This window comes from Coccinella septempunctata, chromosome 8, assembly GCF_907165205.1.
Source record: "Coccinella septempunctata chromosome 8, icCocSept1.1, whole genome shotgun sequence".
Taxonomy (NCBI): domain Eukaryota; kingdom Metazoa; phylum Arthropoda; class Insecta; order Coleoptera; family Coccinellidae; genus Coccinella; species Coccinella septempunctata.
The window spans coordinates 24,134,622-24,278,800 of NC_058196.1; the positions used below are offsets into that span (position 1 = coordinate 24,134,622).

Consider the following 144,179-nt stretch of genomic DNA (forward strand, 5'->3'; position numbering starts at 1 on the left):
TATTCTGGATACCTTTATGATATATGGATACATGAAAGTGTTCAAAATACGAAAAATAAGTGAATTTTAGAAGAAAATCTTGTTTTTTATATAAATAATATGTGTTGGTTGCAAAATGAACATATGCCGCCTTTGTGTGTGCCCCATTCAATGATTTATTATAAAAGAAATATCAGTTCAATAGATATAATAGAGTGATTGATTCCAGCTAACCTAGATTTAGTGAGGAAAACTCTTTTCTTGAGGGAGTTAATTACCCCCAGTACCCCAGAGTTGATGAGCCTCTGGTTACGGCTTGCGTCCATCATAGACAATCTCCATGTTCATTGTGCATGAGGCCTAAAATTTGTGTTCTGTGCCTAAAAGCAAAGTATGCTTGAATTATGGAGGGTCGCTCTACCCTCCATACCTAAAAGTCTAACTGCAATAGTTCGCGGTCAGCAACTCAAAATACACAGTGAACATAATTAACAGCATCATAATATCATATCATTAACTGTAGATAACCTCTAGCTATGGCGTCTAGATCGACGTTTACAGCGCCATCTAGGGACATTATCGGAATGAATGACATCATCAAACATGTTGATAAAGTCACTGTAGCCAAAGAGGAACTTTGTTCCTCTTTGCTGTAGCTCACACTAACCATAGCTATCTTATTTCCTTAATCACTAGTTTCTTCATCAAATTTTCCAAGGTTTGATGTAGTTTATAATAATCTCCGGGACATAGACGAGTCCAGACTATAAAATTTCATAACAAGCACTCCAGGCACTGGCTACGTTGAGGTCAGAAAAAAAGTAAAAATTTAACCAGTTCATGAAAATATATTTGGATATTTATTGGTAACAATATACAAGATTGAAACTGAATTACTAAAGTCAGTTGAATACTATGAAAACATTAACAGCTGCCCTAATTTCATCCTGAATGTCCCCAATTATCATAAGTTTGGCAAGTCTGTAAAGTTAGACTGTTAGTATATTTTCTCGAAAATACTTTTCAAAAGACTGAAAAGTTAGAGGCATTAGTGATAACATTAGAAAATTATGAAAAATATTTGAATACAAAAACATGCATAAATATCATCTATCTCAGATAGTCTCAGAAGTTCAATTGAGTTAATATGTATAGGTATAAATTCACTAGTTGTCTTAGTAAATGCACTAAGGTTCAAAATGAACTATCAAATTTCCTTGAATTCTCCTGTGCAATGGGAACAACATGAAGAATGCGGTTGATAATTTTGGAATGGTTGGTCGTTTGCAGCAGTTCCAGCCTCTCCTAACACAGCTTTGCACAATTCTTCATGATTCATTGATATAGTAATGGGATCTTGCAAAACCTAAAATAAATATTGATAGTCATTTACTGGTATGAATTGAAAATTCAATTAGATAATCTGTGAAATACAAAAGCATACTTTTCTAGCATGGTCTTCATTTTTAGTTGTCTGTGGCACTGCCATCATTTCATTGTAGTACTTTCCGAATTCTTCCTCGCTATATTTACAAAATTTATGGAACAGAACTTGACTCATTTCAAGATTGACATGTGATAAATGGATAACATCTGCAGACTTCAAAGATTTCAGTCTATTTGGATTTATATCCAAGTGTTTTGTAACTTCATTCAGGTTATAACAGGTTTTGATAAGGGATCTGTTAGTCTGGCGGCGATCCTCCAAAAAACTGTTCATCAAAGACTGCAATTCTTTGATTCTAATAGTCAATGCAGATTTCCACTTTGCTAATTCTTCCACCATCAAACTGAAAGAAATTATTTCTTTTACTTTTCAACTCATAAACCAAAAACCACCGATTCTGCGCAATCTATTTAATATAGTGGAAGCCACCAAGCTGTAAGTATACATAATTATCACTAAGAACTTACAATTATACATAATTCCCAATTCAAACTGACAATTATAGGTATACAATTGCCAATCCAAGTTGGCAATTACCAGTTCAAACTGGCAATTACTTATGTAATGTCAGTTTGAACAGTCAATCATGTGATATTGCCAGTTCGAAGTGGCAGCTATGTAAAACAAATACTAATGTGAATGTGCCAGTTCCAACCGGCAATTAAAATATTTTCTTTCTACATGTCTATTCAGTGCTTTCATACAATCTTATTAATACGAACCTTGATGCTAAAAATTTGCTTCTCCAAACCTCACACTGCCCAGAAAGCCACTCTGTCTGTTCTTGGTGTGTTGTCAAATGATTAGCAGATTTTAAAAGTGCTCTAGCCAGCTGAAGTTTGTCTTCAGTTAAATGTGCCACCCTTGTTTCCAAATCTTCACCTACTGCAGCTACCAGTAATGTTTTCAATTCGCTATTTACCTAAAACAGTTCAATATATCCTATACATGAGAAAGAAACAAAATTTTCAATATTCACTTGAGTTTGTAGCTTCAACTGATTTTCTAATACATTATTACTTTCTCTCAAATTATTAATATCATTTTCATAATTTTTCCTTTCTCTTTCCCAATCCTTTTTAGAAATCACTATGTCTTCTTCTTCCCTAGTATCTTTAGCCAATTCAGCAGTTCTCATATCACTCATTTGTGTAACGAGATGATGAATTTCTATGTTATTCTTAGATACTTTTGCGGGTAGAGGTAAGGGTTTCTTTTTCTTCATAACTATAGGATGAACAGCGCCCTTGTATGGCTCATACGGAATAAATTTGGGTTCTTTTGGCTTTCTTGTGAGGTATTTAGTTCTCTTTTCCTTTGGAATGTACATAGGGACTGTTTTATAGATTTTAGATGAAGGAATAATAGGTCGCATGGATTGTAAAATGATGGGAGATGGTTTTTCGGGTAACTGAAAGTGAAACTCTTTCTTTAGGCCTTCTGTAGTTAGCTCCAGCTCTGAACGGTCCATTCCATCACCTAATGTACGTTCTTTGGTTATTTCGTAAGCTGAAACCAATTCCCATGATGGCGGGTTTAAGTATAGAAGTGTAAGTACTTACAGGTACTCATTTTGCAATGTGAAACGAAGTGTTTGTATAATACAGTTAAAAAATATACTAAGAAATCGAATTATTAGCATGTATTGATTTTAGATACATTATACTTGGATGAACTAAGTCATCCTAAATGAGAGTACTAAGAATGGTTAGATTTATTAATTTAAAACACTCCAAGAGACAACACTGTCTCTGTAACACTCTTTGAATGAATTAACCAACCTATTTACTTCGAAATGAATATATGTGATGGTAAAAGTAAATATTTATTTTTTCCCTGTATCCTGTTGTCAAAATCATATGGCAGCAACAAAAAAGGTTAGATATGATTAGCTAAGACTACTGGAGATTAGAACTACCACCAATCCAAAACCTAAAACTTGATTTACAGTGATGGGAGGTTCTATCCGAAAAAAATCGTTCAGTTAGTATTAAAATACTTCAATTAGTTTTCCTGAAGAATATTCCGAATACTTCGTTTCAAATTATTTCATGATCACGATACGTGAAAGAATAGGTAGGAACAATGGTAGTTCAAAATAAAAAATATAAAAGTATCCTAACCTATAATATAAAGGACTGAGGACTGGAAAAAATTTTAAATTTTTCGAATTATCTGAAAACAATTGTTCTGATACCCGATTGCAGATTGAAACATGGCACTCAGTCCACATCTCATGAAATTTGTGAGCAGGTTTTTGTAGTTTTCATCCATAATAGTTATTGATAAATTTGTAGGTATCTGAAAGCTTAAAAGTTCGATCAGTAGCCAATAGAATTATTCACACTTCCTCAACTCTTCAAAAATGTCAATCTGGGCGTTACAAGAAAACACTCAAAAACGATTTTCCTCTCACGTATGAAATGGCAAATCCTCCTCATGCTATCGCTCATAGGAAGTCCTGGAATTCATGGAACACAAGTAAGATCAGTGCTGAATTACATGAATTTTCCTTCTAAACTCCAATTCAACAATTTCTTTCTAGCCAATTTGGATGGAGGTTTGAGAGCATCAGAGACCGCAGTAGAAGATGTATTTATTAGAAAATTCATGGTCGGCACATGGCATGCACTATTTGTGAGCGAAATAATCATCAAAAGACAACATAATATTATCAGAATTGCTGGAATACTGAGGAGGAGTGTCAGTGCAAGGAAAATGTATTTCCTGATTGGTTACACTGAAGAATTACTGAGTTTCTGGCTTCAATGCCCCGTTAAATTAGAATTACAGACTGTTAATGATAAGAAAGATGTTGTGTTCAAATATATTTAGTTTTGACAAATAATTTCTGCTTTCTCAAAAATTCAATTTAATAAATTCAAGTATTTACGAATTGAAAGATTTAATCACGAGTTAGTGAACACAAATTAATTTTTTTCCTAGAAATCCACCTGACCTGAGTGAATATAATACTAATTTTTGGGGATGGGGAAAAAACAAAAGATTTAAATAATTAACTTTTATTTTATGAAACTATAATACATAAAGTAAATTGATAACATCTCGTAGAAGATGCAACATCTATATGCTTAAATACTTATTGATTAAAATAACTGAAAAAATAGCCTGAAATGATCAGATTCAGTTTGAATGTCACACAATGACACAATCTATTCTCTAGAGAAACATTCATGGAGACAACAGATAGGCTTTAAAGTGTGCAATAGGTAGTCATTATCTACAAACTAAATATATCAAAAAAATAAAATAAAATAACATATATAAATTGAGTTTGAAGAAAAATTCCAATAATTGTTATGTACAATTCGTACATGAATAACAATATTCTATTTACAAAATCCAGAATTATAACATTCTTTCATGAAAAGTAAGCTCCTCTGTAGTGCCATAACTCTAATCTGAAAAACATGAGACTGCCCGACGTAAAAACTAAAATATAACTGTATAAAATCTTCCAAAAGTAGAAAGGGTCCCTTTCCAAAAATAGAAAAAAAATTTGCACCAATCAAGCTGCAGACGAGAGTGACAGCACTACCGCTACATCCCAAGACCTTAATTAACATTTACATGCTATGTACAACTGCTCAATTAATAAAAAAACTTTCAGTCAAATTTACAGTGTTTTGTCTTGGGAAACAGAACTCGAGGAATCACTAGATTGCGACGAATCTTTGAAGTCTGAAACAATTTGGGATTGCACTGGAATTTCCAAAGAGTTATCGTCTGTAAGCAGGCCTGATTCTGCCGATGATATACTCGATTTTTCTTCAGACGCGTTCTGCGATTTGGCGTTGTTCAAAAAGTTGATACCTTCGTTTTCCATTGGTATATCGAACATTTCTGGGGGTGGTTCACTCAGGGAACTGCACATTTCTGCGCCCAAAGTACACAATCCTTCTTCCATAAATGTGCCGCCTGATGCCATTCTTCTGGAGATCAGATTTTGTCTTGATCCTCTCGCGATATTATGCTTCTTTGATGGTACCGCGGATGGCTCTGTTCTGGTTAGATTAGCTGGTGCATGCGTAACCCCCGACTGAGTAGATGCGTGTGATTCTTCCATATCATCGGTTAATAGGGGCATGCTGCCCGTGAAATTCTTTTGACTGATTTCTGTATGCTCCGATACGCCTAGGTTAGGTAACGAGTATACAAACGATGGGCTGTTCATGTCCGACGTCACAGATATGGTTTCGGATATGGGCAAAGATAATTCCAAGTTGCTCTGGAGATCGCTAGCCATCAAAACTTGCTGGTGAGAGACCGTCTGCGAAATATTGGGGTCTGTTATCGTTATCGGTAAATCTACATTTTTGGGAACGTGCGTCGTTAATATGTCGGCTTCCTCATCTGGAATTCTCTTGCTATTTGTACTTGGTACCTCTAACGGTGTCATAATGGGAGAATTCAGTGTTAAACTGGTCTCTAAAACATTACCAACATTCATCGGAAATAAAGTCTGTCCAGGGCTCAACTGGGAGTGCGTCAATTTACCCTGACTAGTAACATGATCCTGCTGGAAGACGTCAGTATCCGCCAGTGCAGCCGCTAGAATGTCCTGGTTTTTCACAGCGTGTGTAGAGAACATGGGACTGCCTTGCTCGATGTTCGCGTTCGCTTGAAGCATGGCGGCTTCGTTCGGTTCGGTGTTGATTAAAATCTGCTGTCCGTCGGCCTGAATCAAGAACGAGTTTCCTTCGGCGCCGGCTAATATGTTGGCCAAGTCTGTGCTTCCGTCGCTCAGGGAATCTAGGAATTTCTGGGTGGCGACCGGATCGCCTGTCAATATGATCTGTTGCCCAGGTTCGCCGTTTATGTTGCACGTCACTTGGACCTGGGCAGCGGCTTGTTCGACTGGCGGTACGACCCGTTGCTCGGGCTTAGAAGGCACTATCTGCTGTTGCACTTCCGGCTTAGGCTTCTCTTGGACCGTCGTTGTGGGCGGGGCTGCTTGGAGTTGCGCCGTTTGATTAACGTTATCTTTAGACGTTCCGGCGTCCATCTGAAGCACCATGTTACTAAGATCGCCGCCAGCCAATCCCGCTAAACTGGGATCTAAGGACATAAGCGCCTCGTTGTTCAATGGCGTCAAATTACCGGTTTCGTCCAGCGTGACTAGCATATAAGACTGCGGTTGTCCGTCGACCGTTTCGCTGGGCAGAGCCAAAATTTGCCCTTCGGTGATCGTTGTCTGATTTCCCATATTATCCTGTATTACCAACTGGTGAAGAGGCCTGTCCGGTTTGTTTTGAGCTGGTTTACTTTGGCTCGCTTGTTTCGGCAAATCTTCCTGTTTCTTTTCCTGTCTGATTGGTGTTAACGGGGGAACCTTGGGTTCATTTAACCTCGATGGACCGGAAATCGTTGATGTAGAAGAATGGGGTAGTTTAGGTTGAGCAACGACCGTTTGTTTCGGCTCTGGCCTCTTGACCACTGGTTTTCTTGCAGGAACAGTATGTGGTTTACTGGTGATTGTAGCTCTCGCATTGGCCTCCTGTTGTTTCAGCTGGGCCTTCATGCTACTAACCTTGATAGCCTCCAGCTGTTCCGCGACCTGCTTATCCAATAAAGCCTCATTCGTCCCTTGGATCTTCCTGACGGTTTGGCCATGTTGATTCGTTATCAAAATTGTTTTCTGTTGGGGTTTGTTCACTGGCTGTCCAGGCATATGTATTTTTTGTGTGGTTTTACGTGGCGGTACTATCTTCATCTGGGGAGAAGCAACCTGAGAAGCGCCAACGGTTGTCTTCACCAATTTCGGCGATTGAACCTGACCGGACAATTTGGATGTCGACGCCAGCGTGGTACTTTGAACTTTGGCGAGTTGGGACTTTTGGGCGGCCGTAGCACTCTTGACCACGGTCTTTCCCGGTAGCTGCATGCCGAACATTTTCTGTTGGGCGGGCGTCAACAGCAGCCTCTGCTGTTTACCCTGCTGATTCGTGAAGATCATTATCTTGTGGCCTGTGGACTCCGACGGGGCGCTTGCTGTACTCGATGCTGCACACGTGACTGGAACTGTTTTTCGCAGCAGATTAGGTTGTTTCTTCATCATCTGTGACGGACGGTTAGCGCTCTCTGACACCACAACGAATTTGCTGGTTTTAGAGCCAACGACCGGGGTCACTTGCCTGATGATCTTCTGCGCTGGTCTTGGAGTTTGCAGAATTTTCGGTGTCGTTCTCTTCAAAACGGGCATTCTCACTGTAGGCGAACCTGCGGCGGGCGTTGACGTCATCGGTACTGTCTTAGTTACCAGTTTGGCATTGGTCGGAGTCTTTTTCTCTATTATTATTTTCATGTTCTCGCTGGCGGGACTCGCTTTTTGAGATTGCTCGCCCAAAACTATTGGCATATTCTCGAGGGTTTCCGGTGTGAGTAGTTCATCTGATAAAACGATGGGCATGGAATTTATATCGAAATCTACATTATCCTCAGCACCAATCGGTAGCTTGTTTGTTGGAATTGTTTCGCTTGCCGGCCTGATGATGGTCTGATTTAGGATTTTGGCTTTCCCAGATTTTCTGATACCTACAATCTGTTTATTGGCGTTCGTAACGAATTGTTTCGGAGAATTTACTGGTATCTTTGATGTCGATGACGATGGCACCTTCTGGGACAAGAATGTTTCCTCTTTCTTGGGTTCAAGTTTGGGAGTTTTGGTGATAACATAAGGTTCGATATCTTCCACATCTTCATAAGCTCGCTTTCGAACGATAGCAGCAACTTCTCTCGCAGGTCGTATGATTTTCTCCGATAAAATTATAGCTTTGTTCATAGATTTGGGAGGAAGAGCCGTGCTGGTGTTCGCTGTTTTGCTTTTAATGGCTGCCTTCAATAGATTCTTCGGACTCGATATTTGTTCTAGTTCCCTCGTTTTCGTCTCGGCTTCCTTGATCTTCGAGATCGGATCTTCTTTCTTGTCGCTGGTCAGTCTACTTAGTAACTTTGACATTTCAGGTTCATTCTTCGGCATAGCACGCTCTTTACTTAATTCGTTGTTGATACCGGCAACTTTCATCACTTCTTCATTTATTTTTGTACATACTATTTGAGACGGAATGTGATCTTCTAAATCGCACATATCTGTAACAGTCGAACTCTTAGCAGTGTTGTAGATAACCATAGGCTCATTAACTACTGGAATTTGTTCAGTGGTAAAGAGTTGACTTTTTCGATCATTTTTCTTTGTAGCATCTTTTCCCTTGCCTCTAACTGTCACAGATTCCGGGGACTTAGTGGGGGGTTTAACTTCACCGGAAACAGATAACAAATCACTGGTGGCTACCTTACTGCTATCTTTTTTATCTGATTTAGTTTTCACAACATCTATTTTGTCTTTTTGGGTTTCAGTCTTTTCGTTTTTAATTTCTGGTTGAATGCTTGGCGCACTGCTTAGACCACTATCAATTTCGAATTCCTTTGCCACATTTGAAATATCCTCCAACACTGTTTCTTTTTTCTCGACAATTTGACTTTTCACTGTATCGTCGATCGTTTTCTTGCTTTCGTCACAAATAATAGTTTCTATTTTATTATTATATGCTTCATGTTCTTCACTTCCACTATTTACAGCGGCTTTGTCTTCATGTTTATCGATTTGTGGTTCTTGTTCAATACTTTCAACAATCACCTCTTCCGATTCGTTATTAACCATCTGTTCTTTATTGTCGATAATCTCGCATATTTCTTTAATGGTTGACTCTTTTTCACTAACGACCTCTTTTTCTTTTACTTCATCTTCCACACTCTTACTATCGAGCGACTCCGTAATGTTTTGAATTTTTTCTTTCCTGAAAGCCTCAAAGCTGGCATCACTACTATCGTCCGAGAAATCCATGGAGAAATTCAAGAGTGTCATGGGTTTTTTGCTGGGCATACTAGCCGTTATTTCCACTTGTCCTTCGGCCAACTCCTTCTCTGAAACAACAGTCAAGTTTCCGTCTATGGAAACATATTCGGTCTCTTCTTTCTTATTCTCATCCAGAGGGAAATTTTTCGTTATGATTTCGGTTTTTGAAATGTCAATGTGATCCTCTTCGTGCTTATTCGAATGCTCTCTTTCTATGACAGGCGCAAGTAAATTTGAATGCTCACCTACTATTAGCTCAGGTGCATCTGGATGCTGTCTTTTCTCGGCAGGCGCATGTGCTTTAGATTCCGGTTTCCATTCTTCCAACACCTCGGATGTTTCGATATCACTTGTGAAAGAAACTTCACAGACTTCCACAGTATTGCATTCAGGAGTCGAGTGTATCTTGGATGGTGAAATACAAGTAGTTAAATCTTTATTTTCAGTCACATTAGTTTCTGGTTTCTTTTGGCACAATTCTCCTGATTCCTCAGAAACTGGTACACTTTTTGAGGGTGCATCATCGATATGGGTAATGTCTACATCTTCTGTTTTTTTCTCTATGTGCTCTATATCAATTTTTTCAACTGTATTAACTATCTCAGGGGTTTTTTCAGTCTTTGTTTTTGGTGTTTCTGTCACATCAATATTCTTTGTGGTGATGGTTTCAGTTTTTGCCGAGCCACAAGGGATTTTCTTCTTGGGAAGAAGCGTGTGATCGTTTTTGATAGTTTTAATTCTGGGAAGAACTCTGGTCTCTTTTTTCTCGTCAGCTTCGTCGAAAATGCTACTAATTTTCGATAAAAATTGTTTCTTTAACTTGAAAACGATTGGAGACTTCCCGGTGATCAGGGATGTCTCAGGCTTTACTTCTTGTGATTTTGCCTTTTCGGTAATCAAGGATGATGTCTCAGGCTTTGCCTGTTCAGTAATCAAGGATGTCTCAGGCTTTGCCTCTTCTAGTTTTGTCTCAGACTTTGCCTGTTGTGGTTTTGCCTTTTCGGTGATCAAGGATGGTGTATCAGGCTTTGGCTCTTGCGGTTTCACCTTTTCGTTAATCAGGGATGATGTCTCGGACTTTGCCTCTAGTGGTTTTGCCTTTTCGGTAATCAACGATGATGTAGTAGTCTTTGCTTCTTGTGGTTTGGCCCTTTCGGTAATAAGGGATGATGTCTCAGGCTTTGCTTCTTGTGGTTTAGCCTTTTCGGTAATCAAAGATGATGTCTCAGGCTTAGCCTCTTGTGGTTTAGCCTTTTCGGTAATCAAAGATGATGTCTCAGGCTTTGCCTCTTGTGGTTTAGCCTTTTCGGTAATCAAGGATGACGTCTCAGGCTTTGCCTCTTGTGGTTTCGGCTTTTCGGCAACAAGGGATGATGTCTCAGACTTAGCCTCTTGTGAATTCGCCCTTTCGGCTTCAAGAGATTTCTCTCTCTGTTGATTGAGTTCGAAATCTTCAAAGGACTTCACGAATCTCTTTTTGGGATTGGTCAGTTTTGTAGCAACTTCGTTTGTTTTATCGACAGATTTGATTGGGGGATCTAGAATATTTGTGGTTGTTTCTTTAGTGGCATCCAGTGACTTTTCTTCCTTTTCCGTTCTGGCCTTTTCAGTTAGTAAATAAGTTTTCTTCGCTTTGGGAGCTGATGAACTGGTTGATGCTTTTTTATTTGGCGATGTTGCTTCAAGTTCAGTGTTACTTTTTTCAGCTGACGTTGTCGCAATATCCAGAGTTTCTTCAAGGGCATTCATCAAGGCATTAGTAGCTTTGTCACCTTTCTCTGGAGTATCGAATATCGATCCAACCTTTTGTCCTATGAGAAATTCCACTTCATTTGATGATTTTTGTTCCATGTTTGGTTCCTCATAATGCGTTATTCTAGCCACTTGACTCTCAACGGAGTCCATCAGGTCAGGCGCGAGTTCAAACGATGAATTCTTTGAAGCATTTTCAACTTGAGTTGCGTCATTCTTCGTATTTTCCTCTAAAGACACATCTAAGGATTCTTTTTGGTCACTTTCCAACTCTTTATTCTTCTCGACGAACATATTGTCTTCATTAAGTACAGGAAGTGGCGAACTTCCGAATATCAATTCAATTTGTGCAGCATTTTTGTCAGCAAGGTCCGATGTTTCCTTTCCAGAAAATATATCACTCATCTCCTTTTGACTTGTCTCATCAATGTACAAAGATGTTTGGGAATTGTCAACGCTAGCTGTTGTAACTTTTGGAGCTTCAACTTCTGAGCTGTGGGGTTGGCTAACATCTTCATTCTTTATTTTATCCCAGCGACTCTTTTTTCGTTCGTGATTATTACTTGTCTCAGTTTTTTCCTTTTGATCCCATCTGCTTGGTTTTCGTTGTTTTTTGACAACTGTCTTTGTACTCTTTTCAGTTTCTTCTTTCTTCTCCTCCGGCATTTTCGGCGCCTCATTTGTTTTCTCTTTAGTATCAAGATTTTCTGTCTGTTTAGGAACGTCCTCTGAAGCATTATGATCTATTCTTTGTTGAGGGATTTCAATTTTTTCATCCAGTACTTCACCACCTAGATTTTTACTGATTGAAAGTTCTTTTTCAGGTTTCATTTCAGTTTTTTCTCCTATTTCAGACTGTTCTCGAACTAATGTTTCAGGCATTTGAACCACAGGTATCTCTTGTTGCAATTCGCCAGCCTCAATTACAAGTTCATTCTGTACATGTTCCATCTTTTCTTGAGGTTTTTGGGTGTCTTCTAGTGTTGTTTCTGATGCCGAATGAACCAATGTTTGCTTCTCAACAAGGTTTTTTCTTTCCTCGGAGTTAGTTTCATTTTCGGTTTCCTTCATTTTGTCTTCGGTAGTTTCATTTTTAACCTCGGTAGAAGTCTGTGTCAGTTCTGAAGAATTCTCAGTTTTATTAGTTTCTTCAGAAGTTCCAGTGTCGGCGACTTCCTCATAGGAATGTTTCAATTTTCGTTTGTGGCCGTAAGTTCTTCTTTTTTTGAGATCCTTCTCATCGTAATCGAATGAAAAAATGCTCTTCAATTCTTCCCGTTTTTGCTCTTTCGTTTTACTGATATGTCCAGATATGGCGAACAGGTCTCTTATAGGATCGATTCTATCTTGTTTTGAGGGCTTGGCTGATTTTTTGGAACTTGATTGTGGTTCGACATTTTCTTCTTTGTTTGATACGGCACCATCCTCGTGTTTTTTCGCGATAGGGAGTTCCGTATCTTTGACCTCCGGGGAAGTGAGAGAATCTTGGGAATTCTTACTCGATCTGCTTTGTCTTTTGGAACTACGACTAGAGGAAATGTGAACTTTGGGATCGTTTACCACTTCTTTCACCGGCGACACATTGGATTTTTGTGGATGTGGATCAACCCGATCGGTCTTTTTATCTTTCCGACTACTCCTTCGAGGTACATTCTCTTCCTGTTCCCTACTGCTAGGTACTTCAAGGTCGGAACTAGGTGCGGCTTTCGAACTACCGGATTTCCTCGAATTCGAACTATCTTTCGAATGTTTCACGTTATGTTCGTCATGTTGATCTTTCTTGCCAACTTCAGAAGAATCATGCTTTCCTTTTTCATGCCTACTCGATCTTCTGCCACTCCTCGAACTCCTATGCGAAGAATCTTCTGGCGTTGAACCCGATTCATCTTTTTTCTGATCCCTCTCGCTCCTACTAGATCTCTTCTCTTTCCTGGAACTCCGATGGGATCTACGATCTTTTTCGTTTTTCTCTGAAATTTCATCAGAGGTTTCTTCGGCGTTCGGCTTTTCTTCTTTCTGATCGTGTTTGGGTCTCTCTTTTCGTTTCTCCTCTTTAGTGGTAGTGGTTTTGGCATTCAGTTGGGAATTTTCTTTTTCCACCTGCTCATTTTCGACCGTGGGCACCGAAAGAAGTGAAGGGCCACTATTGCTTTCGGAATTCGATATGCATTCGATATTATTTTCAGAATTTTCCTTGGAAGATTCAATCTTGAGTGTTGAATTCTCGGTATGCATAGTGACATTTTCCTTCACTTCCACCGTTCCAAGGATTACATTGTTTATTTCTTCTTGAGTTGGAATTTTCTGATCAAACGACGTTTCATCCTGTGTTTTTTCATCTTTTTTTATTGTACTTCTATCCCACCTAGACTGCTTTCTTGCTGATTTCTGTTGCTCCCTCTTATTTTTTTCTGGCGAAGAAGAACGTCTGGATTCTTCAACTTTCGATGTTTCGGCGTCCTTACTACGTCCTCTCCTCGGTGAAGAATCCTCCTTCACATTGGAGGACCTGGAATAACCCCTAAGAGTCTTGCGTCTTTTCGTATCAGGCCGTTGTTCTTCTTCAACTTTGGCCTCAACATGATTCAACTCAACTTCGGTGTCCATTTCGACTTTGTTTTCGATTTTGGCAACTGATTCTTCAGCTGGGTTTTTTTCCTCAGAAACGCTCAGAGGCTCATCAACTGTTGGCGTTTCTAACACCACAACTTCTTCAATCACTTCCGTTTCTAGTTTCTCATCGTCCGCAATTACAATTTCTTCAGCTACGACATTTTCTTGGTTCACATCCTTATTATCAAGCGTTTTATTTTCAACAATCAGGGTTGATTCTTCATGGGTCTTTTCTGGTTCTTTAGAATTACTTTCAGTGGTTACTTCTTCTGCAGCAACAATGGGGATATCTAATGGCACTTTTTTATCTGTTAGCTCAGAAGAATCCTTGTCTTTTTCTGAATTCTCAGATTCTGCTGCTTGCTTCATAAGTAACGCATCAATGGCCGACTCGGTAATTTCGGGTTTAGTTCTGGATGACTTTCTGCCCTTTTTGGTGTATTTGCTCTTTCCTTTCTCCTTGGGCGCTTCTGATTCCTCATCCTTCAACTTCTTTTCTTCTATCGACTCAGGTAGTGCCTCCACCGTTAACGTGACATCGTCTACAGTATCAATTATTTCAATCGTTTCTTCAACTGATTGCGCTTCTTCCAATTTTTCAGGTTTTTCAGGCAATGCAGTTCTTTCCTCAGTAACTTCGGCTTCGATCAAATCCGATGATTCACCCTTGTGTTTATCCGGGTATTTTACAGTCCTAACAGCGTGAAAATTTTGCTCAGTCTTCAAGATGTTGGGAACGTCCGGAATATCCAAATGTTCCGTCGAGTCCATCAGGGACTGGTAAGTCTTCTCCAGGTTTTCAGTTTCTCTGTCTTCCTCCGTTGAGGGCGCGATCAACTTGGCCAATTCTTCCGATTCCTCGAGGATCTTCTTTTTCCTTTTCTCCTCTTCCTCGTCCACATTTTCGTCTTCCATTTCCACAGTTTTCCGACGTTCGGAAATCGGGATAACTCTGGGTATTTTCCTTCCGGAAGTTGCATCCGGTATTTTGGTTTCCTCCTCGTCTTCTTCGAAATCGAAACAGGATTTATTTGGACTTTTTTCAGCCTTATCGTCAAGGGGTTTGTCGGGTTGTTCGGTGGGTGTGTCCAATTCAGGATCTTCAGTTATGTCTTTCGTTATTCTGGTCGAATCCAGATCCTCATCGGTGAGCTCTAGCCCGAAAGAGGATTCTACTGACAGGTTGTTGGCGGTAACTTCGGAAATCTCTTGTGATTCGTTTAGCGTAGTATCCACCGTCGTATCTTTCTCATTAGAATCCTCGTGATTGCTTTCGTCGTCCCAATCTGCTATTATATCGATGCATATATCCTTCTTCTCCTCGATCTTCGATTGGGCTGGTTTTTTCGTGTATTTACGAATCGTAGAATCCTTAGCGGTGAATGAAATGTCATTTTCGCTCCTCTCATCGTCGGCCAGAACGGATTCGTCGACCTTCTTCTTCGTGTATTTCCTCTTGGTCTTCGTTTTCTTCTCGTCCCCAGAAAGATCGTCGTCGCTCAGAGCTTTCTTCCTCTTTCGTTTCTGTTGTTTCTTTATCGGCTGCCTGGATTGGAAGCTCACGTCTTTCACGTGACAACTGGTGTGCTTCATTAAAATGCCCAATCTGTCGGTGGAGAACTGACATATCGGACAGGTGAATTTGTTGAACGTTTCCACTCTAGTTACGACGGTAGGCGTATCTTCGTCCGTTTTTTCAGCATCTTCCTCCGTTGGGATTAGGACGCGTGCTTCGTAGTCATCGTAGCCGAGAAACCTTCTGTGAGTGATGATGGGCTCGGATTCTGAAAAAAATTCCTATGTTCCATATATCCTACGTAAAATTGGAACTTAACGTAGGTTTCCGTGATAATGAGCCATATTCACGAAAGCTAGTGATGTCTATTGGCATGTTCGTATTATGTAACTCAAGAGGTTCCTCAACTAGGGAAAAAGTATCATACAAGTACATATTCCGTCATTATGGCAGATGTCTATTGGAAAAAGCACCGAAAAAGTTACAGAAGGGATCAATATTTCCAGTATTCAAAACAATCTAACCTCCACTATTCCAAATTAGAATTGGCACAAAAACAAACTGCTCGTCAAAAGTTAAGTATATTGATGCATTTATCCGTATCATCTTAAATATATTCTATCTATTACATAACCCTATAAAGATTATAGAAAAGTCTTCTGGTTCATTGTGAAGAAAGTTTTCATAAAGTTTAAACATATCTTGTCTGTGTGTCAGGAATTCATATTCAAATTTCAATAAAGTCAAACGATTCTACACAAATAAACCTGGAATATTCCTTATGCCAAGACAAGTTTTGTCTGATGACAATGCCAACACACAGTAGAAGAGCGGTTTCAACTCTTTTGGTGTGAAAACAGATCTTAAGAAGCCACAAGTACTTCAAATTCCCCAAGCACAGTCAGAAGATGTCCCCATGAAATCAATTTAACACTGAGTACTTGAAATGGGTTTTTCAGGAAATAGGTTGAAATCATATTCGAAATGTGAAGTCAGGAAAAATATTTTAAATAAAATACTTCATTTTTGTCTGAAGGAAAATTCCCCATCATGTTTGAGGTGGAGTTTCAATGGCAGAACTGATTAGTACCAAGAATTATGAGACATACAATATTATGTTGATGAAGTTATCAACGGAGTAGTCACACAATTTCAGGCAGCTATTGACGAAATCTTCGTTTTTCTAGATGGTTAAGGACTGTCACATAGATCCCGACAACCAATTATTGCTGAGAGAAACAGGGTATTCCACATCTAGCACATTTTATTTCCAAGCCTGACCTAAATCCGATCTAGAATGCTTGGGACCAATTACAAAAAGCCTCAATGCTCTCAGACCATAGCCAAAACGCTTCAACAGCTCGGATAATTTTTGACACAACTTTGGCAACAAATTGAGCGAGATTTTCTCAATAACTTTGTGGAAAGCATGCAGAGAAAATGCCAAGTAGTTATTGATGCATGTAGAGGTCACACTTTGTATCAAGGGTGAATAGAACTATGAATTTTAGACATTTTCATGATTTCGGTTTTCGTAAAATTTTATCAAATATTTAGCTACTGTGAATACATCATTTCCTTGAAATCTTATTACTCTAACCTGCAAAACTCTAAATAAACATATTCCAAAAAGGAAATTGGGTTTTCCTGAATAGAAAACAAAAATGTATCCAATATTCTTAACTTTTGACAAGCATTTTATTAGACCAATTCCTAAACTCTCGTATTCAGATTGTGAATAATTTTGCAAATTTCGAGGATCAGGAAATATCAGTTTAGTTTTTGTAAAGTAACTAATACATAGATAGTGCCACTTGTCGGGAAAAAAGTCTTACTCCCAATGACAACATTGAAATATGTTGGAAGAGTTTCTCGATAAAGAAAACTGCGAAAATACTCAACTAATTTTGAGAAATTGGACTTATTAATTTGAATTGTTGCAAGAAAAAAATATTCATTTAGTGAATCGATATATAATTATCCCAAAGGGATGAAGATGAAATAACGAATCCTACAAAAACAATCATTTCACTACGACAATGTTATGGCGAATTTGGGACTGTGTTCTTCTGCTTGAGATTGAAAAATATAAACTTTGGGCAGGAATACCATGACAAAGAAATTACCCAATGTGTTTGATGTTCATAGTTGAATATTTCATAATTCAAGACACTAATAAGACTCACCGTGAACAGTCTCTACAATTTTTTCAGATCTGATTTTATGTCACCCAAAAATTATTGAATCTGGTTTGAAATCAATAAATACATATGATAGTTGATTCAAAGGTAAAAATCATTACTCACTGATTGCTCGCCCCTTATGTGATTCTCTGGGTTTCTTGACTGTAGGTGAACCGAAAATTTCTGCAGCATAATTTCTCTTACGTTCAATAGTGAAGACAGGATCACTCAATATATTTGCGTTACCTCCAGTCTTCACTTCTGCAGCACTAACGTCTTTAGGGAAAGATGTCATCTTTGGATTTTTGGCTCTAAAAGCATCTAAAAAAAATCATCAATCAGTCTGTTCCGAGGGTACTAGGGAAGTATAGAGTATAAGATTTAACCTACCCATTCCTTTTTTGATAAAATCGTATTTTCTTTCACAATTGTAAGGGTGAATACCTTCAGGGGTTTTGACAAATTCGCTGAAAATCAAACGAGATATATGTACTGAACTGACTACATCCAAGTAAAATCGTTAAAAGTTTCTGATAACATGCAATAATCGTCATTTCAATCAAGTGGTCATTTCCCATCATTATTGTTCTAAATCAAGTCGGTATCAACAGTATTCAGATAAAAACCGGATAAATAAGAGGGAATATAAGCAAGTTTCAAATATCGCTTAATATGAATATGACTCATTGTTGAAAAACTTTTTCATGTTATTACCTGTATATTCTACTGAGTTTATGTTATTTATTATCTCTATCCTTGAATAGAGCTACACTTCCAATCATCAAACTTTTCATGTTGTTGCACCATTTATATATCGGTACAGGTCTAGTGTTCAGCATTGCATATTACAGGAGTAAGAAAAGGCAGCAAATATGTAATGTTTACTTACTAATATCCATCATCGTCAAAAAACTTCACGATAGCTACAGGTTCTCTCTTCAAAGATTCAATAAGATCCTCTGGTACACTTGTCTTGTCTACAACTTCCCCTGGCCACCAGAATGGACCCAGTTTAACCCAGACAATATCGCTGGGCTTGTAATAAACCTCCATTTCATTAAGTGTCTTCTTTGATACAAATGATTCAGGTAACCCACTGAAAGATCATTCGCATTCATATAACTGACTTTGAAAACACCACAATTTTGTTATGATTGATGTTTTGACATGAACTGCACTGCATTTAGAAGTCGTCGACATCGTTCATTTGAATAATTATGACTTACCTTAACTAAAGTTATATAGTTGCTTGCATACACTTCAATAGTTATTAATCACTGTCTTCGAAATCAACAAATCTCTTTTTTGTTGATTTCATTCGGAAAATTCTGATAGATTCTTCATATTTTAAGAATAATAAAAGATGTCTAACTTCACTTGTCTGTCAGACGTACGTGATACCATTTTGCTTGGCGTCGTCGGAATACCAACAAAATCGCAACAAAATTATTGAGGTTATTGGAAGAAATTAATATTTTTTATAGGACGTTAAAGGCTATTCTATCCTTTTTATACGGTAAAAATAAATTTTCAGTTTAACTGAAGATCATCACTTCCACCGGTTATGTTTTTATCTATTTTCTTCAAAACTGAAATCATCGTTGAGGTTGGTAGTACAGTCAAAGAGGAAGAGGTTCCTCTTTGGTACAGTCATGTGTAAATGAGATTTTTATGAGAAAATTTGCATTCCGTTCGTTGCTTTATTTTTATTTCTAGAGATCATTTCACAGTAAATATTGAATAAGGATAAAAGTAAATTGCAAACGTGAAATTGAGGCTCAATCTGGTTGGTTATTTTAAGATAGGTAGAATGCTCCAAAATCTTCACGAATTTGGAGAATTGCATGAATCAGTTGAGAAAGAAATACTTAAAATGTTCAAATTGTTGGCTTTAAAACATATTTTTCTGTAGAAAAAGGCCCTAAATCTACGTCAACTTGAAAAAATTAAGAGTAACACATGATAAAGGCAGAAGAAGCTATTTATACGTTACATGTTTTGTGATGCTATTCACCATATCTGACTGGATAATCAAATTGATTTCTAGTAAAGAATTCATTTATTTAACAATAACTCATTTATATTAAAACATATTTGGTCAATTTAATAACAATATAAATCAATACTAAACATATCTCAATACTTAGATTGAATTAACGATGAGGTGAAAATCTGTTTTAAAATGTGAGGTAGTTCACTGACATCGGTACATACAAATGATCTTCCAACTGGTAATTTCTCTATGAGCCTAGAAACAGAAAGGGATTTTTAACATCGTATGCACATTGGTATCATATCGGAAAAAAGAAACTTACATTTCTGCTTGGTTTCCAAGACTTCCTATAAAAATTGCATATGCGCTAACTTTGGTTGAAGATGATAAGGCATCGGCCAATTTAGAAGGAGGGATGCCATAACGCTGTAAATTCGCATCAGATAGCACAACCAGAATTGCTTCATCGCAATCGTCTTCAGCTAATGAAGCTACAGCTGATTGGGTAGCTGAAAGGGTATGATCTCCAGACCAGCAATATTGGGAATGAGCATGCATAGTCTGAAAGAATAAGCGAACATTAATTATCATCAAAGTGTTATCTCTTATACAATAATTAAATCTCCATCCCTTTCAAGCAGTTTTGGTTAAAAAAATTAATAATCATAGAGAATTATGTCATTTTTCGAAGAATAGAAGTTATCTCCCTTCACTTACCCTAATGACATCAAGCCTTTCTTTATTGTTTTTTGGTGGTCGATCCCTTCGTACAAATGTGATGTTAGGGGAATCACCTGAGTGACCTAGAATATCATACTTTATTTTATCTTCAAAACCTTCAAAGGCTTCCATAACCAAAACCACAGCTTCCAGTTCTCTATCTAATCTACCATCATAACCATTGAATCTGAAATTTACAGAATCTAGTGTAAAATAAAAGCTGACAATACAGATTCGGTAAATAGGCGGGAAAAAATTAAACGGTCATTCCGAGGACTATTTGGTTTTTCTGTTTAGAGAATAACCCTTCAAATGTTTGCTGCAAGTTTACAAAACACCTTGTATAAACTCACCTGTACATGCTACCAGAGACATCTGCTAGAACTCTGAATAACTTTGGCCTGATTTGTGGTGTTCCCAGCTCTGGCTCCTCTTCAACGCGCCTCCTAAATATTGTTTTTTCTCCAAGAATACCTGAAAAAAATTCTCAGATTAATAATATATTATGATAGCTATTGTGCGCTTTATTGTGATAACGAGCGGAAGTCGAGTGAAAAATAGGTAGCCATGACATGAGAGTAGAACTCTGTACTTTATCCACGATTGTGAAAAGATTTATCTCTGAATTATCTCACCTAATTTTCGAAAATTTGTGTTTTAAATCTATGGTACAGAGCTTCTGTCTGTAGTTGTGATCATGAAGTTTAATATACTAGTGAATAATGGCTCATCAATCACGAGCGATTTATAAATGATATAATCATCAAGGAAACAGATAGATTATGATTACTTTATGCTTCGATCAAGGATAAAATTCCTATTAGGAAGTTTTGAAGCTAAGTATAAATAAGGATCACCAAAATTTATAAAGTGCATCACCATTAATAACATCGTACCGTCCCATATTCTCAGACAGACTGTGGTTATGAATTCATGGAATAAATTTCACTCCTTTCCTGATTCATTTCCAATTCAGTCCCATATTCCAGAAAATATGTTTGCAATACGTATCGTTTGATCTCAAGAATAATTGTTATGATCTTTATTGAAAGAAAATATATACTCACCATCGATAAGTTTCACGTCATCCAGTTCTCCAGATGTTTGATGTCTCGTCCACATCCTTTCCTTATTTTTTGCTTGCAGATTACCTAAAATTACCCTCAAAGACTGCACTTCCCTGGAAACCGAGTTCGAAAATTGAGAATAGAGAGAGGCATCATACCCGCTCATCCCTATTTCTTTTAACCTTTGTTCAAAAGCTTTTCTACCCATTTCTCTAGCAGCTCTTTGGACGTGTTCCGGTACAGCATTCTTCTCTTCGTCCGATAACTACAAATAAGTCCAAGTCAAGTGAAATCAAACTCAACATATGTCGTTTTTATAACCTGATGAACTTTGTGACCCTTATCGAGTCTGTATGGACCACCTTTACCACCAAGACCAGCCGTGTCTCGGCCACCAGTCCCACCAGCCCATGTGTTTCCACCTACATGGGGATCATTGTTTGGATCTTCCTTTCCATGTTTAGGTCCGCTGGTATCTAACCTGGAATTTTTCAAAAAGTTAGGGATTATATTGGAGAGTTTTTTATTGGATAACACAACTAACCCACTATATCTATTGACCGTAACTTGCAAATCTTTCTGAGCTCTTTTCTTGGCCAAATATTCCTGACTGAAGATATTCTTTTTAGCGATACCGTGTTTAACTAAAATTTCTCCAAGAGTTTGGACCATTTCTGGGTTGTATTTGTCGAAATCGAAAACGTTAAACATCACATCCTCAATGTCTGCATCTGGGAATTGCTGAAAATTTGGGTTTTTTTAACTCTTGCCAAACAGTTAAAAAAAAGAAGAAAAAAATAATAAAAAAAAGAAAAAAACTATGAAAAAAAAATGAAAAGCACTGATTCTAACCTGTAAATGTTTGATGATGTTAACGACTTCTCTTGTTGAGTATGGATAGCTGACTAAACCTGTATCAGCCATCGTTCTAAGTTCGCCAAACACAGTTACCAGCTTCTTTAAAACATCAAGAGGGACATCGGGTCCATACTGATTCAGCAATGAGATCTCTGAATCTTTGGAGGGATTTTCAACAGCATGACTGCTGAATAAATCACCAAGGGCACCAAAGAAATCGTTTCCCAGAAATGGAAAACCAGGCCTGTTGGCCAGTACTATAACCCTGAAATCTGGATGAATTTCTATGTATTTATTGAAATCCGCACCTTCCGGTACTTTCTTGACTATTCTTCGTCCATCGCTCAAAATCATTTGGCCTGTTTCTACAAGTGATTTCAGTATACACGTCACATGGGTCGGAGCTTTGTCTGCCTCATCAACCACCAGAATATGACCTTGCTTGACGGCTTTCACCAACGGTGAATCTTCATGGATTAAAACTCCATCTTTAACACTAGGTTGGGTTGTAAGAGTTTGTACAGTGGTATCACGATGAAGCTGTATATACTCCCTTGGCCTATTCATTAGTTCTAAAAACCTATCCACTATTTTATTCTTTCCCACTCCTTGGTTGCCAACAAGAAGTAGATGTTGTCCAAGAAGAAACTCTTGCAAGAGTTTTTCCATAAGTTTAATATGTTGAGGCACATTGTAGAATAAAATATGAGGGACTTTGGTTAAATGATCTGTTACATAAACGTTACAGGATGTTTTTCCTATTGTCAAAACGCCATCTTTAACATCACACTCCAATTTCTTTGCCGATTCTTCAGGGTTAGGGTTTATACCCACCTTCGAAATTGTTTTTTCTAACGCTTTTTTGGCTAAGGATGGCAAAAATTGAATCATGAATGTTTCTTCGAGCGCTTCATATGGGTCAGTAGGATAATTCTTCATTCTAGCTGCAATCCTCATCAGTTGCCTGGTAGACAAATGACCCGCTAAGTTCTTCAATGTTGGATCCGTACTATTCCTTAATGTATGAGCCAAATCAATTATCTGATGAAGAGGTCTTGAGATAGGTCCGAACTGAAGAGAAGTAGCATTACACATTGATCAATATAATTAGCGGATGTATAAATAATTACTTGAGAAACAATAATGTTCATTTCTTCCTGCTTGCTCAAGGTTCTCAACTCGTGGAAGAGGAACAAACTGAGTACTTCGGACGTCATCCAATTGTTGGTATTTGATTGGTTGTTGGGCGGTTCCCCTATGGCTACTATCCTGAAATTGGGATGTATAGGAAAGATACCCGATTTTGTCAAGTCAGCTTCAGATATTTTCAGTTTATCTCTGAGGAAGGAGTATCTGTCATAGCTCATAAGCCTTTTGCCATCATGGAGTTGAAGTTCCCTGTCATGGACTAAACTGCAACAAGAAAACTTAGAAACAATCTAACATTATCATTCATTCACCTACCGATGTAACACAGACAGTGTACTTGGATGTATCCTATGGATCCCATCCAAAATTGCTATTTTACCTTCCAGGGCGGCGTTTACAAGAGGTGAAAACACCCATATGGTGTCACCGTTGTCCAGAGTGCTCCTCTGTTGGATCAAATCCCTCGAAGTCATATCTTGATACAGCACGATGGTTTCTGTTTCTTGCCCGAGAATTTCAGAAACTTTATTCACCAATAAGCTCTTTCCGCAACCTTTTGGACCAACAATGCAATAATCTGATACTCCTATTGTTTGAACCATATCTTCGATCACTTGGTTTTGATATGGCGTTTCCACGTATAAACTAGCACCATTGGCGTTTTTACTGAAGAACATCTTGAATTTACTACTTAAAGTGTTCAGTAAATTATCTTCAGGAGGTGTTATATTGAATCTACTTAAGAGCGATTCCAAATTTTGTATACCGTCCTTCAAGAAAGTCCTGTAGGGGTATAATTTGTAGAGGATATCAAAAGGTTGCTGTTTTGGATTTTGTTCCTGTAAATTTCGAACATTAGTATAATATACTTCGAGTCAAAAAGCTCACCTGCCAGTAGCCTTGCCGCTAAGATCAAGCTTTCCACAGGAAATTCTGGAAGGCTTAAATTTGTGCTCTCTTCGCTTCTTAATGAAAAAGCAGCCGATAGAATTGATTCAAGTTTCTCATGCGGTACGTTCGGAGCCACTTCTTTCATTGCAGTGAGATATTCCTGAAAATTTGTTGAATCTCAAGACCTGACAGAAAACGTCGATGCAACTTTTACTATTCTTACAAGGTAGTTTTTTAGTGTATACTGTCTTAGAGAGGCTGGTAGTTTTGTAATTATTTTCTTTAGTTTGGATACGCTGAACCATATCTTCGTAACAATTATGTCATGGTCATGATTGAGATTGTAACTGATAAGACCATAATATAGTTATTCTAATACGATCTTCAAATTAAGTCCAGTATCGATTCAGTTTTTGCCAAATTATCTAAGAATTTTTGGGGGAAAATTGATCTAAAGCCTAGCTGTAAAAATGTGAACTACTTAATGAAATGGAAGCACCAAATATTTCGAGAACAACTCATAACGTAGACTGAAAAGATTATAATTTTTTAGCGATAAATTACAAAGGTTACAGTTAATGATAAACCAATATCGGAAGTTTTCAACTGTAGTTAAATTGCCAGTTATCCTAGAAGGTGCCTAATATTCATAAATCCGGGTATTCGTTTGCATCAATAGAGACTCGTGATCAACAACGATAAAACAGATTGTAACTATTATATGATCTAACTATTCGTGCAACTCAATTCTGAAAATTATTCGATGAAAAATTTCACCTTGAATGAATAAGAATTCACACCATTTTATGCAAACTTGCATCTTTAATTTCGTTAGAATTAATGGAGGCCGAATTTGATATTAAAGTATAAAATATTAGTGCCAAAACAGCTTAACTGCAAAAAACACCCAGTTTGTTTTGATTCTCAATTCCCGAGATGTCGAAAATGGTATAGAAACTACGAGAATACTAACTAAATAACGACAAAGACAAGACTTTACTTTTATTGTGAGAAAAACGACTCGAAAGCTGACCGAAAGTTAAGTTATAAGAAATAACACAATCTCAGTATGTGAGGTTCAACCTTCAAATGAGGACTCTCCATAGGTTTTATAATTCCAGGGAGCCTAGAGAATAAAATGTAGCATGTTATGTTACCCAAAAAAGAACACGTGAAGTCTAGAATCGTAAAGATTTCCTTGGGACCTTCCATAACCTAACCACCGCATTGACATCCCCTGTGCAGCATAAACGATAAACGAAATGAATCCATCGAAAAGTCATTTCAATAACCTGATGAAAGCGGAACAATGATCGCATCAAACCCCATCACATTACCATCACTCATCAGGCGCTTTCAGGCCACCGGATACGTCCAATTTGTTAATTTCTTCCAGCTCACCCTCACCCTCCCCCTCCCATTCCGCCTCCTTCGATTTATCCGCTACGTCAGGTCGAAACATGTCTATATCTGATTCGATTCAAACGAAGAGACCGTGGATAATCTGCTGCTGAGCGACTTCGCGGGTAGGTGTGTTTTCCAAAACCAATTTACACGACACTTCGGTCTCTAGATTACCTCCTGCCATGCGATGTTACCCGCTGTTTTGTAACTTTCAATTTGAATCCGTTTGTATGGTGGAAATCGGTTTTGGATTGCGGTGGACAGGGTCGAATCCTTCTGATTCCGGTCTCTTAACATGAGGGTTGAAACGACTTTGAACAATTACAAAATTCAAAACCTCAAAAATACGTAACCCGAGGAATAGCTCAAAAGTATTAGAAGGGATTCACACATCCATTGGCTTGCACATGTTTGAACTACTGTGATAAGAAAATAAGGTAAAATTTTCATTTAAATTCACGGGTACTGTGATTTATAGTTCGTTCTAAATTCTTAGATATCCGTTAAAAACTTCATGTCAATATAAATTAATCCTGCAGAGCTACGCTTGTTTTTAAAAACATACAACGATAACTTTTCGATTTTACCATGTCCAATAAAATAAGTATATTAATATATTATCTAGATCCCAGTAATACCTTTCGGTGTATGGGGTTTTATCTATTTACAATAGAACAATTTAAGGGTAAGTTCTGCAGAATTTTGCCATTTGCCCCTGTTTGCCGTCAGTAGTTTTGCCTCATCCATGCTTCTTCCTTTTCTTATGACTTCCTTTCTAATTATGTCTTCCCATGTTTGTTGGGGGTCCTCCTGTCTTCGGTTTAGACACCATTTTTGTTTTCCATATCTGTTTGATCGGTCTATTCACTTCCATCCAAATCTCCCCACCATCCTAGCTGTCTTTCTCCTGCATACTTCTCCAGAGATTCTGCCACTATATTAGTTCCGCTCTGACGTCTTCGTTTCATCTGTCTCTCCCAGTTATTCCTTTTATTCCCCTCAGGTACTTCTTTTCATCGCTTGTATTCTACTCCTTGTCCTGTGGGTGGTTGTCCATGTCTCACATCAGTCTAAACACAGTCCTATAACTGTCATCTTTGTTCTTCTTTATATTTCATCTTTTCTGTTGAGAGCATAACACAGTTTGCTCGCTTTCTCAATCCATCATCTTCAATATTTACTCCCGAATAAGTGAAATGATTGGCATGTTCAATTTTTTCGCCATCTATCTCCACTTATACCTCTCCTCCCTCCTCCAAGATTACCATCATCTTCGTCTTCCCTTTCTTGTTCATGCAATGTTCATTATACCGTTTACCCCGGTCTCGCCACACAAACATTCGCCCATCAGACTCATTCTGAACTCATCTATGAAGGAGCATAATCTCCATCTATGAGTGTTGTCTCATGTTCGAGAGCTCAACGATATCTTATACGCCGCTGCTCCCTACATCGCGGGTGCCTGGCATGGCGTATCTTCTTGCCCTTAAGTTGAAGCCTTCAAGCTTTTCAAGATTGTTTGTCCAGAAACTGTACTAGCATTCATAAAAACCATATATATTTTCATTACACAAACGTATAGTATGTGTATTCTTTCTCCATGATAATAAAAATGAAGTCGGTCCTTATAAAATCCAAAAATAGGCCCGTTTATACATGCATTTCATTTATTCTTCTGGTCCAAAGTTCGCCATTATTCAACACCGAACTTTCAACTTGAATCACACGACAACTAAAATTGCAAATTCGCGTGAACCGCCATTGTGGAATTAGGAGAACGATTCACATATAATTGTTCAGAACAATTTCTGTTTATTTATGTTACCTTCTTCGCGCTCTGCATATTCATTCTGTTGCAGAAAAGTTTAAGGGCATTATTTCACTGCAGTGGGCAATCAAATGCAGATGGTATGTTTGAAACAATTCCCATATCAAAAGGTGAATTTGTCATAAAAGGAGCTAACCAAGCATGAGCTCGTTAATAATTTTCATTGGGTTTAGTTTCAAGGTGATTTCGAAAGCAGACATCTAGTTTCACTGAGAAAAAAGATTTCAATTAAAATCTGTTAGTTGGAGGCTGCGCATTGTGTCAATTAAAATGTTTTTCTGTTCGATTAAATGTTCCATTGAACCGACAATTTTGAATGGTTCGTTCAATACATAAATATTTTTTTTTATAACAATAAGCTTCATGCAATATTGCCAACTCATCTTTTTCGTTGTGGTGATGAGGAACTGAGAAATATATTTGGTTAGTTATTTCGAACACATGGGTTCATTCCTCCAATACGTATTATTTTCCCAGTTATGAAACAAAGAGTTACAATAATCAAATAGAACATTTCTTCCAAATAATCGGTTTCATTACACCATCCCCACTGCTCGCACAGAACGAATTTAACGGTCCACACGGTCCACTTGCTTAGACAACCCTACACCGTACGCCAAGAAGTGATCCAGACTCCTGTCAGATAAATATATGCGACATGCGATACGCGGAAATATGTGAAAAACTAGTGACTAGTGGTACCTACCTACCTATAATGAGTGAAAAAGTCAAAGACATTTTAATTTCTTCTCCTCATTAAATGATTTGAAGGTGAGTTGACTATATCAATTTTAACAGGTGCATTGTTTTGGTTTTAGCAAAATATTTTCCGATGCATCAAATATCACGAAAAGAGCTATTTCATTATTGAGCTGGTTTGTTTTTTGATTGTAGGTTTAAGATTCCTTATTTTTATTGTTTATGTTTATAGGGTTGATATTTATTCTGAATATAATAAATAATGAATATAATAACATATAACCTATAGTTGTTATAGTGGAGATAAAAGTTTTTCATAAGTGATTTTTTTTTACAGGTAAATGTATTGATGACACTGCCTTCGATTTACTGGATGAGCAGACTGAAGGAACTGATTTCAAATACGGGAATTCTCCTTATTTTTGATCAAAGTATGTAGGGAATAACAAAAAAAGAATCAAGGAATGATTGAATGAAGATGCTTCGAGATCAGATGTTTTAATTGATTTGAGTATAATGATCTTCACCATTCTGGAATATTTTCTTACTTCCTAAATATTTCTTTTTTATTGGCAGTGATCTCAATTATTTTACTGTGCAATAGTTCCTTAAAAATTATAATTGAAAGGTGAGAGTTATTATTTACTGGATTGAATTTGATGAATTCGTGAATTTATCAGAAAAAGATGTTTCGTTTTATCCTACTGACTTGAACGAAAACAGTATTAGCGAAAACTTAATTTTGATTGACCAAACTGCAAGTCATATATAACGTTCCACCTTTCACCTTTCGATTTATATATAAATAAAAATAAATATATTTATATATAATTATATATGACTATATTGAGGAAACAACCTCCTTATCCTTATTATATATATTATAGATTATTTATTGGAGGATAGTTTGAGTTTTTCATTGTTTTGAACACTCCTTATGTATTTTATTTTCAAAAAATAAAATTTTTCATAAATCAATTTTTTGTCTACCACCCCTATCCCAAACATATCAAATTGCATTGGAGTAATGCATTGATTCTATTGTGATAATTGAATGCGTTCCTCGATGCAAATAAGTGGTTTAATTGAGATAATCAAATGAATTATTTGATGGAAGAGGAAATATGGTTCTAATAATCAAACTATTTTAGTAAGGTCAAATAAACCGAATTCGTTGCAATAAAGTAATGAAGTAATACATATAATGAAATAAAATTGAATTGATACAACTAAAAAAAGTATTGTCCCAATAGTTTGGAAGCAATGACAGTTATTTAGTTGGTTCTATTAACTTAGCTACTTGAGGCTATATTTATTAAATTTTTTAATTGCCACAATGCTTTTTTTCACTCAGTGTTGGATGCATAAAATGAAAAAAGGGAGGATTATTGATTCTTTTCAATCTCACAATAAAAAAAAACAATTGCTCAATATTTTATTTAACTATTCAAAGTCCGATCCAAATAAGTCTATAGATGAGTACAAGTACGACTAACATCGTACAGTGTACAGATACAAATGTATTTGGCAAGACAAAATAAACCGCTGGTCAGAAGTTGAGGACATTGGATTAATTTGTGTTTTCTCTTCAGAAAAACACAATCTTCTTTGAAAAATGTACGTTTATATATAGAATTTTTCAGGTTCGAATAATAAGATTTCAAAGTATAAAATTCAACGAGAGTAAAATTAACAACTGATTTCCACCAAGTTATCGAAAACATCCTGCTCAATTTGTTGCCAAGTTATGGCAGAAAATCTCAGAGCTGTTGGTCTATGGGCATTAAGTGCTCTTTGTAAATGGCGTGTGCTTGACCATATTTAGGTCAAGGGATCTTGGAGGTAATGCTCCACATGCTATTCCACATAGCCTGTTTTCCTGTCGTATCAGTTATCACCTGGGATTTGTGTGGCAGTGCATTATCATCCATGAAAAGAAATTTTAAATAACATACGAATGTGGTTTTGATCTTAGTTTGAGTCACAATAAATTAATCTTTTTATTGTTAGATTATAATAATGAAAGAGGAAAGTGTTCAGATATCTTTATTGCTCCTTGTATTTCCATATTTATGTATTCCAATTATTATCTTGGAACTAAATATTCGAAAAATATCACAAATATATATTTATCGAAACGCATTAATAAATGAATAGAAAATTTTCATTGTACTAACAAATAAACAGAAGAAATGAATGACCTTTTGAATCGAATATGAAAAATTGTTAAAAGACTTATAAATTCAATCAGTCAACAATAAATAATTCAAAAAATCAAGTTTCATCCAATTGTACAATGGAGCTACATTTACTGATAACAGAAATCTCATCCACTTCCAAGAGCGTCTGTGGTAAATTGGGCATGAAAATGTGCAGTTGTCTCTTATCATTAACACAACACGAATGTTTCTTATTTTCACGAGCATCTTCAAACTTTTCGGCATCTTCTTCCGATCCATCTGAAACTTCGTCCGATCTCGCTTTTCCCTTGTCAAAATTTATAGATTTACACTTCAGAATCGAGTCATCGCTGCTGTAACAGTCTTCATCGAAATCTGACGTAAAACTGTCTTCTTCATCGTAAGTGAATCGATACTGGTTTCGGAAAGGCATAGTCGACTTTTCGAAGAATGTTTTAGCCCCAGAAATTACGCTTGCGGTGACAATCCTCGGTTTCCCGAAAGAAACCCTTTTGAACTTAGCGATAGAATCGGAGCAAGAGCCGTTTTGCGTTGCCAAATCCAACCACATAAGCACTCGGTCGCTTAAAGACGTAAAATCATCATCGGCTTGCAACAGTTTAGTCCCGATCGGATAATTTCCCGCCAGGATGCTATTTCTTGAAGCATCTTCCATGTCAAAGGTGTACGATTTGGTCATCCTTCTGTACTTGCTTTCGTTAAACTGCGATTTCAACCGAAATTCTTCTGGTTCGATACAAATTTCCTCCACCTTTTGTTGGTTTTCAAGGGGAGCCTTGAATTTTTTCTTCTTGGACGATTTTCTTCCTTTATTGTTCTTCACTGAATCTATCCTTAAACTCTTGAATTTCTTCAGACGCAACTTGACCGATGGAACCCTGAGGTGTGGAGCAGGGGGACTGTCAGATACCGACGATCTTGAGGACTTGGTTCTTGGTTTGGAGGTTTCTCTCGAAGATTTCCGATCGGATGTATCTGGTTTTTCTTGAAGAAGGACGTGACGATGACCATCTTTCCAAACTGTCTTGACGAAGAGTGACCTGGTGCTGGATTCCCACAGGGCAGTCATTGTCCGATACTGGTTCAAAGTTAGTTATCTTCTTTTTTATTGCGTTGTTTCTTTCATTTTCCATTCATAAAGTCTAATTGCTTATTTTTTACCTTATTAACTTTGTGTTTTCTAATTCTCATTGTTGTTTTTCATTCAATATTGTTTTCTATTCGACATTTTCTTCACTTTGTTGTCTTATTAATTCCTCTATCGTTAGTTGCGAATGTTGAAATCGTTCAATTCTTACATCTTCACGTAGTTATTGTCACTTTATCACAGTTATCGACAACTCATCCGAAGTTTCGATACGGTGCGGTAACCAAGCGATTTCAGTCGGGTTTCTGTGGGGGATTTCGGACTGCTGGGGTGGCTCGTACAAGAATGGGGACAAACTTCGAAGATTAACCGAAGATGCTCTCCGGGGACAGGTACGGTCTACCGCGTTGTGCGACTGTCGCGTTCGTTCAAAACGGAATGGTGGAGAAACAGTCAGGACGATGGCTTTATACATTTTGACGTGATTTGCGATACACGTGATTCTTGGGGGGGAAATAGTTTGCGCCAGTTCGTAGGGGGGGAAAAGGGAAGATGAATTGATTACGTTAATTCCTTAGATTTACCACGGAATCATGACTGGAATTAATTTATTCGCTAGATGATCCTTTCCAGGATTGACGAATTAATTTTTGTAGGTTTGAGCGATCCCTGTTTTGGAATTTCCGCCTTCATACGCAGCTTACCATGAAGGTTTATCTTTTAAGCGAATGATTCATATTTTCTTCAGCTCTCAATATTTTATCTCTGCATTCTTCTTCTTCTTAACTCATTCAAAGTGAAAAAATGTATGCAAAGATTTTTTCGGTTAGACTTAGGTGGTAAAACGCTAGGTGTCGCATTGATTAATACAATACTTCGATGCAGATGCTGACTTGCAATATAATATCTTTTATTTCATTTGGTCAACTACTTACTTTCTGGCAAATAATTGCTAAAGAATTAATTATCCTCAAGCTTTCTACTTTAACACACAAAGCGAAGACGCGCCAATCCACTCTCAAAATAATTCGAGGACCAATATTTTTAGGGATATATGTGAAGTTGGTCTAGCGTTTTTCGATTTTCGCAAAAAAAAATTTTTTTGTGAATCAGCTTGAGAACTTATGCAATAAAAATATTTCAACAGCACAAAGTAGCACAAACCTCGAAATCCAAAATGAACCTTTTGAAAGGATAAAATTGGGTGTTTGAACAGAACTTACCTGGTAACTAAACATATTGACATCTCTAGCCTGAAATCTAGACCTTAAGGGTGGATCCAAGGGATTTCCTCTATATCTATAAACACAAACAAGTATTCCAATAACATTGTGGTAATTTGAATTATTGTAGCATCATTGTCACATTATAACAAAAATCTTGAACAATTTCTACCTTGGAACAGGAAGTCCTATGGCAATAACCCTGAAATTTTCATCAACTCTTACAAGCTTCCATTTATTCATTTCCTCTTCCCCATATTTCTGTGAGCAATAAATCATCAATAGTCAAATATATAAAAAAATGAAAAGTTTAAGTACCTCAAGAAGCTCATCGTATCTATGTGCTGGAATCAGAGACCTACCGTCTTCCAGGTGCATTTCCCTATTTTCTAACAAGTTATTCAACACTGGCAGCACATTTCTCTCAGCTTTTTCAATCCCATCTAAGACTAACACCCTGCCTTCAGTTGCTGCTCTCACTGCACTCTTTAAATGCATGAGACATTAATGGCTTTTACTTAGGTGTATGCTGAGAATTTATTTATTATTACCTGGTCAAAATATTTAGCAGTGCCATCAATAATTTCCCTCCGTTGCTTTAGGTCAGACTCTGTTGTATCTCTACTCAACGAAATATATTCAAGTTCCCTGTTTGTCAACTCCAAATATTGCATTGCCAAGTGCCTTTTACTAGGTCCTGGTGGACCTAATAAGAATATATCTTGTCCTAATAAATCTTTCTTCATCATCCATTGTAGATGGTGTAAAGTGCTCTGGTTTTCATTTCCAGAATCTGGGGAGTAGCAACATCAGACATCATGATCGGTGATCTAAATTTAACTTACAGTATTTCCTAGGAACATACTCTAGTTTTTGAACACTTTTGATTTCTTTCGTGATGTCTCCAATTGTTACAGATTCTGTTGAGTATGATGCATTGAGATTCTTCCTCGAAAAGTTAGGTCTATGTAAAATTCTATTCAAATTTCTTAACTTTTCCGCAGCCCTGTCGAGGAACATGATGTAAAATTTTCGATAATCAGAAAACTATTCTGAGGTTCAAAGGTCAGGGCAATGCGGATATCAAACACATTTAGCAAACGCTAAAATTTAATTGAGATGATGAAATTATTTGAAATCCTTAGACCTTTCTGGATTGAGGTTAAATTAGGTACATTTGATCTACGGCTCTTTTCACCTACAATCATCAGGCCAGAATCATAGATTATAGAGTTAACTCCAAAGATATTGTGTAATATCTTTGGTTAACTCTATAATCTTTGGCCAGAATTATGGAGGGTAGCCCCATTGAACTAAAACTTTCTTTAGTTCAATGGGTAGCCCTCAATTGCGACGTTGCCGGCCTTACATCGGAGACATTTTTCATTTGAGTTTGTTGTTCACCCTAGGAGCATGATGTACATTTTTCAATTATAAGGAAACTATTAGTAATACTAAAATACATTAGGTAAAATTAGGAAAGTGACACATTCGAGAATCGAGCGCCTGGTAGGACCTGATTCAGAAAGCGGTCCATATGAACAATAAAAATTCATATTCTTAACAGTTAATCGAATAATTCATTTCTCAATTATTTTTTCATGAAAGCAGACAACCTGTAAGATATATGTAGAAGCAACTTATTCGAAAATATACATCAATTGAAACTATATTACCTACTTTGTTTCATATCCTATCGACCTATCAACGAAAGAATCGAATTTATTAAAGAGGGATGTTTCATGCCACTTAAACTAACAGAAAAATATCCAGTGTTTAAATAACACAACTGCATGACTTTTTATTGCAGTGTGAAATTATTTTACGACCTTATAATTAGCAGATCGTAGATCTTCATATAGATTCCCTTTAGTCCACCCTTCTTGGACGCGCCCTTATCTGTTTAGTTGGATCGGAGCATTTATTGAATTTTTTACTCAGTGGTGGTGCTTAGGCACAGAGGATATCTACAAATAAGGATTGTTCCTATAATGATGGTAAAGAAATATCGAATAAAATTATAATAATGACAATACCATATGATTTTATTTTATTATTCGTAAAGGTTTTAGGGGGAACGAGTGAAAATTCATAGAAGTGAATGTCTCTTCCCAGAGAAGTCGAAACATACAAAAACGAAACTGTAGACCGGTTTCGGAATCATTGTCCCTCGTCAGTACAGTGTAGCGCTAAATATTCGAAACGGATTCAGAATTGTCGTTTCCAGTTTGATATTTCCGATGTGCTCGATTGGCGTAAGTACTGTGTAGGTACTACATTTTCACTTATACTTAGTTATAAAAAAAAGTGACGTTGACAGATGAAAATTAGTATGAAGTATGCAGCTATTTATTTCTTAAAAAAATCGTTATTCAAGTGAGAGTTCAGAATAAAATTGCACTGCATTGATGATGGGAAAATAATCCTGATTTATTCTATAACTAGATTCAATTTATGACTACCTCGATGAAAGAGAGGCAGTGAGGTTTCTACATGCTAAATTTGAACAGATTTGAACCTTACAGTTCGTGAAATCAACCCTTATAACGAGTCACCACTGAGTAGAGCAAACGACACGCAAAACTATGAATTATCATTAATTACTCACTTTGAAGTCGACTCATCGTTATATGTTTCACACATACCATAACTTCTCAAATGGCTTTGAAAAATTCTTCATTCTACGAAATGCTTGATATGACTTCAGCGGTAATCGGCAAACTGAATGTTTTCCAAGTTATTTTTTTATTGAGTACATATTCCGAGCCCTCTAAAACTATTTCACTTTCACCGATAGAGGGTGATCTTTCTTTGGGAATGTCCTTAAGACAATGTTTACACATTGTGGGAAGTACTTTTTTCGATATTAATAAGGATATCATCAGCACTGAATATAAAAAATCGAGAACCTCTAAAATACCGAAAATTGGAATAGGTGAGAAGATATTTTTTAATGCTTTTACCAGTATCTGTTGTGTGTCGTGTTCAAAATTATAATGTGAAACTTTGACATAACTCTGCTTTTTATAAACAAAAACGTGGTAATATAAGGCTTTAACTTTTATTCAACTGATACCTAACGTTTTGATTACCTATATTTATCATTGTCTTAAGATTGTGTTTTCTTTTCAGATTGGAGTAGAGGCGTTAACTGGACCTTCTACCTTTCCGAAGTATATTCTCTACATAATATTTTCCACTGTTACGACAAAAACTACCTTTTAGAAATTGGAAGTTACGAAGACGTCAAAGAAGCATTTCAGATCATGAAGCAAATGAACTGTTGGAACCCAAATCAGAGAATCTTCATCTACTCGTCGTCCATTGCTGTCAACCAGTCAGCTGAACTCCTTCAGATGATCAGTTTAACGCAAAAACAGATGCTCAGCAACGTTGTCTTAATGCTCCCAACTAGAGAGAAAAAATTTGTCTTTCAATTATACTACTGGTCAACATGGGACAACGAAAAATGCGTTGGGCAACCTAAATATCCTCATTTCTTTAGTTGTCGATTTGGCAACGTAAGAGCTTTTCGGGAAAAAACTATAAATCCTTCCGCTTGCTCGCTGAACGTCAAAGCCATAGCTTGGCCTCCTTTTGTTTTGTATAAGGGCCAGAATGAAAAGGCATCCAGTCTAAAAAAAACTGAAAAAGCTCAACTGGGGGGTCTCGAAATAGAGATGATGAAGTTGGTGTCTGCTTTATTGGGGATTGGAGTAGAATATTATGTCTCAACGAAGGAGAATTGGGGAAGATCCTTCTTTAACGGAAGTTCGACAGAATCTATGGACGAACTAATGACAAAACGAGTAGACATTGCAATTGGTTCGCTCACCATGAGTCTCTCCAGGTATTTGCTATTTGAAACGAGCATTCCATATAGTGAAGAATACCTGGTATGCTGCGTCCCCTTCCTCAGCCATTTTGACAAATTATCAACTTTCCTGGACACACCAAGCTTGAATGTATACTTCTCCATCTACCTCATCTACGTCCTGCTCACTTCAACTGTTTGGGTAGCTGCTCAATTCAGTAAAAAAGAATTTCAAATATATAAGAACGGACCATCAGTCTTCCTTTACACTTTTGCAGCGATAATCGGCAATTCTGTGAGTATTTTACCGAAAACCAGAAGGGTGCGGTTGTTCTTCTTGATGCTGATGATATTTGAGCTCTTTTACGTCGCTTTTTACCAATCCTTATTGACCAGTGTATTATCCACCCAAAAATTCGACCAGCAGATAAAGACTCTGGGAGATATACTCAAGAGGAATATGAACATATACAACCAACCAGAGAACCATCGCTATCTCGAATTTCAACGAAACAAAATTGTTGAGGAGATTTCGAAACATTGGATCAACTGTAGGAATACTACGGAATGTTTGGAAGATGTTTATAACAGCGACCAGAATGCTATATGTTTAGGGAGGAGCTACAAGAATTACATTACTCAAAATAGGGAGAGGGAAGGCAAACCCCCTCTTTATTGCATCAAGCAACCGGTTATATCTTATCCTGTGGTGATGATAATGCGGAAATCATTACCGTTCAAGAAAAAAATTGATGATATTATAGGTAGAGTAAGTGCTTCAGGTCTAATTAGCAAGTGGACTTCCTCCATGTTTTATAACAGTACCAAGCAGTCCCTCTATGTACCGAAGGCTTTTTCAGGAATTTTAAGGTTTTCGCATTTGAAACCAATATTTTTATTGGTAGGCATAGGTTTCTGCATCGCTTGGTTAGTGTTAATAACTGAAAAATTGTGCTTTTATGTTTTGAAAAAAATATAAATTGTTTCTTGAAATGCTTCCTCAATTATTCCACATTATTCTCGAATACTAGTTGGAATTGGTTAATTGATTGAAAGGGTGAATTTTCAAAATAGGTTTGTTAATCCCAGAGCCTATCCTTTGAACAATTTTGATACAACTTGTGGTTTATTTTAACATATGGTTTTCAATTTTTTTCAAATCTACTACTACTGAACCTTTTTTAGTCGATAAAGGAAGTATAATCTAACTGAAATTGATTATTTAATGTTTTTTTTCCCCAGTTTCCAAGCCTCAAAATGGATCGATATGAGCTGAAAAATGAAAGGAATTTTATAAAGTTGTGCTGAAAGGCTGAACCAGAAAATTGTGAACTTTGCTTCTTCTGAAAGATGTTCAAACTGAACTACAATAGTGACTTACGTAAATTAGGATAATTCAAACTGAAAAAATTGCAAGGCAACAAAAAATAATCTTGTAAACTAATCCATTTTCACATATGGTAGACAAAAAAATTATTTCAACTTTCTTAGTAACGTCTTAGTTATTTTCCGTCATTGTGGTAATTTTAATTTTTGTTTTTGACTTCTCCAGCATATTTTTCTCCTCAGTTTGATACGATATTCAATATGCTCGTAAATGAATGTCAAGCAGGATAGTATGAAACCTATAACATAAAGAGTGAAGTGAGAAGTAAATTCTGTTAACTTCACTCGGCCATCAGATTCATCATCGGATTTGAAAAACCGTTTTCTCCGCCATAAAGTATCTCTCAACCATTTGGCCATTAGTCCAGCTGAAACAGGGAGTCAAATTAAAAAACGAATCATACTGTTTTCAATACATAATTATAGTGAATAAAAAGTGCTAGTATCCCAAATTACAGTCTACGCTCTGTACACATACTCTACATACAAAGGTCAGGCTTTTTTGACGTAGATGTTATCAAAATGAGTCATTTCCAAGATGACTTCTAGATATTAAGGCAAAATATCATCGCTTTAGCTCATCTTTTTGAAAATGCATTTTTTTTCAACTGATCGATTTTTGATATCTGTTTGGGCACTTACATGTTTGAAGCCTTAAAATATTTTCGTTGAAGGATTCCACAAAAGGTACCCCTTTCCGAAACAACCAACCGTGCGTTACAACTGTTAAGGGTGCTGGGGTATAGTTCACTTCGTAGGCGTAACTGTTATTGTGAAAAGTTTGGCAATGATGTTCTAAAAACGATTTTTCTCCAGCAATTGCAAGCCTCTCTTTCAGCACCATTGGCACTGCCGCACACAAAACGCTCACGTTGAAGAATTTCCTTCGAAAAACATTGAGATCAGAGGACATACCAAAGTGCATTATGTCTCCTCAAGAACTTGAACAAAGTTATGAAGTTATTTGAGGATAGATCTTACCGTTTGATCGCTCTTTCCTGGCAGGGGTTTTTGAAGTTGAAAAATAAATCCAAGTGTCGAATTTGTTCTTTTTCCATCCCAATTCGGTAACCCTTTCGCATAAGGCTGAAAACGTTCCTGTACTTTTCTACTGGTGGATGTATGATCTGGCTAGCCAAGTTGGACTTGTAGATTGTGTTGAATTCTATACAGCCGAACATCCAACAAAATAAAACAATCAACACTGGAGTCCTGATGTTTTTGGTCAAACAAGCAGCAAATACAGGTTGTTCGATCATTATCCTAGGTGGTACCTGAAACAGACTTGTATGAGGAGCGATGGAGAGCATTCCTGCAATTGCCAACACATAATGAAGGTATAAGGGCGTAATTATAAATTTCGTACTCAAAATCTATCACGAATCCAGGTCAGTAAATTGAGTTGAAGTTAACGTTAGGCTAAATTTTCGCTGAAAATCCTTTGATTAGTGAAAATTCATTCATTACAATTTCAAGCCATTGGATGCTTCATTTTTTAAGTCTCCAGAAATTGGTGGATATATTTTTTCATTTGAGATGTTTCATGACCGAAAAGGACTATTAACTTAGAATAGTGGAGAGAAGGTTCTCTGGTTAATTCTTCATCTTAGGCAAAAACTGAATAATCTGTTCATATGAATGCCATCGGATCTTAGATGCAAGCCAATAGACTGCAGCATTGTCGGAGATTCTCATCCTCACAGGACTTTGAAATCAATAAATTGTAACTGATTGAAATCTACATAAGGCACCACGAATTGAAAAATATTCTCACAAACTCTTTTGAGTGAAGGAGGAAGAAAAGAGTATACTTCCTGGATGCCCAACCTTCTTCAGAAGAGAAGGTAATGGAATGAAAAAGAGTAAAAGAATACTTTAAGAATTCATGTCATCATACCAATTCTACATAATGATCAATGGATATTGTTAAAATTAATGTCTTACCAGTAGAAAATCGAAGAAGGTGAGATTATGTCTACGCTTATATGAAATTTTCGTGAAAGCAAACAATCCTACGGAAATTATTAGTGAAGTGATGCAAACGCAACACCATATAGTGAGAGAAAATGCGTTGGAGAATGCGAAGAATGTATCCTTCCAACCTGTATGAATCTTGTACATTGTTACTACATTCTCGTAGTTGATCATTCTTGTGAAAAGTAACTTCTTTATCCTTGGAGCTGATAGACCGATTCCTCCAATAGCGAAATCAATATTCTTGTTTCTACTGATATGAGGAATGATCTTAGATACTGTTATGTACTCAGTCAAAGCTATGAGCTCGTATGTGAAGTTCATGGTTTTCGAAAGAGTCTCTAGCAGCATTCCTTCGGAACCTACCCATTTCAAGCATCTGTTGAAGGTTTTATTCTGGTGGATTGTGGGCTCGTAGATCAAGCAGTGCATGAAGGGAAAATACTGGTTGAAGAGTACTGTGAATTTGTTACCATAAAAACGACGAAATGTGTTAGGCCAAATCAACGATGGATTCAAATCCACCTTACTGGTATTGGTCTTCTGCACTGGCATGATATGATTCTCATTGTCCCCGCAATACTGGCAAATGTGGAAAAATTCGATACTTTCAGGTGTAAAATTAAGAATTAGTACATTGCCAGCTCCATGTGAGTGCTTGATGCGTAAATTAGCCGGCATCTCTTTGTTGAAAGTTTCGTTGTGCGTGATGACCATCAGGACATCCCTTCCACTTATGTTCCGGTAATCCTTCAAGTACCTGGCAATCTTATCCACATCCCTGAAGAAGAAGACGTTGAGGATATCCCCTCCTTCCGGCCTTTCCAAGACATCCTTCGAATCGTGGTTGTAAACCAGGAGCTGAGGAGATAAGTTCTCGGTAGTGAAGAATTTTTTTGCGTATTCATATGTTCGATCATCGACGTGGAATATTATGTCGAAACCTCTGTAGAATGTGAGTAAGTTCCGGAAATATTCGATTTGATAATCAGTTCGCTCCTCCTGGTATATTTCAAGTGTGGTAACGTAGGATATGGCGAAGAGGAATATCTGAAAGATTTTCGACATGGTTAGGAACACGCACTGCCAATGTTCGTTCCGCTTTCATATAACAACCAAACCAGAAACTAACTAGGCCTTGCCCCTTAAATTCTATACAATCTTCAGCATGATTGTAGATCCATATTGTAATCATTTGTAAATATCGTATAATGAATTGTACATAAGGTGTTATGTTATTTTAATTAGCTTTTTCCAAGAATATTTTGTTCAATATGATTTTTAAGTAATAAGGGACTATTAGGCATTTCTTGGCGTGTTTGTTATGCAAACAATTAGGTGAATGATGTCTATACATGGAAAAAGTACGAGTAGTTGGTGTATGATGATATGAAATGAACAATATCTTCCATCCATTTTCCAACACTAGCCTTTCTTAACAGGATTCGAAGAAATATTTCTTGTTTGTCTAATTACGCCCATACACTACTTACAATTTCAATTTCAATTTCAATTTATTCATCAAAAGGTATACAACCAAAACAAATTTTGAACAATCTTGCAGGAATATGCAGCCTAAGCAAGCTTGTATGCTGTCATACCCTGCAACCACAAGAATAAAAGGGCTAAGATGTTGAAAAATCAAGAATAAGTGAATGTGGACATGACCGCACTTTTATGCCTAAAGCATGCAGACTTTCTAGACTCCATTGATCCACGGTTGTCTCTCTATTTTGTTCAAGACTGCGTGGATCTTTACGGTTGAAGAAAGATATGTGAAATAGCCCATTCATTCCAGCAGAAAATTTGAATTTTTTATTTACTGTTTTTCTCAATATTATATACTACAGGCTTTTCCTTTGCCTCCTGAAACCACCACTGAGTTTCTTTGGTAGATGTTTCACGGGGGTAACTCTCTCTGCAGAAGAAACATGGACTGGAAGTATAGTCGTATGATATTTAGCCAATGAGAAAGCAAAATTTCAGTAGGTGGAAAATTAATGATCAATTAAAAACTTCCAATAGGGGAAGTTCAGTATTTTATATCGCAACTAGCGACATCTTTCGTAGGAACGTTTGGGTGTCTGTAGTAATATTGATTATTTTCGTTTCCACGAAGAAAACTATGAAATTTTCCCGCCCTGTAGAATGCTCATGAAGTGTTCTTTTACATTCGTTAGAGTGTACTGAAGCTTGGTATTGATCCAAGTTTATAATTCGACGATTCAAACATAGGTGAAGGCTCTCAACTTACAAGGTGAGCAATAAACACATTGAAACCATTATGATGAGATTTTCTTGATGGGAAGAACGTAATTTTCAGTGAAAAGAAGAAAATGTCTCATCATCCTCTAGCTCAAAAACGGTTAAGAGTGTGTAAAATTTATTCAGACAAAACTTGTATAGAATTTTATTATCTACAACTTTCCTAATGAATACAAAAACAGGAAGGAAGGTACAGGAAGGGAGATGCATTGTTTTCATCTTCAAACTGTCAAATTAAGAAAACCCCCCCTGATTAGTGCCACATTAATGAGTCAACACATCTGCATCTCTGTAATTAACTATCTGTATGAAAATCTGACAAGCTCGTGTAGGTATGTACAAGTAAGGATTTGTATTTCAAAGGACCACAGTGACCTTGAGTCACGTCCGAATTGGAAGTCTCTTGAAAAGTATCTTTCCTTAATACCAATTAATATATCCTTTGAAAATCTGACACGTTCAAAAACTGTTTTTACGATTTTAAACTCTTCCTTACGGCCAGCCCCACCACGCAAACTGTCAGATTAACATGAATTTATTATCAGAGACACGTAAGGCATATACAGTATGTACACCTGACGATTTTTTTACCTCTTTGAAAACCTGCAGACGTTTTCCCCACCGCTGAAAATGAATACATCATTGAACCTTTTTTTCTTCAAACCATCTAATCTTCAAGGTCTCCACGACGCACGAGTAAATCCCGATTTAGCATCGTAGGCTCCCAACTATAAAAGATTACCAGAAAATGTTAAATTTTTAACATCTGTCGCGAAATTTGTTAACCCTCGGAGTCAAAGAATTCAAAGAATTCACAGTGCTAAACAAGTTGGTAGCATATCCATAGACAAACTAATCATTTTCACAGATTGCCACAAGTTGTGTCAGAGGATAGACGCCATATGCTCCACAAATTTCAGGATTCTGCATTGAAACATTTTTATGGGTTTTACTCAGTTCGATTTGCCAATTTACCCGGAAGTGGATATACCAAACAAAAAAGGCTCCTGCCTTTCTAGTAAGCCTTTACTACCATCGAAATTGAGTATGTGCAAGCTGTATTAGCCATGCCGTAGAGAGCAATATTTGATTCGTCGTCGAGAGACAAGTACGCAGGACTGTTTCAGTACCTACTTAATTGTAGGATATGTATACTTTGGCAGCTGATCTACACTTTTCTCTATCTATCTTTATCGATGCAGGGGTGTACCCTAGCAGAAAGTTAGCCGAACACCTCATTAATTATGAAAATGCCAATACAGTTTACTGCATAGGTCATCGTTTCATACCTACAATATATCTCATTTTAAAAAAAATATTAAGGTATTCCCACTGCTATTAGCACTTTTATTGCACTTCAGAAGGTATATTATACGCTATCCCAACACACGTCTACTTGAGTAATCTGGAGCGTGTACGCGAAGAAATATGCGGCTTCCAGAAAGGAGGTCAACCATCTCTCGAATAACTTTTCCATGTCTGCGCTCGGAGATGCTCCTTTGTGGAACTCCGTATAAAAACGGGACGCAGATGTTGATATCAGAAACGCCGCAAAATTGCATGCAAACCGGGCTCGGGGGTGAAATAAGGTTTATTTGGAATGAAGTAAGGGAGGAAAGTGATCGGCACTCCAATTACGCATTTGAAAAAAATATATTTCAGGAGTGATTGTGCCGACACGTGTGAAGGACGAAGAGGATGTGGTTTGAGGACCCTGCGGCACACCCCTGACTCAACCAGTAGTTCTCCAGACAGCAGATTGAAAATCTTGACGCTTTGATTCCACACCCAACCTGCTCAACTCAAGGATGAATAACCAATGCGCTATGCAGGGCTTTGAAAAGTCTGTGTATATATGTACAGAGTGAGTCTTTGACTCTTACAAATATTTAAACAGTAGATTCTTGAGGTCAAAAGAACTACTTTTTTCTTTCACCATTCCTAATATTTCCTCGTATAATGCGCCGTTTTCAAGTAATTTGATTTCAGAAAACTAAAGTCCTATCTGTGAAATTCGAAAAATTGGGTACTTTGGCAGAATTTGGTTTAAAAGATCCAAAGATAAGTGGTGTCACAGATTGATCTAGTTATTCTGAAGGTAATTTTGCACAGCTCATTATGAAAACTAAAAATGGCTATATCTTTTTATCAGGACCCAATCTGGTATAGGAATAAACTGTTTCATTTGATCTCAAGAATCTACTTTGTACGTGTCAAAGACTCATCCTGTATAGCATATAGCATCTGTTTATGTTCTATTATTTCTATTTTGAACCTTCAGTCAAGTGAATGGATTTTTCTATACACGTTTACTGAATGAAGAAAACGATGAACCGGAAGACATGCCTCAGCTCGCAATGAACCGAAAGCCAAAATATCGAAGCTACTGGAAAGAGATCAATAGTCAACTGGGTTATAAAGTACCAACTATATTTCAGCAAAGAGACGCAATAAAGGAAATGCGATAAAATAAAGTGGCACAAAATTTATCGAATAAAGTTTTCGTTTTGGTAAATGGGTCTTTATGTCTACTGAAAGTTTTCGTTTTCACACAAGCGGGCATAATACTTCTTGCTGAACTTTTAAATGCAGAAAATTTGAGATGAATTTGAATTATATTTTAAGGGAAGTGACAAGCCATCAATCTTTTCAATAATTTATTGAATACACAGTATATTAACGGCATTCGAATATTTTGGGAGTACAAATGAGGTCGGTCTATTTTTCATGGTAAAAAAGGCATTTATTTATTTGAAGCGAAAATGAATGAACAGATCATTGAAATATTCTCCATCGATGGCTTTTTTTTTAACTTAAAACAAATTATACGATTTTCACAAAAGAGTATTCAAAACACAACACGTATTTCGGTGTTTCGCTATAACAATAGCATCTTCAGGTGGGTAAAGGTAAACAGTTTCCCTATGGAATCTGAGAAATTTTTAAGTGAAGCTTGAATAAAAAATTCATATGCCAAAGAGTTTGTTCGAAAAGTGGTCATGAAGTTTCTGAAAATGGCCCCATTTTGTTTGTCAATTTATGAGGATTGTGACGTCATATTTCTCGACAATGGATCACTAGGAACATTAAGAGTTTCCGCATGTTTCTTTCAATTCTGCTCGAGCTCTTGGAACAGTTTCGATAATAATGAATCCATTCTCCTTTTCTGATGGAAATATAAATCCTAGTGCCTCCAGAGCTCAAGTCGTAGTCAACGCCTACTGCAACAGAAACAATTTGGCATGAATTCAAGCAATAAATTCGAATTGTTATCGTTAAGGACCGCCAGTCGTATTCTATTCCAAGGATGGAAGGAACCGAGTCTAGATATATTTCTGGCAGAATATTGGGAATTCAAATTTTTCAATTATTTTCAGAGGGAGTTGAAGAAAGACTCCATTATCCCTCTTCGGTTAATTGCTCAATGTGAAATAAGCATACTTTCCCATATATTTACTAATTCTAATTGTCCAGTGTAAATTCATCGCCATATGTCTCAAAAACGTTCAAACGTAGAAAAAATTGCTTCGGCCAAAATTTGTAGAAAATGTTATGCTCTACAACTTTTACGATGAATGCGAAAACAATTTGAAGCCCAGGAAGGGGTGAGATAATTCAAAAAAACCGATTTTTGTGACCTTCATGGCCACTTTTCATTGGTTTGGCTTGCTGAAACTGTCAGATTATATTTTTACTGTTATTTTTGGATCACGATCTTCAAATTAAGAACTTTTGGCTGAAGCAATTTTGCCTACTCTCCACCGTTTTCGAGTTAGAGAGCATTAAGTGCAAGGAGGTTAGCCACACATGCGAAAGGCCAAGGTCAATGTAGAATCCCAGTCCAATGTGCATTCATCGCCATATATCTCGTAAACGTTCAAACGTAGAGAAATTGCTTCAGACAAAATTTGTAGAAAATTTTATGCTCTACAACTTTTATAACGAAGGCGTTAACAATTCGAAGCCCAGGAGAGGAAATAATTCAAAAAAACTAATTTCTGTGACCTTTATGCCCAATTTTTATTGTTTCGGCTCGCTAAAACTGTCAGATTCAATTTTTTCGATAATTCTTAAACCATTAGCTTCAAATTAAAAAAAATCCACCGAGCTCGATAAAGTACACCTGACGTTATTTTTGCAAGTTTGGCGCCCTCCCACACATTTTCGCCACGCTTGAATTGTCAGAATAAGAGAATATATACATTTCAACATATAATTAACCACATATATCTTAATCTGACACGCTCGAGTATGTACAATGATCGTTTTTTTTACTATTCCTGACAGGCTGTCCTAGACAATTTCTCTATATACAGGTCTAATTTTTGATAGAGGTACTCTACAGAGTCCAAGGTATCTCCACTTGTTTTAATCTGACACGCTCCAGTAACTCCCGAATTTCCCTCTTGGGCTCCCCAACTACTATAGTTGGCTCTCGACTTAACGTCAGTGGTCTCTTTTATGCTTCAAAAGACACAAAAAGCAGAAATTTTCCTGTTGACTTTTCGATTTTCTTGAAACCACACGATTTTTCAGAAAGTCAACAATCTCGATGAAGAGAGTGTATCATCGCTCGGGACTCCGCCACTTGATTTTTTCCTCCATGTACCTATTTAGGTTGTCGAAGGGTAGGGAACCCTTGAAAGGGCGATAGGATGGTGACGCTGCGGTCATAAATTCACAACGGGAGTTCCTGGTCCCGGACTCCCATAACGAAATCAATACTTCCTTTGAAGCGATTTTGGGCCCTTGCAGGATATGGGCTCCCCAAGGTAACCCGACAAAGATGTATGAAAATTAGATTTTGATATATTAGTAGTTCCACACCGCGGCAATCATGCGGTTATTTGATGTTTTCATTATTTTGGCATTATATGGATTTATAATGCCTCCTTCTGATATCCTTGTTTTGTTGCTGCATCTTGAACGAAATAAAGTCGCGCCTTCTAATCTACGATTTATTACTACACATAAAATGCTAAAATGGAGGTATGCCGATGAATGGCACCTCGCAGAAAAGCAAAGATAATAAGGAAAAGATATACAGGGAGTTAACTACAAATGTTGCAGAATTCAAGAGGCAATTCCCTGTCCGAAACTTCAATATTTCTTGCAGAAACATTTGTTCAAATACGCACCCTTACTGAGCTATTTGATGTCAAAAGTGGGAAATTCCTCAAGTTTACGTTGTAAAAATTGAAAGGCAAAATATCAGGTTAGGCGTTATTACCACTGGAATCACTTGGCCACAGACAACAGAACAACAGGAAACATTGTGTCCATGATCGTAAAAATATTGACATGCAAAAGCAACGACGGAAACTACTAAGAGAAATCTACCCTCAACAACAGAACAAGAGACAAAATTCAACTCAATTATGTTCATCCCTAACATAAGACAGAAAATCTGATTAAAATCACACAAGGTGAAAACGAAATATAGTACAAATAAAAGGAATTACAATCACCATCGATGAACAATGAAGAAAACATGAAAGCAGAAGAAAAGAATGAAGTGTACAAATGTACAAAATACAGGGTTAGGTGTAATTCTGGAATAAATTCAATATTTTATTTTTAATTATGCTTAATTGTGTGTAGGCTCGTTGGAAAGCTCACGGAAAATATTATTTCACATTATGTTTGTTTTTTATTTCATTTTGTGGTTATCAGTTCCTCAACCAATAATTAAAAGTTCTCTGAAATTGAATTATGATTTCGTCCAAAAGTTTTCAACTGAAATAGTGGTGAATTTTAATGAAGCAAAGCACCTAATCTTAACTAATCATATGATCTTTCTTCTACTTGATGTAGAAGAGTAAAAAACGTTAGCTTTATTCATGAAACATCCTTTCTCAATTAATTCCAACACAAGATTGGAATTTACTAGATATTGACGAGGCCTAGTTCTCCACAATTGAAAATCATCATTGAAAACTTATTATAACACTTTCACCATTCGATTAGAATTTTCAAAAATACTACCAAAAGAGACACACACCTACCCATTATAAAATATCCGTATAGTTATTATGCACAGTGGAAAGGAAATATATTAAGATTTCCCAGTTTATACATTATTTGAACCTGAAGAATTCGCTCAAAGAATCTTGCAGCTTTGATGTAGAAAATTTCACGCAATATACTCACCGTCTAGCAAGGATTTTTGCATATTGCCCTACAGAAAATACATGAAAGCAGTCTGAGGCGTGTGTAGCTTGACTCCGATTTAGCTGCAATGTTACAGATAATCATATGGATGCATACTGCTATCTTCACTCTGCGAGTTAGGAAATTGAATTGGGTTGGTTCCCGTTTCTCTGTCAGATGTCGTTTAGGTGTATTACATCATATCCGCTACTGACATCGAATAAAAGTAGCCAGCAATTCATTCCAGTTTTTTGGACGAAGGAGTAATGTTGCTCTGACGAGGTCAAAAGAGGCCGAAACTATGGTCATACTTTGAGTGATGGTAGATTGTTAGTTCGATAAAGATCGTAACATTTGTGGATTTAATAATCGGTATTAATTCCTTAGTGCTCTGTGTGTGATGTTATCCACAATCTGGAATAGTTGCGATGCTTGAAGAAGAATATATATGGGGTGTACTTCATCAAAAATTAAGCTTGGTACTTAGCAGTGAACTCTAAAAGAAGAGAAGTTCTTTTAGAGTTCAATGGTACTCAGAAACTCATCCTCTAGATGCTAGATCATGCGCACACTCGCCACGATATACCACACCATGATAAACAATGCAAAATGCAACACAGAACGCATGCGGACAACATTCGAACTGACTTTAGTCGAGTATAGCTTCAAGGTTCGATGTTCAATAAAACAACTGTAAACCAAGCGTGTTTGCCAATGATTTATAAGTGTTGTGCTAATACAACACGATAAGAAACCGTTCCATTTTGGTTGCCAAAGTGACAGGTTAAGGAAAGGTTTCGTATTTAACGTTGATATAATGTTTTCTACTTCTTATTAAATATACGTTGGGGAGATACCAAAAGTATAGGTTTCTTATTGATGGTTAGATGAGTAACAGGTTGTTGAATGATTTCGTTTTTAACATAATATACCTACGTTAAATGAATGTTGGTATAACTTTTATTGAAGCATGATAAGGACACATTTCGTAGTGGTGACTAGATATGGATTGAGTATACAGGGTGTATTTCTATAAATACACCCTGTTTTTTTTCAACAGAAGGTAGAACTGGTCAAAATGAAGCGTTTCATCAAGAATCACCTATACAAAACTTTCAAAATGGCAAAGTTGAAAAAAAAAAATGAAAATTATTACTGAAATCGATCCTAATACGACCCTAGACTGTTTGTTAGCTGAATTATCGCAAAGCAGTGGGAAAAAACTTATGTCCTGATTCGACCATGTTGTTTCGTTAAGGATATTGGGACGTTCGATATTTACGTTGTAATGAAAATGGAAACTAAGGATTGCCAAATTGTTCTCATTATTTTTTAGTAACTTACACGATTTTATGAAATGGCTCATTTCGATACCAACTGACAGAAGAGACTTAGGACACAAGTGTGAAAAATAGAATTATTATACTTCAAAATCTCACTAATAAAATTCGTATAGAATATTTTACGAATTTTTTTACAATGGGCATCACAATCTTCTTGTCGAACATTCCAACAATCGTCGTAAAAATTGGATGAAATGGGGAAACATCATAGCACTTTTTCAACATAACTGACATAAGCAATTTCAAGAAACAGCCTCGATTTTCTAAATTTCTTTCATCATAAATTGCAAGATACAACAATCATTATTCTCTCAAAAGTGACCTGATGCATCTAATCCGATGAACTTGGTACTGAACCATTCATTGTCCAGCCATATGTTTATGTCTTGTTTCGTTTTTGCGATGCCGGAATCACCTTCCACAGTCCTGTACTTGAAATTCAATGAAAATTTGTCGACATTCTTGGGGTTGTATCTCAGCCCTCTTGGGTATCTTATATAGACAATTTTTGGTTAAACGATGATGATGATGAGTTCTACCTTCTGTCAAAAAAGCCTCACCTTGGAAAACACCTGTATTTACGTTGATAATTGGTGGAACCAAGGCATGGTTGGATTCAGGTTAAAAAATATACAACAAAATTCAAAGAGTAACCTCTAATCAACGTGACCTACCCTATATAAACTTAAAATACACGTTAATGGAAACTACACTGTAAACTGTAAATAGAGTGATTTTACAGAAAAATTAACTCATCAGGTCTTGGTTGAATAATACCTATACTCTTTTTCGATTATTCGAGGATCGTTGATAGGGTTCGACGAAGACAATTAAGAGATTTACATTAAGATATCCCTCAGTAGAGCTACTCTCCGATGAATCTCGGACCGTATCTCTGATCACACGATGCAGCGCACCAACCGAAGGGTATCCGGAAAATCCCCACGATAACCAACGCCCTCGCATTGCAGCTTTCCCAAGTAGCTTTCCACCTCGAGCTTCAAACCCCTCGAAAGTCCGGAGGCACGGTTTTCACTGCGCATCGGTTAGGAAAAACCGACTACGTAGCATCATGGCGTCCTCGCCAGTTACTCGTAAGATCCTGTGCCGTCACGTGCTGTGAAACAAGTGCCGACCTGGATATGTCCTGTCGCAAGTTCGTCGTCCCAACAGGGCGACATCCGTTGATCCTTCTGGTGGTGTCTGTGAGTGCTTGAAACGCGGCGGTAAATTGGACCTAGCTGAGGACCACGTCCAGTCTACCCCTACCGCATGATGTCGCTTCTCAGTGTCACAGGTTCGTGCTTTTTGGAATTTTTTCCAGGCCGGGAAATTCGTGAGAGATTTTCGAGATTCGAATGACCACGTGCTACTTCAGCGCGCACCAATCGATATTATGCTACAAGCAAAGGTCGCGAAAATCCGGTTGATAACCTCCGCGTAGATTGGGAGTCTATTTGGGCCACTACACGTGAGGGTATCAACGTATTTGCTCAAGTGACGTGAATATAGAGAAAAATTAACGTTTACTATTGGTGCTGAGGTGTTTTACACGAATTCGAACGCTTATTCTCCCGAAACTGTGAAATCTTTGCCAAGAAAACATTACACTAATTTAACATTTGAGAGGCATTTCTATGTGTGATTCATCCTCTGCAGATTCGAAAATCTCAATCAAATATCCAATTTCAATATCCAAATCTCTTCAATAGAGATATAAACTGACTACATTATAAATACTAAGACATGACTCTACTAGCGAAAAAATAAAGGATTAGCCAAGCAATAAAATTGTCTAATTAAGAAAATATCAATCACGAAAACCATAGATAAACATACCAATAAGCAATAAAACAAATTCAAATTTCAAATCAAATTTATTCATCATGAAAAGTTATAAACAATAATATTACACACACTCATACATTAGTTATATACAATAATATCCAATTATAACAGAATCAACTAACTTACTGAGTGTACCACAGGCAACTGAATTCACACTAGAAATGAACGAATCCATGTCTGTGTCCTGAACCATTTACCATATTATAATAAGATGCAAAATATAATGGAGCAAGTGAGGAACCCACTGAAACTATCATAAAAATATAAACAATAAGCCATTACAGGTATACATTTGGAAATGTCAAAATTTAAACGAACAGCAGCTCCCATTGCCCAATTTATGGAATGATTAAAAGAATTGCTATCAATGAGTAATGTGAATTGAATTTATTTTCAATGCGAGAAAGCTCAGCCTTTTCGAAAATAGGAACAATCAACGAAGTTATCACAAAGCTTGGAAACTAACTTATAATAATGCAAATACATTCGGAAGAATCTGAAAATATAACTGTTGAATTTCTCGATACTCCTTTAGCTAAGGCAGGAGTACTGAATTTGTTTTTTTTTTTCAAACTAGAAATTTCCGATTCTTCAAGTTGCTTGACCTATAGAAGATGGAATGTCGTTAGCAGGACGAATTATCTTAAATTAATTTTTCTCAACTTACTTTACCCAACTTTAACCATATTCCACTCCACTCCAGTGCACTCCACTCCATTCCGCTCCACTCCACTCCACTCCACTCCACTCCACTCCACTCCACTCCACTCCACTCCACTCCACTCCACTCCACTCCACTCCACTCCACTCCACTCCACTCCACTCCACTCCACTCCACTCCACTCCACTCCACTCCACTCCACTCCACTCCACTCCACTCCACTCCACTCCACTCCACTCCACTCCACTCCACTCCACTCCACTCCACTCCACTCCACTCCACTCCACTCCACTCCACTCCACTCCACTCCACTCCACTCCACTCCACTCCACTCCACTCCACTCCACTCCACTCCACTCCACTCCAAAAAAGGCAGATATTTTAGTATTAGACAGACGCCCCAATTTCATTTATTAGAGTTATAGACCATAGGTGAATAGAGTGACTGTCACAGTAGAGAATCTGATTTCTTTTATTAGCAATCATAGTTTAATTACGAACTACTTGAAAATAAGAAAGTATCACGCTAGGAGTTTGAAATATTATTTTGTAATTTTTGAGTCAATCTTTACATGAAAATTACGAGAGTAAATCATGAATTAGTACTGTTCTTGAATGATGATTAACAAAGATATAAACTAGTCTCCCTAAAAATATTTCTTTATTTTTCACACCCACAAAATATTCTTTCTCTTGAATATATCCTATTTTATCCTTCTCTCTCTCAATTTATTCAGAGCGTATAAAAATAAGTTTCGCATGAAATGCTTGGGAATTTCTCCAAATGGTTACTGTATTCCTCCTCTGGAACATGTCACGCTGACGTCAAAGCGGAAGATTTGAGAGGATTTTCTTTGGCCAATGGTAGGAAAAGGGATACGGAATAATCTATTGATGCAATTTTTTGCATCACTGTTCTTATTATGGTAATAATGGAACGTTTCCTAGCTGTTTTCGTGAGTGAATTTTACCTTACCCAGATATCAATTCATTGAAGTCGCTTGATCTTGACTAGATTCCAAACACTGGGGTCTTTAGAAGCCTATGAAACATAGAATAGTAAAATTTAGAAAAAATTTTTGATTGGCTTCAGCTCATTGTATGAAGAATTGAGCAATGAAGATGAAAGACAAAAAAACTAGGTCTATTCAAAACAACAAACAGTTTCTTATAAAAATTCAGATGAATATAGTTCCTTAAAACCGTTGAAACCCATATTTTTCGAATGGGTATTCAATTTATACTTCTAGAGTAGATAACCCTCTTCTAATTTTTATATAAGTAGGAATTATGTATCCTTATATCATGTCCCAAAGCTCTTAAACGTTGATTCCAAATGAGTAAATTGTCTGGAGACAGTATTAATCAATAATTAATTCATTTGAATATCTACAACGATCAATATCAATGCATCCCAATATAGTGGTAATATCAGTTCTGTCTGAACGTTATTAATTAACCTAGACCTGGTCAGATAATTAGAAGTGGTAACCCTAGTAGTTAAAGACAGTATGGCAGCTGATTTCCCAAGCTATGTAATGCACATTTGGATGAGAAACTCCGAGGACTATGCTTGTAGATTGGTTTAGGCGGTTATACTATATACTGCACTGCGTACTCAAAGTCTCTATCCCCCATCACAGTGGTTCTCGACTCTGCATCAACTACGTCTCACCTTCCAGTTCCAGTCCTACTACATTCAAATTTGTGAGGCCAGTCATAAACACTGTGACAAGCCTTGATTTATTTATAAATTGTACTTAGAAGCTTTAATAGTGCAAAATATTTAAATAAGCTGCACTCTGATCACTCGCATTATTCAGTTTGTTTACGCTAGCGTTTCGGATTTTGAATGCTCTGTATCTTATCCATGAAGATGTAGGACATGACAAGAAGGTTGAGAATGGTTAAAAAAGAAGTTGTTCTCTATGGCGGAGAGAGTGCAGCTATACCATATTTCAACTCAGTTCCAGATACATTTAGGATTTTCTCTCTTGGTTCCTTCCTTCTCCTGGCAATTTTATAGTTTCCAATCAAGGTGTGAAACAATGAAATCATTCGTAACTCGATCCATATTTACCTAGAACTGAAGAGAGTATATTGCGATACTAGAGGATGAAGTTGGAGTAGATTTATCAAAAAGTGACTACATATTTGAAACAACTGGCTTGTTTTAGTTGATGTATACTGAATAATCATGTATGCAGTTCATTCAGCGTGACAACCACTTCACAACTAATTAGCAATTTTCCTCTGATGTCGTTAGGTACAACCTAGATCGTTCTAATTACTCACACCTCAAACCTGAACTAACGGCCAGTGCAACATTTCCCTGTTTGTCAGATTTGTGCAATGCTGCTGCACAAATTACACACTTTATTTGGCAATAACATGAGCCCAAACCTTCATTATTATCCACTTTGACGTGGACAGTCAGAATGGACTAACATAATTATACAACGTACAACCTCATTTAGTACGGCTATTGCAGACTGAGGGCTCTGTTGATGTAGTAATATAATCTTCGGAAGGAAAACGCTTTGATTAGAATATAATCGTTAATTAAATCGATCCCGTGACACTACTAAAATATAACTCCAATGAATGATTAACGAGTCACTGAAGTTGGCGAATGAGGGCCATCTAGACCTTTCATGAAAGTTGCTTCTTTTGTACCCAAAAGCCATTAGATTCGGAGATACAGGGTGATTTATGAATTTCGGCTAAAAATTTCGATATCCATAACATAAGGACGAGTTGTACAATTTTGAGGAGAATTTGTGGGCTCGTTAACTTCCAATAGCCCTTCGAGATGGTGCTAGCAATTTGCAGATTAGCAATACAGGACTCAATACATCAAAATCTATATTTTCTGGATGACATGAAGAATTTTGTTCTCAATAAGCTATTTAAAAACTATATTTGAATAGTGTATTATGAATTCTTTCAAAGTTATCGAATCTTAGGCAGAAGGACGGGTGACATCTTTGTTCGAAATCAGTTTACATATATTCAATTCAAAAAATCCATATTTGAGCAATACGAACTTCTTCATATTGCAAAGCAAACATGCAACTCACGAAATAATGCATTTTCCTAGATCGTTCTTAGCCATTATTCTATGTAATATTCGATAATTTCGAAAGAATTGATAGTCCAATAATACATTCTGCTCAAACACTTGGTGTGTTGATGTCTCAGAATGAAAAATAATTGAAGGAGGGTTTTTGCTTTCCAAAATATCGGTGGCAATGGAAATAATAACTAGATAATTGAAAACAGGACCGTATTCTCAAAAATTATATCGAGATAGATTTTGATATTTGAAAGATTAATCTCAATATTCTTAGCACTGTCCTGATTATTTTAAAATTACATATGCCATCTTGAAGGGTTATTGGAAGTCAACGAACCCACAAAATTCAATTAAAATCGGACCACTCATTCTCACGTTACAGATAATATCGAAAATTAAGGCCAAAATCCATAAATCACTCCGAAATTAGGGTCCTAGAGTACAAAAGAAGCCCTTTTCGAGACCTCTGCCGATTGGTTTCCGTCACCAGATAGCCAGGCGACAGAAGTCTGCGGTAAACGGGAAATCTAAACTGAAAAACAGGGGTAGGACAGGAAAGGTTACTGTGGTCTTTCCGTGGCAACCTTGGGTGTACACGCCAAGCATTACCAGCGGAACGACTTCGAGACTTCTGTCGGTTGGTCTTGGTTCACCAGAGAGCCACTCAATATCGAATTATTTCAATTTAAACGTCTAGACCAAGTCTAGACCAACCACTCGTGAAACACCCTGTATAAGATTATTATTCGTGATTTCCAAACAATGATTACTTTCACACCCATTAATAGAAGCATAATTAATAATTAGCTAGATTTATAAGAATATTTCCAGTCAGGAAGAGTAGGTATGCCTAGAGTTATTTTAGCAACAGCTTTTTTCTAATTTCAAAATCATTGTTTCAACTTACATACCATTAGTCTCATCCCGCAATATACGTCAAAGAACGATAAAAGGGTTGGAAAAAAAATTTATGCTGAAATTGTGTTCAAACATTTCGGAGAACAAAAGGAGAAACATCCAGACTGAATATTGCAATATTAATCAACTTCCAGACATTATTTACTTTGAGCGTCTGTACCTGGCTCTGGTTCTGTTACTTGATTAATTAACTGATATCTACACCCACCCTTTCCGAGGGGTGGTAGCGAATAAATGAGAAGGTATTCTCTCACTTCAACTTATCGCCAATTATAGGTCAATTAAAAATGCATACTCCACTACAGCTTCGACTATTTTGGAACTCGATATTTTAATTGGAGTATCTGTTCCGTATAAAAGAATTCAATTCTGTGAAGAACCCATGGAGTCGAATTCAATTGTCCTTCTATAAGAGGGTTCGAGAATTTAACGAGGAGATGGCAGGTTTATTTTTACTGGTTAGGTTTCTCAACTCTTTATAATAGGGAAGAAAACATTCACGTATCTACGAGATATTTCGAGGTATTTTATTTTTTGATAGTATTTCAATGATGCAGAGCATTGTAAGAAGCTTCCAATTTACCATTACGCTGCTCATAGTGCCTGAAATTTTTCGAAAATTATTTACTTCATTATTTACACTACATTCAATTTAACATCAGTTCAGCTAATTTGGTCAGCTCAGATTTTTTGCAAAATGAATGAATGGTTGATGATAGAAATTCTAGGAATGAAAAATTGCACATATCGGAGTGAATACACAGGGTGTTCCAAGGTGAGTGGCCTATGGAAGAACGTTTACAGAGAGCGGATCATAAGACTGTTCTGAAAATTTGGATTTTTGTGTTGTAGTAAAGACATTTTATATTTTTGGAAGATAAAATTTTAAAAATCGGTCACTGCGATCCTGATGATGAGTTTCTTGTACTTACAGAAAACTGGGTTTGTGATATACAGGATGTGGCTTTTTCACTCGATACAAAAACGACAATAAGTTGATTCTCTCAAATGAAAAACCCTACTTATTATCTGATATTTTCAGATGAAATCGAAATACGCATCTAATAGTTTGTAATCCCAAGAGGGAAATTCGGGATTTATTAATATAAGTAAACAAAAACGATGATTGTACATACTCGAGCGTGTCAGATTAAGATGTATGTGGTTAATTACATGTTGAAAAATATATACTCTCTTAATCTGACAATTTAAGCGTGACGAAAATGTGTGGGAGGGCGCCAAACTTGCAAAAAAAAACGTCACGTGTACATTCTCGAGCGCGGTGGATTTTTTTCTTAATTTGAAGCTAATGATTCAAGAATTACCGAAAAAATATAATCTAGCAGTTTCAGGAAGCCGAAACAATAAAAATTGGCCATAAAGTACACAGAAATCAGTTTTTTTGAATTATGTCCTCTCCTGGACTTCAAATTGTTTTCGCATTCATTATAAAAGTTGTAGGCAATAACATTTTCTACAAATTTTGTCCGAAGCGTTTAAATGTTTTCGCGATATATGACGATGAATGTACATTAGACTGAGTTTCTACAGTGACCTTGGCCTTTCGCATGAGTGGCTAACCTCCTCGCCCTTATCGCCCTCTAACTCGAAAACGGTTGAGAGTAGGCAAAATTGCTTCAGACAAAAATTGTATAGAATATTATTATCTACGACTTTCCTAATGAAAACAGAAACGATTAGAGGTACAGGAAGGGAGATATTCCGAAAAAATACCTTGTAATCATCTTCAAACTGTCAGATTTAGAAAACATCCCACCGCTTAAAGTGCATACATCATAGAACCTTTTTTTCTTTCTACCATCTAATCTTCAAAATCCACTGGGTCTCCACGACGCTCGAGTAAATCCCAATTTAGCATTGTCGGCTCCCCAACTAATACGAAAACGTCATGGTTTCGTAAATAAAGTCATATTTCTATGGAAGTGAGAGTTTCCAGTGACTTCTGTTGCTGTTGAAATCTGTTTTTTTCATTCCTTTTCTATTATCCAAGATGTTTTACATCCACAAAACCTTCCTCTTCCCTGAAACTCTGAAGCTAGATCCAGTAGCCAAAATTTCTCGCAGATTATACCGATCTCACTCCCCGAAGTGAACGAACATAAACCGAGAAACACTATATTTGGATATCTGAAACAGAATCCTTCGGCTGACAACTCTTTGTAGTGAATCGCGTATTTAGTAATTTATTTTCCAAACCACTCTACCGTTTAATTGAAAATATCTTCGTTAATTCTCTTCTCCTCTGTGCCCGCAGATCAGAGCGAGAACCTGCTCTAACGAAATTTTAATTAACTTTTGTTATTTCATCGTATTTTCACCTTATCTTCTCCCCGAAAAGAAAACACAAATTAACAGAGTTATTAATTTGGCAAGGCACCGCTACTATCATTCGGGGTTGCTTATAGGGGTAGCTGGGGTAAACGTATTTTTTTTTACTTAAACAGTTATTTTCACTATAGGTTGTGAATGGACTATAATTAAAATGATTAATCAATCTATACTATTACTATAAAGAGCTAAAGTTGGTTAGTTTGGGAGAATGTGATTTTTGAGTTTGTAGGAATTTTTTTCTGGATCATCTGGACCGATTGTCAAAATTTTTTTACCAGTATCAAGCTACATTCTTCTTGAGGAAAATTGACCATATTTGAGTCTTATTGCTTCTACTTTTAAATGTGAAGTATCAATATTATTCTAGCAATTCCGATGAAAATAGTATTTGCGATTTACAGGGCGTATTTGAAGGTAAGGTTTTTTTTCAACAGAAGGTAGAACTGATCTAAATGAAGCCTTTCACCAAAAATCACCTATAGAAAACTTTCAAAATGACAAAATTGAAAAAAAAATTGAAAATGATTACAGAAATGGATCCTAATACGACCCTAGATCGTTTGTTAGCTGAATTATAGCAAAGCAGTGGGTAAAACTTATCTCCTGATTCGACCATATGGTTTCGTTCAGGATATTGACTCGTTCGATATTCACGTGGTAATGAAAATGAAAACTTAGGATTGCCGAATTGTTCTTATTATTTTTCAGTAACTTACACGATTTTATGAAATGGCTCACTTCGATACCAACTGACAGAAGAGGCTTAGGATGCACAACTGTAAAAAATAGAATAATACTGCAAAATCTCACAAATAAAATTCGTCTAAATTATTCACGAATTTTTTCTCAATGGGCATCAAAATCTTCTTGTTCAAACATTCCAACAATCGTTGTAAAAATGGGATGAAATGGGGAAACATCACCAACATAACTAACATAAGCCATAAGCACTTTCAAGAAACTGCCTCGATTTTCTACATTTTTTTCACCCTAAATTGCACGATACAACAATCATTATTCTCTCAAAAGTGAAGTGATGCATTTAATCTGAACCATTCATTGTCCAGTCATATGTTTATGTTTTGTTTCGTTTTTGCGATGCCGCAGTAACCTTCCACAGTAAAATTCAATGAAATGTTGTCGAAATTCTAGTGTTGTATCTCATCTTGGATATTTTAAAAAGACAAATTTTGGTTAAACGACTTATTTTGATGAGTTCTACCTTCTGTCAAAAAGACTCACTTTAGAAAGCACCCTGTATGTGAATATTCAACGATTCCCCTTCAGGATAAAATTCAGTATCGCTTTTATTCGAAGTTGAAACTTGAACTTTTTCTATTGCTTTGAAAGAGAATTTTTGGATATTTAGTAACCAGATTTTCAAAGTTGAATCACTGATATTTATAAAAATCCCATTCAGAGAACCAGAAAAATAAAAACGATCAATTCTTCATCGTCCATTTGTGTTATCTGATATCAAATATCTCCTACAAATAACGTTTCCCAATATTTGTCAAACTGAAGTTCGTATATCTAGGAGTGAAGTATCAGATAGCTTGAAAACCTACCCCTTTATTCGCATTTCTCATCTCCAAATAAATCAATTTCCTGTGAGAACAATAAAAGTCTTGAGTGGAAATATCGAAGGAAGTAGGATTGAGAGCTATATGAAGCTATCTCTCAAGAAAAGTAACCGTATATGGAAATGTGATACATATTATGAAGGAGCAACTCTTCTAGAAATCAATCTGAGAATTTCATCCATCTCGGTGCAACTGTTCGTTGCGCAACCGTTCGGACTTGACGAATTTTTAACTGAAACCATATTTTTCAGGACTTTCGAGTCTTTTATCTCTCAATGAAAGTCACCGTAGATGGAAATGCGATACATAATCTGAAAGAGCAACTCTTCTAGTTATAAATCTGAAAATTTCATCCACCTCGGCGCAACCGTTTGGCCTTGACGAATTATTAACTGAACCCATCTTTTTCAGGATTTTTCGGTCTTGAAGAATTCAAGTAGGCTATGGGACTTTGAAGGTTGATGTTCTGTGACTAAATGTTTTCTCCTAAATCAGAAATATTTTTCAGTCACACACTCATCAATAACGAACAAATAATACATCGTTTATCACAGAATTTTCCGACAACATAAAATCAATGCTTCCATTAACAATGTGCGTGGGATGTAATTAAAGGGACATGGCCTGATCATGTGCTTCAAGATAAATATTCGCTATCAGAAACCATTAAAGTAGAACCCTGATAGTATTTATTTATTGGCTTTGCCGCCAGATGTATTCCATCGATTGTCCATTATTCTAGTTTTAGGAGAAAAGAGGAGCTCATGATAGCGCTGCTCATAATTAATGACAGCCATGTTGACGTCATTTTGTGTATAGATAGAGATATCTTTGTCGTTACATGGCCGAGATGGGCAATGTGTCAGCCAGTTGAATTTTGATTTATTGGAAAATAATTTCATCATCCACCAGATATATGTTTGTCTCTGTGTTCGTGTCCTGTTTTCTTTAAATTTACTACTCGCGTTAACTTGATGGATTTTAAATTCTATTCCTTGATAATTTTGCCGTTCTTTTTAACATTTGTCAAATTGAAAATTGGCCAAAATTCAAACACACTTTTAGCAGAAGATTGATCTGGTTTCCAGTCATGTAAGAGTAGGTTTGAATATCATGTGAGGATGATATGTTGTCATTATTTGAATTAAGTAAATTATTTCCATGAATATAATACGATTAATGAAATCGATAAATGTTCATTTTAATCAAATCTTCTTCTTATGTTTCGTGTCGTGTTATATAGGAAAATGGGCATCTTGAACTCACAAAACATTTTCTACCGATTAGATTTATCATTCAATGGGGTGAACGTAAACTGGAACCTGTTGTGCAGTGGATCATGTTGAATTTTCTCAAGTGTGAAATCGTCAAACTGGCCGTTGTGTTGTGTAGAACTAGAGCAGTGCGGCATAAGTAATATGGATGTTTCTTTTGCGTAGGGCGGCAGGTTATCTTCAGCATATTGAACACCCCGAAATTCTTTTTCAACCAGAAGGTAACAATCTCAGAATTTGAGAATGACGCTAAACAATTCCTCCTCTTCGAAAGTTGTTTTGTTTTACAATTAACTGTTATTTTTCCAAACTTCACGTGTTCATTCTCGAGCGCGGTGGATTTTTTCTCATTTTGATGCTTACGATTCAATAATAACGGAAAAAATTTAATTTGACAGTATCAGCAAGCCGAACAATATAGGTTAGTCATAAAAGTCACAAATATCAGTCTTTTTGGATTATCTCCACTCTCCACTTTACGTCCAAACGTATTTGAGATATATGGCGATGAATGTACCTTAGACTGGGATTCTACAGTGACCTTGTCCTTTCGCATGTGTGGCTAAGCTCCTCGACCTCATCACCCTCCAGCTCAAAAAAGGTTAAAAGTATGTGAAATTGCTTCAGACAAAAGCTGTACAGAATTTTATTTTCTGCAACGTTCATAATGAATACAAAAACGATTAGAGGTAAAGGATGGGAGATATTTGATTGAAAAAAAAGCGTTTTAATCATCTTTAAACTGTCAGATTAAGAAAACTCCCCCTGATTAGTGTCAGATTAATGGGTCAACATGTCTGCAACACCGAGATTAATCATCAGTATGAAAATCTGACACGCCCAAGTATGTACAAGAATCCTTAAAGTTCATCTGAAATTGAAGGGAAACGTCTTCGAATAAATTGATGACAAATGGAGAGAGTGAGATTTGAGGCAGTCAGTTCATTATAGTTTGTGCTCCAGAGGATACGAGGATATATTGAAAAATTCTTAGCCTACTATAGAAACAATAAACAAAATTTCAATGTCAAAATATTTTATTACTCAACAAATTCTCCTCCTAATTGGATATATTCATAACAGCTAACCGGCAACGTCTCTAAACCTTTCAAAAAATATGTTTCTTCTTGCTCTGCAAACCAGACCTCCACAGCTTTTATTACCTCATCGTTGGAAGAAAATTCCCGACCTCTCAAACTTTTTTTCAGTTGAGGAAAGAGATGATAGTCGGATGGAGCCAAATCTGGTGAATAAGGGGTTCTAGTAATTCAAACCCTAAATCATGAGTTTTTGCGTGGCAACATGAGATTTGTGTGCATCAGGGATGTTGTCCTGCAAAAACAAAACACTTTTGGATAGCCTTCCGCGTCTTTTCCCTTTAATTTTTTCCCTTAGAGTGGTCAGTAATGTCGAATAGTAATCGACGGTTATTGTTGTACCCTCATTCAAAACATCAATCATGATTACTCCATGGCAATCCCAAAAAACCGAAGCAAGAACTTTTCCAGCAGATTTTTGGACACGAAACTTCTTAGGTCTTGGAGAACCAGAGTGTCGCCATTCCATCGATTGTTGCTTTGTTTCTGGATCGTAGAAATGTACCCAAGTCTCATCCATAGTTACAATTCTGTTTAAGAAGTCTACATCGTTTTTAAATCGAGCACAGATCGAACGCGATACTTCTACCCTTGCACGCTTTTGGTCAACATTCAAACATTTGGAGATCCATTTTTCAGCAAGTTTTCTCATGTCCGAATTGACGTGAACTATATGATGGTCGCGTTCGTATGAAATATTCAGTGCTACAGATATCCGTTTTAGCCCAATTCGACGGTCTGATAAAATCATGTCATGAGCTGCATCGATATTTTCGTGGACTGACACAGAAACTTGGCTTCCCGATCGGTCATCTTCTTCAATGGAATATTTACCTCTTTTGAAGCTTGCAGTCCAATTTTTCACGGTGTCGTACGGAGGATATTGATCACCAAGGGTATTAAGCATATCTTCGTAAATCTGCTCAACCCTCAACCCTTTTAAATACAGGTACTTGATGATGGCTCAATATTTCAATTTTTCGATTTTCACAATTTCAGTGGAAATCTTCTTTCTTTTAATTTATTGCGTAAGTCTGGTTTACTTTTTTGACCTCAAACTTCACACTGACACTTCTAATGAGTTATTGTTCGTTGCTATGGTAACGCAATATTTTTTTATGCATGGAACTGGTCTAGGCTGACTAGATATCAATACATCCTCGTATATTCTTCTCATTACTTCTTCCAAAACACTTCTGGTGAAGTAGCAGAGTCCCCTGCTGCAGTGAACGTTCCTGGCGGACAAGTGTCAAAGCGAGTACGGCATATTTAACTCGTAATTAATATCAACTAATAAGTAATTGATTGGTAATTGAGAAGTTAGTGCGGTGGGCCAGCGGCAGAATCTTGATTCAGCCGTGCCCGCTGGTCGGATATGACATTATCGGCCGACTCCGAACCCGGTTTGCGGATCGATATTCGATAAACTCGTTGATAGTTTAGCGTACACTACGAACTCCGGCCGCCGTAGGGCCAAATCTATATGCTGGTGGGTAACAGCGGTGTAGCTGTCTGGTCAGCGAGTTTGACAGCTGAGTTCGATATCCAATTTCGGATGAATTTGGTTGATTCCGGCATGAACCGATTTACCGGCGCCGTTTCGCATTTAGAAAATTGCTTCTAACAATCATAATTTCAATCGTCATGTGGTTATGGGCCCAGGACGAAAGTAAAATTGTTTTAATGGAAAATGAAATATCGAAAATGGCCAAAATGGAATGTCAAACAGAAAGTTGGGTTGAAAGGAATTGAAATCCGTAGAGTCGTTCCTTATTGGAGAAGAAAGCTAACACAAGAAGTTCAAAAAAGAATGGTCCTTTGGTTGCATCTGATGTAGACAAGAAACGTCCTTGCATACTTTTCAGCTGTCGTTTGTCAAATAATAGAGGCTCTTAATATCAGAGCAATTCAAAATGCAACCCTCGATAGGAAAACCCTTCAAAAGTTCTGACCAAATTATTGAATGAGGGCTATTTGAAATCGTCCAATTCTATCGAACCCAGTACATGAAATTGAAATATGCCGGCTATCGAATTCCAAACGTCCAGCAGTAATGAAGGGAAAATCAAAAAGAAAAGTCCTCGAATTCATTTCAGGATTATTGGAAAGAGAATTCGTCAGAATTCATTTCGCGCAGGCCGGCATATCAAAGCCAGATCAGGAAAACATTAGCCACGGTTTGTTCAATTGAAAAATGTGATAGAGCACCATGCAATGGTTTTGTGGGTAACCGAAAACTGCTGAATTACATCGAAAGTTTGCGAACCGAACGAAGTTTTGGTGTCGTGGAACAGATGAAAACGGTTTAGGTGTGGATGGTGAGAACGGGAATGGGTTAGAATTAGATCCATTAGATAATATTTAGGGTGAGGTATCTGTTGATACTCTTTAGTTAGATTGACTGCATAATGGCATTTTCTGAGTTGAGATTTTAAGTTTTCGTTTTCCTCAAAAGGGATCTAGATCGAATTCCGAATAAAAATCGCCCTTTCCTCAACAATTATGTGGTTTGCACTATCACAGATCACAAAAATTGAAATTAGTGAGTAAGTTAAGCTTCATCATCTGCTGGGGATCGGAAATTGCTGTGTTCTAGGACTACCATCCTAATTACCAGCTAATTTCGAAGCATCTTCGAGGTCTATCTGAAGGCTTAACCAGGTTGGTTCATTCGAAGACATAGGAGTTCAGTGCTTTCATTAATTCAATGCTGTATCCTCTTACCGAGAAAAAATTTGCAAAAAGTCTCAAAAACAAAACTATCGGTGAGATGAAACTTATAATTTCTTAGGAATACTTGCGACTGTGTGCCCTCCTGTGACTGAAGTGACCCAACCGTGAACTACAGATCCTTCCACACTCTGGGCATGGATAGTCACCAACCAGGTTGTTGCATTTGTTCAAACTGTTTAAATCTGAATCGGGCCCTCGTTACTTGAGTCTCAATTGTTGTACAACTCGCGCGTTGTAAGACTTCTGCATTCGAAACTTTGTGGAACAATCTGATGTGCATTATTTGTCTTAGATGACGTTGAGTTTGTTCAGGCTGTTTATTAATATGTCGCCTATAGGGCGTCCAGCTTTCGCTTCCGTAAAGAAGCGTTGGGAGGACGACTGCTTTGTAAACAGCTGTCTTGGTCTTAAGATTTAGATTGAGGTCGTGATTTTGAAACCCTCTGTCCTTTTAGCTTCCAGAATGCCCGTGATGCCGAATTGATACGGTTGTGTATTTCCGTATCCAGTTTAGCCCTAGTATTTATGAAGCTTCCCAAGTATTTATGAAGATTCCTGAGTATTTGAACTGCTCGACCTTTTCTAGAGTTTCATTCTCCAGGCTGATATCTTTGAAGGCTTTCTGACAGACTTACCAGGATTTTGGTTTTGTCAATATTGTGTTTAAGGCCTAAAGCTTCGTATATATGTTTACACGTGTCCAACATTATCTGTAGATCCTCTGAGCTGCTAGCGATAAGTGCCCAGTCGTCTGCATATTGAAGTTCCGTGATAAACTTCGTACGGGATTTTGCTCTGAGGCGCTCTAGGTTACAGGCCTCCATCAAATCTGAATCTTATTCCAACACCTCTTACAGACATACTCATATCAGAAATAATCGAGACAGCTATTGCCAAAATATTGAACAGTAAAGGCGCTAACACGCAGACTTGTTTTATTCCAGAATTGGTCAAGAAATAGTCGGTTGTAGAGCCATTATGCTGTATTCTAGCGGTGTTGTTGGTATGGAGGCTTCTACACACTGCTAAGAATTTTTCGGGTACTCCAAGGCGTCCCATGATTTTCCATATTGCTCTCCGATTCACTGAGTCGAAAGCCTTACTTAAATCGATATAGACTGTATAGATCCTTGATTGTTGTTCGCGGGCCTTCTCTTGCAGCTGTCGCAGTGTAAAAATTAGGTCCACCCTACCTCGATTTGGTCGAAAGCCTTACTGGGATTCAGGTAACAGCTTTTCTAAGAGTGGAATCAGACCATTAGCCATAATCTTCAATGGAATTTTACCAGCCACACTAAGCAACGATATGCTCCTTTAATTGTTGCAATTTAGGTATCGCCTTGTTCTTATAGAGGTTGATAACTAAAGCGTCTCTGAAGTCTTGTGGCACATCTCTTTGTTCCTAGATTTTGCTGAATAGTGTGAATAGGAGACTATGGGCTTTGATAGCAGCTTGACTAGCAGAATGGATCACTATGTCACATCCTTGATAGTTTCTTTCCAGGTTTATGTCTATGCATATTTAGATTGCAAGTATTTCTTCTTCCTAAAAATACACGAGCAGGAGCCTAACATTCTTGGATGAACATCTATCTTCATTGTTCTTGTGTGTTAGGTCAAATCCTAACTTTTTTGGCTGGTAAAATAAGTTTTTGTCATTGAAATATCCAGTAGATTTCGAATACCTACCTAGGTAAAACCCTCGTAAGTGCCATACCTACAAGGGTCACTTGTACCTCAGGTATTATCTCAACAGGACGTAATACCTAATATAATCTTTTTTCAATACTTATATCTTCGAATAACCCATACATATCAGATTTATACACCGAATGGTAGCTCTTGAACGGAATAAAACCCCCACATTTTTCAATACGGATATCCACAGCAGAATTATCCGACTCTACGAAAGAACGCTTATTCTCCGTAGTGAATGGATAAGGACGTTGGATAAATTCCTTCCGCGGCAAGGCGATTTTTCTCCTACAGACCGGCAAAATCACTGATAGATGGGTCCGTGCCGAAAGGGCCGAAAACGACCCCGAAGTAGGTCAATTCGCGTCGTCCGAAACCGTCACGAAGTTCAGTTTTCCCCTATATGTTCCCCGTTCGATCGGGGGTTATCCCGTGTTATCTCTTGCGCGAAGAAATTGATGATGGGTATGTGTGTGTATGGTATGCGGTTATTCTCCGATAAGCGCTGCTCATTCCGATTTTCCTTGTGGATTGTTTGCTATGGGATTGATGGTTGTTTCGATGCAATAGATGATTTTCTGATCGATCGCGATATTCCTGGACTATTGCTTAGCATTTTCATGGCCATACTGTAATATGCATGATACTTAGGTTTACACGATTAGGCTGCATACCCTCTGGTCGCTTTCAAGCTCCTCTGGGAGCTGGCGCTTGTTTACAAGATAGTAAGTAGATCTACCTGCTAAATGGGCCACAGAAATGAAAGAGTTTATACAGGGTGAGTCTTTCTTTGACTCGAACAATATACAGTAGATTCTTGAGGTCAAAAGAAACACTTTTTACCTATACCATTTTTTTCCGATTCGGCGCTGATGAAAAGATATACAGCGGGTTTTATAAAGCGGCCTATAGACGGGCAACCTAGTTGACAACTTTGTTGTCAACACGACGTGTTGACAACCAAGTTGAACGTCTGTGGACCGGTTGGTGGTTGATATTCCTTCAACCTCGTTTGGTTTACGAGCTCGTTGACAACATAGTTGTCAACTAAGTTGCTCGTCTGTGGGCCGCTTAAAACCTTGATTGTCCGATCAACGATTTGACAGTTACTCGATTTCATGAACGAAATCACTGAAACCTTCTCATTTCTTCTAATATTGAAGATGTAGCAATTGAGAATAATTGAATGGATATATGAACATCATATGTCGATTAAAATTCAATCTGGGAGGATTCTGCCATTTGCAACAACCAAATTTATTGAACGTAATTCCTTAAGTTAATGGCCTTTCAGAAAAAAAAAGAAGAATCGGTTTCAAATTCAACATGAGCACTGTTTTTGAAGCACGAAATGATTTGAGATTCATATTAACAAAAACTAAACCTTTGAACGAAAAACAAAAATCAAAAATTGTATTCACAACATTCCCTGTATTTGTGGTAAAACTTATACAGGTGAAACGTCTAGACCTCTAGAAACAAAAAAACGGGAACATAAAAATAATTTTAAAATAGAGAAATTAATAGATCGCAGATCATGTTTGTTCTAATACAGGAGACCACATGATGGATTGAAATGACACAAAAATTTTAATGATGAAGCCGGACCATTAAAAACGAAAGATTAAAGAGTCTACGTGTATTTCATTAGATCAAAATAATAATTTGGCAAATTGTTCGGTAGGAATAGATCATATATGGATTAATTTACTGAAGAAGGAACTGTCATCCGGTAATTTCAAAGATAAATGAATCAACGTTTCTATGTAGTCTCTGTTTCCATGTATTGAAAATTAATGTCGAACAAAAGATACAATTCCGAAGCTTTTCGAAAATTGATTTTCGTCTGATGAAGGAGTTCTTCATTTTCTGTTTATTGTCAGGCAACAATTTTTTCTAGTTGATTTGCTCCTGACAAATTAGTGCAAGAATTTACGCAGGAGCAAATTGTTTATTTCAATTTTTCTATTGATTTTGTTCCAAGGATTGGGAGAAATATGAACATCATAATTTGATGCGAGAATGATATTCTGAATAATCATGGCTGAATTATGGATTGAAAACGAATTGACGTCTATTCGTCAATCAAGCGTTGATTCCCTGATCAAGCATTATGAAACCCGAAGTTAGCCATTTAAGATTTTCATAATGAGCTGTGCCACCCTAGAAAAACAAAATTATCTTCAGAATAACTATCTAAATCCTGATACTATACATCTCTGGATCTTTTGAAAACAGTTGTATTGAGCCAAAAAGTATCCGATGTTTCAAATTCCACATATTATTATACTCTTTAATTTTAGACTATAAAATTTTTCGAAAACGGCGCACTATACGGGAAAATTTTGTTCGGTGCACTTCATTCTGCTAGGTTTTTCATCCCATTCACTGGATCCAAAATAAAAAGTCAAATGAATGTCTTTGGAAAACCTGGCTATCCTGTGGAATTGCGAATAGAAAAAAAAATTGCTAAAATATCAATAATCATGTCTGTAATCTCCAAGCACATCGAAAGTTCTCCCTATGCATCCTGCGTCACAAAAAAGGAGAGTGTTAGTTAACTAATATCAAAATCTACTGAAGCCCTTTTAGTAGTTGTAGGAAGAATGACGCAACTACCCGTAATATAATGGCATACGTTTCTGAATATCGCGGATAATGATGTACAAATCGAAACTAGTGATTGCTACGTGTTCACAATCAGGCCTTACAAACAACTCATAAAATGGTTAACGCCTTAAAGAGTTAGGTAGGTGAATAATGAACGGAATCAATTTAGTTACGTAACACATGCTGAAATCAAATCAACATATGTTACGATCTGAATCGATCTATCAAACCACCCACACTCAAATATAAGATGCTAACCATGGTTTCGGTATCATTTGACTTCATCAGAGCAGAACAACTTTCATCGCGACGAATGGCCCTTTCATTTGATGTAGTAGTCGGTACGGTGAACACACCGTACTGTCATCAGGATACGAGGTACTGTAATGGATTCGAACGTTTCATCTCTCTCTCTCTCTCTCTCAGCTGGATTACCACAAGATAGGTAGGGGTCCTGCAATACGAGAACTTGAACAAAATGGATATCTACAGCTCTCTTCGCTTTGAGAGTTGAGGAAGTGGATGGAGTTTTAGTTCTTTCCCTGTTAGGTAGATGACCGTAGGGTGTATTCCCTCACCGTACCGACTACTTATCTTTGTTCAATTTTCGTCGAGGTGAGAGTAGTGTTGTTGTGACATTGTCAAATGGACCGAACCCATAGTCAGCATCTACTTTTGCTTGGTGGTATTCAGATTCTGTGACCAGATATTAAGCTGCGTCTGGACTTTCAAGGACTGCTTGGATGGACCCTGTTAACAATTATACTCCATTCAAGAATGATTGACATCTCGGATGGCTATGGAAAATCGAATTTAAGTTGGTAATAGCTCATAAGTTGAGATTTTGTTTTGCGGAATTCGGGTTGGTATTGTGAATTAACAGTGATCTGTAGCCATATTATGTGTGAATCTATGCACTAACCGACAACAATTTGAATTTTGTACAAAGTGGAAACATTAAATGTTTCAATTCTGAATGCTGATTAATATGCTCTGAATTCAAATATTTCTTTTTTTGAGATACTTGTCTAAGTTGTCTAGGTTATATTTGCATATACCTGTTCTGTGAGTGAAACTGCAGAAATTATTGAAGGTATTTTGTGATCAGATATTAAGCTGCGTCTGGATTTTCAAGACCTACTGGGATGTCAATCATTCTTGAATGGACTATACACAAATTATATAGAGGTAGAAGGATCACAAAACAATTAAAAATTGGCGAGAAACCCTCACCAACACCTGCCAATTCTGGAAATGTTTCTTGGTAAAGAAAAACAATCCGAATGGAATTCCAATGTCAACACACACACACACACACACACACAATCTCCAGCTGCTTGACCTTTTCCTGAAATGACAACCTCAGGCGATATTTCGTCTGGCGGATCTTCCAATAGTTGCCGTGATAAAAGTTGTTTTCGAACAAGAAGCTCATTCGAAGGGGCGGAAAACGACACAAAGTCATAAAGGCCAAATGTTACTTTGTTATTTCAGAAGTTGAGGCTGTGGAAGATCGATAGAACGGGCCTGATTCGCTCGAAAGGTACACGTTGAAACTTTTCTGCAGGTGACTGGATGGATTGCTTTTCCGGGCGAGTTTCTGGAGATACGAATTGAATGAAATGATTCGGTGGTATGGATCTGTTCATACGCACAAGCAGAATTCGCTTCTCAGAGTATTACCGCCAGGCAGTATTTGGATAAACGAAAAACTGATACTTCACTAGTTCTCTTTTAGTGACGGCAAGAATCAAAAACGCCTTGAGGCAGGATTTTCATAATATTTTATTGTTGCTTCGCAGTTAGCTTTGAATTTCTCAGTGCTGCTTCTTGAACTAAATTTCTAGGGGGAAAGACTAACTGAATGTGGGGTGTTGCCAAAACACTTGAACGATAAGTAGAACTTACGAATATTACAATACTTTCCACTTTCGTCGAAAAGATGGCAGCTTTTAACTAACGTCTTTTTTTCAATTTCACAAGGATTCGAATTGTAGCCAATGGCGAAACTTTTCGAGAAATTGTTTCATGTGGAAATTCATGGAAGGGATAATTTCACCTCGGAAAGTTATCTGCATGAATAAATATTTGTTCCTCAATGAAAATTTTTTTTTCCGTTGACGAATAAGAATAATTCTGACATTCCGAGATGACGAACTGATTGAATTGAATTATAATGAAAACCCCATATACATTAGTGGTTTCTGACGTAAGATATCAATTTTCTCAGTTTGAACTGACCATTCATTCATTGCCAAGGCACTGATGGGGGCTGGTAGATTCGAAGGGCTCTTTGTGTTCTTCAGGTTTTGAGATGTATGCACTTTCAGCCGTGTGGAAAGCGTCTCCAGGTTCTCAAGTCAGGTGTACACACTTAAGCTTGTCAGATTAAGATACTGTATATGCCCTACGTGTCCCTGATAATAAATTCATGTTAATCTGATAGTTTGCGCGGTGAGGCTGGCTGTACGAAAGAGTTGAAAACGGTTAAAAAAATTTATGGTTGATCTAGGTGCTGCAGACGTGTCAACTCATTAATCTGACAATAATCAGGGGGGTGTTCTCAATCTGACAGTTTGAAGATCATAACAAGGCATTTTCTTAAAGATATTTCCCTTCCTGTACCTCTGCTCGTTTCTGTATTCATTATGAAAGTTGTAGATGATGAAATTCTATACAACTTTTGTCTGAAACAATTTACCATACCTTTAACCGTTTTTGAGCTAGAGGGTGATAAGAGCGAGGAGCTTAGCCACACATGCGAAAGGCCAAGGTCATTGTAGAAACCCAGTCTAAGGTACATTTATCGCCATATATCTCAGAAACGTTCGAACGTAGAAAAAATTGCTTCGGCCAAAATTTGTAGAAAATGTTATGCTCTTGAATTTTTATAATGAATGCGAAAACAATTTGAATCCCAGGAGAGGAGATAATTAAAAAAAAAACTTGCAAACAAGAGCTAGCTCCTAAGTAGTATATATAAGTTGCAAGCCTGACTTGCTTGACTAAAACGTATGTTTTAGTCTTCGCTTTATTTCTCAGCCTTCTAATTAAAACCTGGAAAAAATTGTTATAAAATCTGAAGGACTAGTCGTTTGAAAAACACTTAACACGACAATTCCACAATTTCACTGAAAAGTTTCTATACCGTACGAACAAAAGTAAAGCATTATTGTTCAAAGTCGTAGCTTTCATCATTTCTCATCTTTTCGAGCACAGCGAAACGATTAAGGGTTTTCCCCATGAGATTTCCCTCTTCTAAACTCCTTTAGTCGTGATAGCGTTGTAAGACTTCCGCGTATAATTTCCTGGGTTAAAATCCGGTCTAAGGGGTGTATAGTGAATAATAGTATACGATCCGAGTAATATTGCTAGGGTTTTGAATCATAGGTGCCATATACTCCAAGCGCATTTCATCATTGTTATGCAGAACGCCTCTCGAACTTAATGGAAACCAGAATGCTATTCCAAGTTAATTTTGTACGTATATCTCAAGTTGGTGAAGGCTTTTTTGCTCGCTTCTCGCTTCTGCATCGATTGTATTTTGTTTCATAAAAAATTTATTCAGGAAGTCTATCAAATGGACCACATTCCCTGATATAAGATCTGTTCCAATCTAGAGAAGATGATTTTATTCGAATAGAATATTGGACAATAATTTCTCCGGATGATTTTATTTTAGTCTTCAAACATTAACAACGCTACATCAAGTTTTAATTTCTCCTAATCAAATACATAATGAGCTGGTTTTAGAAGCTTTATAGGATGAATTTATTGAAATGTAAGCCCAACCAAAAATATTTAATTGATTGAAACAATTAGGGTTGATGTGTTTTAGTTGGGACTTTCTGTAGATTGTCCTAATGAGGTAAATTGTAAATTTTACACGACAAATTATATGACTTGAAAATCGCAAGTCCTGGTAAAACAAGCTTAAAAGTGTGTAACATAATTATCGGATTAGGGAGATTATCCCCTAGTTATCGGTAGAAAAGATGATGATTGAATTAACGTAACGTAGTGCTTCAAAATTTCAGTCATGCAAATCATCGTTACACGAAGAAAAGATCTGTCTTAAAAAAAAATATCTAATCTTTCATTATATCGGAAGTTCGACTCTAACACAATCAATATAAAAGAAGAAGAAAAGATCTGTCTTAAAAAAAAATATCTAATCTTTCATTATATCGGAAGTTCGACTCTAACACAATCAATATACTGAAGAAAAAAAACGAAAAAAGTGCCATAGAATGCTAAGGGAAAGTAAATGAGAAATACCGTTTCTTTCTAAAAAATCCTGGAGTTGTAAAATGGTCACGCGCTCTCCTCTGAAGTTATGCTGTCTTTGTTGTGGAACAAATCTCTTTTAGCGAAACTCCCGAAAAACGAGATTGAAAAGAGTAAAAATTATACGCTTGAGATTTGACAGATCATAGAGATTTAAAGGATTTGTATAGTCGATGCCAAATTGAGATACATAATATATAGATAAGTCAGTTTGAAGGAAGTGATTTGGCAACAATCACAGAGCGCGGTCAGTGATATCGATTCGACTGATAGAAGTAGCAAGTATACTTCATTCAAATTTATTTTAGCAGTCGGTTGGCCATGAAATAATTTTCTCAAGTTTTTGTAACTAGAACGAAGTTAGGTTGGCACTCATGAAATGTCGTTAATGTCATAACGCCGTTGCCACAACTAATATCAATTTTTATTAATACGAAAATTCGAAAATGCCGAAAGTGATTGAAAAAAGAGACAGGGTTTCAGGAAATGCTATTTAGAATTCAGGTCCGCTCATTCAAATAGTTATACCCTGATATTCTAAAATCCACAATACGTCCGACGGTAGCGAACATATTCAATGTAAGAGAATAGAGAATTTATATAATGTTTCATCTGAATCTAAACGACTTATATTTCAGCTGAATATTTCCACAATCAGAAAGATTGTGAATGAAGAGTATGACAAAGAATTTTCTTCTATTGGGAGACCCAAAAAAGTGGTGGCATTTGGGAATTTTATGTTTGAGTGAATTAATGCGAAAAGTTAACTACAGGATTTTCGATAAATGTCATCGGAGAATGAGTTCCCTAAAATGGATTTTTCTGTTTTTCATTTGACTTGTCTTATACAATGTAAATGTCTTAAGGTACTAATAAATACCTAATTATTATAATTACATCAATGCATTAAGATGAATAGCCACAAATACGCGCAAGTTGCCCTGTTACTGTTTATTCATGTGAAATTTTTGTTCAACGGTGAAGTTGCATCTTAACTTGAAACTTCCTTCAACTCCTTTTACTTATATTGATGCAAGATGATTTTTATTGAAAAATTTAACATTCTTGTAATTATCTCATTATCTGTTAATTCCTTCGGGAGATACCCATTGCCAACCACTGCATCATATGCATTTCATCTTCGGGTTAATATTTTTGAAATCTACAAATGATGTAAGCCAAAGAAGATAACGAACATTAACTCTCCTCAAGCTAGTGCATATTATGATATTATACTGATCTCTTGTATTTTCCATGGAAATAACTGGATTTGGTATGCCTTCAATCAGTTTGTATAAACTTCAATTATGTTCGTCAGATATTTTCCGAAGAGATTCGACATTGTGATAAAATACGTTATAACAGAAACTTTTACGTAGAACGGGCAACATAGCGTTGATTTAAAACCCAAAAATGTTTTGACAAGCTTCATAACCCCACATTTTCGTACTATACAGAGTGAAATGTGTCAAATTTCCATGGCCAACCGACTGCTAAAATAAAGTTGAATGAAGTATAGGTAAGTTAATTAATAGTGATACTAAAAAGAATAATGAAAAATTCTCACAAGCACACAATAACCAACGATATTGTCATGTCAGCATTACATAAATAATTCTACTGTTATTTCACAATCAACTTCAACGTTTAGAATTTTTTGTCAATCCGAAACGTAATTGCAACGTTATTTTTCTGTAGAATTTTTTTATTACGACAATGATGGTTGCTACATGTGAAAACCCTAGAATGAACGTGTGGAGGCAGCGTAACTATGAATGAAATTGTTGAAAACTTCTGAAAAATATAAATACGGCTTGTTTTTCTTGTGAAGCTGGTATATTATAATTATTAACACTGATCGATTTCCGAATCTTCTTCTAGAATCGTCAGTTTCAGAAACCTCGTTTATAGTTGAACAGTCTCGTATAACAGGACAAAAACCTCAAGTTTGGTGACGAGTCATGTTTCATACCCCCGGTCCAGGAGAATTTTCCTCGTAAGCTTCAGTAATGATGAGATGCTGTACTGCCGTAGTTATTCTTCATGAAAGCTGTGCTGAATCATCAGCCTTCATACATATGTATTAGTTGAAAATGGGACTTTGCGACCCAAAGTATAAGAGCATACCTTACTTTCAGAGATAACAGAGGTTGAGAAACTCTGGGGTGAAAGATGAAGTCGAATGTTCTTGAGGCAGAAATAATAAATTAGGAGAATTGGTACGATGACTGAGTGGTTTGGACGAAGTTTCATTGCGATTCAGTGGATTCTAATTATTACATTCGCTTCGAGTCAAATTGAAGGTATATTATGTTTGAGATTTGATTTTTTCGACAAGAAACAGTTAAAACATGGAACACGTTAAATTTTTTGCAGATTTTAAAAGATCTTGTTATTTGAAATTTGCACATACTTAACAAAATACGAGATCACTAGCGTTCAGAGCTGAACAAAAAACACATTTTGTTTCAATTGAAAAACAAATAACAAAATATTATCTCTCATGCAGGATTATCGTAAAAATGCAATTCTGGTAATCAGATAGTTTGAGTTAAGGGATACATGCTACCATCGTCGCTCTGTAGGATAGGAAAGTAAATTGGGTTGGTCCTCTTTCCTGTCAGATGTCGCTGGGGTGTATTCATACATCATATCCGCAACTGAAATCGAATAAAGGGATCATCAATTCATTTCGTTTTCGTCGGGGTATTAGTTGTGTTGGACTGAAGAGGTCAAATCAGACCGGGACCATGGTCAGCATCTACCCTTTCTTAATAAGATGGTATTTCGGTTAATAAGAATGAGCATTATAATAAAGCAAAAGATCAATATTTAAAGTTAGACAAACAACGAACGAATATGTGTGTGAATAAGCCAGTAGACAATTATATACAATGGATAAACATTCCATTATACAGAGTGGGTCTCTAACTCGTACAAATATTTCAGTAGATTTTTGAGGTCTTTTCCATACAATTTTTTTCCATTCGACCCTGATAAAAAGATATAGCCATTTCAAGTTATATGTTATATAGCCATTTTAAGTTTTCATAATGAGCTACACCACCCCTGGAGGAACAAAATTACCTTCAGAATAACAAGCTAAATCTTTGACACTACACATCTGTGGACCTTGCAAACAGAGTTGCATTCAGCCAAACTAACCAATTTTCCGAATATCACAGATATTTTTTTTATTTGAACATCAAAGTACTCGAAAACGAGAAAATATAAAAAATACTTATATTTCACAAAACGTTCAAATATTGAGTTCATATATAGATTCCAACTTAGTTGCAAAAGTTGGGTTCTTTGAGTTTTTGGTATTTTTATGGTACGTAATGGTCATAATGAGAAAACTGGAAGACGTGGGTGATATCTTGTGTTCGAGAAAGATTCATCGAATAAATGGAAAACTATATTCAGGAATTCATTTCATTCGATGCAACCGTTTGTGAGATGAAACTATGACTTAAAATTTTCATGGTTTTTCAACAGCCTACATATTTTGAACCGAGCCTATTCGGAAACAAGTGTTTCTTTTGACCTCAAAAATCTACCCTGTGTAGTGGAAAGTTTGTCTTATATCGTATATGATTATCTACTTGCTTATTCACACACATATTCGTTCGATTTTTGTCTTCCTTTAAATATTATGATCCTTTGCTTTGTTATAATACTTATCCTTATGACTCCTCATGTAATTTTTCATGGGTCAAATTTTTTGTGTACAATAATAAGGATAAATTCAGATGCATACCACCCACCGATATGAATATCAACAAGTGTTACGATCTGAACTGAACTAGCCAATTTGCCATCGTCAAGGCCCCAAATGGAGTACGCCCCATCGAAGAAAAGCAGATGCTGACCATGGTTTCGGTCTCATTTGACTTCATCAGAGCAACATACCATTTTTCTCTGATGGAGAACGTTTGGAATTGATGGAACTTTATTCAATATCGGCACGTGCTACTGGGTACTATACATTTACCCAGAGCGCCACCCAATATGAAACGGTGTCCGATTCAATCCCTTCCAGATAGAAACCAAGACGAAGACAATAGCATATGTCCCATATTTTCCCTAATTCAGTACGCCGATTCGCTTTGCGAACAACAGACGAGTGACGAATTGAGAAGTATGTTAACACGTTCAGATCACGGCAGAAATGATGCCAGCGGTACAATAAAAATAGAATGATCACGCCCCCGGCGTGATCATTCTATTTTTATTTTTCGTGTAAGTTCTGTAACGAAACAAATAAACAAACAAACAAATAAATTGACAATGTTAGATTTCTCTTTGGTATTTATCAAAGGCAACATGACCACCATGCATTACATCAAAGAGGTGCGTGTTAAAAAAACATGCTATGCCTTATATTCAGGAGCAGTCCAACTTAGTTTTCAACTAGATAAAGCACGATCACTTGCAGCCAAAATTACTATGGCTCATTTGAAGAAAATTAAGTCGATTTGTTGTCTTGGCCCTATGAAATACGCCTGGGACAACAAGATTACTCCTTTTCGTGCACAATGATTTGGATTAGTTTTTCAAATGAGGAATATAAGATGATGATTAAGCCTTTTCAGCATTGAAAAGGGGCAGAGATGCAAAATATGAGATTATTTCCGTAGTTTAACACGAAGAAAATGCTTGGGGTTAAATATTCGAGAATCAGTTCTTTAAACGGAAGTCAACGAAGATTGAAGGTGTTTGTACAAAGGTCCTTCCTCAATTTACCAATCTACTGATTCCATATCGAAAGACCTCCCTTCAAAAGAAAAATATAAGAATAATCGAAGTTCATCGCGTCTGCCAAGTGATTCAGATTAGACTTCCGGAACTAGTGGGGAGCGGTAATCCTCATTGCGACCGGAATATAGAGTCCCTGGAAAATTGCTTCGGCAAAGTTGTAATTGAAGTATCGAAGAAATCATTAATCAATCTGCACGGGACAAGCTTCGGTGCTCAATCGAATTAGTCGCTTCGATCCCGACGAGCCCACTCCGATACGCCCGATTTTTTATAATTAAATGATACTATTTTCGCTCCGGAGGATGCTGCTCTTGCCTCATTCCGGAGCATTTGGCATATTCCACGCTCCGAGAGGTGAAAGTGAGTCAATTTTTGCGACTGGTACAACTTCGTTAGTCCACATGAAGACATAACATGATTTTTGGAGGAATATAGTCGCATAAGAAGACACGATTGATTGCATTATAATTTTATATCCTGTTGCAGCACAGAGAGACAGTTATACGGGGTGAGACTTTGACCCGTACAAATATCTCTACAGTAGATTCTTGAGGTTAAAAGAAACACTTTTTTCCTATACCATTTTTTTCGATTCGGCCCTGATAAAAAGATATATAGTCCATTCAAGAATGATTGACATCCCAGTAGGACTTGAAAGTCCAGACGCAGCTTAATATCTGATCATAAAAGAGCTTCAATAATTTCTGTAGTTTTAATCACTGAACTGGAATAAATAAATATAACCTAGAAAAGCATTTGAAAAGAAGAAATATTCGAATTCAGAGTATATTAATCTGCATTCAGAATTGATAGAATAATGTTTCAAATTTGTACGAATGAATTAGGGATATAAACAGCAGTACAAAATTCAAATTATCGACAGTCGGTGGTTAAGTGCATAGATTCACTTATAATAGATCATTGTTCATTTACAATACCAACCTGAATTCCGCAAAACTAAATCTCAACTTATGAGCTATTACCAACTTAAATTCAATTTTCCATAGCCACCCAAGATGTCAATCATTCTTGAATGGACTATAGCCATTTCGAGTTTTCCTAATGAGCTGTGCCAACCCTGGGAAAACAGAAAAAGCAGAATAACTGGCTAAATCTGTGACACTACACAGCCAAAGTACCCAATTTGTCAAATTTCACTGATGCTTCATAATTTTTGGACATCAAATTACTCGAAAACGAAGCATTATACGAGAAAATATGAGGAATACTTTTATTTTACAAAACGTTCAAATATTCATTAGGTAGCGTAGAACTTAGTTTCAAGGGTGGGGTACTTTGGTCATAATGAGAAAACTGAAGAAGACGTGAGTGATATGTTGTGTTCGAAAAAGATTAATCAAATAAATGGAAAACTATATTCCGGAATTCATTTCATTCGATAAAACCAAAAAACCTTTTTTTTGTGTTTTCAACCAAGCCGATTCTAAATAAATGATGAAGGAAAAAGTGTTTCTTTTGACCTCAAGAATCTACTGTTAAAGTATTTGTACTAGTCAAAGACAAAAATAAAGGAAGTTCAGGAATTTTGTGACCGTTTCCAAAGTGGCCCATTGTTGTCCACCAAATATTCATTTATGAGAAATAAAATGTTGACAGTGTTGACACTCTTATGTCTGAATGGACTCTTTAAGTTTCAGTCAAAATCTTGTCGTTTGCGTTTCTACGTTTCTAAATATTTTGGATCAGTTACTTTTTTAAGTTCTCACAATCAACTTTGATTTAGAATCTGTTTTTTTTGTTGGAATAAAGCCAAAAACTTAGAACGGATGAAGCCAATAGGGCAGATCAGAGAGATGTTGCTTATCTCTTTCAAGTGAAACCTGGCTCCTGGCAAGTCTAACGATATCGAGAAACTAGAAATGTGACGGAAAGACCGAATAATATAGGCCCAAGAACTACCCCTAATGCACAAGATCAGTTTTTGACTAAGTTTACTCGCAGATAGCGTTTGAGTACTTGTCAAGTACTCGCAATAGCGGCTTTTGAACGCTTCTGGTGTTTTGGTTCCAGTTGAAACCTCAGAACATAAATACATGGAATGAACATTGACGTGTTATGAATGTATTTGTTGTGGTACAAACATTTGATGCTTCTCTGTCTAGCGCGACACTAAGGCAGTGGCGTAAAATAAATAAATTTATATAGCTCCTACCTTTTTGTACAGAAAATTGACGTGACGTCAGATTGAGTGATCTCAATTGTGATTGGCGACACTAAGCAACTATCTCACTCCAGTCTTCGGACAACAACAAATGTTTATTTTCCATTCCTTGTATCTATATTCCGTCGAATACTGCCTAGATATGAAAGATAGATACTTATAATATAGATATATAACTGAGAAAAAAATTATTAGGAACAAGTGTAAAAAAAATATTCGTTCAAAATTTAACCAATGAAATTCGTTTAAATTATTCACAAATTTTTCCACAATGGTGATCACAATCTTCTTCTTGTTCGAACCCTCCAACAATCATCGAAGAAATGGGTAAAATAGGGTAACAATAATAGCACTTTGTCAACAGGAGCACTTTCAATAATCTGTCTCAATTTTATTCACTGTTTTCCGCCCAAATCACACGATACAATTTTTTCAAGTGAGCTGATGCAACTAATCAGATAGACTCGGATGTAACGAACCATTGTGCAGCCGAATATTTATGTTTTGTTTCGTTTTTCCGATGCCGTAGTCACCTTCTACAGTCCAGTACTTGAAATTTAATGAAATGTCGAAATTCTAGGGGTTGGAGTTCAGCCATGTTTAATATTTTATATAGACAATTTTTGGTGAATTGACTTATTCTGATAACTTCTACCTTCTAGCTACTACATCTGGTTTTAACATGTTTTTCAGCATGAATCGATAAGCGAGTTTTGAATTTTCATGAGCGAATCTTTTCACGTCAGAACGACTTCAAATCCTCACCATGTTGTGCAATATCGAAAAACGCGGTTATTTTTTTAATTGACATACGCGGAATACGATTTCGCCAGTTATCTCTCTCTATTTCCAGCGTTCATTGGATTCATGTGCCCGAAATGAATAATTCAGCTCAATTCCTAACTCGTTCAATGTTTCAACGCAACCGTTAAATCCCTATCGGCAAACAATAGGGAAATACGCAAACAGCTTCTATGATATCCGAAATTCCGGTGTCGTGTCATTTGCATCGGCGAATCATTATTGGTTTTCCGATTTGGATCCTGACGAATTTAATTTTATTTGGTTCAGTTCCTCTAATCAGAGTGCGAGGGTCGCAGTGACGATATTGCGGTTTGAGTTATTCGGAATTTCTCACGAACGTTTTATGGCAATATGATGATTGAAATGTTCGTGATTTAGCCTTCGAACGGTATTACAGCATAGCGAATAAATATAATTAACAAATATGGAAGAGTGTTCTTTTCATCCTTCATGGAAATTATTCTTGGCAGATTGGGATATTTATAATATGAGTGGAGTAGACTGCGACACCTTTGATGTTTTTCGGTCTGTCGTATTTGATGTTGAGAGGTATCCTTCCCTATCATCCCAAGTCATTTCTGTCAGAGTGTCTTCTGGTGTGAGTCTTTACAGCTTCATGTGGAGAAATAATTTTTATGTGAACCCATCTTTTTCTGAATTTAGCGAAGGTCAACTTTCGACAAGCGTATCTTCAAGAAAAAAAAATCGTAGAGCTAGAATTGATGCACATTCTGAAAGAACAACTCTTTTAGTGCTGAATTTCGAAAGGGCCCTGAGATGTAAGTATGATGATTTGGCCCTTGCAAGATATTTGAACGATATTGATAGGATTTGTAGGTACAAATGATGTTTTGAAATGACGACAGTTTCAATGTTTCAAATGAAAATGTGATACATATTCTTAAAGAGCAACTCTTCTAGTAATAAATCTGAGAATTTCATCCATTTCGGCGCAACCAGTCGGGCTTGACGAATTTTTAACTGAACCCAGCTTTTTCAGGAATTTTCGGAGGTCAGCTTTCGAGTCGTTTATCTCTCAATAAAAGTAACCGTAGATGGAGATGTGATACATATTCTGAAAGAGCAACTCCTTTAGTAATAAATCTGAGAATTTCATCCATCTCGGCCCAACCGTTCGGTCTTGACAAATTTTTAACTGAACCCATCTTTTTGAGGATTTTTCGAAGGTCAGCTTTCGAGTGGTTTATCTCTCAATAAAAGTAACCGTAGATGGAAATGTGATACATATTCTGAAAGAGCAACTCTTTCAGTAATGAATCTGAGAATTTCATCCATCTCGGCGCAACCATTCGGTCTTGACGAATTTTTATCTGAACCCTGTTTTTTCAGGATTTTTCGAAGGTCAGCTTTCGAGTGGTTCATCTCTCAATAAAAGTAACCGCACATATAAATGTAATACATATTCTTAAAGAGCAACTCTTCTTGTAATAAATCTGAAAATTTCATTCATCTAGGTAGAACCGTTCGGTCTTGACGAATTTTTAACTGAACCCAGCATTTTCAGGATTCAAGAAAATGTCTACTCTTTGTTGCTCCGATTCTTCTGTATGTACTCGTTTATCTCAACCAATTTAGCAGATTTATTCCACATCTCTCACGAAAAAGATAGAACGTCTCAGCTATCGCAGATAATTCATCGAAATTTAAATAGAGACTCATTCCCTCAAGTTTCAAGGTGCGGGAAAAAAGTGAATGAACATCAATTTTGTGACTCGAGTCTGCACCGTCCTTTAATTGAATTTTACCGTCTTCTGAACGAGTCCGTAATAATCCGCATTAGTTTTTTCACGAAGTCGGTGCCTGGAGCTTTGAACCCCTCTTGAAATAGATCAGGGAGTATAGGGATGCTGAGGGAATTCATGAACTTTGAATATGATGTTTTGTCACTTCTCGATTATAATCTTTCTTCGTCCTCTGAGAGGAAGGTGTTTTCTGTCGGCATTCAACAAAAGGTCCATACTTTTAATAAGGTCTTAAAAATGAATGTAAAAAATTTTTTAAAGAGTATTTGGGAATTAGAGACAATGAGACGTATGCTTATAATAACTTTGTTCGTAGAGTCCGATTTCCGGAATTTACTGAGTGTTTTCAAAGCTGGGGCCTTTTTTTTGACAGTAGGTAGAACTCATCAAAATAAGTCGTTTAACCAAAAATTGTCCATATAAAATATCCAAGATGGCTGAGACACAACCCCTAAAAGTTCGACAGAATTTCATTGAATTTAAAGTACTGGACTGTGGAAGGTGACGTCGTCATCGCAAAAACTAAACAAAACATAAACATATGGCTGGAAAATGAATGGTTCAGTACCAAGTTCATCGGATTGGATGCATCAGGTCACTTTCGAGAGAATCATAATTGTTGTATCGTGCAATTTAGGGTGAAAAAATATGTAGAAAATTGAGGCAGTTTCTTGAAAGTGCTTATGTTAGTTATGTTGAAAAAGTGCTATCATGTTTCTTCATTTCATCCCATTTTTACGACTATTGTTGATATGTTCGAACAAGAAGATTGTGATGCCCCTTGTGAAAAAATTCGTGAATTATTCGGACGAATTTTATTGGTGAGATTTTGATGTGTTATTCTATTTTTTACACTTGTGTCCTAAGTCTCTTCTGTAAGTTGGTATCGAAATGAGCCATTTCATAAAATCGTTCTAGTTACTAAAAAATAATGAGAACAATTCGACAATTCTAAGTTTCCATTTTCATTACTAAGTAAATATCGAACGAGCCAATATCCTAAACGAAACCACATGGTCAAATCAGGAGATAAGTTTTTTCCCACTGTTTTGCGATAATGCAGCTAACAAACGGTGTAGGATCATATTATTATCTATTTCAGTAATCATTTTAAATTTTTCTTCAACTTTGTGATTTTGAAAGTTTTCTTTAGGTGACTTTTGGGGAAATGCTTCATTTTGACACAGTTCTACCTTCTATTGAAAAAAAAGCCACACCTTCAAATACACCGTGTATAAGTTCTTGGAGTTTCCAATTGAACAACATAGCACGATGTGCAATCGTAGGTATGAGATGAGAATCTAACATCAGCTGTCATCATCATCATTTCCTATAGGTGTTCTTGCATAGGCCGGCATAGGGTATAGGGAAATGGATGTGAATTTCTTGACACCCTTGGGTGAAAATTTGTGACACATAATGGTTTTCGATAAATAAGTTATCTAACCACGAAAGTTGAGATTTCGTTTTTTATCCGAGTGAAATATCTTGGTGTTATTTCATCCAAATTACTGAATTATATACAGTCACCTGCGCATACGCCATTTTGTAACCAATTTCCTCAAAAATGTGACTAGATATTTTAAATTCCCGTGATGAATTGAAGAGGAGTATGTTGAGATAAATATATGAAATATTCCATTGAAGAGCAGCGTAAAAGAAAAACTGAAATGGAAATGTTATTGAATTAAAACTCGAAACTGAGTCTACAATTCAAATCTCCAGCGAGCAGATGAAGAATAAGTCACAATTTTTCTCATTTTCTGAATCACCTAATTTACTTCGCACAAGTCCCAGCTACCCTAAACTTTCGAACCTTGTAGACACTCATAATTCGTCAGGTAACTAAGGGTGTTTCACTACCCACCTCCAGTTGGAACGATGGAAAGTTCAAAAAGCCGATTTGGAAAGAATAATTGCCGGTACAACAGGAGAACTCCGAGAAAAGTTCTAGAACTCGTCATTACGTTTCTAGAATATGGCAGAACTCGGAAGTGGATGATTTAAAACAGACGCCTGTCCATTCAATCATTTCGAAATTAATAAGTTCAATGTAGAAGAAGATAATACGACACGTTCCCCCGGCAGACCGTTGAAAGTTTCCAATTTATGTGTCGAAGAGGAAAATGACGTGCGTGTGAAGTTTTGAACGTTGGTGCTCATCTGAATCAACAATCTTTGTAATCTTTATAACGACAAAGGTTACAAAGATTTTATTGATTCTGGTCAGAATCGATCTAGGCGTTTTCGACATGTTTGGATTTTCGGGGATTACTTCACAGTGCGCCACCTGGAGTCAATTTTTGTAACTAGAATTGTTCGTTTAAGCGTTTAAGGAAACATTTAAATATTGGATGGGGTAGCCTGCGACTTTGCTATAGTTCATTATGCGGAGATGAGATTTCTTTATTTTCTTGTACCTTTTATTATCAACTGGGAATGATGACTCCTCCAGGTGATTTTTATAGCTAGATAGTTTGTAACAGCCGATAATTCCCTGGTGAATTCTGTACAAAATTTTGGGAAGAATACGGAAGAGATAATTTTGTATGCAAGTGGAGAGTGAATTCTACCGAAAGTGTATATGTAACTGCAGATAATTCACGACGCATGAATTCACGTGTAAATTCTCTAGAGAATTCTAGGCTGTTGCAAACGGGCTTAAGAGAGAACTCTTCGTTTACATCGAGAAACCGGAAACCCCCACTACGAGGATGTATTGATATCTAGTTAGCCTAGAGCAGTTCTATGCATAAAAAAATATTACCATAGCAACGAACAATAACTCATTAGAAGTGTCAGTGTGGAGTTTGAGGTCAAAAAAGTAAACCAGAGTTACGCATTAAATTAAAACAAAGTAGATGTCCACCGAAATTGTGAAAATCGAAAAATTGGAGTACTGAGCCATCAACAAGTACCTGTATTTAACAGGGTTAAAAGGTAAGCAGATATGCTTAATACACTCGGTGAAAAATTGGACTGCAGGCTTCAAAAGAGGTGAATTTTCCATTGAAGATGATGACCGATAGGAAGGCCAGTTTTTGTGTCAATCCCCGAAAATATCGATGAACTTCATGACAGGATTTTATCAGACCATAGAATTGGGCTGAAACGGATATCTGAAGAACTGAATATTTCATACGAACGCGTTCATCATATAATTCACGTCAATTTGGACATGAGAAAAATTGCTGCAAAATGGATCCCCAAATGTTTGAAAGTTGACCAAAAGCGTGCAAGGATGAGACTTGGGTACATTTCTACGATCCAGAAGCAAAGCAACAATCGATGGAATGGCGACCCTCTGGTTCTCCAAGTTCTAAGAAGTTTCGTGTCCAAAAATCTGCTGGAAAAGTTCTTGCTTCAGTTTTTTGGGATTGCCATGGAGTAATCATGATTGATTTTTTGGATTAGGGTAGAACAATAACCAGAGATTACAATTCGACATTACTGACCACTCTTCGGGAAAAAATTAAAAAGAAAAGACGCGGAAAGCTATCCAAAGGTGTTTTGTTTTTGCTGGACAATGACCCTGCACAAAAATCTCATGTTGCCATGCAAAAAATTCGTAATTTGGGGTTTGAATTACTAGAACACCCCCCTTACGAAAATGCTATCATTTTTACGATAAGAAATCAGGAAACAATAAAATTTTCAAATGAAATTGTCTCTGTAATGCATTATTTTTGATGGTGATATTCGAATACTGTGAAAAGTTATGGCAGAAAATCAAAAAGGGTTGTCGATTTCACTTCTTTCCAGCTATGAGGGATGTGGGGGAAAATTAATTTCTGGTGCATCTCTATTCGAAGACTATTCAGCAAAATTTCATCTGTTTATCTTGGTCCTACTTTATAAAAATTTTATGAATCCATAAGGAACCTAGTGGTTTGATATCAATATGCTCACACATTATTCAAATGAAATAATATTTATTACTGATTTATTACTGTTTCCCTGTATGAAACGATTTTCATTTTCAATAATATTTTTTTTGTTTCAGTGAAAAAGGCTCATTTCGTGGGAGCACAAGGTGAGTGTCAAATAATAATTTTTCCTGTTTAATTAAAGGCGAGTAGTATGAAAAGTAGAGAAAACTGTGTCTCGAAGTTCAATGAAAGTCGTCACACAAATGTATTTATTCATGACTAAAAATAGAAAATGAACAGGTCACTGGAATGCGATATTCTCGTCTGAAATACATAACATGAGGGTTCAATATTCGGGAGACATCGGCAATTTACTCCACTTGTATAGATTGCTTTCTGGAACTCCCATTAGATCTACCCACAGAGCGAATAGAAGGAACACAAAGAACGTTATTTCAACAAATTTGGTTACTATGATAGTTGAAGCTAAGACATAGATCATGTTTTTTCAAAATAAAATAGGTACTCCGTTTATTCGAACATTTTTGAATTCAAATTCTAATTCGTTGTTGATTTTATGCATATTTCCTATATCTTTGACTTCTTTCGAGCTGTTCACCGTTTTTCGAAAACGCTCACATATGAAAGCTTTTCAGAAACTGTTAATTGCTCGAGAATATAATGCGAAGAGAATCGAATAGATAGATAGATAGCTGAGCAATATTATATTGTGCCATCGAGTTTTTTATCAATTTCATTGAGGAAAAAAATCGATAATCTAATTTCATCCAAAGACCTTTAGTGCTCGTCAAAATTTTATTCTCTGGTATAAGAAACTTTGAGAGAAACTGGTGCTTTGGATTTTGTAGCATCAATAATTTATAGCCACCGTACTTTAACCAGATGTATACGCCTCTTAAGATTGTGGGGTCATCAAATTAATGGTGCCTAATTTTTGCGGATACTTTATAATAATCCCATTATTATTTTCTCGATTTTTACACTGGTGTATTCAGTCATTTTTCGTGAGGGATATACTGTATTGACATAAATCATGCCACAAAATAAAACATCCAAGCAGTTCGATACGAAACGAATGAACATTTTGAGAAGGAATTAATTTTTCATTTCCAGTTTAAAACTGGAGTTCAGTCATCACAATATGCAGTGTTTCTCTTGACTTCACGTTTTTTTTCGTGACTTCAGATAATTCACACACTATTCTGGTAGGATCTATTTCAACGATAACTTCTAATTTCTCGGTATAGGTGGTTTTTGGTGAAACGTTTCATTTTGACCAGTTCTCCCTTATTAAAATAGATTGACCATTGAAACACCCCATGAATGAGCATTCCCATTTCACCCTATTCGAGCAAATCGAATAAATTCTATTCATCTGGAACCAAATGGACGAAAAGTTATATTTTTGGTCCGAAAAAATTCAAGCGTTCAAATGGTCCCTGGTCTAGAATATATACAACCCGATTCAACGGGTACAGAAGGATTCTGTGAATCAGAAATAGATGAAATGGGAGGAAAAACCTCGAAAAAAAATAAAACGTTTTTTTTTTGGTCCTTCGACCTACCCACCACTTCTCGTTGTTCTGTGACCGTGCTCGAATCGGATTATTGGACTATATAGACCGAATTTGCATTCATTCCGTGGAAGGGACAAAAAAATCGGGCAGCAATTTGCCACGTCTTGTTTACGAGGAGGTTCGGGGTGTGGTTTGTGTGTGTGGGATTAATTGTTTGCAGATTGGCGCATCCAGTTCGTCCTAGTCGATGTTTTTTCGAGTATCTATTAGCATCCGTCTCTCTGTCGTTGCGAGAGCTGAACAGCCAAATCGTTTCATCCTGTTCGCAGGGCTTTCCATTCTTCTGTGAGGGGCGGTTTGAACAACTGGGCGTTTTAATTTGTATTTTGACAATTTTTCCCTGACACTGGTATATACAGCTTGTTACAGGTGATTATTTTTCTTTCACAGAAGGAACAACGGCTAAAAAAGTTGGAATAACCATTGATAAAATAAACTAAGTAGCAAATGAAATAGTACAGCTGAAAAATGGCCTAAGTTGCGATACCTGCCGGTCAACTTCTATACACATAGCTACCTCAAAGTGGATCTGTGTACATTTCTTCTCCAACTACTCTAGCCTGGAGTCTGATACGTGTAAATCTTAGAGCATAAATACATGGAATGGACATTGACGTGCTCTGAATGTATTTGTTGTGGTATAAACATTCGATGCTTCTCTGTCTAGCGCGACACTAAGGCAGTGGCGTGAAATAAATAAATTTATATAGCTCCTACCTTTTTGTACGGAAAATTGACGTTACAATAGTGTCAGATTCAACTATCTCAATTGTGATTGGCGACACTAAGCAACTATCTCACTCCAGTCTTTGGACAACAACAAATGTTTATTGTCCATTCCATGTATCTATGTTCCAAGGTGTAAATAGAGTGAGTTCGACGTCAATAAGTTAGCGAATCAATTAGATTCATAGAAATCTATATTCAGAGTGTACCATAGAGAATATATTTCATGGACAGCATAACACTACAAACTGGAATCTGATCTGGAATGCCAATAGAGGTGGTTACACTGGAAAACATCAAAAAAGTCCCCAAATCGTATTGGCAAATACATAGTGAAGTGAAGTTGCGGGGGATAGTTGAGACACCGAAGATATTAAAGAAACGTTTGGGATTTATTTTACATGAAAATTATTCCATGAGAAAAGTGGTTTCAAAGTGAGTGCACTGGACCTTAAGAATAATAACGTTTCAAGGATTCATCAGAGGGCTGTTTGCAACTTTTTCGTCGATATAAAAATTATTCTTGCCGTCGGTATGTCGTAGTATGGACTCACCATTATCCTCAAGAGTCTGAAGTGAGGTGAGTGGGCTGCAGCCCTGAACTCGTCAAATTCTGCTACAGTTTACTGGCAAGGTTATGGTGTCCGTATTTTGGGAAGTACACGGAGCTTTATTCATCGACAACCTTGAAGAACGCAATAGCGAATATTACGAGGATGTATTGATATCTAGTTAGCCTAGACCAGTTCCATGCATTTAAAAAATATTACGTTACCATAGCAACGAACAATAACCATTTGAAGTGTCAGTGTGAAATTTGAGGTCAAAAAAGTAAACCAGAGTTACTCAATAAATTGAAAGAAACAAGATGTCCACCGAAATTGTGAAAATCGAAAAATTCGTATCGAGCCATCATCAAGTAGATTTACGAAAATATGCTTGGACTGCAAGCTTTAAAAGAGGTAAATTTTCCATTGAAGATGATGACCGATCGGGAAGGCCACTTTCTTTGTCAGTCCCCGAAAATATTGATGCAGTTCATGACATGATTTTATCAGACCGTCGAATTGGCCTAAAACGGATATCATATCCGTTCACATATAGTTCATGTCACTTTGGACATGTTTGAATGTTGACCAAAAAATTGCAAGGGTAGAAGCATTGCGTCCGATCTGTGCTTTATTTGAAAAGGATGTAGACTTCTTAAACCGAATTGCTACTATGAATGAGACTTCATTTCTACGATGGAATGGCGACACTCTGGTTCTCCAAGACCTGAGAAGTTTTGTGTCCAAAAATCTACTGGAAAAGTTCTTGCTTCAGTTTTTTAGGATTGCCATGAAGTAATTATGATTGATTTTTTGGATAAGGGTGGAACAATAACCGGAGATTACTATTAGACATTACTGACCACTCTACTGGAAAAAATTGAAGAGAAAAGACGCGGAAAGCTATCCAAAGGTGTTTTGTTTTTGCAGGACAACGCCCCTGCGCACAGACATTACTGACCACTCTACTGGAAAAAATTGAAGAGAAAAGACGCGGAAAGCTATCCAAAGGTGTTTTGTTTTTGCAGGACAACGCCCCTGCGCACAGACATTACTGACCACTCTACTGGAAAAAATTGAAGAGAAAAGACGCGGAAAGCTATCCAAAGGTGTTTTGTTTTTGCAGGACAACGCCCCTGCGCACAAATCTCATGTTGCCATGCAGAAAATTCGTGATTTAGAGTTTGAATTACTGGAATACCCCCTTATTCACCAGATTTGGCTTCATCCCACTATCATCTCTTTCCACAACTGAAAAAAGGCTTAAAAGGTCTTTCAACGAAGAGGTAATAAAAGCTGTGGGGGTCTGGTTTTCAGAGCAAGAAGAAAAATTTTTTTTCAAAGGTCTCGAGACGTTGCCGGTTCGCTGTAATAAATGTATTCTGACATTGAAATTTTGTTTGGTTCTATAGTAGGCTAAGAATTTTTCAATATATAGTCGTATATATTGTCATTGGTGCGTTTGAAGAAAGAAATCTCCCAAAAACTGACAAAAATGAAGAAGAAAAAAGTGCTGTTCCACCAAGACACGAATCGTGGTCTACCAAGGCCAAATTGCACAAAACGAACTTTTAATTGCTTCTGAATCCACCCTCATGTCCAGATTACGAGTCGAGCGACTAGAACCTGATGGCAGACCTGAAAAATATGTCCACCGCAAAAAGTTTTGCATTGAATGAAGAGGTCGTAGCCGAAAATGAAGCCTATTTTGAAGAAACAGATAAATCGTTCTGCCAAAGAACGTATCGAAAAGTTAGAGTGATGCTGAATTGATTTTATCACTCTATATAGAAGAAAATTGATGAATAAAATTATTTTTGCCTAAAAAATTCCGCAGAGAAACACAAGTTTCTCTGCTAGACTGGGATTTTTTCAGTAGATGCTAAAAACCTTAACGAGAACGATTTCAGGTCCATAAATTTCACCCTCCTTTCCAGAAACACTAAGAAATTTCCAGACGTGAGCAACGAATAACATCCCATTCCACTTGCTCCCTTTACAGCTTTTTGCTTCAATCCATTTCCTTTCTGGAACACAAACGCGCGAAAAAATCAGAGCAATCTCCACTAATTCAATCATGTCATCCGATAGAACGTAGAGGGAATCGATGGGAAAATGCGGGGGTGTGAGGAACTTAACAGTTCAATAGCTTATGAAATTCAATATTAGTCTGAGAAGGATATGCGACTTTTTACGGTTCGATCTTTAGGCGCACGGATGTTGGGGATGAATTTGGTTCGAGCAAATCGTCTCTTTTGAGAGCGTTCATCAATGAGATTATTTACGGTATGGATAAAGGGTGTCCCAAAATCAACTCAAGATTTGAGTTTGCCCACATTTGTTCAGTGAGATGTTTCAAAATAACACTCTGTGGCCCATATACATGTAATACCTTAGGCCCTCGGCTATGTACCGGCGAAAATTGCTTAAATATACGATATGCTTTGTAATGAATCCCAGTTTTCTGAGGAAAATTGGAGTTCATTTTAGTTCATTCCTTTCGTTTCATATTTCCGCCTTTGAAAATATTTAATTCTGAAATATTCAGTACATTCATTCCGATAGGCAGAGTAAATGTAAAAAAACCGATTATCTGTGTTTAACGTTGTTTTTCTTGCATGCCGTTTTTTTGATGTTGATATGCGATAAACCGGAGCTGACGACGTTTTTCATTCTTGTCGCATTCTGGAATTTTCAGATTTTTAGCGTGTGAGGGGATTTCCTATAAAAGCAGATTTTCCCCCGCGACGGTCTCTTTTACTTCTACTTTTGACTTTTGATTCTCTGTTACTTCAGTCGCTTTTACTTTTTCTTCTCTTTTACTTCAGTCTCTTTAGTTAGTTTACGCTCCGTACTTTCTGCGATTCGACGTTAATTGTGTGCCCGACGTTAATTGTGTGCCCGACGAGCCGTTCAACAATTTTAAGAATAATTTTGTGTTGCTAGTATCAGTGCTATTAGGAATTGATTTTTAGTTTTTCTGCGAGTGCCGCGAGGAGGTAGGTCCCCGTCTTTACCGTTCAGTTTCTTAATTAGACCTACACCGGTTACTTATCGCTTTCTGTTATATTTTATCGTACTTTACCCTGTTTCGCGAGTCTGACTTTTCCCTTCGCTATCAGTCATGGCGCATAAGCCCTTGGGGTACTGAAGGGAAAGTCCCGTCAACCCCCCTGTCCGCGTTCCGCGTCATAAGTGTTGAATCCGAAATCTCTTCTTTTCTATCAGTCATGGCGCGTAAGCCCTTGGGGTGGAGAATAAGAGATACCGCTCGTCGTCAGTGAAATCCCGTAGTTGCGCTGAAAATATACCTTTTCTTCGCTATCAGTCATGGAGCGTTATAGCCCTTGGGGTAGCGAATAAAAGTCTCGAATAGATCCGCCCTGGTTGTGTTTCTTTCATTAATTACATCCCGATACCGTATAGCAAGTCATTTCACTTCGCGAGGTCATCCTTAGTATCCATTTCGTCAGTTCTGGTTGGCGAATTTTATTGAACAACCTTTAATTTTTCACTGTACCCGGTATAAACTTTATAAAGTGCTCGTGACCGGATAGAATTTCCCGAATGTATGTTCGCTTATAGATTCGCTCATATTTCATACCTACACATATCTCCCTTGTACATATAATCAGTTTCCGAAGGTGTGAATAAACTAGTACATAATTTGATTTTGACTACTTCGTTATCGCTACCACCCTAGATAACAGCGAACTCTGTCTCCGACTAGCAGCTACTCTGGTAGGTTTGCTATTCTTCCTAGTGAAAAGAATAGCAGGCGCTCGAGATAGGTTTTCTGCGAGGTAACCACGTTACAGCTTTTTCATGACACCATTTTTGTTGTCATCTCAGCTTTTAACACGAATTTGAATGATAATTGATACCTGATATTTTTCAGCGCCACAATTCAACACATACGTTACGTTGAAACTACAAAACGTCAAATCAACAACTGTAACTGTCAAAGGAGCGACACCATGCTGGGAGCAGGATTTTCTTTTGTAAGTATTATCATAGTTAGGTAAGCTAAAAGGGAAATTCGGGATTTACTTGAGTTTTCCATTATTGAACCCCATATCTTAGAAGGGGTGAATATTAGACCCGTATTTGTTTCAGACGTATTAATGTTTTCGATCGAGCAAACACTTCCTGGGTGAATCAACTTCTAAATTGTGGATTTTTATTCATTTTTATTGTACACATTTGAAACGGGTCTACATTCAATAGATAATTTCCTACTGTTTACGATTCTGTATAGAGCAGAGCTGTTTTTTCAAGAAATTAGTGGATTTGAATGAAAAAAACAGCTCAAATCTGGCCTGTCCCCTGTACCTACCACTATTCAAAAATATTTGTAAACTGCAAACAACTAAATTATTGTTGAAGCAATTATAAAGCAATACAAATAAAACTTATTACTTTTATAATATATAAATTTATATTATCGATCAGGGACTCTGGCCGCCTGATGTTGATCACATAAAAGTTGATTCACCCTCTTGCACTTTTTTCCCATCTAAAGTAAACACCCTGTCATTGAATGGGGAATTCTCCTCAATTTGGGTTATCACAGCATATGCAAGTTCAAACTGAATAATTCTGAGTTTCATTCATGAATTTTTCAAAAGCAAAGCGGAAACTATTAAAAATCATTTTTCCAATATGTGGTTTTAAAATTCAAATCGCTTCGTTTTTAGTTTACTATTCGGCAACAGCTCCTACTAGAAAATTAAAAGAGTAATGGCTTGTTTATTAAATGACAGCTGTTGATAAGGCGCGTACTCACTGGCGAGCCTTAACAGCAACCGGCCATAAAAATCCCATTAAATTTTACGATCTTCCTCGTTCGTCGCAGACTTCATAGACAGCCATCTTCGTCTATTATTATCAACGCATATTTCAGTCGATGTTGCCAAGTTGTGCAATAGAAACGATTTAAATTTTAAATACCCATTTTTATTTTTCATTTTTAAGTACTTAAAATCAACAACGGTTGAAATGTTTATTTGAAAATGTGACGTTCCAAAGATATTCCATAAAAAATACATCATTTTCGTCAGAACGAGTATTCCCTATTCTCAATTTTCCAATTCGTCCTGGTGTACTCGACCCCCTCCGACGCCTCCGAAACGCCGACGTTAACGGGATTGCTCCCATTTCGCTTATGACAGACGTCTACTCATCCTCTCCAGTATCCGAGATTTACATAACTTTCTGATTTTAATCCGCAGCAACCGGAATTAAATTTCGCTACCGCTCTATCCTCCAGGCCGACCACTTGTTAGCGTTTCCAGACCTAATCCTCTGCAGCGACCCTCCCACCAAATAATGCGGGGTTAAATGTTGATGGTTCGTGGGACCATCGAGATGAATGGGAAATTGAACATTTAGGCTGGTTTCCTGGAGAGATTGCGAGCCTCCCGATTTTTCAGGTGGGCAACGGGATATCATTCGCTATACCGGCGGCAGGTTTGATTGGATTTTGGGGTGGAGAATACAAATCGCTATATTACATTGATACAACCCTAACGATTATGGATACAAGTTCTTTTGAACTGGAAAAATTATGCAGAAAGGACCCTTGTGCTTGATGTGGAAAAAGAGTTTGCTATATTATTCAGCTCTCCCAGATTCGTTGTGAATTGTCTGGGTCCACAGTTTTTATTCGCTGTATGAAAGGAGAGTTAAAATAATCTAATCTCTAATCTCTAATCAATATCCTTATTCCATGAATCTTTAAGAAAGAGTTTCAAAAGAAGTATGAAACCAAAAGGGAAACGATATGGCTTCCTCCGGTTATGTGCTGGATGGTTTCATGTGTCGCACAGCCATAACCACAGTTATCGTCCACCTCTGAGGCATCCTTGGCGATATACCTATTCCAAAGAGTTTCTTGTTGGGATCACTTGATCCTGGATGACAATGGTGAAGCCCTCTGTCTCTGGAAACAACCTTCTGGAAGTCACAGATATATCGACGTAATCATAGTCGACCTCGTTTTGGTGTCTTCCATGTATAGGTATGTCAATCAGTTTCTGCCTGCTACTTTCTGCAGAGTGTTCGAAGATTTCTAAGTGATCCTATTGCAGTTACAACTGAGAAGAACATCAGCATCATAGACATCGTTGAAGTTCTGATTGAATAGCCTTGTTCAGGAAATATTCATGTCCTTCAGTTTCATGAGACATACAGCATTGTTCTCATTTTTTCTCCGTATGGCTGCTACATCAGTCGTGGTCCAAGAGATGATACAGAATGAGTAGCTCATTGTTTAGCAAAAGTAGGCATATCGCATTCATCAGATTCTTGCCAATTTTAGTGATCCCTCTCAATCTTCGAGTGAACTGATCCACCACTTATCTCTTCACCTGGCTCAGACATACTCGCCTATTTGATTCTTTCAAAGCTCCGATTTCTCTACTTTCCTTGAGTTTGACTGTACCGTCTTCTATTTTGTTACTGATTATTATTAGGAAGCTAAAGGACAGAGTGTTTTAAAATCACGACCTCAAACTGAAGACCAAGACAGCTGTTTACAAAGCAGTGGTTCTCCCAACGCTTCTTTACGGAAGCGAAAGCTGGACGCCCTACAGGCGACATATTAAACAGCTTGAACAAACGCAACAACGTCATCTAAGGCAAATAATGCACATCAGATGGTTCCACAAAGTTTCAAATGCAGAAGTCTAGCAACGCGCGAGTTGTATAACAATTGAAACTCAAGTAACGAGGGCCCGACTCAGATGGAGCGGCCATATTCTGAGGATGCAAGACACAAGGCTTTCCAAAATAGCTCTGTATGGCGAATTCACAGAGGGAACTCGGAAACTAGGAGGACAGTATAAGCGGTTTAAGCATATACCGCATCAATCCCTAAAATCAGTTAATGCCGATCATAACTGGGAACAACCAGCGTTAGACAGATCACAGTGGAGGTGTTTGGGCCACAGTTATAATGGAGACTCGAGAAGAATACAGCGGCGGCCGGATCTGGTTGGTGACTATCCATGCCCAGAGTGTGGAAGGATCTGTGGGTCACGGTTCGGTCTCTTCAGTCACAGGAGGGCACACAGTCTAAATTAGCCCCAAGAAATTTGAAGTCTGTTCGCACCGATAGTTTTTTTTTGAGCCTTTTTGTAGATTTATTTTCGGTACCGGGATACAGCAATGAGTGAATGATTATTATTATAATTATCATACAGTTGAGCTCCAGACATCCAGATTGGCACAATCCGACCTCACATTTATACCTAATGCATCCAGATTTTTAAACTCGCTGCCACAGAACGCTGTGCTAGCCAACTTTGACCTACAGACCTTTAAGAGCCATATACAAGAACTTCATATTTCTATACTCCATTGATCGGCTATACTCAACGTATTCAGTTTCAACCTGCGTGGATCGTGGATCTAGTTAGCCAGGAGATCCACCTTCTAGGAATCGTTTTATATTCATATGTTTTTTATGTGAGCCTTATTGTTACTTCTGAGTCAGAGGCAGAATTGTTGAAAGTTTCAATAAGAACACGAAGATTATTAGTTTATTCAATTAATTAGCCTTACTTTTCAAGAAATATCTAGCCCCATCTCATCACTGCCTCTTCAAATACTTCTATTCGGAGTAAGACATAATCTTATTCAACTTGGAAGTGCTTTTACATCTGCGCGTTTTACTGGGGAGTAGAAGTAACAGTAACTCTAGTTCTCATAATTTTTTCACAGCAATTTTTATTGCAGCGAAACCAACGACTTGAACACAGGTCTGCTCATCGAAGTTTGGAGCAAGGGGATGCTGTGGGATCGCGCCATGGGTTACCATTACATCCCTCTGCAAAGCGTACATTATTCCAACGAGGTAAGTTAAAATCTGACTTTTAAATTCTAGGTATACACTTATGTCTACTTCCACGATCGAATATTTTATACCTCCGACTATGACTATAAACACTAATAATCCAATTATTATGGAAAACGTTGCGTCTATCTGATGAACCGTAAAAATTTTATGGGACGATTTTATTGAATTGGGATCTTGTGGAAGGTTTTGGGGAAGTGTCATGAATAATAATGTCTGAATAGTTGTGAGAAAAAAGGGTTCGTTTAGAAGAGGCAGCAACGTATTCGAATAATTTCAACGAAAAGTGAATTAATTTTTTTTGGCTGCTTTTGAATTCACTTCAGGTGTTCGTCGATGAGGAAAAGCTTAAGTTCAATGAAATTTGTGAAAGTAATATGAATAAAATTGGGCTTTTCCCGTATGCCAATTTCTGCATCAACATTGTAATGAAGGAAATTGTTAATATATACGTAAAGGTTGACGAGACTATTTTATTGTTGCTCATTCTGTTCAATATTTTCGCCATAGCTGTCTTGAAAATTGCTGACATGAGTATGCCTGTAAGAGGTGTTGGATTTAGATTTAGATCTGATGGAGGCTTGTTTGACCTGAAGCCCCTCAGAGCCAAACAGATAATGTTGGACATCTATAAACATATATACGAAGTTTTAGGTCTCAGACTCAATATTGACAAAACCAAAATCCTGGTAAGTTCGCCAAAAAGCCTTCAAACAGATATGAGTCTGGAGGATGAAACTCTAGAACAGGTCGAGCAGTTCAAATACTTGGGAAGCTTCATAAATATTGGAGCTAACCTGGACACGGAAATACACAACCGTATCAATTCGGCATCACGGGCATTCTGGAAGCTAAAGGTCAGAGTGTTTCAAAACCACGACCTCAATCTGAAGACCAAGACAGCTGTTTACAAAGCAGTGGTTCTTCCAACGTTTCTTTATGGAAGCGAAAGGTAGACGCCCTACAGGCGACATATTAAACAGCTTGAACAAACGCAACAACGTCATCTGAGACAAATAATGCACATCAGATGGTTCCACAATATTTAAAATGCAGGAGTCTTGCAGCGCGCGAGTTGTATAACAATTGATACTCAAGGAACGAGGGCCCGACTCAGATGGAGCAGCTTCATTCTGAGGATGCAAGACACAAGACTCCCTTAAATAGCTCTGTATGGGAAATTCACAGAGGGAGCTCGGAAACCTGGAGGCCAGTATAAGCGTTTTAGGGATATACTGCATCAATGCTTAATATCAGTTAATGCCAATCATAACTGGGAACAACTAGCGTGAGACAGATCACAGTGGAGGTCTTTGGTCCACAGTTATAATGTAGACTCGAGAAGAATACAGCGTTGGCCAGATCAGGTTGGTTACTATCCGTTCCCGGAGAGTGGAAGGATCTGTAGGTCACGGTTGGGTCTCTTCAGGATGGCACACAGTCGCAAGTAGTCCTAAGAAATTATAAGTTTGATCGCACTGATAGTTTTGTTTTTTCGTCTTTTTGTAGATTTATTCTCGGTAACGATATACAACAATGACGATGAGTGTCTTTCTGAGATTTTCTTTGATGCTATTTTTCTCGCTTATTATGGTTCAAATTATGCCAGGTGGCCCTAATGAAACAGTTCAGTGGAACATTTCTACTGTCGTCTCCCTAGAAATGGGATGGCAACACCCTGAAGAATTTCCTCATCTGACTCCACCTAATTTATCAATTTAACCCTAGTGATTTCACAGAGGCAGCTCTGACTTTCGTAGGTTTATAATTGGAGACATATGAAATTATTGAAATTGCGCCCGACCACATAAAGATGACAAGAAAACATTGAAAAATAATCTCATATCATTAGTAGCTTCTTTCAAACGAGACTTAAGCTCTTTAGAAATGCGAGGACTCAGGAAAATGATACCCTCTCAAGTAATGTAAGTAGGAAAGCTAGTGAAAGAATAAAATTTTCCGGATATTACGACGGAGGTTCTATAACGCACAACAAAGAGGGGATTATGAGAAACGCAAATTCCTCAAGGTTGCCTTTTTATTATTCGCAGTTATAAATAATGAAGCCTTCGAAAGGCCTGGGTATCACGCGAGACCACGATATTTTTGTCAGAATGTCTCCAAGGTTATGAATAAAACGTTGAAAAAGTTTACTATCACCCCCTCGGGGTTGCTTTCGGTATTTCGGAACAGCCTCTTTGAGGTTTCGAATAGGATTGAAATAGAGGAGGTGCGGTTGCGCACGGCCGTTGCCGTATTGCTGTTCAAGTTGGGAAAATGTCCTTATGGGATATGCAACACAGGAATACAGCTTTTTCACAGCAGCCGGAACTAAATGAGGTGATAAGGTTTTATGGCTTGAAAACGATTTTCATGAAATCAAGTGAGACATCCCGGAATTCACATATATTTCTTTGAATTGCCAGCTTGAAGGACCATTCATCCTGCGCATTAAACAGGAGAAATTTAAGAGCACCCGTGAAAAATGAGTTCGAAATTATTCACGAAATTTGTTGAAAACCACCAGTTGAAAAATGTGATAAAAGCACGTTAAAAAACAAAAAGTGTTGCGATCTAAATCGAACAAACCAATTTGTCATCGTCAGGACAACTAAATGATGAACGTTCCATCGAAGAAGAGCAGATGCTGACCATGATTTCGGTACCATTTAACCTCGTTGGAACACAGGTCTACTCCGATATAAAAACGTTTTTTTTTTGGTGTAGCAGGGGAAAAATCTGCAAGTCAGACGAACCACCCTCTCCTGAGGTGGAACAAGTGTGGGGATTCTCACTCTCCTGAGCTCGAGATCCACTAAAAACCCTTAACTCCTTCTTGAGTATTGGTTCCGGGCATTTGCCTATAAACCGTTCATCTCTTAGTCGGTTTTCTTCTCGCACACTGTCGTGCTGGGATTTCTGTGTTCATCCTCTAATGGATAACACTTTATTGGATTTGTCAATGAGTTTATATTCTTATTTTAATCTCTTCTTAATTGATCTCTTGGTCTCCTTCGGTAAATTCGCATTCTCCTTTGTCTTCCTCTGGGTTGTAGTCCACTAGTCTCCTGGGTTCTTGATTCGCTATTTCGAATAATTTCTCGGCTTTTCTGTTCATGAATTCCGTTATGGTTTCTCATTTTGGGTCCCTATAAATCTGTCTATTCCAGACAAACCAAGGTGCATCTATTGCACATCGTAGCAGCTTGTTTTCAGTGTCCTGAATTCTTTTGATATTGCTCTTTGCCGCGAAACCTCAGGCAACCGATCCATAAGTCAGTTGAGGCCTAGAAACGGCTTTAATAATCTTCAATTTTGTCTCTTTCAACATGTGGCTTCTTCTTCCTCTCTGAGGGTAGAGTCTATTGCTTTCGTTTCGTCGATTGATTGTTTGATATGACTTTGTCAAGCGTTATTCCTTAATATTTGGCTTCATTTTTCCAGTCGATTTCTTCGCCGTCAACTTCTAGATTCGCGGTGGGTCGCAGTCTTCTCTTCTGAAGTAATATTGCTTGGCTCTTTTGTTCATTGAGCTTGATTTTCCTGTTTATGCACCAGTCATCTGTTTCGTCAATCGTTTCTTGTAGAACTCGTTCTGTTACTTCTGGGTTGCGGTGTCGAGTTGCTATGCCTGTATCGTCAGCATATAACATTAGCATGGTTCTTGAATTCTTCGGAATATCGTGAATGTATATGTTGTACAGAAGTGGCCCAAGTACTGATCCTTGGGGTACTCCAGCCTCTAACCTCACAACTTTTGTTGTGGAGCATTCTCCTTCCACTTTCACGTAAAATCTTCTATTTTTGAGATAATTCCTGATCAACTTGCATATTTTGTTCGAATATCCAGCACATCTCATGTTATATATTAATCCTTCATGCCATACTCTGTCGAATGCTCTGGCGACGTCTAGAAAAACAAGACCTGTAGCTTGTTTATTTTGGAATCCCTATGTAATGTATTCTGTGAGCCTTAATAAGTGTTACTCTGTTGAACGCTCTTTCCTGAATCCAAACTGTTCTGGTGGTATTAGTTTCAGATTTTCGATTTCCACATTTAGCCTCGTGGCTATAATTCTTTCTACTACTTTTCCTAACGCTGACAGTAGACTAACGTCCAGTTTCATAATCCAATTAAACGTCACTTCAAGCTTAAAGCTTCCTTTACTGTCATTTTTAGTAGGGTTAAAGGAAGCTTTAAAATTAAAGCGACTTTAGGTTTGATTATGAAACCGGCCGTTATCGATGTAAAAACGTTTGGAATTGATGGACCCTTATTAGATACTGGCAGACGCTTCTGAGTATTATCGAGTAATACTCGAGCGTCACCCAGTATGAAACGATTCAATCTTCCTCAGATCGAAACCCAGACAGTAAAAGTAATGTTACTTTGACCATAGACAATTTCAGAAACACTTCTAATGTCTCAGTTAATCTTTGTGTTCACCAAAATGAGCCTAAAATCATCCGAATTCAAATCCGTGTAGTGAACAATCACAATAAACTGAAGTTCTTGGGTACAATATTTCAATCTTTGAATAAATCAGTAATTGGTCTGTAGGTACTGTTTGATCTACTAACCAATCTGATCTCACTGATCAGATGCACCACGTTTGCTGGCTCAAGTCGGTGATTCAAACCTGTAGATAGGTACTCGAAATTTAACAGAATCACAATGATCTTCAAGAGATGATGTTTTATGTAGGTATGTATGATGCATAATACGAGTAGTATGGTGAAATTCGTACAAATTTGTGTCTTTTTCACAACTGAAACACTGAACATTCCAAAGGGATGTTTCACGACATTCAAAGCACGAAAATGTATAACGTCAAATGAAACATGCTTACGCCTTCCTAAAAATAAAATAATGCATAATGGACGTTACGAATATTCTAATTTCGGGGATCCAATCGTGTACGAAAAGGGTAAATATTCATGATTTTTCCAGTAGAATGAATAAGTAGGAGCTGCTTGGTACATATAACTCCGCCTTACACGAAACCATTTCTGTCAAACGTTGCTCGTTTGAATTCTAAATGTTTCTATAACGAATTAGAGCACGAGCGAGTAACGTGGGTCATGCCATTGTCTCGTCTGTCTTTCGAATTGTATATCATCAGGAATATTTCAAGCTTAACCATCCATAAAAAAGTATTTCTAGCTCTCAATTGGAATAATTCCGATTGAAGTTCATCTTCAAGCCACCTGATGGCGAATTTACAATCGCGTTAGAGGTTAGGTATGTTCCTTTGCTTTTGATAATACACTTTTGACGAAAACTTATTCGAATTGAATGTACATACCATAAAGTAGGAAATTAATTAAATTATTGCTATTTATTGATGCACTCTGAAAATGCTGCAGTCATAACTTAATAATCATAAATTATAACTATTCATCGACATAAGTTTCTACATCAGACAAAAGGTACACAATGGAAGATATGGCATTGTATAGAAAGGATTAATTGTTCAATTTCACAAAAGACTCCACCACGAAATCGAATTCAAGTCACAGAAAAATCTCAAAGGAAATTGACCCCAATTCGTTTCTATGAAATATGCAAGCCAGCCAACAGAAAATGAACTGACATTCTAACTGCAGGATGGCTGCAATACTCGACTGCATACAAATTGAGATTCATCTGGAATGGTTCTTTATTATCTTATTCCTCCCTCTGTATTCTAATTCGTACTACGTTCTATTATGGTCGGTCCATTTAATGCGGGCGAGTTATGTTTATGTATGTGAGTATTCGTTTTTTATTTCTCGAAGATCACCTCAGTTTGCTGTTGAGTTTGAATTCACTGAAATGAAGAATAGGAGCATTCAACGGTTTCAACAGATAAAATAGGGAGTAGGGAAAATTGTATGTTTTGGAGCGCTGTCAGCTGTCACTCAATACTTTGAGTGACGGTGGTTTAGAGCCAAACTCACCATGCAACAGGTGATTGAATCCGCTCAACTCAAACTCACATTTAAATTCAAACAAACTGTTTCTAACCTTGACATCTGCTTTGTCTATGAATTGAATTAACGAGGTTAAGTTAGGTTATTTTGGCACATTTTGTGTTACCTGTCTCTTTTCTACAGCGACATTTTAAATGGTCAAGTGGAAAACCAGTCAAAGACTCACTCTGTATAATTATTTCAGTTATTTCTGATTCAATGCAAAATTTCATTTCTACCCATTAAACACCTACCTATGTTGTGGGTGATGATTAAAAATATCGTTGACCGGACAAATTGTGAGCAACTAAAGCTGCTTGTGAGGAGAATAGCTTCATATTGAACTCGAAATGGATATCTGCGAAATAGAAAACACGCGATCCAGTCATCAGCAAGCAAGAAATCATTTCAAAATGAAAAATTCTGTTCTACGAAAGCTTTAATAATGACATACTCATTCTTCATAGATTGCCATAATAATCCGATAATAATTCATGACTTACTTATTCCTATCGAATTAAATTTGTATTAAAAATTCCGAATTCTCTGGAACCAACATTGATTGATAATTCCACGTGATTTTAAATAATATACTAGTATTGTAGAACAATAATGGACGTTCCATTTTTTACTGACGTTGAAATTCAGTTGTCTCATAGCGAACTTGACCTATTTTATATGAATTTGTATCAATCATTGAAAATTTTATTACACATTAATGACACCATGTTCACCTCAATTTTGCGATTCCTAAGTGCTCTTGGTCTTTCGACGGGTTCGTATATATATGATTATTAAAATTCCATAAATAATTCTCTGAAATGAATCATGAAACGCCGTGCAAGAGGGTAGTTTCCAGTTCGCGTGCAAATTATGTTCGTAAAAGCAAGAGAGACGAGGTTGTTTTGAATAATGAAACAACTTCTCAGACTGATGTGAGAACGACGTAGTTCTTGAACAATTGAAAAGATTCTAAACTACAAAAAACCTTGAGTGTTAGAACAACCATTCGAATATTGAGTTAACAGAATGAAAGAGTGGTACGTGGTATGCTTCTTTTCAGTTCAAATTTGGAGATCATTTCATTTTCAAAGTGCATTCGAATCTTTCAAATGAAGAAGGAGTAGCGATATTTCAATGCGTTGAAACTCCTTAAATTGTTGAGAAAATTGCGAAACTAGCGTAGAACTGAAAGGCTAAAAAAACAGCCTCATATATTCCAGACCCAGAAGATTGGGAATCACCTATTCATTTCTTTGTATACACAGTACTCCAAGTGCTCATCGGGCACGTCGAAAATATCAATTTGGAAACAAAATTCCAAGGAGGATTCCAAGGAAATCCCAGAGAAGTACTACATCTAAACGCAACTCTAGACTGGTTTCGGGATCATTGTCCACTCATCATTACAGTGTAGTGTTAAATATTCCAACCGGAGGATGGGGTCTTGAGCGAAATCAATTGGATAATGCATTTCTTAGTGAAATGTTGAATAGAAAGAATGGTAAGAACAATTATCTCTACTAAATCAGAACAGTCTGCAATCGAAAAGTGAAAATAGGCATATAATTGTTGAAAACTGAGTTTATTTTCTCTTTTTCAATTCATTGAAACGGCATATTTCATTAGAGTGAATTTTTTCACTGAAAACAAATAAGTGTTTCGATGGATTGTAAGCAATTTCTGTCAATTAGCAAATAACTCAAGATTCCAGAACGGGAAATGAGTTTTTCTAGATTTCCACATTATAACGATGAATTTTTCCTACTGAAAAATCATCGGTTTGACAGGACAGAAATCCGGCTCTCATCAAGATAAAATCAAACTCATTCCAAACGTAACGGCTTCACAAAGTCTAATTGCAGCAATTAATTTTACAGAGCTCGATGGAAAGCAGTAAATCACTCGCACATGAGGTCCTTATTACCGATGAAAACGCTAAATTTACATCCTTATCGCAGCTCGCGAATGACTCAACAACTAATTTTGTTGGTCAATTTGCCACCGCCAAAAAGAAAACGAAGAAAAGTCTGATTTCTATGGACTTTTATTCAGGGTCGTATTAGTCTTTCAACTTGCCGCCCAACAGAAGTCAACTCTGTAGAATGTAAAAATTAGGTAATGAGATGTTTCCGATAGAAGGACAAAAAATTCATGGTATAAATAAAATAAATGAAAGTTACAAAAGGAAATTTTCAAGAACAAAGAATCATCATAAAAAAATTCGAAAAAAATCTTTTACTACAAATACTCAACAGAGTTATCAACTGCGACTGCATCGTCATTTGATAATTCCGCTTCTGCGCCAAGGAGCTCTCAATCCATCAAATTTTTGTATGGATCTATCAAAAATGCATTGCTCTTCAAAAATTCTGCACCTCTCTCTCCCCGGTATAAACATTCTTGATTCTGATAGTAAAACTGAATAGATTCAAAATCATTTCTACAATATCATAGAAGCCGCACCAAAAACAGAACACAACAGAAGGTGACGTTTATGAAACAGGAGTCGACCAGCTTGATGGGCTTTGACGTAAATAACTCTTCAAGTGGCCGCTACAGTGGCTGAATTTATAGTCTGACTGCTATACTTATATGGGTAGATTAGAATGCGGCACCTTTGATGTTCTTCGATATGACGATATTTCTCTTGTTTCTGATGGAACTGTATTTTTCTCGGTGGTTTGAATTGCTGCACATGTAAATTTGGTTCACCGAGCCCAACATGCTCCATCAAAATCTTACTTATTACTGATTTGGGAGAAGTTCGTATATCCCAATATTCCTAAACATATCTGATATCTTCAATATAGGAGATGTACAAGAATGAGGAAAGCTATCTCCAGTCAAAACATCTTTTCTGTTTTCGATATTCCCAGATATCAGTACTTAGAATTTCTTTTTTTTTTATTTCACTCAACTCATCTCAGTATCAGAAAGAAGATGAAAGGATGGAGATTTTTCCGATAATCTATGAATTCCTAGGTCAAAGTTAGAGACGCTGAATTAAATTTTGAATTTTCGCTGACTTCCATAGCTAATTCATTCGATTCAATTGAATGGGTATTAATGGGCCAGGAAGGAAATGATTCCAAATGGCCTGGAGGCATTTGAATTGGAACTCTAATAGATTGCCAATTGGATCGATAACGTCCAGAATACTCGAAAATTTCATGAAATTTGTACTGGCAGGGATGAATATTCAAGATTTCCTCCCAATGCATAATGTATCGAACAGGGAAATTTCTTTAATTTGCAAACGACGCAGATAGTAGATCATTACTAAGGCCAATTTCTCAGTAGCTACTTTATTTTTACCATCTCACCCCTGAAAATGTAAGGAAAACTTTGTTTTTCTCAACTATAAACTTTTACGGAAAGTCTATTATCTACAAGAAAGAACTGAGGGTGATTCAAAAATAATTTTATAATAGAGTCCATGAAGAGAGCACGAAACCATTGAATTTGATTGTTTCTCTGAATTCTCTGGCGTCCACCATTACTATTTGTAAGTAGGAAAAAAAGCCTTATTATTGGTGAATCTATTCATTAGAGACTAGTCGGGCAGAGAGAGTTTGTAGTCTCTAATAAATAGATTCACCAATAATATCTAAGGCTTTTTTTCCTACATATACATTGAACTTCAGTCTAGCATTCTATAGTATTCAACTCTTCTTCGAGCATCATCAAGCTAGTTCTGTGGTTGAATTCAAAATATTTCGTGGCGTTCCTATTGAGCCCATCAACGATGAACTTGAAAGATCACTGTTGGATGGCGTTCAATTTTGGTACAAATATCAATGGATTATTTCTATGCAATTTCTACGAATGAGCTTGGACCTTGGGCAGTCGAAGTTATGCACACGAAATCTATGAGAAGGTATAATGAGGATCAACCTTAAGGCACATAAATATCTGGAGACCACATTGTACGTCTCATTAAAAGTTTTGCATCCAGAAAGGAGTAATCTTAAGTTATAGTTCACTTAGTTCTGTTTTCCTCTATGAGTACGAATAAACGTAGTCACCGCAGACTAGGTCTAGATTTCCAACGATTAGAAGACACGATCACCATAATTTCAGTAGTAACATGAGATTATTAGCCACTCCACACCCACACACATACTCACACCAAAAATTTAGATATTTAGACACTAGCATTGTGCACGTTATTGCAGGAGAGCAGCGGCCAATGGCTGCCATTAGAGGCAGACCTTCTGATGAGCGATGGGGAGGTGATTGGCACGGAAAATCCAACTGGGCACTCGCTGCTGGTAGACTGCAGGTTCGAGCTTCCCTTCGGTAAGTAGTTTTTCTTTATTAGCTTAGAGGACTGTGCCTAGAACACCTACTGCTAGCGGGGTAGCATCAAAAACCTGTTTTGGGCTAGGGGAGACTAGCTACAGAAGTAATTAATTCATAGAAGAGTCTAATAGTGAATTATACAGGGAGGAAGTATAAGGCATGACTGCAATTACAAACTGCGAATTCAAGATTACATTTTCACATTAGGAAAAGGGCAAATAGATTTACTTGCTAAGTGGAGGGATCAAAAACGTATATTCAGAATCGATAGACAACTATCACATAACTTCAAATAATCCTTAATTTACAGAAATATAAACTGAGATCAGTTAAGCGAAAATTATAATTCAATAGGTGGAATAGCAAGCGGTCTACTATATACAACTAAAAAGGTTTGTCTCGGAATGATATTCAAATTGTAATGAAAAGGTGGTGAATTCCCCGGGAAGGGAGGAGGGATCCGATCTGAAAAGCGCTCCGGATGTTACTGATTCGTTTGCCAGCCAGAACCAAGACTTACACTTAACGTACAATCAAGTCGGGACTCTGCTTCAACACTATGAGATTGCAGGTCGAGAAAACGAGGTCCAACAGTAGGAAACGGTTCTCCACTATATTTCTGCTCCCAGCGGGTTTGCACGCCAGCCAGGAAATCGTGCCTCCATCGGGTAGAACCGAATAAGACAAGGGAAAAGGACACCATATCTTTCACGACTCTGATTTCTGCTCCCAACAGGTTTGCAAGCCGACTAGGAAATCATACTCCCAGTAACGGTAGAACTGGAGCAGGATTGAGATTCGCCGTTAAAAATACGTAGTGCTGTCTTGGACACGATAAACAGCTTTTCTCCGAGGCCGGTACCAGTGCTTGCCTGGACTGTGAGAATAGCAGGGCTACGGAAACTAAACAAAAGAGTAAGAAATTCCGACTACAATGCTACCTTTGAACGTAATTTGATGGCAAGATGGCAAGAAAAGAAAGCTATAAATAATCACCTACTAGACTCAAAAAGAAAATCTCGAACTACAATTCGAAACGGACTCGAATAGTGAATAAGTTCTAGATACTGAATAAATATACCGGATAAATCACTATTACGGAACCCTTAGGCCAGGCGCAAATAGAAACGGTTGGTGAGGTAACGCAGGGTGACGCAGCTTTTTCATGCGCTGCACCTACTATCTGACAAGTCACTGTCACGTTTTATTTGTTATGTTTTACAAAAATTCGCGCTGCGTCACCTCACCAACCTGCGTTTCTATTTGCGCCGGGCCTTATGGAATGATTAATTAGCACAGAATGTAAGAATACATTATCATTACTCGATACATCTTCAATACTAAATACATAATGTTGGGCTAGCGGGGGAAAATTTTCTTTGGTACCACCTGCGGGGTGCGGAAATGGTATGTCCCCCCTATGCCATGAATCGGTAAAACGCGCATCCATGAAAATGTCTTGACTCTGGCTTATCGGTACTGACGAACGGAAACTTCAAATTAAAGATGTTTTTCACGGTTACACATCTTTTTTCAGAAATTAAAAAAGAGGTAAAACGGTCTGGAATGTTTACGGTTTCCAACGATGTCGGAATCCTGAATTGGAATTTCAATTATGTTAATTGAAACCAAAAATGACTGAATCCCTCTAAAATGAGGATGAATTTTCATCAAAAGATGAAACTTCGTTACAGAATATAATAAAATACTCATGATTAAAGTTGGCTCTGTTTTTCCGTCATTCATGAAGGAAGGGACTCGCAGTAGATAAGTTATATATATTATTGGAACAGAAATAATGAAGAAGTTCAGAGAGTGAACAAGGGAACTGTTGCAATTCATTTTTATATTTGGAGTAAAGGCAGTAGAGTTTTATTGATCTTTGCGAACAACCACCAGTAAAGTTTCTTCTGTACCTGTAGAGAACATTCATTATTTAACCACGAAACTGAAAGTTTATGAGGTGATACTTATGAAACTTTCCTGCCGCAGTTTCACGTCCTCATTACGTCATCAACTCTTTTCCCTCACTCCAAAGGTGAGAGGGTCTGGCAGACCTCCTGCTGCCCGCCCCTTCCCTAGATTATCATTGAATTAGGCTGGATCCTGCGACAGCAAAGTTTTATCGTGACTAAAACACTTTAGAGAATAAACAAAGAGGTGGAAACTGGGTGCTTGCAGACAATTGCAGTGCAATGGATGTTCGAACTAGAAACTAATGAAGAACTTCTTGCAGCTTCATAAGCCGTTGTCTGTGTATATATATGCATGAGGGAGTTTGAGAGAGTTATGAATTCAGCGAAGGAATACTCTGTCTGCCATTACTGTTCTGTCGGTTATCTAGTTTGGAGAGTTTATTCTGGGATTCATTAGAGTTGACGTAATTGTGAGAATAATGTAGTATCGACCTAGTTAGATACTTAGGTATCTGGATGTTGGGTTGATTGGAAGAAATGTCAATTGGCTGAGTAGTTCGAGATGATTTCACAAGCTGATGCGAATTCAAAAAAAATGCAACTTGGATATTCAGAAACCTAGTATATTAATGATATTCAGACTCAGTAATTAGTTGTTTGCTTTGAAGTTCTAGTTCAACTTGGCTGGATCAGCATTTTTTTAAATATTTAGGAAATTATTTGGTTTTTTTTTTCGCCCGAGCTTGCAAAGGGTACCAACTTCAGGTCATCACTTTCCTCATTTTCATTTCTCCAAGTAGCTTCCCATTCATTTTCGCTACATTTTCTGATTTTATTTTCTTCGAGATATAAACTTCCGGAGGAATAGGTTCAAATCTTATCCCCCAGAATTGCTCGGAGGAGAACGAATAAGATAAATTCAAACTGAAATTGCCAGAATTAAGCTCCTGCCATGATTCTAGTTTACCACGCAGGTTTAAACTGCATTATACACAGTAGTTCTGTGGAATCCTTTCCTGGAAGCAAAATAGTTTGGATGGAATAGGGTCATGTACATTCTCTTTCAAGTGATAACTGGTGGTATTTTTTCTACCATTCTTTGAAAAGTTTCATTTTTGGGTTAAACATTCCGCTTAATTCGGTTTTTTGAATCGATTCCTCAAAACTCCTGTACATCAATCGATTTTTTGCTTTCATAATTTTTCCTAGTGCTAATATAATATAGTTATTTCATCACGAAACATCGTTATCGTAACTCATGAATGTTATTATTGAAATTCGAATCTCAAATCAAAGGTGTCGATTTTACCCCTCTCTAACTTTGAAGGATGATCGAGAAAATCAGTTTCAGTTGCATCTCTATTCGAAAAATACCTCTGCAAAATTTCAATTGTTCATTTTGATCCTATTTATTTTGAAAAACTCGAATAAGTCCATAACCAAGTCTTCGTATTTAAAGTAACGTAACTCTTTAATAACTAAGCGTTTTCAGACATACTTCCATGGAAATTTTTCGTCTCATTTTGTGGTTCTGTACCTATATCCAACAAAAAATATTTTATCACACCAGTTCCACACAATTTCAAGACGTACTATCTATAAAGGTTGAGACCAGATATAGGTACAACAAAATATCCCTCCAGAAATCAACAAAATGTATCTCTCATCCTGGATATACGAGGATATATTGAGAAATTCTTAGCCTACTATAGAACCAAACAAAATTTCAATGTCAAAATATTTTATTACTCAAGATATTCTTCTCTTAATTGGATACTTTTATTACAGCGAACCTGCAACGTCTCTAGACCTTTCAAAAAAATTTTTTTTCTTGCTCTGTAAACCAGACTTTTATTACAACCTCGTTGGAAGAAAATTTACGAGCTTTTAAACTTTTTTCAGTTGAGGAAAGAGATGATAATCAGTTGGAGCCAAATCTGGTGAATAAGGGGGGTGTTCTAGTAATTCAAACCCTAAATCACGATTTTGGCAACATGAGATTTGTGCGCAGGGGCGTTGTCCTGCAAAAACAAAACAACTTTGTATAGCTGTCCTCGTCATTTCTCTTTAATTTTTTCCCGTAGAGTGGTCAGTAATGTCGAATAGTAATCTCCGATTATTGTTCTACCCTTATCCAAAACATCCATCATGATTACTCCATGGCAATCCCAAAAAACTGAAGCAAGAACTTTTCCAACAGATTTTTGGACACGAAACTTCTTAGGTCTTGGAGAACCAGAGTGTCGCCATTCAATCGATTGTTGCTTTGTTTCTGCATCGTAGAAATGTACCTAAGTCTCATCCATAGTAACAATTCGGTTGTAGAAGTCTACATCGTTTTCAAATCGAGCACAGATCGAACGCGATGCTTCTACCCTTGCACCCTTTTGGTCAACATTCAAACATTTGGGGATCCATATTGCAGCAATTTTTCTCATGTCCAAATTGACGTGAACTATATGATGAACGCATTCGTATGAAATATTTATTGCTACAGATATCCGTTTTATCCCAATTCGACGGTCTGATAAAATCATGTCATGAACTGCATCGATATTTTCGGGGACTGACAAAGAAAGTGGCCTTCCCGATCGGTCATCATCTTCAATGGAAAATTTACCTCTTTTGAAGCTTGCAGTCCAATTTTTCACGGTCGTATACGAAGGACATTGATCACGAAGGTTATTAAGCACATCTTCGTAAATCTGCTTACCTCTTGACCCTTTTAAATACAGGTACTTGATGAGGGCCCGATACTCCAATTTTTCGATTTTCACAATTTCGGTAGACATCTTCTTTCTTTTAATTAATTGCGTAACTCTGGTTTACTTTTTTTGACTCAAACTCCACAATGACACTTCTAATGAGTTATCGTTCTTTGCTTTAGTAACGCAATATTTTGTTATGCATGGAACTGCAGTTCCACAAGATCATGGTCTAGGCTAACTAGATAGCAATACATCCTCGTAGATACGTTGGTAACTACATATTTTTTGTGTATGCGATAAAGTTATAATGAACCGTTCTAAGTAATAACATTCTGAAACATTTAGTGAAAATATTGTCAACTTGAGAAAACTTGTTGTTACTGAGAACTGGCATCAGTAGCATCTCTATATCCATGACATTAAATATCCATCGTTTAAAGATATTCTTTGGATAAAGAGATATTGGTTATTATTATCTATTATAAGTGTTTTGTGATCTTCACCTTCGAGCAATGAAATACTATTATGATGCTTCTTATAGTGTCCAACATATCATCATAATAAAACATCTTCATTCAAAACGGTACTCTTAAGCCGTTTTATTTGACATTGTAACACTCAATATGTTACATCGTCGGCAAACAAGGAGGAGGCCAACAGTAGACTGAATAAAATACTTTTGTGTTTATTACCGGTTGTTTCCCCTTTTTTCCACCGTTCGCAGATAACAATAAAAGGACCCTACGAACTGGTAGTTGAGGAGTGTTTTACGTATGTGCCATTTATTGCCAATTTATCCATAAAAGCGTACGTTCCTAAGAGCGTCCTCATAAAATTCCGATAAATTGTAGATTGACTCCCATTTTGAATTGATTGGATCTCGCAGCTAGCAGCGAGGAGCCATAAGGTTTTTTCAGAAGGCTTCGTTATGTTCATTATCAGCATTCTTCATGTGGGACTTTTTATTGTCAATTAGTTCGTAATACATCCTTTGATCTATATTTTCATCAGAGAGCGGAGGCTCGAATATGTCTCTTGAGAGAGAATTGGATTCTGTTCGATATATTCGTAGGTCACTTTTTGTTCAATATCTTGCAGATTCAATAATTGATTTTCCAACAGCGAAAATATGTTTTTGGTATGAAATGAAATCGCAGATGTATACGCAGAAACTCTTATCAATTTTCGCACTAAATTCAGTAAGCAATTCAATCAATAAAGTTTATACTCTATTCACTTTAATAAAAGCACTCGGTTGGTCATGAAATTATTTTCTTAAGTTTTTATAACTAGAAAGGAGTATATAACCTCACATTTTCGTACGATACAGCGTGGAATGCGTCAAATTTCCATGGCCAACCTAGTACTTTTATAAAAGTGAATGAACTAGGATATTAGATGTACCTACGCAGTCATTCTTATTGTCGATAGTGTATAATTTTGTTGGATGTCATTCGAATAATTTAATTTTTTCTCTTACATGTTAAATTATTCCACTTTTGAAATGAGGAAGGGGCTAAATATATATGATTTTACTCTTCAGGACCTTGCGATCCACCCATTGGGTGGAAGGAACTCCTTGAATCAACAGTAACAATCAACCGAAAAACAGATGAAGTCGAAAAGCACATAGGTAAAGCAATTGCTAGATGTGTGCACAATAACATTCATCTTTCTCTATGTTCTTCTTCTTCTATCACTCACTGTTATTATCAGAAGGGAGATTTTTCTCGAATCAATATTCTTCTTATCTTTTCTTTCGTCTATCTACCCTTTGAAAAATCTTTTCTCGATCTGAAAGCACCATTTTTGTTTGGAATAGGTGCGATGAGAATTGCATGAGGAATGTTTGTTCGATGGATTCGTGTACGGACTTATGATATAAAACCATAAAAACTTCAAATTACGCGAATTGCTAAACAATGCCTGTTTAATCATACTTCATTCAAGGATTTATTGCAAAATTCCTAGCTTTAACCAAATTAGAAAACCCAAATATTTTGTTATTCGACATACGTTTGTTTTCATTTGATTATGATTACAAGGAACTCACAATGCTTCATTGTAAGTGCGATAAATCGTTGGCTAGGAAATTTCACGAATCAAAACCACAGTAGACATTTTAGACGCTTCTGGACAACATTCAGAAGTCCGCTGCGAATAAGCTGGGACATCTATTCAAAGCTAGGAATTAGTTCTCCCCAGATTACATTTTTCTACTTCACACTGCTCAGAACAGACCAGGATTGGAATACTGTTCCCATATGTGGAACTCAGCACTCAAACATTCAATGGAACTCTTGGATTTCTTCCAGAAAAGTACTAGTTCAGCTCATCGTGCACATTCCAATACTATTCAATTAACAAATCCAAGGAGCTTACTATGAAGCCTTGGAACAATGTAGAACACTCTGCCATCTGATGTATTTCCGTTGTGGTAGTTCAAAATAAGAATAAACAGGCGACCACTTTCATTCTGGCCACCAACTAGTTGACATAGGTTCTTTCCTGAACAGAAAAACTTAGAAAAAAATAAGAATGGGCCCCGTGTATTGATTCTAATATGCAACTCTGCAGTGATACTATCTTCCTACCCTCTCATTGCTACAATTGCTAGGACCGGCCATCTAAACCTCACACGTTCTTCTTCGAAAAGAAAAAAACGCAGAATACAGCGCAACAAAGCTTCCCAGCAACGACACACTGAATCAAGCCTTCGAAAGTAGTCTTTGAGTCGCACATCCACCACTTTCATTCCAGCAAAATGAAAATATCACGCTCGCGAACTGGCACAAGTGGAAACGTTCATAATTTGTTACTCTGCGAACACCCAGGATCTGTTATACACGTGCCTGGCGTACGGATATCAAGTATCCTTTGTCTTTTGAACGTCGAGACGCTACGCCGCGCTGTGTAGCGTGAGGCGAAAAACGATGCGGTCGAAATATACATATTCATGTTCCTCAATTTTTCATTACGTCTGAGAGATTGTTTTGAAACGTGTTGAAGGTTATTGGTATGAATGTAGTTGAAGTGAAGAAGGTTTTCGCTTTTTCGATGATCTGAAGGAAACAGGAACTTCCTCAAACTCTTTATTTCATACTATAAAGGTGAATTGAAATAGCCAATTTGCCATCGTCGGGACAACTAAATGGAGAATGTTCCATCTAAGAAGAACAGATACTGAACACGGTTTTGGTCTTATTTGAACTCGTCAGAGCAACACAGCTCCTTCTCCGATGGAAAAACGCTTGGAATTGATCGGAGAAGGAGCTGTGTTTCTCTGACGAGGTCAAATAAGATCGAAGCCATGGTCAGCATCTGCTCTTCTTCGGTGGAACGTTTTCCATATAGTTGTCCCGACGATGGCAAGTTGGCTAGATCAATTCAGATAGTAACACTTGTTGATATTCATATCGGCGGATGGTATCCGAATTCATTCTTATTATTTTATACATTGCCTCCCTTTTAAGGCGTTATCATTCATTCATTATTTTACCCACAATAATTGGTTCAGCCATTCCAACGATTAGCCAGTGAAAATATAGAGACAAACTGAACAGACACAAAATTTCAATGTTTACTAAGAAAATGTTACACCTTAGCTCTTAGATATAAGATACATACACGTCAGCAAAATGAACACAATTGTAGCTGCAGGCCAAAGAATTTCTTATCCAGCACAAAAAGTAATAAAATAGATCACAACGTATTGTGTTATATTAATAACCAACTATAATGATGTAAACTTCAATAATTGAACTAATCTTATTGTTATTGATTCTAGGTTCTCTGTAGATAACTTCGACACAATAAACTCGACTTCATCATTTCTGATACACTCACATTTATTAGAAAACATTCAGGTCGAGCTCATATTTCAGTGAAATGAAAGAAAATTAGTATAGCGGTGAAATTAATATTGGTTTATTGATCTTAGGGCTGTACGATTCCCTGAGAACCTTTCTAGTAGAAGGAGGCGATATTTTTGCAACAAATTTGATTTAACTTCTCAATCGTTTTCACACGAATTCGGTTAGAGATAATTATCAAAATATACCTGTCAATTTTCGAATTACATAATGTAATTCGTACGTAATGGTATGAAGAGGAAGCCATATTAGGTTGAGATAATAAAAGTGGTTTAAGTTCTAAAGAAGAGAACCAATCTAGGAGTTAAGTTAATTCCTTTTCTATTGTGAAGCGGTTGTTAAATGAATTTCAATGAGGTCGAATTTCCTTCAATGTGACTTCTCGAACTCTTCAACCAAAACTGAAACTTACTGTCACAAAGAAACTTTCGAACTTATTCAGCATGTTTCAGGGAGACAAAGAAGTTCCTTTGTTGGTTTGATTAAATCATATGGTAATTTTTGAGTCAACCAGGAATCACTGGAAATGTGAAAGTGTATCATCATCGTAGTAGATACTTATTCAGATCATGTTACTTATCCAGTAAAGAGGAATTTCACCAGAGCTCGTAAAGTAATGAAAAAGTTACATTAAATAGGGAAATGATGAATCCATCGATTTATACTTCTAAATGAAATACAGATTCTTCGAAGCCTGTTCAAAACCTCTGAATGCAGATATCTTGACGATAAAATTCAATCAAATTATTCCTGAATGTTTCAGATCCCGAAAATATAGAAGCGTCCGAACTTCAGAGGAAACTGGAGATGCTGAACAACATAATGGATCAAGAACAGAGAGCGGAGCAAGCGAGACGGCAGATGCAGTTCGTCGGACATTGTAGGTTTCAATGATTTTAATGCGATTTATTCCTTTGGTGTTCGTTATTGCCCATGCTGTATCACAACGTCTTGCAAATTCAAATTATTGGTGCACTTTGTCGATTTATTCCTTCACAATTTAATTTACACTGCGCAAAAAAATTAACGCACATTGTGACAATCTCAATTTTAATGAAGTTTTTGAAAGAAACAAGACACGTTAAATGGAAGAAAAATTCAGGATTTCACCGAATCTTGTGTGAAAGAAGGGAAATGAACAATTTTCAAAATACTGAAATGCTGATAAGTGATTTAATACTTGGTTTTTCCACCCCTTGCGTTAAAAACAGCTCGACAACGACGGTGCATACTCAAAATGAGTGATCTTAAAATGTTCTGATCTAATCCTTCCCAGATTTCTCCGAGTTGGATTCCTAAGTCATTAAGAGTAGCTGGATGATTTTCTGAACTTCTCAGCCTTCTACTGAGGTCGTCCCAAACCTGCTCAATGGGATTGAGATCTGGACTTCTTGCTGGCCATTCCATTCGAGAGACTTCAACTTCAACAATGTATGGGGCAAATGGCACTACATGCTCTTCAAGAATGTTCCTTATATACTTATCAGCATTCATATCTCCATTATCAACGACCACTAGGTCTGTGCGAGCAGTCAAAGATATTCCACCCCATACCATAATCGATCCTCCCCCGAAACCAGTAGTATTCAGGAAACTGCACTGAGCATATCTTTCATGTGGACGTCTGTATACAAGGGAACGTCGATCACAATGGTAGAGGCAGAATCTAGACTCATCCGTGAAGAGAACTCTTTCCCAATCGGCCTCTTCCCAATGGATATGCTCTCTCGCAAAATCCAAACGCGCCCTTCGATGGGCTGGGGTAAGAGCTGGGCCTCTTGCCGCGACACGAGGCATTTCTTATTGTCTGAGTGCTAATTTGCACCTCATGAGTTTGCTCAAGCTGAATTTGAAGGAGGCGAGCGGTTGCAAACCGTGGTCTCAACGAAGAAACTCTCAAGTAACGTTCTTGAATGGCAGTTGTTACCCGTGGTCTACCCTGTCCTGGTCTTCGGACATTCATACCTGTCTCACTGAATCGCTGCAACATTCTGGACACACTTGTATGGGAAACTCCAAACCTTTCTGCAATTCTTGTGTATGTCCACCCTTCCTCTCGCAAAACTACCGCTTGGGCACATTCCTCTTGGGTCAAATTGCGTGTTTCGCGTTGCATAGCGATCGAGTGTAGAAAATCAAACGAAAGAAAAACTATTGATCACTAGAATTGATCGAGAACAACTGATTTTAGAATGGAGCCAATACATTCAAAATCTGATATCATCTTTTTTTATTCCTGCTGGGAAAAAACATCTGTATTGAAGAAAACCGTTGAAAGTGGATAACATATGCATGCATAATTCTGATAAAAATAGTTATCATTGAGAACACCTTCAGTTGTAGAATAAATTTGAGATTTCCATAATGTGCGTTAATTTTTTTGCGCAGTGTAATTGCATGTGGAAAAATGAGGTGATCTATTCGAAAAATATTTATGTACCGAATGGAAAGAATTAATTTAACAACAGCAAATGACAGATATTACCACAGGAACTAATGTTTCTATTGAAAATAACTCAATAGCCGCTCTAGTACCGTGCTGTGTACTGCTCATAGTGATGAGAGCGGACGAAAAGAATGTAAGGACGAAAAGTGTCTGGGAACCAAAAATACCTTCTTTCCACTTTTTATGTACATGAAATATCATTTTTTCAAGGTGGCGAAAAAAGGGTTTCAATGATTATAAATGGTTTTTTGCCATATGATCATTGGCATCAACTGTCAATGTAAAAGTATCTCGGAAAAAAGTATTGATGTTGGAAGTCAGGTTGATCGAGCTAGTCATGAACGAGCACAGGAAATTCCGGAGAAGTTGAAACATCTAAACACAACTGTAGACCGGTTTCGGTATCATTGTTCACTCATTAGTACAGTGTAGTGTTTAAATATTTCAACTGCAGGATGCAACCTGAAATGCCCGGTTGGTACTTAGAGGAGTACTGTGTAGTCCATTTCCACACGTTGATCTGCATGCTCAAGGAACTTCTCTAGCACCATAATTGTTGCATGCCGCCACAGCTTCAATGTGCGATTTTTTCACGTCTTCCCCTACCACCTAACGAATTTTTAATCACATTCTCATCTTTTCAGCATGTAGTAATGATTTTGACAATGACATTTCAGCGGGTTACTCAGAAGATAGCGATTACACGTCGGATTTGAATTATCCCGTAGGTCAGCACGCGAACTCGTCCGCGTCTCAGTTTCGGACGGCTGCGCACCAGCTGAGCACGCCGCAGCGGTCGTTCGAAACTTCGCGGGAAAATTCCTACGAGCGGGAAGATGGAGTCAATCACCATCAGCAGCACCACCATCTGCCGCAGCCGCCGATCACGCAGCAGCACCATCTGAGTCCGGGATCCATATCGAGAAAACAGGTAGGTTGATAAGTTTTGATGAAGTTCTGAGCTTAATTTCGCATCAGATCCGTTAAGCCGGCTACTCACACACTGCCTTGATAGTAGTTAGGGAGCCCAAGAGGGAAATTCGGGATTTACTCGAGCGTGTCAGATTAATATAAGGAGACATACCTTGGACCCTGTAGAGTACCTCTTCCAAAAATTAGACCTGTATATAAAAACGAAAAAAATATAATCTGACAGTGTCAGCAAGCCGAAACAATTAAGAATTGGTCATAAAAAATGTTTTTTTTTAAATTATCTCCTCCACTGGCCATCAAATCGTTTTTGCATTCGGGATAAAAGTTGTAGAGCATATCATTCTCTACAAGTTTCGTTTAAAAGAATTTTTTCTATGTCCAAACGTTTTTGAGATATATGGCGATGAATGTACATTAGACTGGAATTCTACTTCGACCTTGACACTTCCTATGTATGCTAAGCTCCTCGCCCTCATCTTTCTTTCTACTATCTATTCTTCATAATCCACTAGGTCTCCACGACGCTCGAGTAAATCTTGATTTAGCATGGTGGTCTCCCCAATTATAAGGACAATCTAGCGAATAATAATCATTATTCAACGGCGGTGAAGAAGAATTTTCTACATACGAGTCCTCTATTCCGTCGTTTAGTCCTCATACTCTTATCGTCGTGTCCAAATATATAAAATACTAAACAAATTAATACAATGATACCTACAGGATCTGGCATAATTCTTGAAGGCTATAACTTAACCATGCTATGATCCAAGATCCAGAGGGAGTGACCATTCAACATGCTCTCTCTGCATGTCTATGCAAGTGTCTACCAGCTGCTAATTTAGAAACCTACCTATGGTTTATTACAGAGTAGATTGATTGCCTCTGCTGCAGATATGTTAGTAGCTGGCTTTTGGGGATGACTTTTTCAGTAGCGTGGTAAATCTTTCATAGACGAATCTTATCTGGGAAACAATGTAGAAATCCTTACTCTCTTGAGTTCTTTTGTTCTCAACAGTCCCTATGAAATGTCTCTTTATTTCTTCTTCTACACCATCGTGCAGAGTTTTTTGTGTTTATTCTGTTTGCATATCGCTTAAGCGACTTACGATATACTGAAATGTGTGCGCTTGTTGAAAAAGCGTACAAGTTCTTGAGTTTTCCTAATTTGGTCTATTGATCTTCCTCTGTAAACTATCATTCTACCCAGTCTTCCTCTGGGTCATGGTCCACCACTTCCTCGACTTCCTAGTTTCTTCGCTGTTACCTATATGTTTTCGATAAACCTCTTAAATACAAATCCAAATTCCAAAGAGTGAAAACGTGAATATTTCAAGATTCAAGAAGAATTTCAAGAAATTCAAATGAAGGCAGGAAATCTAAAGACCTGTTGAAATCAATGAAGGAATGAGTGAAGATTCAATTCAATTCAACCAGTGCTGAATGAAAAAATTCAAAGTAATTGAATAATTTTCTCAAATCAAACAGTCAACCATCACGAATTTCAATTACTCAGTTTAATCATTTCATACCTATTAGCATATTTCTATACCTATATTCAATAAAATTACAGCTGATCGTAATAACTAAGAACGTGGTAAAATTCTCTGGGAATAAAATAAAACATGGAAAAGCTGGCAGAATCATTCGAAGAGAATTTTCAATTCTCGGAGTAATCACTCACGTCCTCGTGGTAACACCGGGAGTAAATTCGATTAAACTTCTCGTTAGTAACCTGCCCTCAACAGCACTAATCCATTTCGGAAGTCTGCTTTTATTGCGAAAAATGGGATGAAAACTTTCCGTTTGATTAGATATATGTAAGCGCCCAGTTCAATTCGCAGCGGTATGTATGTTAGAAACTGAACTTTTAGCAGAGGAAATGAATAAATAATGACGGTTTCACTCGCAGTTTTGGACTGGAGTTGATTGCAAAGTGTGGGTTTTATTATTCGTTCGTTATTTCTCGCGTTAACGGAACTTTTTGATTGCTATTGTTTGGGCTCATGGGGCTGCACATATTCACCCACTGGTATTGGAAATTGGCTTCTTTCTCTCAGTAGGCAATTTCATTTTCATGCACATACATAAGTGCAATGGAATTTCCGAACATGTCTGATATAAAATAATATATAGATATACTAGGACCTTGAGATTCAAAATGAGCTTACAAGCCCATGACTGTACTCCTTAATTTCAAGTACTTTTTTTCCATAATCATAATATAACAGAATAAATGATTAAGCTTTTTCCGAAGTTTAATGAACATTCATAACGTATGAGAGTATAATATGGTTTTGACATTGGCGTGTTTGCCATCTTTGAGGCCGTGAGGTTGACTCAGTCATCTACACTTCTACACATCTACCGAAGCAACTACAGAGATTTTGCACATATCATCACGAATGGACAAGGTCCATTAGGTATATAGTATAGAGAGTGAGTCTTTGACTCGTACAAAAGTACAAATTTTTCTACCGTAGATTCTTGAGGTTAAAAGAAACATGTTTTTATTTTATCATTTTTTTCAAATCGGCTCGGTTTAAAAGATGTTGAAAAACCACAAAAATTTTCAATCTCACAAACGGTTTTATCGAATGAAATGAATTTCGGAATATAGTTTGGAATTTATTCGATGAATCTTTTTTGAACACAAGATATCACCAACGTCTTCCAGTTTTCTCATTATGACCCTTACCTACCATAAAAAGACCAAAAATTCAAATATTCCAACTCTTCAAATCAAGTTGGACGCTACCTAATGAATATTTGAACGTTTTGTTAAATAAAAGTAGGTATTCTTCATATTTTCTCGTATAATTCGCCGTTTTCGAATAATTTAATGAAATTTGTGGAATTTCAAAAATTGGCTACTGTAGCTTAATACAACTTCGTTCAAAAGATCCACAGATGTATAGTGTTATTTTGCTCTTGCAGGGATGGCAAATCTCATTATGACAACTTAAAATGGCTTTATACAGGGTGTTGAATGTCAATATTTATAGGGTGATTTTTGGGCCCATTTTAAGAAAAAACTTTATATGAACCTATGTCCTAAACCTCCGACTCACTTAAAAAATAAAATTTACGTATGTCTCTGCATGGTGATATTGTCATATGTATGTATTAAGGATATTGTTATGGTCATGCAGAGAAACGGTTTTTATTTTTTCAAGCGGAAACCGTGAATCGGATTAAAAAACGTCAAGTGACCAATTTTGGTAATGAATGATTGGGAATTTCAAAAATAAATTTTATTTCATTAAAAATCTGTGGCGTACCATCAATGTCTGCCAAAATAGGTAGGTCAAATTACGTACGAACGCCACTGTTGGAAATTGAGAAAAAAGTGATACATTAAAAAATGCCTCTTGATTCATAGTATACATGTATGACAAATTTCATTGAAATATTTGAAGTGGTATTGTAGATATTGATAATAAATGATTCATTTTTGAAAACTTTACCACCCTGTATCTCAAAAGATAAAACGTTTAGGACATATGTTCATATGAAGTTTTTTTTTTTAAATGGGCTCAAAAATTAACCCCATAAATATTGACATTAAATTATAAAACACCCTATATGTTTTTATCAGAGCCGAATCGGAAAAAATGGTAGAGAAAAAAGTATTTCTTTGACCTCAAGAATCTACTTTTGAAATATTTGAATGAGTCAAAGACTCCCCCTGTATATACAGACCAGGAATTTTTTAAAACAATGTACTCATGACTCTTTCGTTCAATCCAATTGCTTGTTTAATTTGAAGACTATTTTATGTGTTTTGATGAAGAGAAAAAAGAGTCTTGAAATAGATCTGGGTGAACATTAAACAAACCTATTAAATTGTGATCTGCTCCAGCTAATCGATTTCAAAATATCAAAAAACTACCTTTGAATTGCTTCCCCAATGTCCAAGCTTCCTATACAACTCTAGAGCCTTTTCAGTTGTACAGTATTTCAGCAGTCTTTGAAAATACTTTTAGTCTCTTTTTGAAATATCGAAGCAATCTTATGAATCTTCGAGAAAATATTAATAATAGTGATTTCACCACTGATATATAATTTGTATGTTTACAGAGATACTCACCAAATGCAGATGATTTCAGCAGCTATGGCTCCTCACACACTGATCCAAGTAACAGGGGATATTGTCAGGAGAACAACATTGACTCAGAGCCTCTCTTTTACAACAGTCGGCCAAGGAACAAGAGAGATTATTCAAGGTATATAAAATATATATAAGTGCTTCAGAATGAAAGATTTTTTTAATGAAATTTGTTTGTTTTTGTTGACGATTATATTTTAAATGTGGTCAAAAATATCACGTTCATTTCATTAACAATTCAGATTGTTACTTGGAAGATTGGCTGAATTTCTGAAAATTCGATTAGAAACTGTGAGAATCGTTTAATCTCATCGAAAACGAAATACAGATTGAAGAGAAAATCACTAAAAGATCTGTTAAAAAAAATTCATTTTCATCCCTTTTGAAATTTTTAATGTGATACAGAACAATGTGATTCTCAGGAAGCGTCTCCAGTGGATATAGTAATATTTATACACTGAAAATAAATGAGAGGTGAATTAAAAAAAACTGACATGAAAAACATGTTTCCTTATTGTCGCTACGGATCGAACAAAGGGAAGTTTTCCCGGTTGATGTCATTACAGGTGTTAGAAAAGCCAAACCGACGTTTCACAATGCCTGTCTGAACATCGAGTCGCAAGTTCCATCCTTTATATTATCAGCTCCTCGTTCTCGTGTCTGCTGCGACAATTTTAACCGTGAATAATACAAGCCCTGAATGTAACTGATTGAATAATGCTTCTAGGTCACGCCATGTTCGGATTTATCCTGAAAATGAACAGGTATACACAAAGAAGTACTCGGCGATGAACCGGGAACTATTATCTCTTTTCGGGATGAAGAAGTTGTTATGAATTCTGTGTGATGTCTTACGAGGTGACGCTAGGAGTACAAGTGGTTAATAGGGAACAAGTTATTCTTGGGGAAAGATTGTAAAGGGAATATATTATTAGTTGTGTCTGGGACCTTCTTATGGCTAACTTGATAAAGTTATTCAGAGGAAGAAATCCATTGTATCAATACTGAAGTCTTTCTAAGAAAATGAAGTGATTGAAACAATTCTAATTGGTTTCTATACTAATTTCTTCATTGGGGCTTGAAAAGGATCCATCTACTACACACCGAATTTCATGTAGTTATCTCCAAAAACAAATTGGTTATGAAGAAAAAATGATTTTCAGTTTTTTCGAGATATCTCAGGAACCATCAGAGATATTTAGGAACTGTTTTTTTTACACCCACCCACTCATCCTTGAATAACGCAACTTCCAACGGTTTTCGATATCCCTAAAGTCCCCCTCTAAATAGTTCTAACCCTGTATAATTGTTACTATAAACTGACGAAATTGTTGGCAATCAAACGGCTAAATAAATCGCACACTTCCTCCCAGTTGAATACAGTTCTGCTCAATAAAACTACAATATAAAACACCAATTCCAAGATTGCATTGATGTGTACAATACTTTATGGAAATCCATCATTCAAAAATGAAGACGACAATTCAAAGAATTGTCGGTCTATTAATGCTACCTAGTCATGAATCAGCGCAGGAATTATCATAGAGGCTGTAACATCTAAACACAAACTGTAGACCGGTATTGGGAATATTGTCCCTCGTCAGTACAGTGCATTGATAGACATTTCAACCGGTGACCGAAGGATGGGCAGGCGCCACCTGTCCCGCCAAGACTGAACCAAGCCTCACTTACTTGCAGAATCCTACAACCATCCATGACTCCCAGCATAACTACCACTTGCAGTCAACGAAAGTACAACTATTCGTCAAGAGACTTCAGGAGAGTGAGAGGGTTCGTCCGTAAGATCGCATTTCGCATGAATATGGCCAGTTGTCTTGGTTCGACGTTGAATTTCCACCTTCAATGCATACTTTGGAGTTAAAGCTCTGACTCCAAAAGTATATATAAAAATCAATCCAAAACTTGCAGAGAGAGAGAGAGAAAAAATATTACTACTATTATCATAAATCTAGGACAAATGTGCTGTTATTTGACTATGTTTGTTTATAAGCTTTTCTGTAGAATCTATTAATCTGTTTTTTTTTTTCAGTCAGGACAATTGGGTCAGTTGTGAGAGCAGTTTTTATAACCAGAGTGTAGATAGCGTAGATGTTGGATATTCTGGAGAACCCGAATATTTCAATCAGAAGAAGACGAGTAGAGGTTTGTATTCTGATTAACAATGTTATATCGATTGAAATTTATTCTGGGAGGATTCTGCATCTCTTCATAAACTTTTTAGGGTTTTCACTCCCAATCTCTGAAACAAAATGCGTAAATTCTTGCACTAATTTGTCAGGAGCAAATTAACTAGAAAAAATTGTTGCCTGCCAATGAACTCAACGTTACAACTTATAATTATAATTTCAACGTTATTTATTTTGAGTTCATTGGCAGGCAACAATTTTTTCTATTATAGTTAATTTGCTCCTGACAAATTAGTACAAGAATTTACACAGGAGCAAATCGTTGATTTCATTTTTAATTGATTTTGTTTCAGAGATTGGGAGTAATAACAATGTTATCTACCCGTATCTAGTTTTAAAGACTGACTACAAAGGTACTACTAGTCAAAAGAAATCTGATTCACCAAAAATTGTATTAGGTATACTTATGTGTTTCGAATGCTGTGAAATAGATGAAGAAATATTCATATTACAGCATGTTGCAACTGTTCCATGTCCCACTCAAATATAAGAAACGTAGTCAGCATATTTTCAAGAAATTTATTAATCAAACCATTAATAAATTTGGGTGTAATGGGAGTATCAAGATTCAAAACATAGTGAAAACGTATACTCATTTTTGTAATCTTGCTTCTACTGATTGATAATGTTATGTGGAGATCGAACATAACTAGATATTTAACTAAGTAACTAAGATGAGAAAATTATTTAGTTAAATGTTGGAAATGAAACAATCAAAAATATTTCATATAGTTTTGAAAATCGCAACATTATTTTTTGACATAAACTCAAACATCTGTCAGTCCAAGAAAATCTTTATTCGATATATTCATACATCTTCGAGTAGTATCATCTTATGGTAATTAAGCTTCTTCCTAGTCACTTCTTCTCCAATTCTTCAGGTTGATTGCTCACCTCACTCTTGCTCTGTTTCTCCCTCATCTTTTCGGCGTCTCTTTCCTTCCTCTTCTCCACGGACATTTCGTCTTCAGCTGCTTTCTTCTTCTTTCCATCTTGCTTTTTCTTCATATTTTTCGATCGGGCGACCTCTCTTTGATTACCACGTGTCATGATGTTATTTTGTTGGACTGATGCGTGAAGGACGTAAATTTTGTTGGGACTGACAAATTTGACTTATGATTGTTTGATCTTGCTATGAAATATTTTCGTCATAGAAATGTGAAAGTCAGTTGTAAAGCGATCATGCAGGTGAGATACGTAAAACATTTTATGTTGTTCTGGTTGTTACAAAATGAGAGTATCCAACCAAGAATTTTATTGCATTTTTAAGGAGCTTAACATGAAACCAGGAGAAAACCATATATTCATTTCACTTGATTAATATTCACTTCCAAATTATCAGAAGACAAAATAAGTACTGAAGACCATCGAAAATAATCATGTAGGTATACTTTTTCCACATAATAATGTATTTATTAAGATATTTTGTAGAAGTATAATGAACATAATATGGAGTTAGTATGAAAAATGTCTCTACTTTTCAACACATGGTGAATTTCAACTCTTAACATTTTAGAATGACCACTTAATTTCGACTGAATATAGAAAATTGACTCCTGGTTAAGATCACTGAAAGAATTTCAATATGACATTGTATTTCTTTTTCGTAATAGGTAATTTTCTTCAATTTGAAATAACTGAGTGATTATGAATTGATTTTCAATGTTTGATAATCCGAAGGTATTAAAATTTTTATCAATATCCTGAATCTTCCTTTTATATTCAGATTTCCATTGTAGGGATCCAAATTTTATATAGTTATATGCAAGATCAGATAATTGTTACCAATAATTGTAACTCAAAATGTTTAGCACATTAACATACACTAAACCTCATTAAATTTCAATTATTGATTCTCCTTCCTTCGAAAACACTGCATTTGGAAACTCATTAGTTGGGAAAACGCCCGAAAGATGGCAGGGCAAGGGAAATCAATATTTCTCTTCTGATATAAATTCAGTCCTATACCTATAGATGGCAGGGAACATTTTCTCAAGAATATTCTGGTTCAGTGCAGAACTTTTCGGTTCCATTCACTATTCATTCAGTATTTTCGCCCCTTAATTTTTTTTTATTGATGTACCATTTTCCAAAAATCTTATCTCTTTCATCATCGCATTCTTGAAGAGTGAATATTCATCGGATTATTGGTAAAAAACTTGTCTTTTGCGTTGTTTTTTGTTCAGTCTCACAGAACTAAGACTTCATAAGAAGTAGAAATTATACTTCACTTTCAGAAAATGTTCAAGTGATTGAATTATAAAAACAGAGAATTGAAAAGTTTTCGTGATATTTTGTTGTTTGGAATCTGTATACTAATCAAAAGCGGTTCCAGTGGGGGAGGGGCAGAATATCAATCTTTTCAGTTTATATCTTTAGATTAAAATCTGAAAACGAATCTTCTAACTAATTTTTATACTTTCAGGAATTCGTAGACCAAGTTTGGAAAGACAAACAACCCTTTACGATGATACTTTGTACAGTGAATCCGATAATATTTACCATAATCCGACCATAACCCAAGTCAACTATGTTCATTACAAGTAAGTTGGTGTACCTATTTACATATTGACTCATATCTTTCTTCATTTCATTCGAAGCATTGAAAACATTTCAGAAAAAAGATAAAAGAATAAAAACTGTTGACCTCGAATCAACAACATATGGCATATGGTCCCTGGAAACTTCTTCTGGAATTATCGAAATAGTGAAACGCCTATTGTGTATTTCATCACCTGTTGAATAAATACAATTTTTGATATTCCTAAAGAAACCAATTTGGTAACGAGGTTTCCTCCAAGATTTTCATTAGTCCATTAGCCATAAATGTTAATAGAAAACGAACATGTAATACAGTCACTTACACTCATGGTCTTCCACTTTTGAGTTACCTTTACCTATTTCAATAACTAAAAAAAAAATTTGAATACAATTTGTCCTTTTTCAGTTCACAACCAAACAAAATTCATCAGAATACCAGCTTCGACGAGTACTACGATTCGTCATCTGCCCCTTTCCAACAGGAGATGTACGGTCAAGACGAGGAAGACCGTCAGTGGGACTCCGGAGGGTACAACTACCTACCACCAACCAAGGCTCCCGGTTCGAAGAAGCTGCCGGCCATACCGACGCACAACACCACCAAGCGTCGACTCTCTTACGTCAACAACGACTCCTTCTACTCCGTGTACGACGAAATCAAGTCCACCACCCCGACGCCTCGTAGAAAAATGCCTCAAATACCGAACAAACGCAGCTCCAGCAGGCAATCTTCAATCGACCGCCTTGACGCTTACCAGACCGCATCGCACAGGGGCGCCAGCCTCCCTCCAACGCCCACCAAAACCTCCAAGATCGTCAAGAAGAACTCGAACTTAGCCCAGATATTCAACAGCCTGCCCCCCACGCCCGGGCGACAGCTGCCAATGCCAAATCTCAATCACCGCAGTGCCAAGACGAGGAGGAACGGTTTCATCAAACGCACCAGCTCAGCAGAATGCGCCGACGATCTGGATAAATACGAGAATTTCTATTATGCGAGACCTGGAGCGACTAGCGCTGGAGAAATGTATAACGAAGACTATAACTACGCATATCAGAGTATAGAAGATAACTTGCCCAATCAACAAGACGCTGTGACTAGTGTAGCACCACCGTTCTCCAACCAAAACACCGTGACTGCTGTTTTAGAGAGTACCAAAGCGAAGGACAACCAGAGCCGTTACGAACCCTACGGAGACGTTTATTACAGCCCTCAGGAGGAGTATAACGATAGGGATTATTATGAACCACCCTCACAAGTGTCAAAAAAAGACTCAATTAGTATACGCAACGATCTGCAGGAACAGAACACGGATAGTTTTGAATCTCGCGATGACCATCTGAAGAACTCTTTCGATACCGCCATCTCCTCCGGTGGTACCTCAATCATGAACAGATCCATTTATAGTGACTACGCCACCGCTGGAGACACGACCATGACAAATACCACTTATTACGCGCATTGTAGCTTAGACCGCAGTGGCATTAACGCAGTAAACCAAATGCAATATCAAGGGGACCAAATATTATCACCAACAAAAGCAATACCGCAGCAGATTAGTTTAGAAAGTAGCGCAAACGTTCAAGCAAGTGTAACAGTAGCTCAGATACACAATGATAACACAGTTACCGTTCAATCCAGGGGTTTCTTCAAGCAGCAGGATACCATCGAGGAGGAGTTTTACAATAGGGACGATGAATACGTGGACAACGATGACATCAGCGCCTATCTCCCCCAGCAAGACTCGGTAGATACTTACCCGGAAGAGGGTTTGGCTACGAACGGTTTCAAGGAGTATAACAAAGCAATAAACCATGACTCACCTGTGTCTGTGATACATGTAGATAGTTACGAGGATAATCAAAACCTTCGCAGGGGGTCATCTCTAGTTACAGTGATAGATCCTTACCATTCTTCGGTCCAGATGCCACCGGAGGAAGCCTTCGTTTCGACCTCGAGGCGTGGTTCGATGGTTCCGGAGGCTTACGCCCAGTGCACCAACCGACGCATTTCCGGGGAACTTTACGACGACACTTCGAACGTTTTTTGCTCTCGTAAGCCCTCGGTCGACAGTTATCAGTCTAGCGCCCAACGGAGACCGTCGATACGTCAAAAGTCATCCTCTAAAGAGACCATTCCGGAACAAACGCCAATGATAGAGGTCACGGGACCCGTGTCGGTGGAGAACGATGAATCGGTAGATAAAAAAGACATTTTGTTCGAGGAGGAGGAAGAACCGAAGAGGCCGCAGGTTACTGCGCAGCAGAGGTGGCTGTGGGCGTACAACAAGATCATTATCCAGCTAAATGTGAGTACTCTTGGTTCAGTTCTTTCTGGAGGTTCATGCTCAGTTTTGTAGATAGATTCAGGAAAAAGCAGATGAGAACTTTCAATCTTATTCTTTGTTTTGAATATATTTGATGTCTTTGTACGTGAAGTGACAATCTTGAAACACTTTATGGAAAGAATCATCTTCTGTAGCTAGTCGAAACTTTTATTGAATAAGCTAAAATGATGGAAAAAGACAAAAAAATATTAATACAACGTATACCTACGTAGCTGAAGAATACGAGATCTTTATCGTCTAGAGCTCGCCGTCGAGCATTAGAGTTTTACTTTAATAAACTAGGTATGTGAGAAAGCTTCAAGGAGGTCACCTCCTCCCTCCTGCAAGTTTCTCAACTGTCAAATGAATTTTTGCGTTGGCTAGCAATGGAGATCTTAAGTTTCATTTTCCTCTCCAAAAAATTTGCACTCATTGTCAGTTTCTGCTAAACCCATTCATTCCCATTTGGTGCTTACTGATGCTACAATGCCTCAGTAAGAAGGTGCAGAATTGCTAAATTCCAGATACTTCTTATAAATCTAGCATCGTTGAAGTGTCCAAAAAACTTTCAGGTTTGGAAGATCCTTCTCCAGTGTAATTCTTTTTCGGACTTTCTCTACTCCTGAAACCCTTTTTGGTAGGTCTAAGCATTGACAGATTTCTCTGCAAGCTAAGTTTATCAATAAACTACGACCATCAATTAAGCCCACAAAAAAGAAAACATTACGATATCCATATAACAACAAGAATACATTGATAAGAAATAAAGAATGCCACAATAACAAAATAAGGAATGTAGGGAAATTTTCTACTCCATTTGACAGGCTTATAACAACTCATTTGAGCATAAACCATGAAGCAATAAAAATCTACAATAAGAAGGACCCAAAATTATCAAAAAAGGAAACCTTAAAAAAGGGAAGAGGAAAAATTATACAAGAACTCATACTACACTATGGACAATTTCTGGTCACGCCATTTTGATTTTTTTGATAGTGCTTTGGATGTTATCTTTGTCAGTTAACTTTTTCATTCATATTATTCGTGATTTAGGTACATATTTTAATTTCGACATTCTTGATTTTGACGCCCCTTGTAAATTTTTTTTGATGGGTTACAATTATTAATGTTGCTTAGACTCTGATGTGACCTAGCCAGTGGCGTAGCTTGCCTTAGAGGGGCCCTGTATCAAAATGTGTTGAGGGGCCCTAAGGAAGGGTGGAGTAAAAATAAAAGTAGCAAAAAATGTTCGATTAGTATCGAAATATAATTAAAAGTTCTAACTCATATTTGGTGCTGGAAGCGAAATAATACACAAACAAATAACATACAAAGAATATAAAATAATATACAAACAACATAAAATTATAAGCAAACAAATAATAAAGAAAAAATACCAAAAATTAAAGATACGCTTTTCTAGCATTTATTTCAGCAAATCTATTTATCAAATCAGCCATAGCTGATGACGATTTCAGTTTTTTAAGTTGTTCCCCCTCTATTGACGATAACGACATGTCTGACAGCCGTTCCTGTCCCATAGAAGTCCTCAGATAATTTTTTATGAGTTTAAATTTTGAAAAACTACTTTCAGCGATTGCAGTTGTAACTGGAAGGGTCTAAAATAAAAGGCATGCAGTAATATCGTCCGGAAAACTGGATGCAAGGCTATTGAATTTTATCAGGACTAATTCTAAAAGTTCTTTGATTGCACGAATTTTCTGAATTTCAGATTTTAAGTATTCGTATCTATCTGAATGATCGATTCGGTGTAATGAACGGGATTTTGAAATGAATGGTTGTCTTAGCAGTTAATCTCAAAAATGCTATTGTAAAACCTGTAAGAGGTTTTGGAAAACATTTTTAGGAATTTTTTGCTTACAGACATTCGGGGGCCCCTAAAGCCTGGGGGCCCCGTATCACTGATACCGCTGATACCGCGGTAGCTACGCCCCTGGACCTAGCACCCCTAGGGGACGAAAGCTTTGGTCACAGAATCGCAAAGGTTTCTGTTCTTATTCTTGGTTCGCGGTGGAGTTAGAAAAAATAACAAGTACATAATAATTTATTACTGATTCAATCCCGAACACCCCATATATCGACTGTTTTTCTGAATCCATCGGGCGAGAGGATCAACAACCCGTCATTCCGTCCTGTCATTCACCCGTCTCCTGGAAAGTTCAAAATTACGAAGACGGTTACTAGAAAGTGGTGACAGCGGGATCCTCTAACCCACACGCTGTTTTCTGAAAGCCAAGCTTGGCCTCCTGCAATTTTCAAGGCAAGAGTAATTCTCAGTACAGTGGGCAGTCTATAGGGTGATCATATTCAATTCATAAGTACTTTTTTGTGGAACTTGTCGAATATGACTTGTGAAAAATCACATCTAATGTTAGGTTGATATGTTTTCGGTATTTGATAGGGCCAAGCAGTCGATAAGTGTATGAGACCTCAATGCTGAGTCATGCTGAAACTGTTATTAAGAGGGTATCTCCCACAGTTCGATGGTTGATTGAAGTTTCTTATATCAGAGAATGTTATTTTCTTCCCTTAAGGCATATTTTTCTTCTCGCCATTACTTCTCAAAAATCTACTCCTAGATGAATCACTCTACTGCCAACCATCAAAAGCGAAACCTTCCTAACTTCCCCAAGCAATGTGACCAAGTTCTGCCATAATAACGTCAGTTAGTTATGCAGGTATAATTCGGCAGTATAATGTGGAGGGCGTACCAAAATGTTTTCAATGAAACAGAAAAAAAATGTTTTCCAATTGTGAGTTCTTTACCGAAACATAAAATACGTGAAATATCTCGTTTTTCTGAGGGAAAATTGAGAACTGTGGAAAAAAATTGTTTTCTCCATACATCAAAGACGGTCCATTTAATACCCAAAGCGACGTTTTTACGCCAGCAAAATCTGTTTATGGAATCAACCCGCAGAAGTTTTCTCATAAATGAATTTTAATTAAAGGAGGTTGCCAGGGTCTGCGTCTCGAGACAAGCTACCGCAATCCTATAAAGATGAGAAAGGTGAAGTTGACGAAAAATTGGTCGCGATATAATAAGTAAGATGTATTTTATATTGGGTTGAGTTCGGTTCAGCTTAAATATCGATATGGATTTGTGTTGGTTTTAGATCTATATACAGGATGATTTTTTTACTTCCATATTAGTTTTAAAAGTGTATTTTTTCATTCAAAGAAATCAATAAAAAATTCATTGGGTAATTTGGTATTGGTCAAAACATTTTTTTTATCTCACCTGTTCTTCTAACTGAAAAGCGTGAAAAATCTCAAGATGTCGTTTTCAATAGGTTGCTATTAAGTCAGTAAAATAACTGCAGAATTATAAAACATATGCTGATGATGATGATGATAACGTTCATGCTAAGTTCAGACGATCGATGTTAACTGATACTGTTGATACCTCACATGTTCCCTTATTAACGATTGCAATGAGATTGACCTTATAAGAAAGTCTTCTAGACTCTGCCTAAATAAGCGGTTGAAGTACTAGTAGCATCTCTAAGATGTTGATTTGCCGATTTGAAATTGCAGAAAGGCAAATCTCAAAGGAAAGTGTCAAAAAACGGTCTTCCACCAGCGCTATAGTATAGTACGTGTATGGTAAACCACTTCTGGATATTTGACGAATAGTTGTCACATTTTGACTTGCACTCTTGTGGCTTCTCATTGGATCTAACATTTCTTGGCATAATGAAAACTTGATTCTTAGTTGCGTAAAAGCATTTTTTCTTCGACCTAAACAAAAAATGCCATTTTAAGTACTAATTTCCGAACGAAAAGTCGAATATCTTTGAAGGCTAGTACTTTTCGTCCTGATTCACCTTTCGTGGTGATTTACTTTTCGTCCGGCTCTGCGTCTCTAAGCACTATATATATATTAGATCCCAGGACGATTTAATCAATTTTGTGAATACAGAATTTGATGAAAACATAAGTGCCTGTGCAACAACTGTCATTTGATGTTGTTAAATTAATTCTTTACGGAATCGGCTAGACTTTACCAGTGAATTAGGTACGTGGTCTGAATGTTTGTGTTCAGTATAATCAAGGATGAATAGTGATAGCGATCTGGATAACAGCAACACTTCACCAGAGCTCAGAAAGTTGGCTATCACGGACACCTAGATGAGGATATAAAACGGGTAACTTCTTACTTTCATAAAGGTTTGTGAGGTCGACGAAAAAATTTAATATGCACCTCGGCAAGAAACTATATATATTGTCTCACTTGCTTGCTATCCTCGGCTGCGTCTCGGCTTTCAACGGGCAGGCTCGACTGTAATAGACAGTTTTTTGTCCTTGGTACATAAATAACTATTTTCAAACGCAATACAGACTGAAAAAAAAATCGCTAAAATGTCCATTTCTGACCTTCATCTATATCAACATCAGTAACTCTTCATATTCCTTATAATAAAGCGTTTTAGATTTTTCTAGCATCAACTTTGATGGAGCATCCTCGGCTATCTTTAGAAGAATATGATACAAGCGTTATAAGTGCCTTTAAAGCACTCGTCATGTTGCAACCGATTGCGCGTGCTCAGTTTTATACTTATACCGTAATATACTATTTTCTTCTGTTGGATTTGAATGGTTTATTATTGACAGTACTGGAGCCAAAGTCGGCATCTAGTGAATCTTCATGATTGGGACTAGTCTAGCTGCCTTGTCTATACGCCTCCCCTCATCTATCCATTTCTGCTCTTGTCGAAACAGAATTTCATTCTACTACCAACATATCCGAACATAGAGAGAAATTTATCACAAAAATACGTCGAATCCCTGTTTGATCACAGGAGCACCCTATCATGCTTCCTATGACCATGGCGAACCATAACCGCATTAGTCTCTGGCTGAGCGGTTAAAGTGAACACCGTAGAGAGGAGAGTGGGGTAAAATCCTTGCTGAATATTATTTTATCCTGATACACACTTTTCCGAAACATTATGTCGTAGGTGTCGCGTTGAAACGTTCTAGTCGTTGCCGATGTTTTTGTTGTAAATGCGACGTGCGCCATCGACAAGGCGGTGATTGAATGACGAACGGCGATTAGCGTTTGTTTTCTATTGTGATTAGTTGGTGAAGTGGAAAGATAATGTGGCGCCTTTAGGATGAGCGAAAGCCGTTTTGGGGTGTGGGGGGTTCTTTGAGAAATATATTTTTTTATCGGGGTATGGTTTTTATAGTTCGTTAAGCCACCCTCTCGCAGAACCTTGGTCAGTCCAGTGGCGGATTAACATATTTGCCGCCAGTAGGCTATTCAAATTTTGCCGCCCTTACCATAATTATTTAGTTCAAAATATTAATGACAATTTTTGTATCAGTAAAAATGTGACTTTGGGATTTGTACACGTTGGTCCTAATAACTACTCATAATTATTGTGACCTAGGGAATCGATGTGTCAGTTCCCGAGTTTCCAGATCATTTTTACAACGCAACGATTAAGTTGAGATTTCACAAGAAATAGAACGTTTATTTCTGAATGAAATAAAATTTAGTCATAGACTTCTAATGAGGCGAAGTAATGGATATATTAATTGATATTAGTCACACAGTGATATACATTCAGTAAACTTGATCATTTTTGTTGGACACACAGTTCAAAATAGAATAGATGAATTCTATATCAAATGAAAAGAAGAAATTTATTATCATTAAGTATGGCACAGCATATATACATGGTTACATGATCCATAGGAATAGTTGCAAAAAATTGAGGGGGTGATTCTTCGTCAGAAAATAGGGTGGACCTTTAATGTGCAATTTTCTTTTCTGAGTCCTCCTGCTCAGTTACAGCCCGAAAAGCAGTTTTCAATTTTTTTCTTGAGAATCGAAAAACTGACAAGAACGAAATCAAGCAGATATTTTATGCGGGGTAGAAAAGCTCGTTGTTGTTCCTCTATGATTGAAAGTGCTAAAAAAGCCACCCCTAAACATTGTTCCTCAAGAAACTTTTTTCCATATCCGTATTTCGAAATAAAAAATTGATTTTGGATAGCTTGATCCATTCTTAATAAATAAGGTCTCTTGTAGTTTCTTGGGAAAATTCACGGAAAAAAAGACCGTAAACAAAGTGCATATCGAATATTTCTGCGTTTGTCTTCAGGGGGCTGTAACTAAGCAGGGGCAGTTTTATGAAACCCGCTGTTAAAATATCTTTCCGCGATGTCGTCATACAAAATTTTGTTTAGTTATGACTTTATACACGAAAGCAAAAAAAGCTTCTCTCACACGAACAATTAGTCGATGGTGTATACAGGGTGGACAAAATTCTTTATCTACTGAGGGAAACTCGAGAACTATGGCAGCTGGAAGAAAACGGATGACACATTCTCGTGCTCCGCAAAACAAAGAATGGTGAAAACCGATTTTGAGTTATTAGCAAAAAATGAAATTTTGACGCTTTCGAAAAGTTCTCATAACTTTTTTGTCTTTGAAGTTTCAGATCTGAAACTTGAACCTTCTACAGACCCTTTTTTACGTAGAATCCACTGACGAGCACAAAATATTTTTTCATTTCGAAACATCAGGCGAACTTTCGTTCTTTTAAATTGAATTTGTAATTTTTGAATTGGAAAAAAAGATTCTGTCCGTAGAATCTACGTATAAAAGTGACTAAGAAAGTAAGTTTTAGATATGTAACTTCAAACACAAAAAAGTTATGAGAACTTTTCGAATTCGTCAAAATCCCAATTTTTGATTATAACTCAAAATCTAGAAATGATAGGCCGGTTCTTTTTTCAGATTTGGATTAGTCATGAAAAAAGAGCTCGAGAATGTCATCCGGTTTTCTTCTTGCTCCGATAGCTCTCGAGATCCCCTCAGTAGACAACACAGATTACTGTGTAATCTGTGGTAGACAACGAATTTTGCTCACCTTGTAAATAGAGACAATAGAGCCATAGATACGAACTTCTGGACAAACATTTCTTGAATTATGTTTTCGTAGGAACCGAAGAAACACATCCCAACGATTCAGAATCTGGTTACACCAAAATTTTTCACCCTCACGAAGTTTCAGTATAGAGTCCAAAGCGGCCGAAATAAGAGTGGAACAGGAAAATAGTAATGATGCACTACTTGGTCAGTTTCTTTTATAATTAGGGAAAATCAGAAATTGATATTAAAATATCTATGAAATACAAGTATTTCAGTTTCTATTATTAGTGCAAGCAAAATTGTCCCCAAATTTGCCGCCCCCTGAAATCTGCCGCCCTAGGCTGCAGCCTACTTAGCCTCTATGGTAAATCCGCCACTGGGTCAGTCGATGATGAAATTAAGATAATTGAGCCTGAGGATCTTCTCCTCATATATGATATACTAGCTGGGGTATATGGTTCCACCACAGTTAGAGTTCATTCTACCTCATATTTTTTTCGAAAATTTTTAAGGCAGTATGTTTGAGGATGTGATGGCGCATTTCTCTCTGTTTTCTAGAATTTTTCTTGAATTATAAAATTCAAAAAAAAATTAAATGAATTTTTATGATAACTATTTCGTTTAATAACAGCATTTTTTTTAATATTTCAATATTCCTCACTGAAGTTAGCCGTAGAATAGGAATTCTCTAAGAATATATGGACAAAATTAAGTGAAAAATAAAAAAAACAATCGAAAGATTCAGGAGCTTCTGAGCGCTAGTTAAAATTCATTTCCAAAACGATCAACCAAGTTGGCTACTGAATAAGCGTTAAAGCTCAGTCACAATCTATGTTCACACGACTGTGGTTCCAATCATAAATGAAAAATTTTGCGTTTTTTCTCTCGTAGAATACCTATGAAGCTGAAATTTTAGGTACCTAACTAATTTTACCGATGACCAATAAATATGTGAGCACAAAATTTTATCAGAATCTCTGAGATACCAAACTTCCAAATGATATTTTTCATTCTTTCATAGTGTTAAGATCAACACGAAATTTCGCATCTGTGCTTTACAACTAGTTATTTCCTTTTAATTTCATTCAATCCAAAAAAATGTTCACATGCCCCTATGCATTTCTCCAATTGCATCCTCTCCATGAGAAAAAAATATGGAAAAAATTTAAAAATAAAACAAATTAAAAAAGATTGAATTGCATTACTTGAAGAATAATGATGAATACATCAAAGAACAAGAATTATGATAATAAAAAATATATAATCTAATATCAAATTTGTACTGAATGATGCATTGTTATATCTAGCAAAATACCATTCAAAATACCGCTCAAAGAATTCCTTAAGAATTCATTAAATGAAATTATTATTCTTGAAACTAGGTCCTTCTAGTTCATATATAATTGGAGGAATATCAAAACATAGCAATCAAATGGACCATATTTTTCTTTTCGGGGAGAGAAATTTGAATTCCATGGGAGGAAAATGTAAATGAAATCAACCTCGCAACTGATATCGTGGAAGTCGATCAATGAGCCTCCATGATTGAAAACCTTGTTCAAGTGGACAGGTGCTTTTTGTTCTTGACCCTATTCCCGAGACCTACACTCAATGTCGGTCCCTGTTTGATAGCGTGAAGATATGTTCAACAGAATACACGTAATTCATAAGGAATCAATAGGGAATTGAAAATTTCTCCTACATGCTGGTACCAGTGAAAGTAAATATTTATGTTAGTTTTACCATTCACAGGAAATAACACCTATTGAAACTTTTCCTCATTGTTGGTACCTGTCTTAAAATAATTGAAGGCATTCGATTCAATGAACATACTGTATAATTACATGAACTACATGAAGAGGTATCGAACACAGGATGTTCATCGTTGTGAGTAGATAAGAGAAGGAAAATTTCCATTTTCATGGGAGGCCTCAACATCCATAAATTCCACTCGAATAATTCGAAATGTTGTTCCTCGGAGATTTTCCACAAGAAATCTTCCATGAGGGTTAGGGGGAGCATCGAAACAATAACAGGATGGAGTTTGTACTCACGTACTCTGAAGAGCATTTTCAAGATTTCTTCCGAACTGAATTATTCTGACCGATGATATTCTTTAATTCTAGTGGTAAAATTGAAAAAATCATTGATAACCTCTTTAAATATTATTTCTCTTTGAACATTTTTCAACACCTCTTCACGAGATGTAGGGTAAAATTCAATTTTTCTGGTAATAATATATCTTTTCGTTTTGTAATTGAGTACATTCCTACAGACTCAATCTCAAATAATGAATTCAATTTTAAGTTAATTTCTTTTGCTTTGTAGTAATCATTTTTATTTTGTTCCTCCTAGGTCTGATAGTTAAGTGTCTATATTGAAGGACACCCTTCCATTTAAATAATCGGTATATTATTGATTCTTTAAGCATTTGATTTAGGGGGTTGGGAAATAGCTATCTATGAGCGAACTGCTGCATCTCGTGAACCGATATGAAAGATGAAACCGGAGCAAGTAGTCTTGACTTTGGAGCCAGATCGGATATAAGAAAAGAGAGCATGATGTAACACGAGTAAGAGTTTTGTGTGTTATATTAGAACATGAAGAGGAATATATCTTTCGCTTGAATTGCTGGACTGCCACAATAAATTACCAGACTATTATCTGGCAGTTGCTACAATTTCATATCTAGATTCATATCTAGAATTGCTCTGGACGTGCGGTAAACAATAAGTTTTGGTAATTGGTACGTGAGATGTTAAAGCAGATTCAATTTCATACAAAGTTTCCATATATCTTATCGAATGCATCAGTTCCATAATACTGGAGCGGTTTCAATAACTGTTATCCAATTCCAAATACTCGATAGATCTGTAGTTCTTTTAGCTTTCTAAAAGAACTACAGATCTATCGAGTATTTGGAATTGGATAACAGTTATTGAAACCGCTCCAGTATTATGGAACTGATGCATTCGATAAGATATATGGAAACTTTGTATGAAATTGAATCTGCTTTAACATCTCACGTACCAATTACCAAAACTTATTGTTTACCGCACGTCCAGAGCAATTCTAGATATGAATCTAGATATGAAATTGTAGCAACTGCCAGATAATAGTCTGGTAATTTATTGTGGCAGTCCAGCAATTCAAGCGAAAGATATATTCCTCTTCTATGTTTTAAAAATTTAGAGAAACCAGTTCATCTTATTTAGTATCAAAATGTACCTCGAACTTTTTAAACTCTAGGTTAAATAGTTATTAAGGAAAATTGACGGCATGCAGGCAATTATTCACTTCTGAAAAAGTACATCTGCGGGCAGGACTCGAACTCAAAATGGTAAATGATAAATGTTCTGGATATGCCTTTCAGTGAAAAAAATGAGGACACATTATTATTGCTTTAACATTAGCAGATGCAGAGCTTCTTTACTTCCTTCAACCTGTCTCAGAGCTACCATAAATTTGGAAATTGATTGCTCTCTTTACGTAATATCTTATTAATTGAAATTCATTGTATATAACTTCGGAGTTAACTAATTTCATCTAGCCACCTAAGGATGCCTTTGTAGGGACGAAACTTTCCTTGCGAAGAAAATCATTCCGATATGGGCAAGAAGCCTCGAACGTTGACTTCCACGATATCGTGTCATGGAAATGTCTGGGGTTTGATAACGAGTCCGTCAAAAAACATAGCGATTCCCCTCGCACGATAACCGGCACAGTCCTAAATTTGAATTTCAAAGGGGCATCGAAATGAGCACACATCGTGCTTTTATCAGGCGCTGCTCCGGAAAAAGAGGAGTTTGTAACCCGAATACGAAACCGCGTTATCAATTCACTGACAAGGTTCTGAAAGTGGATGGCAATTTCAATTAAAGATGGCATTGTGCATCAGAAGGCCGACCGGAGACTCGGTTTACGTACACTCTTGCATTATTCAGCAGCGGTACAGCAGAACTGACCACTTTCAACCACTTGTCGCCTTGAGTCACTCCAAGGCAGCAAGATTAAAATTAGTCATCGTGTTAAGGGAAAGTTATACCTTGTGAAACTGACCATTTATTTATTGCTTTGAAACTGGTCGAAATATGTCCAAATTAAATTAGTTGGGATCAAAGAGGTAGAATGCGTATATTTTGACATGTAATTAAGAAATTGATGTTCATCATAGGTGAGCTTCTGGGTAGTGATTTCAATTTTCTGTAAGAACAAATGGTACGGCAGTGTTGAGATATTTTATTATGAAAAGCATCTTCAATTCCCCCTTAAATTTATGAACAAAACCTCCCATAAGTTTTCATCCAGAAAAATTTTAACAAAGTTATTTAACGCATTTCGAAATTCGTTTGGAATTCTACTTGTCAGTCACATTTTCAAATTTAGCTGGGAAATCTTTGAAAAATTGCGAGGGACAATAAATTTTTTCAAGTGTATGGGCTTTTTAAGGGTTCAATAATTTTCAAAGAATTCACATACGCGGTTAAAATTCAATGGTTCCAAAAATATTGTATCTATCTCCAAAATAGGTAACACTATGACATTTCGAATATCATAAAACACCAAACTACCAAATTCTGACTTCTGTATGACCGCATACTGAGCTAAAAAAAAGAAACTCTTTGCTGAAATAAAAAAAGGTCTCCTAATTTTGTCTCGAGAATATGTGACCAAATTTCGTTGCATAAATTTCATGACACCCTGTATTTAGAAACACTCTTTACATAAAGGGTGCTTTCAAAGATGAGCTTGGTTTTAATAGAAAGTAGAACATTTCAAACTAAAACGGTTCACCAAGAATCACGGATAAGTACAGAACTTTAAAGATGATATAAAATGAAAAAATCATGGATTAAATATATATCCTGATACGGACCTATATCTTTGCTATCTGCATTATTGATTTTTAACTCAGAGTTAATGACTGCTTTATCATTTCGATAATCTTTTCCTCCTGCTAGAGACTCATTTCGGAAAACACAAGTCTGAAAAATATTGAAAATCGGTCCAAATAATTTACAAAAATTGTTCAAGGTTATCACCTTTAGTTTGATGCTCACCACTATACGGGGTGTATTTGAAGGTGATTTTTTTTTTCAACGGGAGGTAGAACTGGTCGAAATGAAGCGTTTCACCAAAATTCACCTATACAAATCTTTCAAAATGACAAAGTTGAAAAAATATTTAAAATGATTACTAAAATAGATTCTAGTACGACCCTAGACCGTTTGTTAGCTGAATTATCGCAAAACAGTGGGAAAAAAAACTAATCCCTTGATTCGACCATGTGATTTCGTTTAGGATATTGGCTCGTTCGATATTTACGTGGTAATGAAAATGGAAACTTATGATTGCCGAATTTTTCTTATTATTTTTCAGTAACTTACACGATTTCATGAAATGGCTCATTTCGATACCAACTGGCAGAAGAGACTAAGGACACAAGTGTAAAGAATAGAATAATACTGCAAAATCTCACCAATAAAATTCGCCAATTCGTCTAAATTATTCCAGAATTTTACACAATGGGCATCACAATCTTCTTGTTCGAACATTCCAACAATCGTCGTAAAAATGGGATGAAATGAGGAAACATCATAGCACTTTTTCAACATAACTAAAATAAGCACTTGCTTATGCAACTCTCTTTTTTTCTACTTTTTTTTACCCTAAATTGCACGATACAACAATTATGATTCTCTCAAAAGTGACCTGATGCATCTAATCCGATGAACTTGGTACTGAATCATTCATTGTTCAGCCATAAGGTTATGTTTTGTTTCGTTTTTGCGATGCCGGAGTCACCTTCCACATTCTCGTACTTGAAATTCAATGAAATTTTGTCGAATTTCTAGGGGTTGTATCTTAGCCATCTTGTAAATTTTATGTAGACAATTTTTGGTGAAACGACTTATTTGGATGATTTCTACCTTCTGTCAAAAAAAAAGCCTCACCCTTGAAAACTCCCTGTATACTGCTTGCAATGAAGTTCCTGACTACTTAAAACACGGGCCTCTAAACCTCGCACATAAACCGAGTCGTCCGCTCCCCACACCCCACGCAAAACGTCAAAGTGCTCATTATTTCAACTCAATAGCGATAATTGACTCATCTCGGCAAGAACTCCCAATTACCCTCACCTAGATGGAAGCCGGTCGCGGAAAACGAAGTCACACCCACGAGTGGGGGCTTCTGTTCCCCCTAAAAAGCGGACTGTTCGCCATGAGGTCCTCAAACAGTCACTCAACGGACAGGCTGAAATGCAAGAGCAACTCCAAGAAGGTGGCCGAAAATGAGAGGAT

The 144,179-nt window shown here is 36.9% G+C and overlaps 8 protein-coding genes across 8 annotated transcripts in view; 4 read left to right on the forward strand and 4 right to left on the reverse strand.

Moving 5' to 3' along the window:
- Positions 1–807: 807 nt before the first annotated feature.
- Positions 808–3,284, reverse strand: LOC123319114 (golgin-45). The gene is made up of 5 exons (XM_044905965.1): positions 2,989–3,284; positions 2,406–2,935; positions 2,149–2,348; positions 1,424–1,769; positions 808–1,345 (listed from the first exon to the last, which is right to left on the reverse strand). Exons 1-5 carry the CDS (start codon positions 2,996–2,998, stop codon positions 1,187–1,189), a joined length of 1,245 nt encoding a protein of 414 aa, XP_044761900.1. The 5' UTR covers positions 2,999–3,284; the 3' UTR covers positions 808–1,186.
- A 225-nt stretch (positions 3,285–3,509) lies between these two features.
- LOC123319115 (28S ribosomal protein S24, mitochondrial) lies at positions 3,510–4,270 on the forward strand. The gene is made up of 3 exons (XM_044905967.1): positions 3,510–3,671; positions 3,724–3,907; positions 3,972–4,270. The coding sequence occupies exons 1-3, from the start codon at positions 3,642–3,644 to the stop codon at positions 4,259–4,261; spliced, it is 504 nt and encodes a 167-aa protein (XP_044761902.1). The 5' UTR covers positions 3,510–3,641; the 3' UTR covers positions 4,262–4,270.
- A 163-nt stretch (positions 4,271–4,433) lies between these two features.
- LOC123319401 (titin-like) lies at positions 4,434–18,787 on the reverse strand. Its single transcript, XM_044906338.1, has 5 exons — positions 18,593–18,787; positions 18,256–18,462; positions 17,757–17,833; positions 17,490–17,687; positions 4,434–15,451 (listed from the first exon to the last, which is right to left on the reverse strand). Exons 2-5 carry the CDS (start codon positions 18,417–18,419, stop codon positions 5,064–5,066), a joined length of 10,827 nt encoding a protein of 3,608 aa, XP_044762273.1. The 5' UTR covers positions 18,420–18,462; positions 18,593–18,787; the 3' UTR covers positions 4,434–5,063.
- Positions 18,788–19,402: 615 nt separating this feature from the next.
- Positions 19,403–33,656, reverse strand: LOC123318775 (von Willebrand factor A domain-containing protein 8). The gene is made up of 16 exons (XM_044905510.1): positions 33,332–33,656; positions 33,038–33,279; positions 32,805–32,972; positions 32,659–32,747; positions 32,487–32,562; positions 24,046–24,204; positions 23,469–23,992; positions 23,135–23,417; positions 21,999–23,075; positions 21,691–21,887; positions 21,468–21,627; positions 21,147–21,411; positions 20,433–20,553; positions 20,077–20,266; positions 19,682–19,920; positions 19,403–19,614 (listed from the first exon to the last, which is right to left on the reverse strand). The coding sequence occupies exons 1-16, from the start codon at positions 33,504–33,506 to the stop codon at positions 19,503–19,505; spliced, it is 4,077 nt and encodes a 1,358-aa protein (XP_044761445.1). The 5' UTR covers positions 33,507–33,656; the 3' UTR covers positions 19,403–19,502.
- Positions 33,657–35,157: 1,501 nt separating this feature from the next.
- On the forward strand, positions 35,158–37,279 carry LOC123318375. Its single transcript, XM_044904984.1, has 2 exons — positions 35,158–35,421; positions 35,619–37,279. Exons 1-2 carry the CDS (start codon positions 35,175–35,177, stop codon positions 37,277–37,279), a joined length of 1,908 nt encoding a protein of 635 aa, XP_044760919.1. The 5' UTR covers positions 35,158–35,174.
- Positions 37,280–50,505: 13,226 nt separating this feature from the next.
- Positions 50,506–119,674, forward strand: LOC123318509. The gene is made up of 7 exons (XM_044905143.1): positions 50,506–50,715; positions 87,066–87,095; positions 93,702–93,804; positions 97,541–97,658; positions 107,789–107,912; positions 117,175–117,291; positions 119,535–119,674. The coding sequence occupies exons 3-7, from the start codon at positions 93,781–93,783 to the stop codon at positions 119,551–119,553; spliced, it is 402 nt and encodes a 133-aa protein (XP_044761078.1). The 5' UTR covers positions 50,506–50,715; positions 87,066–87,095; positions 93,702–93,780; the 3' UTR covers positions 119,554–119,674.
- A 7,204-nt stretch (positions 119,675–126,878) lies between these two features.
- LOC123318510 (small EDRK-rich factor 2-like) lies at positions 126,879–127,246 on the reverse strand. Its single transcript, XM_044905144.1, has one exon. The coding sequence runs from the start codon at positions 127,150–127,152 to the stop codon at positions 126,961–126,963; it is 192 nt and encodes a 63-aa protein (XP_044761079.1). The 5' UTR covers positions 127,153–127,246; the 3' UTR covers positions 126,879–126,960.
- Positions 127,247–135,960: 8,714 nt separating this feature from the next.
- LOC123318376 overlaps positions 135,961–144,179 on the forward strand; it is an 8,664-nt gene continuing 445 nt past the window's right edge. The window contains exons 1-2 of the mRNA XM_044904985.1: positions 135,961–136,168; positions 143,975–144,179. The exon at positions 143,975–144,179 is cut by the window's right edge and continues 445 nt beyond it. Of these exons, the coding sequence (XP_044760920.1) occupies positions 144,022–144,179 (158 nt within the window). The 5' untranslated portion in view covers positions 135,961–136,168; positions 143,975–144,021. The remainder of the gene's footprint in view (positions 136,169–143,974) is intronic.

Excerpts from the sequence above, each read along its gene's own strand:
- LOC123319114 (XM_044905965.1), bottom strand. Across the intron at positions 1,770-2,148 it reads AGCAAATTTTTAGCATCAAG|TTTGATGGTGGAAGAATTAG; the intron begins GTTCGTATTAAT and ends AATTTCTTTCAG. Across the intron at positions 1,346-1,423 it reads ATGAAGACCATGCTAGAAAA|GTTTTGCAAGATCCCATTAC; the intron begins GTATGCTTTTGT and ends TATTTATTTTAG.
- LOC123319115 (XM_044905967.1), top strand. The coding sequence starts at position 3,642 with ATGGCACTCAGTCCACATCTCATGAAATTT. Across the intron at positions 3,672-3,723 it reads GTCCACATCTCATGAAATTT|GTATCTGAAAGCTTAAAAGT; the intron begins GTGAGCAGGTTT and ends ATAAATTTGTAG. Across the intron at positions 3,908-3,971 it reads CTGGAATTCATGGAACACAA|CCAATTTGGATGGAGGTTTG; the intron begins GTAAGATCAGTG and ends ATTTCTTTCTAG.
- LOC123319401 (XM_044906338.1), bottom strand. The coding sequence starts at position 18,419 with ATGGAGGTTTATTACAAGCCCAGCGATATTGTCTGGGTTAAACTGGGT. Across the intron at positions 17,688-17,756 it reads TTTTATCAAAAAAGGAATGG|ATGCTTTTAGAGCCAAAAAT; the intron begins GTAGGTTAAATC and ends GATTTTTTTTAG. Across the intron at positions 15,452-17,489 it reads ACATAAGGGGCGAGCAATCA|AATCCGAGCCCATCATCACT; the intron begins GTGAGTAATGAT and ends AATTTTTTTCAG.
- LOC123318775 (XM_044905510.1), bottom strand. The coding sequence starts at position 33,506 with ATGTTCCTCGACAGGGCTGCGGAAAAGTTAAGAAATTTGAATAGAATT. Across the intron at positions 23,418-23,468 it reads ACACTGTCTGTGTTACATCG|TTTAGTCCATGACAGGGAAC; the intron begins GTAGGTGAATGA and ends TTCTTGTTGCAG. Across the intron at positions 21,628-21,690 it reads ACGGTCAATAGATATAGTGG|GTTAGATACCAGCGGACCTA; the intron begins GTTAGTTGTGTT and ends GAAAAATTCCAG.
- LOC123318375 (XM_044904984.1), top strand. The coding sequence starts at position 35,175 with ATGCTTGATATGACTTCAGCGGTAATCGGCAAACTGAATGTTTTCCAA. Across the intron at positions 35,422-35,618 it reads AATACCGAAAATTGGAATAG|ATTGGAGTAGAGGCGTTAAC; the intron begins GTGAGAAGATAT and ends TTTTCTTTTCAG.
- LOC123318509 (XM_044905143.1), top strand. The coding sequence starts at position 93,781 with ATGCTGGGAGCAGGATTTTCTTTT. Across the intron at positions 93,805-97,540 it reads TGGGAGCAGGATTTTCTTTT|CGAAACCAACGACTTGAACA; the intron begins GTAAGTATTATC and ends TTTTTATTGCAG. Across the intron at positions 97,659-107,788 it reads GCGTACATTATTCCAACGAG|GAGAGCAGCGGCCAATGGCT; the intron begins GTAAGTTAAAAT and ends ACGTTATTGCAG.
- LOC123318510 (XM_044905144.1), bottom strand. The coding sequence starts at position 127,152 with ATGACACGTGGTAATCAAAGAGAGGTCGCCCGATCGAAAAATATGAAG.